We start from the raw sequence: 139328 nt of genomic DNA, 5'->3' as shown, positions 1-139328 counted from the left end.
TATTTCAGAGAAAGGCTAAATGTCGCAGGACAAATGCATTAAGAGGGAGTGTTAAACGTAATACATTTGTATCAGTTGTTAAAGTAGAGTTGTGTCTTTGATGAAAAGTTATGTTTAGAAAGAGTTGTATCTCTTTAGAAGTTAAGAGTTATGTCTGTATATAAAAGGGTCTGAGTGTTATTATATATAGCCAATGATATAGGCTGCTGTTATATCTCGAAGAAGTTAATAAAAATTAGTTTGTCTAATTCTCTATTTTAGAAACACTCTCTGCCTCACTTTATATTTCCATCATACACTTCAGTTTTGTGATCATTCCTCCAACAGAAAGGATCGTAATAGCGAGGAGCGAGTTTAGGAGATTGAGAGTCGTGGAGAGTGGGTTGGCTTTCTTGAACCGTCAACAAGGTCTGGCTAAGTTGGTGAAGTATGGAATCACGCTATCTCCGTGTTGTATCAACTGCATCCACAGCAGAAGTTCCAGGTATGTAAGAAATTATGGAATAAGAAGATTTTCCATAAACAGCCTCAAACGGATTGAGAATGATTGGGAAAGTTTGGTGATATCATACTCATCGGAATTGAGTACGGATTGATATACAGTGGCAGTTGAACCACGGAGGGTGTGTGTGTTGAAAAAAAAGAAAAAAAGAAAAAAGGAAATGGAATTAGCGTGGTATAGTTGCTCGATGTGGCCATACACCCCTCTGAAAAGTCAGATTAGAAGGGGTTATGAAAAACCCATATTAGATGTCGATATTCCCGTGGATGGTTGGGAATAGAGGAATGTGTTTAAAAGAATTGGGTTGGGTCATTCGCTTGCAAAAGTCCCAAAAACCGCTGGACCTGGTGAGGATATCAGACTATGTTGCGCTAGTGAAACTGAGCTTAGCCTATCCACTCATATGGGCGATGGCTGCGAAGCTCGTGTTTGTAAATTACGTAGCTCGTCTATTATCGTTTTGCTGAAAGACGACTTGTTGAGCCTGTTGCGTGGTCAAAGACGATAGCGTCTTCAAAACTTCTGTCATATTTGTATGAAATTCCTCTTGTCTAAAGGTCATGGTGGACACTGAATTCTGCACCTCGTGGATCTGGGCTTCCCATAGCTCCTTTTGGACGTCAAGCTCTACCTCCTCTATGGCAGCGACCTCTATTAAGGTAGTCGCCTGATGTTTCTTGCCCATAAGACGTAACCTAGCTCTGATACCAAATGTTGGGACCCAAAACCTAATTTGGAGAAGGTAAGGAAATAGCAATTGGTCAGAAACAACGAGAAGGATATATACAAACTCTCGAATGCCAGATTGCCACAAACCAGCTAGATGACACCTAATTCCCTACAAATAAGGAACACTGCTAGCCTTTATTCTTAATGGAAATAGATAGGTGATAAACTAGTGATGGATCCTAACAAAATCTATTGAAAACTTAACGGTGCGAGTAGATTTCATTGATAATAAAAAAATACATAAGGGGGACATAATGAGCCTTACCTCTCAAATAACATTTATATAAGTTGCACTCTTCGAGTCTTCACAGCATTAAAATCACTAATTATTGGTTCAATATCTAATTAAAATCCCTAAATGACAATTCATACAAGCAAGCAAGAACACCAAAATCAAAAAATCTAATTGATAAACCTTAATTGTGAATCCCTAATTGATACTTCATAAACCCTAAATAATCCCCAAAATTTCAAAAGAAAATAAGATGAAGAATGGAAATTACCTTAGTTTGCTTTAATTAAGTATGAGGACATGCATAATTTTCCTTTTTGTCAAAGAGCAGGAGTTAGCCCCCAGCGAATGATCTGCTACTTCGCAAGAGATAGAGAGATTTCTTTTTTCTTTTCTTTTTTGGGTAAAGGAGAGAAGGAATGTATGTGCCTAGTGTAGTGGGATTAGTTAATAATATTTTATTTAGGTAATTAGCCTAGTCCTAGTGGAATTAGTTAATAATATTTTATTTGGATGACCTAGGCTAAAGTATCAATTTAGTCTTTAAAAAAACAAGTTGACTGGGCTTTAGCCCAGGTTAATCCCCATTTTAACATACTTTTTTATTTCCTTGATAAAGCAACATTGGAAGGGAAAAAATCGAACTAGGACTTTGAGTGTAAGTAGTAAATGTTATTTAACACTTGAGCTGTATACAAGCCCCTGCATACTTTTTTTTCTCCCGAGAATCAAGATTTCATTCAAAAAAACTCAAGAAGAGATACATTTGCAGAAAGAGAAGATAGCAACCATATAGGTGCTTCCTCAATCCAAGAAACAAAACCATTAAAAAAAAAAAATTAAGTTTAAATATAAATTTCTTTTAAAAGACCAAAGTGGAAAACCTAAAAAGTTTGAGAGGCAAATTTATAATTAAGTCTAACAATATCATATCATCAGAGACACCAGCAAGGGAAAATAGTGCGTCAACTTAAAATTGGGCCACACATGAAGAAAGAAGCCCCATGAACATTTTCAACCAAAAATTAGTTCTTTCTTTAAAGCAATATACATAGTTATTTATTATTTTGGTTTTTTGATTTGGCGGGAAATGATCTTGGAGGGAGGAAGCCAGGACGTGGCCATGGAAAGCAGTGTTACTGTGAAATGTGTACAAAGTATTGAGCAAAGAGGGGACATAAAGTCATGCATGGCATGTGCAAAGCAGGTGTCGGTGGAAGCATTTGCAGAGAATTAAGCCCTTTTCTTTCTTCCACAATGCTTTGATTAAATGAGCTCATTTGAAGAAACCAACTTCCTCTTTTTGGTTGGTTGGGTTGGTGTGGTGCACATTTTAAGACTTGCTTGAATCACCATTTTAAAAGACATCATCTTCTTCTTCTTCTTCTTCTTCCACAACACAAACACAATTATGATTTTTCCAAGTCGACATCAATGCATGTGTAAAGCTGTGCAATCCAGTAGGGTAGGGGTCAAACGTGTTAGCTATGTAGAACACTAGTGGGGCGGGTTAGGGTAGGGTAGGTTAGGTTATGGATCTCATCGGATAGGCAAGGCCCCCCTATATGTTTCTTCTTCTTTTAATATTTTCCCTTTCAAATGAATGGATCTCCATTATGTAACCTACCTACCATAGGCAGAAAAAATTTGTTATAGCGAGGATATCAATGTTTTGATATATCCGATTAATAATACAATGATATGTGAAAAAATTATCTCGCATATCAAGAAAAAGTTATCCCGTTACATAAAAGTCTCTCTCCACCATAAGATACATTAATTTAACACACGTCAATATCATAACCCTAATATAGTACTGTAACATATAAAAGAAAAAATAAAAGTTGAGAGTCCAAGTGTAGAAAGAAAAGAAGACTAACTTGGTCAAAAGAATGTTTTGAAAATTAGGCGAGTAATAAAGAAGGTGAAGATGAAACCAATAGGATTGGACCCATCTCTGTTCTTAACAGTAGATTCGAGTAAACCTAAATCACGAGATTCCCAGTAGTCATTTATTCGTCGGGCTCTGTTTCTGTCTTGTGTTTGGAAAAAGAATGCAGAAAAAGCAATAACTACTGTATTTATTGAGTAATAATGTTAGGTGCCGTTCCCATGGCTCTCATTCTCCCATTCATTGATGAATGCAATACGAACCCCTTTTTTTTTTCCCACTACCCCGAAAAGAGAAAACGCGTTCAACCTCTTCAGGTTATTGAGGTTAGCCTAAATGACGATGTTTTTGTTTTTAGTTTTTTATACAACCGATAATCTAAACTACAAGGAGAGGAAGTTACTCAAACACATACTTTGTTCGAACCTCAAACCATTTGTCTAAAAGTCAAACACTTTTTCATTAAGTTAAACCCCGTTGGCGCCTAAATGACGAGGTTCGAATTAGATTAAGGGTTCGATGCTCTTCATTGTAACAAAAACATAATAATAAAGACACAATCACTTAAAGACAAAACAGAAAAAGAATGCATCGGAAAACCTGAGGCCCAAAGTTTGCAGAGCCCACAAAAACAATGTCTTCTACTGCTTGTATTGTATTGTATATTTGTATACCATTTTGTATGCCTTTTGCCAGGAAATCTACGTAACCCAGGCTGGCTGGTTGGCCTAGCTCAGATTTGAAGATGCAAAAATGCCCTCTATAAAAAGAATCCATATGCAATCTTACATTACATCCCAACAAGGACAAAAGCATATTTTCTTGGGACTCTAATTCAATTTGAAGCTGAAGCATCACAATGCCCAACACAATAAAAAATCAAAGTTAAAGATGAAAAAAAAAATAGGGGTTGGAAAGTAGAGGGGCTTATTAGGAGAAGAGCTTGCATATATATTACACAGATAACATTATTTTGTTGTTTTTATCTAATCACATTTTGATTTATAAAATTCTTATAATGCATGACAAAATATAATTATTTGGGAATAGCAAAACATGCTATTTCTGAGCTTCCTTCCTCCAATTCTAGTCCAAGTTCAACTTTCGAAGATGAGCAACACGACAGCATAATAAGGTGAGTGGTGAGGAGGTATTTGAATGCAATTTCAGAAACTGCGCTTGTTGTACATGCAATTGTTGACCCCCACTCTCTTACCAAACAAAAAGACATGGCCTTCACTCAAGAAAAGTCAACATGAAGCATTCAACACTAAACCTAAAATTGAGCATCCAATTTTCACATTTATTCGTAAAATTGAACCCAAGTTCTCAATTTCTTTTTTCATCGTCTCTTTTGATAACCATTTCAATTTTAGTATTTTGTTTTTATTTTTGTTTTTCGCCCCTCCCATCCTCTTCTCTCATCTTCTCTCTCAATCTCATCCTCACCCCATTCTCACTCATATTTTCCTCTATACTCTAGCACAAAAAATGAAAAATGAAAAATGAAAACTTAAAACTAATTGAAATGGTTATCAAGCAGCGTAAACTTACAAACAAATGAGACTTCTGAAAAATGGTATATCACATCATCTATATCAAAATAGAATGACACATTCCAACTTGTTTTCTCTTGCATTCCCCAAATCTGCCCATGCAAATTGAATCCCATTCTAAAGATGACAATGGAATACAAACAAGAGAAACTACAAATGAGTAAACTTTGCCAAAAACATAAACAAAACTACCAACCCAATCATAGATTTCCACCCAATATGAATTAGATAAGCCTTTCCCTTTACCCCATTTTTAAACAAGAACATGAAAACTGAAGAATTCCAGATCCCATCACAGTCCACAAACCCTAATACATATCACATAACAAAAAGAAGCTCCTCATAATTTCTTCTTTTGTTTCTAAAATGAGAAAATAAAAAATAAAATAAAAAGAAGTAATTCTCATCAAACGCCATGCGAGAATACAGAGATAAGATCATCTTACCATAATCTTACTGATCTAACCATCTTCTTTTCATTTTCCTCCGCACAATAATAATAGAAATGAAAAAAAAGAAAAGAGACTATAAAAATTTAAAAGAGAAAAAAAAAAAATTTGAATCATTGATCATCATCTTCATCAAACGAAGATCAACACATAATAACAACAAACAATATCAGAGGCATAGAGCCGTACATCTTAGATCCTGACCCTCCCCACCGCCCAACTCCCCCTCCTCATCCAACGGCGGGAAATTGAGATCGAAGGGCAGCAGGGTCTTCCGAAACGACGACGACGCGGCGAAATCCCCGTCGTCCTCCACAACTGAAGACGACGAGTCGCAGTCGCTGTGGCAGTCCTCGGGAACAACCGGCGGGGTCCTCGGCTGTCGTTTCCGCCGAGACGACTCGGCGGCAATCGTCGTAGACTGAGGCGGCGGCCGGGGCCCACTGAACGACTCGACGGTGGAGCTGAGGCTGCTGGACGTGGGCCTCTGCGGATCGACAACCGGGTTGTCCTGAAACCCGTAACCCGACCCGAAAAGCTTCGTCTCAATGGCCTGGTCGGTTGGGTTGTTGTAGAGGGGAGGAGGGTAAGCACATGAGATCGGGAAGTTGGTCTTGGCTTTGGGGCCGCGGAGGATGTGAGCGGCAGCGTCATAGGCTCGTGCGGCGTCTTCGGCCGAGTCGAAGGTGCCGAGCCAAACCCGGGTCTTCTTCCACGGGTCTCGGATCTCGGCCGCGAACCGTCCCCATGGTCTTTTGCGGACCCCCCGATACCGGACCTCGTTGGCGATATTGGGCCTGGATCCGGCGGGTTCTGCCGGCGTCGCTGCTGCGGCTCTGGCGGCGGCTCCTCTGCCCCTCCTCATGGCCAAGAATCGAAGGTTTTTTTAGGGTCTGATGGTCATAGAAAGAATTGGGTCTGGGAGAGATTTGGAAGATGAAAATTGAGAGATGGGGAGATTGAGATTGAGAGAGAGAGAGGATATGGGGAAGTTTTTTTGAGGTATGGGTGGGAGAAGAACTGGATGGCACCAGCACCACCTTCTCTTCTACACAAAAAATATATTTAATGATAATGATAAAAAATAAAAAACAATTGTTTTTTTTTTTTAATTTTTAATTTTTTTTTTTTGGGGTTCCGGGTTCTCTGGCTGTGATGAAATTGGCTTTTTGGTAAGCTCTTTTCCCTTCTTTTCCTTCCTTCTTTGTTTCTTCCTTTCTCGATTTCTCTACCTTCTCTTGCCCCCACAAACCGACCCGGACTCAATTGCTTGCTGCTTCCTTTATCATTCTCACTCTCCCCAATTCTTTTATTTTTATGAAATTTTTTTGGAAATGACCAAACGGCCCTTGGCTTTTCCATAATGTCTCATTCCGAATGTCCTCTGGGAATATGGAATAATTCACACTTCTTTTTTATTTTATTTTTATTTTTCTTTGTTGGTTTTTAGTCTATTCAAATCACTGATTTGAGTTGGGAATTTGGGGTTTTTGGGTGAAATTGAAGTGGAAGGGATTGAGGGCCAATGAATGAAGGTTGTATCATATGGAAATAGGCAGGGAAGCAATGATTCCATGGATGGAATAATAATTTGTGGTAATTATTTTCTGGTACAAACAAGTTATCATTTCAATTCATTTCAAAGATAGTTTCTTTGTATTTCCTCTATCTTCTTGTGACAAATTCAGATCTCAAATTTCTCTTCATAATATATTACAAATAATTTCTTTGTATTTCCTCTATCCTTTTTACTCGCTTTCTCCCCATTTTACTAAAAAAGCATTTTTGTATACTTGACATTTCGATATGTCGATATAGTGTATTCTACATGTATTGTAACATGTGTTCAATTTTCAACACATTAGATTTTTAATTTAGAACATGAGTTATACATATTATAATATGGGTTGATTCGATGCCCCATAAGGTGTATTCAAGACGCTTGATCATTTCTCCATTTTTATAACAATGCTTATCTATGTTTTAATTTGTTTTTCTTTAAGATGAACACCTTTTTTTTATTTGTTAAACTTGCTTCTATGCAAATAACAATAAAATTAAAAGAGGGTTGGAGCTTCACTTACATACTAGCTCAATATGAAGCAATGTTTAATAGTTATGTTAGCTCGGTAAACTATATTTACCGAGCTAACATTTCTTTAAATATGAGTGACATTGTCAACAAAGAATGTTATGAATCCATCATTCTTTTGCTTACCCATATATTTTAGGACTCAAATTTTCAACACACTGGAATATTCCTAAGTCAAATTAAGAGTTAAGAAACAAGGACAAAAAGATATCACCACACCACCAACTAATGGAACACAATTAATCATAATTGAAAAATGAAATTCATGATATTCTTAGCAATACTATATAGGAGGACAATTAAATGCAAACAACTCATTCTCCATGAGCTAAGTTATGCAGAAGTACCACTACGGCCCAAGTGAATGAAGTTCTTTATTAGTCCTTTTGATTTCTATTTGGGCCTTGGCCCACCATTTCATCGAAAAAGAGTTTTATATTATCCCGTATGGTTGGATTGTTTCTGAAAGGGTTAAAAACGCTTCTGACATGGTTGGATTGAAGCTCTTATGGACCATGATTATCTTTTTCAAGAAGCACTCAAAAGTGCTTTTCTAAGAAGCACTTGGAATTTTTATTATAAAATTTCAATATCTTTATCATAAACGCTTTTTCTAGAAGCACTTATGAGTTAAAGTGCTTCCTAGAGAGCCGTCCCAAACAAGCCCTAAATTAGCAATGACAACATTGTATACTATTTGTTTAGGGTACTAACATCTATATACTAACGAGTCAGTTCCAATAATAGGCAAACAATCTTCTAAGTGTTTATGTTAACATTCATCGTGTAAGTCTGACTATCCTCATAACTATTAATTATCACAATAAAAATTAAAATATAACCACCCATTTCTCTACACAATACAACACAAATAATTTCTTTGAATTTCCTCTACCTTTGGACTTAGTTTTTACCGTAAAACTATTTGTGTGTATTTGCTATTTCGATATGTTGACATACATGTGTTTAACTTTTAATACATTAGATAATAGTCCAGCATACATATTAATGATTGTTATATGTGTTATAATATGGAGATACACAATAAGGTGTATTCAATACACTCAAGTCCCGTTTGGTTCATAGAACGAATTTGAGGGGAAATCATTTTCCATATCATTTCTCAAGGGATGGAAAACGGAAGATTCATTTCCCACAATTGGTAATGCTGGGAAAGTAACAGAGAGATACCACATTATTTCCTTTCCCATGTTTGTTTTGAGTAGGAATGGAAAACGAAGTTTGTATAAATTTTCAATTATATCCATATTAAATCAAATGAAAAAAGAATGCAAGTAGTGACTCTAGAAAAGGGTCGAATAAGAGGAGAATACGAGTAGACGATGAGAACGGTTTCGAAACTCGTATCTCACTTTGGGTTTTGATATCCAGTATATGCTGGATTCATATCCTAAACAAATATTTAAGTCCAAACTAATGCATGATGCAATTAAGCCCACCAAACAACAAACTGGACCCATGTTCATTTTAATTGAAAAAGTCTTATCCAGCCCAGCCCACCAAATAAAACCTTAGGATAACGAACGATTGAATAAATGGTCATCAAATTGTTTTCAACGATCATCAAGCATTTCCCGACATTCATTATATAACCCTACAAAGCTCACAAATGCATATTTGAATCTCATATCAAAGGATGGTTTGTAGGCGGAAAACAAAAACACTATTGTACTAGATTCCATGTTAAACGTATGGCATGATATTTCATTGTATTGAAACTAATCACGCCTTAATAGTCTTCAAGCGAGCATAAACCCCATCAAAGCAAATTATACTAGAGGTTCCAAATATAATACATAATCCATCCAGTTTGCTTCTTAAGAGCATTTATAATGGGCTCTTCTTTTTTATATAGAAATGACTAAAGTGGTAAAGTTTACTGAATTTATATTCCCTCGAGACAATCCATTGTTATCAAAGGCGGACCTAAGGCTAGGCTGGAGTGGGCTCCAGCCTAGGGGAACATTTATGAAATATTAAACATGGTCTTATTATTATAGGTTTATTCCTACTCAAATAAATATTAGCCCATTGCACCAAATAAATATAGCCCACACATGCATTGTTTTTCTTTTTTTATAAATTAATAATAGCTCAGTCCTCTATTTAAAATAAGCCCACTCTTGAAGCATATAGGAAATAATAAGCGTCAATCCAATCCAAACCTATATAAATTTGATTGGAAGCAGAACTCATGCTAAGGCTCTATCAACTTCAGCTATTCTAATCGTACTAATATTGGGCTACGACCACATAGAGCAAACATCAAAAAATTTCTTCTAGCCACCCAAAACGCCATATTTGAATCTTGAAAACCTAGAGGAAATAGCTCTCCTCCTCTAAAAAATTGTACCAACCTATCTTGAGTGGGTTCTTCAATCTTGGTAAGTTTTAAAATATATATATATATATTCAATTCCAATTTTAATTGTTGTTGTTAAGTTTTTATGATTTAGGGTTTGAGTGAAAACTTTTGGAGATTGTTGATATATGTTTTATTTTTGCAACTGGAATTATTAATTAGCATATATGATTTTTAATGTCTAGTATTTTTGGGGAATCAACTTATTGTGTCTTGTTGATAAAGCAAAAGATGCATATAATAGAGAGCAAATGACCATTGTTTTAAGATTTGTTGATAAGGATAGTTTTGTACGAGAACGTTTTTTTGAGATTGTTTGGTATTTATTTATATTTTGTACTTTTTTGTGTTATATTTGCTCGTATTGTGGCTTTGTTTGATTTATAAAATTTTATTTACATTTTTGTTTCAAGAGAAAAAAGTCTTATAATATATCTCCTCTATAAAATAAAAAAATTTAGCCTACCCCTATAAAAATTCCTGAATTCGTCATTGATTATGTCCCCTCAGGGACTATTCACAATGAGCTCTATAAACCACCTTTTTAGATAAAATTTAAAAATATATTATAAAAGCATAACTTCAACCATACTTCTTCTCCACATCCTACAATAGGCTGATAATTAAGAATCGAATAACGTCAGATTGGTTTTTTCAACACCAACTTGAAACAAATTTTAATGTATTTACCCTTCTTTTCAACAATCTCATGTGGGGTTAAATTGGCCAATTACAACATTCAAATCTCGATTTTCCACCTTAATTAAAGAATTCAAGTGGCAGTGACCAAAAAAATCTCAAAAGCAAATTGGCGAAAGAGCCCCTAGATAAATAACTTATGCAGCAAAAGGTCATGGAAGTAGACGCCATGAAAGTTGAGATTGAGGCCAAAGAGTTGAAGATGCTGAGAATTATTCGGCACAATCAAAACCTCAAGTGATTGAATAATGTTGTTAGGCCACCTAAGCACATATAAACTAATAAAATAGAGGATCACCGGAAAACGTTGCACATTTTCCGTTTTTGTTGATTCCCAAGTGTTGATTTTTAAAAACAAAAAATCTTGAAAGAGTTGGATGGGTTTCAATTCAACCACCTCCATCATAGCTCAAAACGCACACTTTTGTTTGGGTGCAAATGAAAAAAAAAGAAAGAAAAGTGAATGGGCACTTTACAGCTGTTTGATGCTAATGTTGCATCAAAGTATATGATTATACTGCATGAATTAGGGTTTTCAAGTTTAACCAACCAACCATTTTTGTTTTTGTTTTGGAAAATACTTTCCTGCTTGTCAAGTAAATAAGAGCTCATATATTCGTGTTAATAACAGTGTAACATGTATGCAAAAGTTTTTTTATTATATATTTTTAATAAATTATTTTTTCATATGTGTCAAACTGTGATTCACAAAAAAAGAAATATCTATTTACTGATAATGAAGCAAGTATTATCCTTTTGTTTTTGCTTGAATAAGAACCAAATTTTGTTTCGAAAGGACTTGCGGAATGGCCTCCCAAATACATGCGAATTGCCTGTTGTTTCCCTCTTTTCGGTGAGCACCCCAAACCACCTGTACAAAGTCTAGGACCCAAAATTAACAGGTTCCATGCACTAGGATAATTTGAAAGTAAGACTAATTAAAGACTACTTATAACAAATTATTAATGTCCTAATTGCTGTTCCCTTTTTGAAAAAAATTATCCTAATTGCATTTGATTATTCCTTAAGCTAATCATGGTAGAGCGTCATTACTCTTTACTTTGTTAGAATCAATTGTCGTCTTTTTCACAGATGGAATGGAAAATAATAATTATTTTTAAATTACACCAAATATAAGAAATTAACATTTTGATGGTACTTTTGTTGTTTTAATTTAATAGAACTACCATATTTAAGCCAAAGAAACAAAAATACAAGTGTATAAATTTTTTCTCAAACCACAACCGTAAATGACTCTTTGTTTTTCAATCCCAACAAAAACACTTCGACCAAAAGGAAAAGTCCTTAACCCTAACTCTTCAACTTGTCAAAACAGCTATTATTAACAAGATGGAGAATGAGTTTTTAGTGGATTATATGATTGTCTACATTTAAAATAAAATAAAATAAATTGCTTATTGACTCAGATTATATATACAAAATTCAATTCTCTCAAGGATTTTAGGATATGTACAAACTTGAATAGTTAGATTTAAAAAAAAAAAATACAAGTAACAGTCTAAATTACAAGATAGAGGGAGGGTTTCTCACACACAGTACTACAAGGGCGCCATGGGGGGTTTGAACATGAGACCACTTATCTGCAAGTCAAGACCCTTTTTTACTGAGTTAGACCCTTCGGGTGAATAGGTATACTTTTAATTTTATTGTTGAACATATTATAATTTTGATAATATGTGTTTTTTGGTCGCATTTAATATGTATTTATTTCATGTTAAAAATTATTGAAAATTTGTCAATAAAGTTATAAACTAGAGTGTTTTATAAAATTTAATGTATACTTTTATTTATAAAACGACTATAAAAACGGTGAATACCAAAAAATAATAATAATAAAATCATTATTAGATTTGAAGTTAATAACCTTAACCATCTTGTTGAAAAATTGCTGGATCCACCTTTGCTTACTTCTTGAATCCCAACGTGGCAAAATACAGAAACCATGGATGCCTCTGTAAAAAAAAAATTATGATAAATAAAACCATGGTTTAAGCACCGAAAGAAAAAACAAGGGTCTCCTCTATATATATATTGTTGACCAAAAAAAACATGGTTTAAGCAGCATAGTGCTGCAGACTTGACGGCATCTTGACAACTGTTGCTATTGCGACATGACGTGGGGTGTCATTAGTGGTCAACTATAAATGTAGGCCCACATGTGGGAATTCCTTCCCGCGCATTCCGCTATACCGTATAGAATAGTAACTCGGTGGTCGTAGTCGTTGCTTTTTATGTCCTGCCCCACGGTTGCCTTTACCCCCAACAGAATTCAGCCACAGAAATGACAAACGAAACAAAAATATGAGAAAAGAGAGAGAATCCCAACTAGAAAACTCATCTAATTGTTTATTTGTATATTTGGTTGATTATATGAAATACTGTTTGATTATTTGATTGCGTTTTTTTATTTTAAGAAAATTGTTTTATATGTTACGGTCTGAATGGAAGGTTCTAAATTTGTGAATTTAGATATACGATAAAATTGTTTGTTTAGACAATTACAATTCATGCACATAGTCATTTCTAATCCATTTCAAATGTGCTACATGTTTTCAAAGAATTGTGCAAGATCTTCGGAATCTGCTCTAGAATTTCAATTATTTCTACATTATCCACATTTATATATATTCTAGTTAATCAGGTAACGAGTAATAAACCAACAGATGAAGAAAATCTTAATTAATAAAGAAAAGAAACGGTATTAGGAACTCACAATTAGGCTGATCTGTTATCCTTGATTTTCTTTACAACAAAGCCAGTATGAGATTAAACAATTTAATTATATCTATTAACCAGAGACCTCTGTCTAGTCTAACAAAGAAAGTTTGATGTCTCCTCCTATTGAACAAGTTACTGTGAAGCGATGGTAACCTTGTTCAGCACATTTTGCTTCAAAAGAATAACAACTAAGAAAATGTACTAATTACTTCTTTTATTTTTCTCACTCTACTTAAGTGAAACAATGCTCTCCCAGTAGGTTACAACACTACCAACTTTGCCAATTTCACGAACGCATAGATTCCGAAAGCTGTGATCGTTAAAATTGTACATAATCAACTCTTCTTCAAACACCATCAAATCATGAGACTTTGTCCAGAAACCAGAATGTGACAACTTCCAATATGGGATGGAGACCCTCATTCTAGTCCAAGATTCGCCCACTCCATATTCCTTCATGACCCAAAACTCATTGAATGTTGGTGTTGCTTTACCATAATCAACCTCAAAAGTTACACATAACCATTCTCTGAAGACCCCGAGAATACTATGAAGAGTTCGAGAAGAGTCGATTTCGCGCGGCAGTGGAATTTCTCGAACCTCCTCCTGATCTTGTGTTAAAACCAGGGAGACAATCAACAAAGATGAATGATGATCATCATCTTCTCCGACTCTTGTCCCCAACCAATGGAGATTTCCATTCAGCAGGGTCCCTTTATTTCGAGATGGAAAGATGTGGTAGGGAAATACGTACTCATGAATCTGTCGCCAAGAATTAGTTTCCAATGTATACACATTAAACTGAACCCCTCCTTCATCATCATCACGGATACTTGTTCTGTAGACGACACCATTGACGACCGTGTGTTGATGAGTTGAAGAATCAAATCCAAACCCATATACGTCGCAAAAGTAGTAGAGGTCATCGATTAGATATTCTGTTGGTATTTCTGGTAGTTTCTTGGATTGCCTTGTTGCTGGGTTAACCAAATATAACTGCGGGTCATATAAAAACGTGCATAACAACAAGCCGTTGCAGCAACCCAACATGGAAACCGAAATACATGATAACGCGCTATAAACATACTGGAGCTCCGTGGCTGTTGTTACTAATAAATTACTACCACCAACCTCCTCATCGAAATCAAAACAGTTACGCTTGCGATTATCGTGATGGGATGATGCATCTTCTTTGTTGTTACGATTGAGAAACTCATCATCGTAGTCAAGATGCATAGAGTGGAGGCCATTACCTGCGGCATCAGTAAATATGACTCTTCTTCTTCTTCGGAAGAGTAGATCATCTTTATCCTCCCCAATGCCTTTGTACAAGTGCGATGCAACAAAACTGGGGTTGTCGGAGATTAGGGAACTCCATGACTTTGAGACACACTTGAAGCGGCATAAGGACTTCACTGGTAGCCTTGATAGAATCTCCTCTATCATCATTGATGGAAGCTGGCCATTAGAGTTTGAGTTTCCGGTCCACCCCCGCTTCTCCATTTTATGATTTTTTTTTCTATGCTTTTTTCTTTCGACCAGAAAAAATATATCTGCTCGTTTTCTTGTACGAAAGCTGATGTGGGTTAACTTGTGTTATATAGTAAAGCTCCAGCCTCCTGGAACTTAACTTATATTAGGGTAAGGAGTCCAATTCGATTCGTGTTTGATTTCGTACTGAACAAGGAATATATATTCCAAAAGCGTTCAGGACCCCTTATCAAGAATTCTGATTTAGTAGTTAACAAGGATTCTGATTGAAACTCTTTTCGTGTACTTGTTTCTGTTCCTCTTTTGTGTTGTGATCTATTTTCACCTTCTTCTAAGATTATTTTTTATTTTATATATTTCCAACATCGTATGTGATATCCCTGGAATTCATGATTGCCCTGCACATGATTAGGGATAACGTTTATCTTTTATATTTTTAATTGATGAAAGAGAAATTTTATCATTAACTCGCTTCTGTTTGATCACAGATTTAATATAAATTGGTAATTCAATTCCAAACCAAAATAAATAAATGGAGTAAATGAGACTTCATCGTAAAGGGGTTTTAGTTCACTGATTAAAACAGTTACATCAACATGGTCTTGCTCAATGAAAATGCCTTTCAATTCACTTGCAGATTAGTAGGTTTTCATTTCATGATAGCTTGATACTGTGTGTGAGAGAAATCTCGTCCCCTTGTAATTTAGATTATCGTTTATGTTAAAAAATAATAATTATAACTGCATTTTCCCGTCATTAATATAATTAATATAAAATACAATTAGTGACTCGTAATTCAAGTGATTGATTATTGATATCGGTTATCCTTACAATAAATATAAGAAAAAAAATGAAAGTGAATTGGTTTGGTTGAAGTTTCTTAAATGTAAGCCACGAACCCTTTTTTTGTCTCAACTCTTTTCTTTTTTCTTGAGGCCACACCCAACACACAGTCCTATAGTCTTACGTACACACGTTTTTGCTTTTGTTATTTTCTTGCTTTTGTGGCAGAACAAATCAAAACGCCAAAACTACTGAGGAGTTCACGCAACGCTCTATTCGTGTGTCGTTTTGGGGCCTTTTGCTTTCTCCGATTTATTTCTTAATCATTGGATTATAGAAAGACGATGGGATGTGATGCACCACCGTGCACGCTACTCAGCACACCCATGGACCAGTCTCAAGTAATGGTCCAAAATCTACTTCAATCAATTTACTATAAATAAATAAAAGGTTTTGCTTACTTGTAATTTAATTTACCATGAGAGTTTTATTGATTTCTTTATATTTAGGATTTTTAATTATTTTTGCCTTTTGGCTTTCGATATGTATTTGTCGTTTCTGTCGTTACACGAGAAATCTATATTGTAGGTCTGAGTACATGTGCTTCTGGTTGCTGAATAGGAGATTTAGTCATTATTTGAGTTGTGCGTGGTTCTCTCCATATCAATTCAAATTCAACATGTTGTTATATTTGATCATTGCAGAAGCTTTTACCCATATTCAGCACGTAATATTTTGCTCTTGTCATACTATGTTGGAGGTCTTGAGTTCGAAACTTAATCCTTCAAACTTTTGTTAATTTTAATTTTGGGCCAACATCTTTTTCGATTTTCAACTCTAAAAAAGCCCACCATCCAAATTATTTTTGGCCCAAACCCATCACCATTAAAACCCCCAACCCTAACACAACACTTGGTCTCTAACTTCTGCTCTTTGAACCGCCGAAAACACCCTAGTTTATCCTAAAAATCTGCACATGTTTTTAGTTGTTTGTTGCCTCCTCTAATTCTCTTGTATACACCATAATGTAAACTTCACCAATCGGTTAGCTCGCTCTCTCTCACAAACGTTTTTACTGAACCAATTCTTGTTAAACGTTTTTTGTATAAGCCATACTCAACTTTCTTTTCAAGGAAGCTGAGTAACAATTGATGGACGGAAATCAGCTGATTATGGCTTATACAAAAACCTTTACAAGAATTGGTTCGTAAAGAGATTTTTCTATACCAGTCTATAACAGAAAGGGTTTTGATTGTTCCGCTCGTCCTTCCTTCGATTTAGCCCCTGTCCAAGGTAACATGCTTGATTTATAGTCTTTTTTAGATTTAAATCCTCAGTTTGCAGTTAACGAATTGTATTTGTAAAGGGAATTCTTGATGGTTTTGTATTGGATTTTTAATGTGATTCGTGATGGGTGGTTTGTGTGTTCTTGGTAGAAAGAAACATAACGTTGGAGCTTTGGAGATGCATCAACCAAAAATGGAGCTGTAATTTTTAATTGAATTTGTTTAAACTATTTTGACTGGATTTATTTATTTATTTTTTAACAAAAGAATGCTTTCTGGATTCAATATGGGAATCGGACCAATTGTGATTTTTAACCCGAACTTTTTTGAAAATTCAGTTGTTTCTTAAGCTTGAAATATCCAAAAAAAAATAAAATCAATTGGGCTTTGGTGCTGGCCCAAACTGGAAGAACCGGAAATTGAATCGGATCTAAGCTGGTCCAGTCTGATTCGATTTTGTTATCAGGTTTTAACCGGACTAAGTCAGATGAAAATGAGACCGCACCCACCCCTAACAACACCTAAGCCAAAACGACCCTAGTTTAAAATTAAGCCTTATCCGAAAATGCAAAAGCCGCTTTATGCACCCAAAGGCCACCGCTTTATGCACCCAAAGGCCCAAAAGGAGAGATAAAAAAGAAAGTCAATAAACCCAGAAAGTATTATTCTAAAATTCTATCATATTTCCTCCCGGTGTGATGATTGGAAAACATAAAACATACATATGCCACCACCTGAGATTTTATTGAATCTCAAGTGCACTGATCAGATTTTTGGGTGCATTGAGAAAGTCCTTTTGTTTTCATACAGGAAGTGGGAATTCTGTATTTTGTTTTCATACAACTTGGTCGGTTGAAACAAAATCAATCAAACCCCACCATATAGTTTCTGATATAAGCAAAAGCTTTGTAGCAAACCCTAACCCCAGATCATTCCATCAAAACGCATTATTTTAACAAATAAAACGATAAATGACAAGAAGAAGCAATTGGGAAGCATGATCTATCTCTCTCATCCGCATAAATATTTTAACCATATGATTATATAGAAGCCAAAAACAGAAAGGCATGGAAGAAGACATTGAGAAATCAATATCAATAGCTATATGGACGTAATTACAGACAAATAAGTCAAACCAACGAATATAATACATATGCATAACAATAAATAATAAAAATAATAAAAATAATAATAATAATAATAATAATAATAATAAATACAATGAAAATAGGTCCCATGTTCTCTAAATTCTAAAAGCTAGCACCAAATTCTAAGAATAATTAGGCTAATCCCAACCAAACAAAAACAACCCCATTTTTCTTCATTCAGTAACCTGTTGGGTACTCGCACGTCCCATACCCTGCAAAACAACACACAGCCGCCCTCTTTAGCATCAAGTCATAATCCATAATGTCAAAATCAAGAAAATTTAACAAACAAGTCAAGTGCACGCATGGACTCACTTGCGAGCCGCAATCGTTGTCTTTACTGGCCTTTATTTTTCTTCAATTTACACTTGACAACGTATTTTAGTCAAGTGCAAATAATTACTCATGTCCGTCATACTACTAATTAGAATGATTCTCTTCGTATTTTTTTAATTGTTCTAATAAAATTCTAGCGCTTGCTTATGTTTTGCCCCAGTTAAATATGTTACTAGTAGAAAATGAAATTAAATAAAGGAATTTAAAATGAAATAGTAGAGTGATAGAGGACGTACTTGGAGGTTGAGCAACAACGTGCGCGGCGCCACCAAAATCGCACGTACCAGTTCCACGTGCCTTCTTCTGATAGTAACTATTAAAGGCGTACGAAGCGTGTGCCTCAAGCGTATTTGGATTGAAACACGTGGAGCCTTCCTGAATTGAACGGCAATCAGCCCCGCCCTCTCCGCATGCGTAATCCAGTCCAGCCTGAAGCTTCTCCTCCCCTGCATTCACATTCGCCACGCACCACGTGTTCCCACTAGACGGCGCCGTAGTTGGAACCTGGGCCTTGCTCTCGTTTACCGGATTTGACTGGGCCCCATTCAGGCCCGCGAGAGTAAGGGGTATGTCGTACACTTTCCCTTCATCCGGATAAAACAGCCCGTAATTCCTCTCTGATGTGGGCCCGGGCTTCTGGTTCTCATTAAACAGAGCAAATAAATACACGTTGAGTGGGTCCTTGGGCTTCAAGGGGGTCCCACCCCCTGTCAAAACTCTTTTCACCAAGTTTCCGTTATACGCCGCGGCGTTAGCTTTCCCCGAGCCAATCTCGTTCTCGTCGCCATTGGAAGGCCACCCGGTCTCCGTCACCACCAACTTAACGTCATCGTATCCGAGAGCTGACATGGCAGCGAAAACGGCGTCGAGTTGGGCCTCCATCAAACTATTATAACGCAACCCGTTACCCGAATCCACGTTACCCGGGTTGGTCCGAAACAAGGCGTAGTCTAGAGAGATCTCGTCAGCGTTGGCCTCGTACGCGAAAAAGGGGTACGCATTTATCATCAAATACGACGACGTTTTGCTTAAAAAGTCCAGCAAAGGTTTAACCGCGGGTTCGATTAGATCCGGTTTGAAGGATCCGGAAGAAGACGGGTACGAATTCTGGAGCGCGCTGAGGGCAATTGGGGAAGAGAGCTTGATTGAGGAGCTTAGATTGTGCTTGACGAGAGCAGATTGGAGGTTGTTAATGGCGGGGACGAGGAATTTGGTGGTGTTGTTTGGGTCGGCGAAGACTTCGTTGCCGACGGCGATGGCTTCGATTTGGGTCTGCGGGTGGTATTGGGAGATGTTGGCTTGGACCCATTTGTCGGCGAAGGAGGGGTCGTTGGCGGCGGAGGAGAGGAGCTCGTTGGGGAGAGCGACGACGACGTTTATGCCGGAGTTGGCAAGGGCGGTGAGGACGGCAGCGTCAGTGTCATAGAGCTTGACTTTGTTGATGCCTTGGGACTTGAGGAGCGCCACTACTTTTTCCGGTGGCGGTAAATTGTTGGCTATTCGGCCGTAGTTGATTCCAATTGTACCTGTTGTGTTTTCTGCAAATAGAAAACAATCAAACCCATCAAATTAAAAATGAAAATGTGTGATTTTAATTTATATATGCAAATGCTAGCTAGTAGCTAGTATAAATAAACCAAACCCATGCATGCTTATGTAATTACCAGCTGCAAAAGTCAAGAGTGAGGAGAGCGGGAGGAGGAGGAGTGAGAGAAAGAACGGGAACGTGAAGGTGGCCATGCTCATTTGTTTTCTCAGTTTGCTCTGTTTCTGATAAAAGCAGAGCAGCGTATGAGAGAGAGAGAGAGAGAGAGAGAGAGAGAGAGAGAGAGAGAGGTGTTTCTCAGGTGATGGGTTTGTGTATTTATAGAGTGAATCATGAAGGTGATGATGATGATTAAGATTGAGGAGGAGGAGGAGGGAGTGGAGGAGGTTAGTGGGAAAAACAGAGGGAGGGTTGAGGGTGGAGGGTGAGTTTGTGGAGCCCACGCGAGTGAAATCTGTCAATAGCAAAAAATAAAAAATAAAATTGCTATGCGGCATACACATTGCGCAACGGGCGGAAAGCCCACATCTGCACGACCGTTTTTTTATTATCATCATGGTTTTGTTTGTTGGTGCTGGTGGAGTTGGGGAGTCTAGATTTTCAAAAACTCTACTGTGGTTCTCCAACCTCATCTACATCAGTGGGTCCCCTTTGTTCTTGAGCGTACACGTGGCATATGATTGAATCAGACGTCGGGATGAAATTTACATATGATGGGCTGGTGCTGTAGTTTGGTGGCCGACTTGTCTGTGTCAAGATGTAAGTCAGATCCGTTGCTAGTTAGGTACCTGCATGGGTTCCATTTTTCTTCTGCTTTCTCTTTTTTTCACCTTGCATTTTGGCAAACAACAATCATAATGTTTTTGGTGGAAAAAAGAACAGCGTTTCTTCAAAATGTGGAAAAACAACAATTATGACCCAAAATGTGAACGTTGGTTTGTCCAGTACGCTTGTTTCCTTGCTTTTGGTAAGATTTTTAGAAAACATAACCAAACCCATTTGATTAATTGCTGCAAGGTTAATGCCGCTTTAATGCGGAAAAGAGAATTACAACACAAAGCCGCTAGAGCATGCACGTTTCAAGAGACAAAAAACGAAAGAAGAGTTTTGTATTTTGCATATGCCGCTTTCAGTTTTTATTTATTTATTATTATTTGGAAAACCCATTTAACATTAATAATAATAAATAATGATAATCGATATAATTTCCTTGATAAGTATTATTTCAAGTCGGCAATTCATGCAACTCTCTGTTAATACATTTTATTATATTATCATCACTCAATCTTCTTCATCAGCCATATTTAATTTCCGGCGCCGTACGTATAGTGCATTATTCTTTGTCAAGATAAGCATGCAAGAAGATTTATTGGCCTTCTTGTAATGACTATTTGTTGCTACCGTTTTGCAGAACATTGTTCACATTGTTTGATCATGGAGCAACACTTAAGCCCCAAGTATATGTTTTATATATATACAGTTCCCTTCTATTGAGGGATTCTTCAAATAAAATTATTTGATGGACACTATTTAGGGTCCCATAAGAATTTGTTTTCAATGATCCAAACTATCTATTTTTTAAGTCTACATTTATATATCATCTTTGCAAAAAATTAGACAAATCGAAAACCGTTTCGATATCCAATTGTGTCCTACAAATTCAATTAATACAGTGCTTCAAGAAAGTACTAAAATTTCAATAATTCAATTCAGTGGTCAAATGAAATCATATTCAAGTGAGTTTTTTTTTGGTAGAAATGATATGTGAATGAGTATATACAAAATAGACGGATTGGATTAGTAAAATATAACACGGAGTGGGCCTTACAAGTGTGTCCTTCAAATAAGTCCCTCATATGAAGCTTTCTATATATATACAGAAATTCTCCTATGCAGACGAACTTTATTATCGTGCAAAGTTATGTATTTTGTATTACCCCTCCTTACTTTCTTGTCTATTTACAATAGTATTTACACGATAATAATGTGCGGATATCCGAATAATATATATATATATATGTAGTAACCCTATACAAACTTGTACACTACAATGTCGTTTGGCTATTTTGAATGGACACATTAATCCAAACTGTCTTGGTCAACTATTAGTTAACCACATTAATCATGTCTCAGAGAGACACGTTATTAAAAATATATATATATATATATATATATATATATATATATATAAAGAGAGAGAGGCTAGATGTCACTGTCAGAATGATATATAATTAGGTCATTTTAACAACACCAATTAAATATAGAGCTACTTCGATAACTTCATGGTTTGTAAATATGAACTTAGTTAAGTTGGCTAGAACGGATATATTTCCCACTCTTCATCAGAGTTCGAATCCCTCTCATCGTAGTTTTGATTAAATTAAAATAAAATATCGCTTGTATAAAAAAAAATTCATATTTTAACACCCCTTTGAAATATTTTTCTTTACTTAACAAGAAGTGTTATTAAATGAGAAAAGCTTCTCCCTCTCTCCATCATGGAAGTATATTTTGAGACGATCAACTATAATATTAATAAGGATTAGGTGATAAGCCATAACTTTGGTTGGGGAAATTACAATTAAACAAATGCAATTATGAAAAAATATGCAAATATATTGTAAGGATATGATCATTAATTTGGAAATCCAAATTACTGTGAGAGAGCAGTTAACTGGTCTAATTATAAGCACTTTTTATGTAGTAAGCATAGTTTTTTTGTGGCCAAACCTGCTTTTGTTTTACTCTCTCCTCCCTCCCTGATCTCGCATCATAGCATGATCAGCTCATTTGTCTTTTTAGGTATATACAGACCCTACTCATTTTATTATAATATATTATATATAAATATTATTTAATCAACAACGTCACTAATTTGAAAAAGAAATAATTGATGTGTAATCTGTCTCTCAAAGTCGTCATGTATATAATTACCGGTGTGTAAATTTTAGAGCATCTTTTGAGTCTCATACTCGTGTTAAAATAAACAAAAGCGGCCAATAAAGATCTAATTGAGTGAAAAGTTTTAATTTATAAATGGTCTCATATTCCAACCTTTATGGCATCTTTTGATTGTTTGTGTGAAATTAAATATAATTGCTTTTCATTCCAAGAGGTTAGAAGTTGGTAGTTTAGTTGGGAAGAAATGGGAATTGAATCATGCTCAATGACTTTATTCAGCAGCTGGGAAGACAAAAGGGTAGCTCCATTTTCACTTGTTTTCTGAAAGCGTGTCATTCACATTAACAACTCCTTAAAAACTTGGCACTAGAATCAATCAATGGGCGTTAGATTGGTCCAGCCTTTTGGCGTGTTTTTAGTAGTCTTGGATCAAGTCCCCGTGATATCAATGGCGGAGCCATAAATTTTATCAAAGAGGGTCAACCTTAAATAATGAGAGTGAGAATTTTGCCTAATTGATTGGCTCATTTGATTAAAGAAATTACGATAAATCTTAGGAATTATGAGGTGTGTTTATGTGTTAGAAAAAAGATACTACTAGAGCCAAGAGGGATTTTGTAGTGTACTTTAATTGTTATAGGATTTAAATAGTAAACAAAGAAAACGAGAAAATGAGAAAGTTAGTAAACTCAAAAGATGAGAAAGGTCAGCCATGTAATATAAAAAGTAATCCAGTCAAATGCAACACATACAAAAACAAATGATCAAAGGGTGAGAAGGGTCAAGTGACCCTTGTAGGCCTTAATTGGCTCCTCCCATGCGTGATACCCGCGTGTTTGAGTTTTTCTGCCTTCCAATTTCTTAATTTTGGCAAAAAAAAAAAAAAAACAGAGTTTATATATTAAATTATAATATGGCATCGGTTTGTGGTATAAATATGATAATATAGAAAATTTGATTTGTTGATCATGTCGGTATACATAGCATAACATGTTCTTGGGATTAATATTTACATGGCAAGTTGCGTAGGCAAGTTGTCCACATTTATCAATTACATTTTGTCTGCACTGCAGCAGGAGATTTCCTTGGGGCAATTCTTGCCTTCTCCACTAAGAATATTCATTGGGCAGCAAACTTTTGGTTTTTTTTGCATTTTGGGATGTGGACTTTGATATGAAACATGAGTTGGATTTGACATGGATTTTCAATGGGAACTAAAGACCAATAGCAATCCATTTATTTATGGCACACCAAAGTGCATTAGGTTTTGTTGGCGTGACTTGTGGATATTGACTTACTTTCCTTACACACCAAGAATTCCTATTATAATTGTAATTGATTTACTTTAATTTCTGATTTCCTACTGCAAATAGATTTAGGAATTTATTATTTACTTGCCTATTCAGGTTTTGTTGTATTATAAATATGACCTCCTACAAGGAGAAGAATACACAGAAAATTCCCACAAACAAATATTCTCTCATAGTTTTAATATTTTAGCATGGTATCAGAGCCAGGTTCGATCTAGGGACATGTGCTTGTGTTCTTCTTGAAATTTAAGTACTCTTCCCCCCCCCCTTGAGAGGGGGGGGGGGGGGGAGAGGAAGATTGAAGAGAAGTTGTGTCTGAGTGAATTAGCTAAAGTTTATATGGAAGAATTTATTGTTGCCACTGCCGTGCTCATGGGGTTTCGGTGTTCTGCCTTACCTATTGCCGTGCTCACAGGGTTTCTGTGTTCTGCCTTATCAATTGCTGTGCTCACACAGTTTCTGTGTTCTGCCTTACCTACTGCCGTGCTCACAGGGTTTCTGTGTTTTGCTATGTGCCCTATTTTTTAGGGTTTGCTCTTGTGTTTTCGCTGTGAACTTTGTTTTAGTTTGTCACGTTTTTCACTCGTGGTTGACTAAAAGATCTTCTCTACAATTGGTGTTTCTCAAGTATGGTGTCCTGTGACTCGCTTGTCAAGTTGGGCCTGCGAAATATCTTTGCCCAACTTGAGGGGGAGTGTTGGCGAGTCCTTATTTCATTAGAATTTTGGTTACTTACCAATTATATTTTGTCCTATTGTAATAGAGATTATTTTATTTAGTGTTATGGGGGTTGATGATTTTTTCAACCCTCATAGAGGTAGCACCACCGACTCATTCTCTCATTCTCCACCAACCATCGTTGAGTTGAGTGCCCAGATGGCTCCGCTCCTACAGATGCAGACTTTGACCCCGAACCCGATCCAGAATCAGGATCCTCTTTTGACGACCCCGATCCCGACCCCGACCCCGACTATGATGACGACCACCCAGACCCCGACCCCGACTATGATGACGACCACCCAGACCCCGACCCCGACTATGACGACGACGACCTCGACCCCGACCCCGACCCCAACTCCGAAGACGACCTCGACCCCGACCCCGACTCCGAAGACGACCCCAACCCCCACTCCGATGATGACCCCAACCCCGAATTTGTCTCTGATTCAGACCCTGATCCCGATTTCGACTCCGACTCCGGCCTCGACTCAGGCTCAGATTCCGATCCTAATTCCTACTCAACCTGTATCCTATGCATCTTCCGCTGCACAGATTATGACTTCTCGACTAACGACCCCGACATATGGACCAGATTGCGCATTTTGTGAAATCCGAGGATCAATTGGCGGATATTTTGACAAAGGCGATTTTCAGTAAAGCATTCCACAATTCACTAGATCAGTTGGGCATTGGCGACATCTATGCACCAACTGAGGGGGAGTGTTGGCGTGACTTGTGGATATTGACTTACTTTCCTTACACACCAAGAATTCCTATTATAATTGTAATTGATTTACTTTAATTTCTGATTTCCTACTGCAAATAGATTTAGGAATTTATTATTTACTTGCCTATTCAGGTTTTGTTGTATTATAAATATGACCTCCTACAAGGAGAAGAATACACAGAAAATTCCCACAAACAAATATTCTCTCATAGTTTTAATATTTTAGCAGGTTTGTGTAGAAAAATTATACAATCTACAAATTACTAATGATGGCTTTCCTATCTAGACTAGCTCTCAACTAGAGATTTGATATCATGTTAATTACAGTGGTTAACGATGGATTATATCAACTAACATCTTCTAGAAAACAAGCCATGTTATGTTATAGGGGGGTGGTATTCTGCCCAAACAATTAATAAAAGCTTCAAGTAAACCCAAACAATCAACGCCTTCGGCCGATGAAGTATTTTGATGTCAATAAGAGAGCTATTATCGCATAATCCTCTAATTTATGTTAAAACAAAAAGGTATATTTATACGAATGCGAGCGGAAGCAGAACTAGAACTGCGACATTGAGGGACTAAAATATAAATATAAGTTTAAAAAATACATACATAAGTCTGGCCCAAATGAGTATCGATTAGTTCTCAGCAAAAATTATTCCAATAACCCAAAAGAGAAAATGGGCTTACTCTATAAGATATTCTAAAATGAGTCTGGCCCAACTCAGTCTGTCAAGCCATTTGCATTCAATTGGCCGAATAAATGAGCAACTAGTCTTTCAACGGTTCATTTGTCGTTCGTCCATTCCCTTCCCTTGTTTAAAGGTTGATAAGGGTGGGGTGAGAAAGAGAGGGAAAAGAAAAGCAAATTGAAACCAATTTGGTGAAGGGAGACTTGAAAATGGGGGTAGGTCGCAGAGTCCCAGTCGGAGCACAGAGAAATATGTTGGGCGTCCCAAAGCGGCCCACCCGCATCCTGCTCTTAGTGAAGGACCCGGTCCTTCCCTCTCTCTTTCTCTCTCTTGGGGTTTTTATATATTTATTTATTGTTTTTGAATATTTTTGCTCAACTAGTGAATATTATCCATTTATGTTAGGGTTTAGGGTTTGTCCATTTTCCCTATTTTTTACAACTCATATCATATGTTGTTTTTGTGGTTTTGAATTTGTTTCAAAATTATATTTGTTTGGGTGAAATATAATTTTATTGATTTTTTTTTTATAAAAAAAAAATGATCTCTATGTACTTTTCAAACATTAGGGGTTATAATCTGGCATTGAAATTTGGTGGCAATGGATGTTGTAATGATGCAATTTGTAATTCACTCCCAATGCTGGAAATTTGTTTGCTTGTGTGTGTGTAGTGGGAAAATTTTATAGTGTTCAGGATCAAGAGAAGCACTCAACTGAAGAAGCTTCTGATTGCTTACTGTGATAAGAAGTCGGTGGAGTTGGACAATATGAGATTCGTGCACAATGGTCGTCTTGTTAGACCCAACCTGACCCCAGATGAGGTCCCCTCTCTCCATCTCCATATTCATACATTTGTATATGTGTGCGTGTGCGTGTGCGTGTGCGTGTGCGTGTGCGTAGTTATCTATTCGTGTGAATTTGTGTGACACATTTTTACTTTTAGCCGTTGAGTTTACAGAATCTGACTGAGTATTTGTTGATACAGCATGAAATGGAAAGTGGGGATGTAATTTATGCATTTCCGGTCCTATTAGGATGACGAGGAGGAGTCTGATGAAGTGAAGGGTACTTGTGGTAGCAATTGTGAGCTATTTGTTTTTGGTTCATCGTGTACGATCTGTTGTTAAGGCTTGAAACCCAATGAAACAATGTTTTTGTCATGAATTTTCAAATTGGAATGAAAAACCAATCAGTTTATTTGTGCCAAATACCAAATATATTTGGCTGAACATTTGGGTGGAAAATCTTATAATTTTGTGTTCAATTTGACATCTTTGATTGCATTGACAAAACAGGCCGTGTGATAGAATAATAAATAGAGGAATTCATAAAAGATTCGACCAAAGCCAAAATATGGATATGGAGTTAAGCTATCATTGGTAAAGATGCTTCATGAATGAGGCTGTTGATAGCATCATTCATTATGCCTTGAATAGAAGGTGTGAAAGTTGACATTTGATATGATGAAAGAGAAATTATAGCGAGGGGCTTGAATCTCAAGTGATTAAGAATATTTATCTTCAATTCCATCCACCTTATTGTTGTTTGAATCAAATTATAGAAAAATTACAAATGATCTTTGCTCAAAATGTTGTCTTTGAAAGTGATTCTCTTCAGATCGTTACAGCACTTCGAAGTAACTCCATAGATAGGTCCGTCATTGGACCAATGGTGGAGGATACCAAGAGCTTGCTAACACAGGTCACTGGGGAAGGTTTTAACCATATTCGTCGTACTATCAATGGTGTGGCTCATCGTTTAGCGCATTTTGCCTTGCATACTGGGGTTCTCTATACTGGTTCGAAGAACCTCCTGATTTTATTTATGATGTACTGTACGAGGATTGTAACTCGTGATCAAAGAATTTCCTCCTTGATACGAGTTCATACTTCTTGTATTAGTTTTTTTCACATCAATAATATTCTATCGCTTATCATTATATTAAAAATAAAAAAAATAAAAAAAGCCTGCAAGGGACTTCAAGTGGTTTAAAGCATTTACTTTTGCATCCAAGGTCCTAAGTTTGATTTCCCCCAATAGCGCTTGTATTAAAAAATAAAAATTTACTAAAGCAAATGGTCATTGATAAGGAGAATTCAATTTCGGAGAAGGGTTTTCGGGTTATAGACTTTCTTTTTATTTAAAAAATCATACGATAGTCTAAACTACAAAGAATGAGGATTTCTCTCACACACTATGAGGATTCGAACCTGAGACCTTTTATCTGGAAGTCAAGACCTTTATCATTGGCTAGACCCCGGTGAGTTTTTTTGGGGTCAAAATGATTCGAGACCTTTTATTTATGAAGAAGTATCTCAAACAGAAAATGGCCCTACTCTAAAAGAAATTCTAAAATGGGCCTGGCCCAACAGAGTCTGTCAAGCCGAGAGAGTGAACAGGAAATAGAAACCAATTCACTTAAAAAATTAGCAAGATTCTTTAAGGTCGGGGGTGAGAAAGAGAGGGAAACGGAAATAGAAACCAACCAATTCGGTGAAGGCAGGCTTGAAAATGGGGATCGGTCGCAGAGTTCCAGTCGGACCACAGAGAAACATTTTGGGCGTACCAAAACAGCGTCCCTCCTACATTACGCTCTTTGTCCGTGACCACCTGGTCCTTCCCTTTCTCTCTCTCTCTCTCTTAGGGTTTAGGTTTTTTTTTTTAATTAAAAAAAATATATTTATTTTAATATATGTGATTTTGAAGGATCAATCTACTAAGAGCATGCTTTGTATTTTTGTATTTTTGATATTTTTTTCTCAACTATTGAATATTATCTGTATATGTTAGGGTTTAGGGTCTGTCCATTTTGCCCAATTTTTAGAACTCACATGTGGATGTTGGGGTTTTTGAATTTGTTTCAAAATTTTCACAGTGGGATTTGCCTGTGCTGTTTCTGCCATCTTGGATATCATTCATTATTTTTATGTGGGTTAAAAAAAAGAAAGAAACTTGTTCATAGTTTTTATTTTCTGAATGTTTAAGGTAAGCAAGATGATTGCTACCTTTGAATCAAAAGAGCAAAGCCTTTTATTTTTTGGTAAAATATAATTTGTTTTCTTTTAATCTCTTATGTACTTTCCAATGCTGGAAATTTGTTTGCTTATGTTTTGTAGAGTGGAAATGATTTAGTGTTCAGGATGAAGAGAAGCACTCAGCTGAGGAGGCTTAAGATTGCTTACTGTGATCGAAAGTCGGTAGAGGTCTACCGTATGAGATTCGCTTACTATGGTGTTCATCTTATATCCAGCCGGACTCCAGATGAGGTCCCCTCCCCACCCTTGATGTCTCCCTCCCTCCATATTCATACATATGTATATGCGCGTGCTCGTGTTCATATATCTATCTATTTGTGCGAGTTTGTGTAATGCAGGATTTACTTTTGGCCGATGAGTTTTCAGAATCTGACTGAATATTTGTTGCTGCAGTATGATCTTGAGAATGGAGATGTAATTGATGCACTTCCGGTGCTAAGAGGAGGAGGAGCGCCATGAAGTGAAGGGTAGATAGCTGTGGTAGTAAAAAAAAAATGAAGGCTAGATAATAGTGGTTGCAAGCTATTTGTTTTCGGTTCACAGTGTCTGATCTGTTGTTAAGACTTGCAACCAATGAAACAATTGTATGTTTTTGTCATGACTTTTCAAATTGGAATGAAAAAAACCAATCAGTTTATTCGTGCCAAATACCAAATATTATTGGCTGTACATTTGAGTTGGAAAATCTTATTATTTTGAGTTGAAACTTGACTTCTTTGATCATATTGACAAAACAAGCTTCGACCAAAGCCAAATTTGGATTTGGAATTAAGCCATCATTGGTCAAAACAGGTGGTGTGAAAGCTGTCATTTTATATGAAGAAAGAAGACTTATCGTCAAGGGCTTGAAGTTCAAGTGATTAAGAATATTTAGAGTGTTGCTAAATGAACTTTAAAATTAACTGAGTACACCCTATGAATAAAAATATAAAATTAACTAAGTACACCTTATATAACTACCAAAAATACCATTGACCCTAATACACTCTATCACACAAAGTAAAGAAACAAAATTGAAGGCCTTTGGAAAGAAAAAAGAGAAACGTATCCTGCCAATAGTTGGTTCCTCCCGCAACCACAAAGTGAAAGAAACCAAATGCCAAAGTGTTTCATTCAGCTAATAGATTGTATACCTTAAACACCAAAGTCTTACCTGCACAAAAACCACAAAATTAACTGAACCAAACAAAATATCAGCTCAATTGCAACCACAACCATGTCTCTAGAAAATCATCTTCATGTTTCTTGTACAACATCATTAGTATCCTTGTCATTATTTTCAATGTGTTTCCAACCATCATCTACAATAAGGAATCGCGGAAGCAAGACAATAATTCAAGTTCAGCAAATAAATAAAACAGAGAAATAGCCTCTTACAAGTTTCAAGGCAAGACAATAATTCAACGCAAGAATCAATTCAAGTTCAACATAGGACCTTCGAACATTCAATGACACTTCCTTGCCCCTCCCCCAATGCTAGCTATTTGATTATGGTTGAATATGTGGTAAGTAAGATGTACTTATTAAAATTATATTTAAAATTATATTTGTTTCACAATTCAATATATCTTTTTTGGTCATTTTATATTAGAGTAAGTTAGTAATTCAATAAATAGTTTGGTAGTAGGATGTATTCAATTAATTTTAGGGTTCGTTTAGCAACACTCAATATTTATAATCAATAGAAAAAAAATTACAGGCCAATTGACGAGCGCCCTATGCAGGCATCCAAAATGGGCCGATTTGCCAAAATAAATCTAAAATGGTGCCCAGCCCAAACGAATCTATGAGGGCGTATCTAATGGGCCGAATAATATACAATACGTCATATTTTGGTGCCGTACATTTATTTCCATCCTTGAAAAAGCGTGGGGGGTAAAGAGAGAGAGAGAGAGAGAGAGAGACAGACACACAGAGAAAAGGAGAGAGAAGCAAATTTGGTTGAATTGAAGAGTTGGGAAGTGGTGGTGGTAGGTGTCTAGAGTTCTAGGTCTCGTCTCATCAAGACCCTCTCTCACGCTCGGATCACATAAAAACACAGAAAAAATGTCAGGCGTCACAAATCAGGAGGAGGACAAGAAGCCCACCGACCAGTCCGCTCACATCAACCTCAAAGTCAAGGGCCAGGTCCTCCCTCTCTCCCTATCTCTCTCTTAGGGTTTTGGTTTTATTCATTGGAAATTTCGTCCCGATCGTAATCAGATAGACGTTTGCGATATTGGGTTTTTATATATATGTATTTTTATTTTTGTTTTTGAATTTTTGTGTTTAATCTAACTTGTTTGACTTTATCTGTTTCATAATTTTGTTCCATTTTTAAATTTTCTATATGAGTTAGGGTTTGCTATTTTGCCTAATTGTTAGAACTCCTGTTGAGATTTGAAGTTTAGAACTCCTGTGTTTTTGTGATGCTCTGTCTGTTTGGGTATCAATCTGTATTTTCTCAGGAAAAAAAAAAAAAACTAAATACTTTTCGTTATACCCTAACCGGATTTTATTTTCTTAATATCGGAGAATAATGGGTTGCTTATGTTGGTGTACTTTGTGCATAACTTGCTAATTGGTTATGAAAGAGGATTTTTATCTCACCTTTGAGGTGGAAGAGCAATGCCTTTATATTTTCTCTTTTTACTTTTCAAATATTTGCAAAGTCACAAGTTGACCATAAAGTTTTTCGGAAAATGGATTCTCTAGTGCTGTTTGTATGTGACTTACTGCTAATGCTGGTAATGGTTTGGTTATGTTATATAGGATGGGAATGAAGTGTTCTTCAGGATTAAGAGAAGTACCCAACTGAAGAAGCTCATGAATGCTTACTGTGATCGACAGTCGGTGGAGTTCAATTCTATTGCTTTCTTGTTTGATGGTCGTCGTCTTAGAGCTGAGCAGACTCCAGATGAGGTTTCTTTCTTTATCTCTCTTTGCCCATATGCCAGGATATGCAGATATATCATCTGAATGCAGATTTTACTTTTGAGTTTTCAAATTCTCAAATTCTGACTGTAAATATATATATATTTTTTCTTCTGCAGTTGGAAATGGAAGATGGGGATGAAATAGATGCAATGCTTCACCAAACTGGAGGTGCTTTTGCCTAGTCAATAAATTTGGATGGCTGTTTTCCTACTAGGAGCCAAGTATATGTAGACTTTGACTATCTGGAAAACGATGTCTGAAGTTTTAGTATCTATCAGCACTACTAGTCTTGTCTAAGCTTTATTTCTAGATGTTTGTTGTCAATACATGGCAATTGTGTGTGTATGAAGTATGGTTTTATGGTTTCTAAGTATATGAGGTATGGTTTCTTCTTGGTAACTTTCCATGTGGCTTATTCTTTTTGCTTGGCTCTAATCTGCTATGTTCTTGTTGCTCTTCCTCTGACTTATATTTCTTTGGTGTGTCGTGAATGATTGGCTACCCTTAAAAAAAGGTTAGAATTTGATCACGAGGGATTGGATGGGTGCATCTTGAGATGGCTGTGTAACAAATGCTTGGCTGTTAATTGATTTGTCAAGATGAAATTGTTCTGTGACTTGTTTTTAGTAGTGTTCTCCTACCTGATTTATCATGTTCACTATTTGTTACCAATAGCATTCCATGAAGAGTTTTGCTGATATTGGGGTTGGAGAGGAGAATACATACTTTAGGAGAATCTTGAGGATGATCCTTGCTGGCAAGTAGGTTTGGTTTAAATGGCCTTGTCTGTCATTGGAGCCAATGTTTAGGTGATAAATCTGCATGTTACTTTGCATACAAGAGCATGTATCACATTAAACATTAAGACATTTTGAGAAGAAGCCTTGACATCATTGACATTGATCAAGTGCCATTAGCATTTATGAGTTTTTGTCAGATTAGCTTAGGATCATTTAAATTTGAGTGTTTTAATAGTTATTTTGGTCAAGTTACTGAACAAATTGTTTCACCTATCAAATAACAGTGATAGGACTATTTGCATGATTCTGTACCCTTCGATTGTAGTACGATACTTGGAGCCAACACCTACCTACTGTTATGAATGTTAAGGGGAAATCTTCTTATATGTTTTCACTAACATTATTATTTTTTTCGCTTTGCATGTTGCATTAGATTAGAGCCAGTGTTTGGCAGCTGCTTTACATTTGCCCTCAGCCCCTAGATTAAATCTTTGGCACCTGTGCTTCAGGAATCCATCTGTATTTCCTACACTCCTCTAGTGGTCAGTTCGGATAATTTTTATTCGGATGTTTTAATTGTAATTTTTAGTTAACTTCCCTTTTCAGTTGTCATCATAGTACTTTTCACATGCTTCCTTGTTTTTATATTTTTATGATTTTTGGGGTCAGCAGCAGCACCTACTTACTAGTAGGTGAGTTGTTGTTCCTGAGGTGTTTTCATTGATAATTTCTCTTGCTTTGCCCGTATTTGTTGCATTTGCATAGTTGATTTGAGTTTGGCATTAACATATAAGAATATTCCACAAACTCCGCCTTTGCAAACCTCTCTAGCGCACTAGCCAGTCAACCACCATCCAGGAAATTGAAGGATTGAAAATGCAACATCCAAGACCCGTTAGGAGAAGTTGACCTATTGTGGAACAGGACCAAAATGGAGAAAGACCAGTTAGCATTAATAAGATTGGGGTGTGCAAGCTTATCCCAAATTCTGCTCAAATTCGGGTAGAGTTCCCACCTGCCTCTTGATATATTGTCATAGAGCCCACGAATCTCCTCTCTACAATTTCAAATTGGACATTTCTGAAGTCCTGCTCAATAGTGAAGACGCAAAGCTTCAAGCGCTGAAGACACCGCGTTTAGAAAGAGGAGACTAGGCACCATACATATTTTCCTTGATGCATTGGACATGAGGAGGGAGACAATGCTGATTTTGCTGCACATATAGGATTCAGAGGGGCGAGCAGCAACATGTTTGGTTGCTTTAGCTGCAAAAAACTACAAAATTGCCAATGTGGTGAAATCAATGACCATCGACGAGGATATGTGGTACGGCGCGGGCTATACAGAATGGTGCCCTAGAGGCCCGCAACTTCAATAAGCTTAATTAGCTTTATACAAGAATTCTAAGGTGAAGGCCTTATATATGGCCTTTAAGTGATGCATTATCTCTTAATTGTTGAATCAAATTAGTTAATCGTTGGATCAAATTAGTTAGCATGATCTAAAATAAGAGATAGAACCTTACCTAAGGGCTATATATAAGGCCCTCACTATAGAATGGAACTGCTTTTGGAATAACTAAAAAGGCCAACGAGTCTTGTCCAGTGGAAAAATGCATTGATTTGCAAACCAGTAGTCTTAGGTTCGAATTCCCATGACATCTTGGTAGTGTGTGGAGAAACCCTCTCCTTGTAGTTTAAACTATCGTTTGTGTTTTTTAATATTTAAAAAAAGGATGCTAACATTGACAGACTATTACTTGTCTGTCTATCACTCAGATTCTCCTTCTCCCTTGGGTTACATCGACAAATCCTAAACGTGATCTCTAGCGTACATATAGTAAAAAGCATAGAGATATAGCTTGGGTGCTTGCACTACCTCCTTCAGGTTTCTTGGTGTTCGTTCAATTAGCTTTGGGTTATGTCTCATGCTTGCTCGCTAATTGGTGGTTGTTTTCTTCTAGGTGCTTTGACGGTTCTGGTAGAGCACAAATTATTAAAGTAGCAAACAAACATTTTTAAATTGCTACATATATCAACAAACTTTAATTTGAAGAGTTTAATTTACTACTACTATTGGAGATGCTTATTATATTAATCTTTACCAAATGTAATAGTTAAAGTGTTACGTTGACCCACCTAGTCAAGCGGGTCAACAACTGTAAGTGTATGCATTTTGTGTTTTTCTTTTGGCTTCCCTTGACAATATTGTAATAGGACAATCATTGTAATTTCCCAAGCTCTAGTTTAGATTAAGAATGATTTCTCTAGGTGTTCTTATCTGGCTACAATCTGATGGATAATCAATGTGTTTAACAAAGGTAATTTCTACATTGCATCATATTGCATTCACTAAATTTCTTAAGATTATGACTAGTCATCTTTCTTTCGTATGACTAGTCAACCTTTGCAAAAGTAGGATTTTTAGCTCATTGGAACTTTTTTGTCATATTCTGCAAATTTTCTCAGCTGCTTTCGTATGACTAGTTAACCTTTGCATCAGTAGGATTTCCAGCTCACTGAAACTTTTTTGTCATATTTTGCAAATTTTCTCAGCTGCTTTCGTACGACTGGTCAACCTTTGCATCAGTAGGATTTCTAGCTAGTTTCTAGCCGGATCCTAACCAAATTTTTTGTCGTATTCTGCGAATTTTCTCAACTGCTTTCGTATGACTAGTCAACTTTTGCATCAGTAGGATTTCCAGTTGGATCCTAACAAACGTTTTTGTCCTATTATGCGAATTTTCTAAGCTGCCATGTGTATTATTCTGACCTAGGAATTTTTGGGTAAAAGCCAAAGAATTCCTCATTTGGCATCCGTCTCTTTTAGATGTAAGTTTTTGGAAAGTTTCTTGCTAACTTTCTCCTCTTCTTCCAAATTGATTATTTCGAAAACTGCTTTTGAAAATATGAAATTTGCATTTAGCTAGGTCAAACGCTCTCTTATATATCTCTAGGTCAGATTCAAGATTCATTTCTTCAAGAGTATGGTTTCTTAAAGAAATTGGTCATTTTTCCTTTGAATCCAAATTTTGGTTTCTGTCTGAGTTTGAGCTGGCTAGCTGGTGCCATGGGATGAAAGAGTTGCAGAAGGAGCTACCATTGCCATGAAGGACTAAGCTGATGGTTTTGCTAAGTTGGAGAAGAAGATTGCACAAAGGAGGTATAGCTTATCTTCCTAAATAGATTTAGGATTTCTTGAGCTTGCTTGTGTTTCTTTATAAGAATCTTTTTTGCTTTGTGGATTGCCTGGTTAGTTGATGACCCCCAGTTTTTCCTAGTGATGGGTTTATGGGTGAACAATTTCTAGTTTGCATCTCTGTAATTTTCTGGGTTTGTGTTCTTAATAGTTGACTAGTCATCGCAGAATGTTCATGTATTTCTGGGTTTGTGTTCTTGCGATTAACTAGTCATCATTGTATGTTGTTTGGTGTTTACTTGATTATGATGCCTTCACACATTTTTACCCTAGTTGTTGGTAGCACATGGGATGCCTCGATTGACGGGTCATTTTGAGTGCCTAGGTTGTCACCAGTAATCTTTTAAACTTGCAAGTACAGATTGGTATGCTCTGTGTGTGGTTATGTTTATTTATGACTAGCAGTTGACTAGTCATAAGTATATTTGGTCAAGGTCAAAAGTGTGTGAAGATTGTTATGTTTTGTTTGAGTATCGTATAATTTTACCCCTCGTCACCTAAGCATCAATTTCAACAACCCTCTTAAAAATGTTGATAAACATGATGAGTTAGCATAACTCCCACCTTAATTAAATTTGTTGGATTCGACGGCTTTCAAATTTTGAATGCCCAACCAACATGTTTATAAATCAGCGGTGCTATCAGATAATATTCTATACAAAGAAACTCATGCAACTAATTAGTTGCAAAGGTTGATCCGACGGGTTGTCTATTCTTTCCAAGTCATCAAATCAACCTTATTTTTCATGCTCAACATAATTAACATGATTGGGGGCTAAATTAGTCCAGATAATATTCCCCGATCTTGGTCAAAACCTTAATTAGAGCAATCTCATTTCAAGGAGAGCACTTCATATCCGTATCTAGCCAATTTCAAGCCCATAATGACGAGTAAAAGCACCAATTTTTTCAAACTAAAAATTACTAATAAGAATATGAGTAGAATATGTATATATAGCAAAAATCTTGTAAATAAAAATAAATAAATAAAAAACCAGGCATATAATGGACGACACGATTGTGAATCATTAATGAATGTGTATTACACATGTTCCAATATATGATTCAGAATCGTCTATGAGTGTGCGGTCAAATGTGATGCGCCCAATTAGAAAATTCTAGCGTGATAGTATCCCTTTTAAATTAAAATTTATGTAATTAGTATTCTTATTGCGCAGATATTCTCTGTGTCCAATTTTTTTTGGACTACGTGAAGAGTTATTTGCACTAACATTTTTATATTTTCGGTTTTTTTATAAAATTTTATGGGGTTTTAAAAATGACATAAACACTTCCTGAGATTTTGTAGTTTTCACAAAATTCATTTTCGTTGATTGCTTGTCTAAAACTTGATGATTTCATTATAAAAAAAGTTGTGCAAATGGCAAAATCAACCTCAGTGAATGTATGTGTAGTCTAATATCAAAGGCTAGCTTTGTCATTTGGAGAATTATTATTTTTATATAAAATTATAAAATCATCTATCTTCGATGAAAAATCAACAAAAAGAGGTTTTGTAAAGCATTTTAAAATCTCAGGAGATATTCGTGTAATTTCCAAAAATTTAGAGAATTTTGTAAAAAAAAATCGAAAATCGGAGAGGGTGTTAGTGTAAATAACTTGTACAAGAATTGGGGAAAGAATTATATCAATCTTTTCCTATCACGTGGCATTCATACTCGCCAAAGTCAAAATACAGAGCAAAAGACTCCTGGGATTGGCCAATCAAATGGGCGCCCCCAATGAAGCTCACGTGGTCTTGACCTCACACAAATCACACCAGGAATATAAATAGGTAGAGGCCCCTGGTGGGAGGAAGAAAAGAGAGAAGAAACCAAAAAATCTTAATCATATTATGGAGGACAATAAGAAGCAAGGTATTGTCCTCCAACAATGGTGTGCTCTACTCTCCATCTTTGCTCTCATTTCCTCATCTCAGTCCTTCGACTACGGCGACGCCCTCTCCAAGAGCCTCCTCTACTTTGAGTCCCAGCGTTCTGGGCGCCTACCCTACAACCAAAGGGTCACTTGGCGTCACCATTCTGGCCTTACCGATGGCCTTGAACAAGGGGTCAGTCCATTTTTTCATTACAAATCTTCAATTTACCGAACCGGACCGTGCCCACTCCTATAATAAATGTGCTCTTTGTGTTTAATGCTGTGCCGTTCTGTTTGGCCTTCATGTGTATTTTCAGGTGGACTTGGTGGGAGGGTACTATGATGCTGGTGACAATGTGAAATTTGGTCTGCCAATGGCATTTACCATAACAATGCTGTCTTGGGGTGTGATTGAATACGGCGGAGAAATGGAGGAAGCTGGAGAGTATAAGCATGCTTTGGAAGCCATCAAATGGGGGACTGATTATTTCATCAAGGCCCATACTCACCCAAATGTTTTGTGGGGTGAGGTAATAATTCAATAATAATGTCAAATGAATTTTTACTTGAATGAATTTCTACCCTATATATATTCGTAGTTTTGTAACATAACATATCATACTCTTAAAAAGTTGAGTCGGTTCAATTGATTCATTATGAGTTTGTGATTTTAGGTGGGTGATGGATTTACGGATCACTACTGTTGGCAAAGGCCTGAGGACATGACCACGTCTCGTCAAGCCTACAAGGTTGATGAGAACAACCCCGGATCAGATATTGCCGGCGAGACAGCGGCGGCAATGGCGGCAGCTGCCATTGTGTTTAGGAAAACCAACCCACATTACTCTGGCCTACTCTTGCACCATGCACAACAGGTATCATATTTATAGTTAATTAATGTGAAGTTGTCATGTATAGAAATATAAAAGGTTGATATACAAATATGCAAAGTGGGTGTACTGGTTACCAAAATGTAATGGTTTTTGGACCTTTGGCCAATATGCACTCTCGGATATTTTACTATAAGGTCCAATATTATGAAATTCATATAATAATTAATCTGGGATTTGGATTTGTTGGCAGTTGTTTGAGCTTGGTGACAAGTACAGGGGGAAGTATGATGAGAGCATTGAAGTGGTCAAGGGGCACTACACATCTTGGAGTGGGTACATGGATGAGTTGCTGTGGGCAGCTTTGTGGTTGTACAAGGCCACAAACAATGAAGATTATTTGAAGTATGCTTTGAACAATGCTCAGGCTTTTGGAGGCACCACTTGGGCCATCAAAGAGTTTAGCTGGGATGTTAAGTATGCTGGTGTTCAGATCATTGCTTCAATGGTACATAATCTCAATCTTGACCACTTTTCCACTTCTATTTTTATTCCTATTTTTTAACAATACAAACGATAATCTAAACTATAAGGGAGAAGGAGGGTTTTCTCAACGCATACACTACCAATGCGCAACGCGAGCTCGAACTTGAGACAGCAAATCAAGCCCTTTCACAACCCTATATATAATAGGGATGTGGCTTACCATGTGATTACTAAACAAATATATAATTAATTGGTTTTAATATATAATAGGGGATTTGACTTACCATGTGATGACTGAACAAATATATAATTAATTGGTTTTAATTCCTTAACTCTCATATACGTTTTCTTTTTCAGTTGCTAAAAGAGGAGAAGCATAAGCAACACATGCACATACTGGAACAATACCGTTCAAAAGCAGAGTTTTACATTTGTGCTTGCCTTGACAAAAACAATGTCACTAATGTGCAACGCACCCCAGGAGGCTTATTGTACATCCGCCAGTGGAACAACATGCAGTATGTTTCCAACGCAGCATTTCTACTCACGACATACTCTGATTATCTCCAAGCCACTCATCAGAATCTAACTTGTGATAAAGGGCAGGTGGGCCCACAAGAACTCCTATCTTTTGCCAAATCACAGGTTGATTACATTTTGGGGTCTAATCCAACGGCCATGAGTTACTTGGTGGGTTATGGTCCAAAATACCCCCAAAGGCTGCACCACAGAGGAGCATCTATAGAGTCCTACAAGAGGAACAAAGGATTTATTGGGTGCACTGAGGGGTATGATAGCTGGTATGGGATGCATGATCCAAACCCAAATGTGCTTGTTGGGGCCCTAGTTGGTGGGCCAGATGGCAATGATGGATTCAGGGATGAAAGGTGGAATTACATGCAGACTGAGGCATGTACTTACAATACAGCAACATTAGTTGGGGTTCTTGCTAAATTGGATAGATTAGAAGGTGATTATCTGTCTCTTAATCAACCATTAATAGCTTCTAGCTAGCTAATAGGATGTATGTATGAAAGTGTCTTTGAAGGGTCTGATAATTTTGTGAAGCAAAGCACCATACATTACTAACCCAATGTACAAAGAAAGAAATGCAAAGGGGGAATAAAGGAAGTTTAATTATTTGACAGAAAGAGATAAATAAGTTTACCAATTTTCATTTTGCAGTTGTTATTATTGACACTTACTTCTAGCTAGATGAATGGTTCTTGTTGATTGGTTGGTAATATAATTTTTTTTTTTGGAATATAAGCGATAGTATAAAACTACAATGGAGGAGAGAGGGATTTCTCACTATCATGGTGTCATAAAGATTCAAATCTGAGACCACTGATCTGCAAGTCAATGCAACTAAATTCCGCGGTTCATAATATATTTGAATCACACAGTCTGCTGCTTTACAACCAACACAAAAGTTATAGCTTACATTTCTATTAGGTGCATATGTGGCATAAGACAAACAAAAACCCAATATGCTCAAGGAAGGAGTTATGATATTCACGGACATTTTGGGGATTATGTATTTAATTTTTATTGATGCTGGAATTATATGACCCAGCCGATGAGTTTGCAGAGCATCCAAAAATGGTTGTCAAATTCAAATTGCTTGGAGCAAACGTACGTTGATTCATCAACCTTTGAATGCTATCAGTTACAACGCAGGATGTAACTTATGAGTATATTGCAAAGGTGAAAACAACGTGATCATGTATCAGCCCTATTAATGAATTGCAGTTGCAGACCATGATCCAAATAAGCAGCAGCAGCAGCAGCTTTATGTACATATATTTCAAGTTTTCAATTAAAGCTACCAAGTACACAAGTGCAATTGCTTGCTACCATATAAATGAGCGCAAAGATTGAAGGTTTATATTAACACTCCTCAACCAAGTTGAAGTTGAGTTCTTGGATATATATAATTTACACAATCTGGCTTCCCTTGGCTCTTAATCTTTATGATATCCAGATTTTCTTTTATTGCTCAGAAAATCAAAACAAAGTATTGATTAGGCAATCAAAATTATTCAGTCATCATGTGACCTCCTTCTGTAATCAGCAGCACCAGGTTCATGTTGCTTGAACCTGTTCTTGACAGAGTCAACGCTGGAGTCACCCAAGGTAGTTTCCTCTGTCGCATCACATGTCTTGTCAGCAGTTTGACTAGCTACACCTTGCTCTGCCTTCTTCAGCTTCTCCTCAGCAACTCTTTTGAACTCCTCAGCTGTTGAAGGTGCTCTCTCTTCTATATTCATGTGGCTGCTGTGCTCTCCCTTGCTAACTTGACTGCTTTGGTACCTCTGAATTAAAGTTCCACATAGCAAACGTGGATTAGGTCAGTTAGTCTGGATAATGAGCCCGTCCTTGCACCAATTTCTAGTCCCTCTCTCCGCAAATTGGACTAATTTAGAATAGTTTATCACTTGTATTAAAAAAATCCACATGTTATAGCAATTAAGCCCCAATTGATTCACCCAATCATATTAGAAATCAATGTTATATATCCTATTTTGACTTAAAGGGTACCTTAATTAATTACAGATTAAGGAAGGGTATGATCATGAACATGATTATGATGTAAATTAATTGGTGATTTGAAACTTACCTGGTTGTGGCATGCTGTTAAGGACCTCAAAAGTGAGGAGGACCTTGATGAGAAGGTGTGCAGAGGAAAAAGATGGCCTCTCATGGCTGAACACCAGCTCTCAGATTGCAATAAGACACAGACAAATGAAGGAAGTTTCCAAGGCATATGGATTATGAAGAAAACAGAAGAAATGACAATGCTGAGATGTTGGCGTACACGTGTCTCCTGGTACACAAACGTGGTACTGTGTGGATTTGCCATTTCATTCTGGAGCATGGCTTTTGTGTGTACATCTTTTCTTTCTTGGAATGTGTGGTCTAAAAAAAATAAAAAAAAAAAAAAAAAAAAGAAAAAAAAAGATGGATATGGAGTGGGTTAAAACTCCCAACTTTACTTTATTTGTTGCTTTCTTGATTTCCAATCGTACTTACTTGATAAGATTTCTTATTCTTAAGTTGAAACTCTCCACTATATAAAGATGTTGATTGTGTTTTGCGAAAAATGCAATATGTGAGAGCAAAGTGTTACATTCACAAACATTTATAATAAAAAAAATGAAGATGAAAATATAATATCATAATACCTTGAGTTTGTTCCGTGGTTGAACAACTATTCCCTTAAGATATTCTCTCTCATACCTATTTCACCACAAGGGTTTTCAGATCTAATGGTATCTGAATTTTGACCCGATTCATATTTTGGTTTCTCAATTTCCAAAATCATTCCTATGGTCCATCAACTTTAGTTTCGTTAGGAATAATGGTTTTGCCATTAATTTTGTTAACTTTTTCTGTTAAATACTGAGGCAAAATGATATTTTTGTATTATTTTTAATTTCTACATTTTGAATATTCCTTTCACCCAAAAAATAAAAAAACTAAAAACTAAAACACCTTCTTCCTATCCTCAGTCAAACATGGTCAAGGGGTTATGGCTACTGTGGCGAGAATAAGAAGAAGGTTTTTAGTTTTTAGTTTATTTATTTATTTTTTGGGTGAAAAGAATATTCAAAATATGAAAATTAAAAATAATACAAAAAGTACCATTTTTCCCTTGCATTTAACATAAAAGATAACAAATTGACGGTATGACTATATGTTCTAACGAAACAGAAGTTGAAGGACCATGGGAACAATTTTGAAAATTGAGGGACAAATAGTCCTGTCGTCAATTTTGTTAACCTTTCTGTTAAATGCAGGGGTAAATGGTATTTTTCTATATATTTTAATTTTAAATTGATTAAAATATGAATAAAATATTAAAAATAAAAAAATAATAAGAAAAAAAAATTCAAGTTTTTAGGAATAAACTAATTTTTAATTATTAGTTTGACTGAGGATAGGAATAAGATTTTTTTAATTTTTAGTTTATAATTTATAATTTTATTTTTTGGGTGGAAGGAATATTCATAAATAGGAATTTAAAAATAATACAAAAATATCATTTTACCTCTGCATTTAATAGAAAAAGTTAACAAAATTGACGGCATGACCATTTGTCCTAACGAAACTAAAGTTGAAAGACTAAGGGAACGTTTTGAAAATTGAGGGACTCAAATGCAAATCGGGTCAAAGTTCAAAGACTAATAAAACGAATAACACTTCTTTTATATATGCATCTTGTTGGGTTTTTTTTATTCCAGCAGCTACAGATAGGCGTGAGCTGCCGTAAAGAGCAAATGGCTAGAGTTACCCTTGTGTCTGAGTTCAAAAATCAGGCTCCAAGAGTGCTTCGAGAGGTTCGTGGAGCCTTAGGAAGCACCTTGGTTTCCTTTACCAACAAAACCAACAGTTGCTTATAGATAAACATTTTCGCTTAGCTTGAGAAGCTTGTGGTATGAGAGCTAAGTATTTATGAGTTTAGTATTAGAGAGAGAAGACTTGGATTTCCTATGAGAAACAGGGGTTCAAAGCAAGGGGAGATGAAATTTTGAGAGGATTTGTTGAGGGAAGAGAGGAAAAGATAAGCGTGGAAGAATGGGTGGCTTGAGCAAATCTTCCAGCAGCTTGACAAAAGCTTCGTCACTCTCTTGGGTGTTTTTCCATAAGAGAAATGGAAGAACAGAGCTCGAAATTGAAGGGGTTCCTATAGTGAAGGGGGATGCTTGCTATATCTGAATATGGTTATAGGAGAGAGAGGAAGAAAATGGAAGAACAGAGCATGAAATTGAAGGGTTCCAGTAGTGAGAGGGGATGCTTGCTCTCTCTGGATATGGTTATGGGAGAGAGAGGAAGAAGATGAAAGAATAGAGCATGAAATTGATGCTTACAGCAATGAGTAAGGATGTTGCTCGCTCTGGAAGAGTTGTTTTACTGGGTAGAAGGTACCTCCTTTTATAGGAGTTGGAAGCCCTCAATTTTATCAAGTCTTCTTCTCTATTTTTCTTCACTTTCTTCCATTCAATCCTTTTTTGGTGAAATCTCCTCAACCCAGACACATAGAAGCAGAGCTTTTTAGGGTTCCAAGACTTTCCTACTGCTGGAATCCTCCATCTGGGTGAGGTGCCCCTTGCTTTTCCTTCTTGTTTTCCCACCAGAGCTTGCAGAGGAAAGAATGGGTAAGGATGTTGGTCAAAAGGTTATTTACTTCCAGCAACCTGTGCATATGGGTTTGCCTTGGTTTTGACAAGGTGCTGGGAGCAGCTTGTGTTCACTTGGGTTTGCCTTGGTTTTGACAAGGTGCTAGATATTTTGACTGATGTGGGATATTTCTAAGTGTTGTGGGCTATGGCTATTGGATATTTTCTAAGATGTTTGGGCATTTTCTTAAGGTGATGGGCTATTGGGTTTTCTCTCTTATTCTTACCTATATGTTTGGGCTTAAGGAATGAGCTTGAGTTTTGGTGCTCCCAAATAACCCAAAACTTTCACTCATTGGACCATCAATGAGCCTCGTGAATACTCGTAACCATCCATACCACAACGCGCTCAGCAAGCCCTAGGCATTCGCGTGGCTTGGGCCTACTTAAACTTGTAGCGTGGCTTGGTGCAAAAATAAGAATTTTTCGTTTGGCGTGCTTGTGCTCGAGCTTTGCCGTTTTGTAAAGGCTATGGTTGGGCCAAAATGGCTCTTAACGGGATAATGAGTATGGGTTCATAGAACTAGTACATTTTACGGGCTTGTTATGACCTTTCTGCATGGTATGTTGCATATTTGCTTGGCGTGGCATGTATGCAAGCGCATATGATGAACTCCTGCGTACTCAAGTCGGGTTTCTTCCCAAGTTAGGTGTCATACTGGGCTATAAATATATCTGGGCTCAGCCTTGGATTTTTTGGGCCTCAACACATCTTTATTTGCATGGTTATTGACCGAAATGGTCTCGCAACTTTTGCTCCAATCTCATGTTAGTCCACCAACTAAAATTTTCATTTCAATAGCCCTCCAACTCTCTATTTAGTGTCAAATTGGTCATACCGTCAAAGTCTGTCAATTTTGCTATTAAGTTTAAGGGTAAAATCGTCTATCCAGAATAAACAATAATAAAAATTTAATTAAATAAACATTTGAAAAATAAAACGAATACTTCCCTAAAATATTTTTTTTTTAAATTCCAAATAACTTATACAATAAAACCATTAATAATGATGGAGTTTTGTTTTTAAAAAAATACCAATAAATATTTTTCATGATTAATGGACATTACACCGTCCTAGTTGCGATCACCAACACATAGTACAGCCGCCTGGCTATGGTCAGTTTTTCAATTTTAAAAACGTATAGCCGCACGGCTATACTATTTTGCATGTAAGCACCTAGGCGTTGCTCTTTTTTTTTTCTCTCTCTCTAGTAGATAGTATAGCTGAGTGGCTATACTGGTTTTTTATTTATAAATTGTCTTTAATAAAGAGTGCTACTATTTCCACCTACCTGTCTAATTTCCTCACCCACCTTATCTTCCCACCCACCATGTAAATTAAAAAAAAAAACAAAACCCTATCTTTCCACCCACCATTATTCCTAAAATACCCTTTAATTATTAATTCAAAGCAAATTCTTTCAAAAACCCAACGAATATCCATTTTACTTCTTGACCCGTATTGAGGGAAACCCTCTTTCTTTCCTCCAAGCCGATTGTGGTTCTTTCAAGAGTTCATCCATCTTTCTCATCCAGGAGGAGGTGACACATGTGCTTTGTGATGAGAGGGGTTGTGTGCGGTATAAGAGGGGATTTGAGTATTTATTTTCTTTTAGGTCTTCTTTAATGTCTTATTTATTTATTTTAGTACATATGTGGTTGAAGAATATGAAGTTAAAGCATGGGTTCAAATGCTTATGGTCCCCAGGCTCCTATCATGTTGATCTCCCTCAATCAAATAATCCCAATCGCTTGTTGTTTATAGGCAATAGACGAAAATTAAACAACTTCATTACATAGAATTTCATGAAATCTTAAAAGGATAATAAGAGCCTTTGAAGGGAAAATTAATTTTGCCCACATTTATTTCGCAGAGAAAATGATAGTACCTTTGAGAGAAATCAGATTTATGATGGAAAAATAGTAAAACCTTGGGAAGCTTTTAGAAAACAAAGAGAATGGCTAGATGAGGAAGAAGAAGTTGTGTGCAATGTGCGGGTCAAGAATTTAAGTTAATAAAAGGCTCTATGTATTGTGAGATTAATTCAATGGCTGGTATAAAATGGTTGCTCACACTTAGGTGAGGGAGATTGGTTTTGTCCCTAAGTCCTTAGAAGTCATTTTATACATGGGTAAATTTGTCTTAAAATTTTTGAAAATAAGGTGGGTGAGAAAATAGGACAGATGGGTGGAAATAGCAGCACTCTTAATAAATAGTATAGGCATTGGCGAACTCAGGAATTTTTTAAAGGAGGTGCAATGTTTTGGCCAGTATGTATAGTCATGTTTAAAAAGTATAGTTCACTCAAATAAAGTTAAACAAGATTTTCCTTCGTCATGACTCATAATGAATATTCTTCTTCATTCAAAATTAATGTTCAATTATATATGTACTGGAAAAATTAATATTCAATTTTCCATTTCAATTCTCCATGGGGTCCAAATTCTGCACAATCTTCTTGAGTTCATATGGATGCACTCCACCACTCCAAACATCTTCTTGCCCTAGTCAAACGTCAAAATAAAATAGCAACCATCGTCGTCTGAGACTACAGGCCAATTAAGAACCCCATTAACAAAAGCATTGGATGCAGCTCCATTTGTTCCACATGCAGGAGAAACACAACCAAGACTCCTCCATGTGCCCGTGGCTAGGGAATAAACCTCAGCTACAGTTGGCCCCTCATCTTCATGGGCGGCTATACTATGCTAATGTTGAATCGAGATTCAGTTAATGTTGCAAAAATAGTATTATATAGGTACGTACGTATTTTTCGTGTTTAATACTAGTATTTGGTATACAAATTTCAATAAGGCACATAAAATTCACGTTTTATTCACAAAATTCTAGGTTGTAATGTGGCACAAGAGTACAGCCGTGCGGCTATACTCGAATTTTTTATTCTTTTGAAAATAAAAAGGATAGCCGTTCGGCCATACTCTGCTAATCCAGCATGCTCCACCGGGAGAGGTTTTTTACATTAATTTTGGAAAAAAATACAATTTGTTTCTTTAATTTTGTTTTTCGGGCCAAGTTCTTTTATTTAATATATTTAATTAAGTAATATCTTAGCCTTTTTGAATTACTTTAATTAGTAATTATGTTTTAATTATTATTTCTTTGGTCAATATTTAAATATGTTACTGATTTCACAAATGACTTAATAAATAGTAAGTACTTGAAGTTCAATGAATGTCAAAAAAATAAATTACTTATTCCATTTGGTTGTCTTAATTAGATTTTCCAAGAGCCCAAGAGCCCCAAGGCCCAAGTCTTTGAAAACTAAACGTACAATACTCGTATTATACAAGTATGTATGTATTTTTCGTGTTTAATACGCATACTTTTTTTACAAAAATTTCAATAAGGCACACAAAATTCACTTATTACACACAAAATTCACACGCATTATTGAATAAAAATAATTTATATTAAAATATAATATAGTGGCTGAACTTTTAAGTTGTAATGTGCCAAAATAGTACAGCCGTGCGGCTATACCCGAATTTTTTAAATAAGAATTGAAAAAAATTGTAGAGCCGCACGGCTATACTCGGTTTGCCCCTGATTTTTGTCAAAAAAATAGTTTAGACACTTGGCTTTAACTTTTTTTTACACGTGGCGCATAGGCGATGTGCGGGTGTCTTTTTTTAAAATATATATATATAAATAGTATAGCCGACTGGCTATACCCAGAATTGTTTTTTAAACTAGTATAGCCGAGCGGCTTTACGCTGTTTGCTAACGTATAGCCATTCGGCTAGACTCGGATTTTTAATTTTTTTTAAAGGAAATAGTATAGCCACATTCAGTTAATGTTGGAAAAATAGTATTATACAGGTACGTACGTATTTTACGTGTTTAATACACGTATTTGGTATAAAAAGTTCAATAAGACACATAAAATTCACGTATTATACACAAAATTCTAAGTTGTAATGCGGTTGTACTCGGATATTTAAATTTTTTGAAAAGAAATAGTATAGTCGTGCGGCTATACATTGCTAATCCAGCAAATTTCGCCGGCGTAGATATGTGCTGACAACCTTTCGTTGGGAGAGGTTTTTTGTATTAATTTTGGAAAAAAAATAAAATTTGTTTCTTTAATTTTGTTTTTTGGGTCAACTTCTTTTATTTAATATATTTAATAAAGTAATATCTTAGCCTTTTTGAATTACTTTAATTAGCAATTTTGTTTTGATTATTATATCTTTAGTCAATATTTATATATGTTACTGATTTAACAAATGACTTAATAAATAGTAAGTACTTGAAGTTAAATGGAAGTCAAAAAAAAATAAATTACTTATTTCGTTTGGTTGTCTTAGTTAGATTTCCCGAGAACCCAAGAGCCCCAAGGTCCAAGTCATTGAAAACCAAACATACAATACTCGTATTATACATGTACGTATGTATTTTTCGTGTTTAATACACATAATTTTTTTTTACAAAATTTTTAATAAGGGACACAAAATCCACGCATTATACAACATTCCCCTTGTTCATAAGTTTCCACCAAAACAGCAGGATGGACAAGTGGATGCAAATGAGCAGCTTCCCTTGCTCAAATGGGCAACATGATAAAAACTACAACCTGCTATACGCTATCATCCAATCTCCACCACTTTAAAGCAGGAATGAAGTTTGAAAGTTTTGCTACCAGATTGATTATAACAAACTCTTTCCTAATCGATTCACCAACACCAGGATGCCTGACCTTTACGGCAACTACTATGGGGTTTCGCATGTTGACCAGGGTACCTAAATCTCAAAGTAGCTCTCGATCGATGCACTTGAGCAATACTTCCAGATGCTACAGGTTTATCTTCAAAATTATCAAAAATCTCAGGGAGCTTGCGCCCAAACGCTGGTTCGATAGTTTTCTTGGTGTAGGCAAAGCTATGTTCAGGAGCTTTGGTCTGAATCTCTGAGAGCTTGGTGCATGAATCTCTCGGGAAGAGATTTATGAAAATTTGATGATTCAATGGTCGAAAGATATGGAAATTTGATTCCATGGTTTTCGATGTGGAATTTTATAGTCCTAAGTCCTGACTGAAGGAGGAAGCATTGCGAAGCTGGTGGCTAAGTACCGATCAGGCATGCCAATTTTGTTTGTGCTAACTGGTGCCTGAGAAAACAACAGACTCTTTTGACTGGTCATGCAGTGATGCAGCTCCAGCAAGGCATAGCCTTATATACATGGGTGTTTTCCCTCTTCCCAAAATCTCAGCTCTGGCTCCATAAGAGTTTCTCATGTTGAGTCCACATAAGAGATCATACACTTTGCCATTGAATTTGCAAAGTCCCTTTACTTTAAACATTATTAATTAATGTGGTTCTATTAACCATTATTAATTATGTCACTTGAAAATCAGGACAGTAGAGTCCCACATTGGAAAGTGACTAAATGATGCAAATATTTGTAAATACTTATATCAGATCTTGTAATTACCGAGTCTTGTAACGTTGGCTTGTAACTAAATAGAACATTAAAGTGATTGCGATGTGATAGAGACTAAGTAAGTTGGACAACCCACCCACTATGGGTGGGTAGCAAATAATAACGAATCTTAGTGTTTAATAATTAACAGTTTATTGTAGGAAACCAAAAAAAAAAAAAAAAAATCAGAGAGGAAAAAAAAACAAAAAGAAAAATCCAGAAAGGAAAAAAAAGAAACACGCCCTCAGTCTCAACTCCTCAACTCCTCATCTCCCAATCACTTTTTTGTAATTTTTTTTTTTTATAAAAATGAGCCAACTCAATATCAAAATAGCTTTTCTTTCTCTCATAAACCACACACCTCTTGAACCAAAGCTTTTGAAGTCCAATCAACAAGGTCTACAGCAACTACAATGGCGATGGCCCCATTTGGCAGCCGTAGCAAAACTATTCACTGTTATAATATGCAAATAAAAAGAGAAATTTAATTTAATTTTTTTGGTTTAAAAGGAGGGGTGCATAGATAGAACCCTGTTGGATTTGTTGGTGATTGTTAATTTTTTTTTTCGGGTAATAATAATGATAGTAATTCATGGAGAAAAAAAAAAGGGTAAGAAGTTGTGCCGAAATGTGTTCATCCTTTGGATAAGAGCTAATTGGTATTGAAGTACCTAGTTAGTTCAACACTTATTGTATAAGAAACTCACTTTTGGGGACAATGATCTGTTGGGGCCAAGCAGACGTTAAGGGCTCATTTGAAAGGACCTAGTTAGTTCAACCAAACGTTAAGATGTCCGAAGTTTTAAATTAATTTATCATGTTGATAACTTAGAATTTTGGTCGCTTTAAATTGCCATAACGCTAGAATTCCATATTGAAAATACCCTAAATGAAACAAATATTTATGAGGATTTACATCAAGTTTCAATATTGCCGAACTTTGTAACGTAGACTTATAACTAAGCAGGATATTAAAATGATTGACCATATGATAGAGATTGAACCACACATCCACCATGGATGTGCAGCATACTTCTCTAATTAGGAATTTGGTTCAGCCCTTGATCTAACTTCCACTTTTATGCTAAGTAGCAATCGAAGTCATCACATGCAAAAATTCTTGAGCAATTTTTCAATTTTTGTATTAACAGGTTCTAACTTCCACTATTGAGTTTCGTCTACAGTAATCAATTTTTTATTTTTGTATTTACAGGATCCAGTGCTAGGGAAAGGAAGAATATTTGAGATCAAACCATTGCAAACCATTGCAAAAAGGAAAACAACATTTCCAATTTTTTTTAAAGGAAAAATCAATTCATTGGTATCTGAATGTGTAATTAAAGGTTTAAAACGTACAATGTTACAAATTGCCTTTCAATGCACCAAAGAGCCAACTTATTCTTATAAATGAAAATATTACTCAAGTTAAGAAATTTCATGCATTCTTCCTCAAGTATATAATAAATAATATATCATCACGCTCGTAAAATTGTGAAGAGAAATGATACCAGAATATATGCTTGGCCACAACAGCTAGTGATCACGCTCCTCATGGTGATGGTGGTTGTGGTTGTCGAGGAGGAGGTTGTGGCGGCTGAGGAGGTGGAGGTAGCTGTGAATAGTGGAGATTTTTTTTTATATGGTGCAGAGTTCCAAACTGCGAAGCCAAATGAAAATTTTAACTATATACTTCCATAGTTCCATTAAAGTTTTTCAAAAGCTGAGGACTAGATAGTGCAAGAACTACTTTTAAAAAACATATCAGCGCTACAAATAACAAGTTCCACGCCAAGTAAATACAACGAAACATCAGGCCCTTCAGGCATAGGACGCTACTGCCCTACAATTCAGCAACAAACATCAACATGTTAGATATCAAGAACTGGGAGTGACTGCACATCAGGCATCAGGCACTTCAGACAAACGACGTTACAGCACTACAAATCTGCAGCAACAGAAAACAAGAAAAGTGCTACGCTAATCAATTGTTAAGCATTATATAGTTGACATCAATTGTCATGAAAACTTTTCCCAGTACTTCTTCAGGAGTGCAAATGAAAATTCCTCTCCCTAAATGAAAGCTAAATTGGAAACAAAACTATTATACAAATGAAAACCATTGGAAAAGGGATTAAAACCTGAACTATAGCACAATCTCTTACAGCAGCAAACAATAAATTGAATACACAAACTTCCCTACAGTAGCAGTAATCAGTCCACCCTCAAAAGTCATGCCAACTTGATATTATATGAGTCAAAAACTAAAAGCACTCATAAAAGACCAGTCTAACCGTGTTTACATGAAAGCTGAGTTGATATTATTATAATTATGCTGTTTTTAACTTTTTGATATCCAAATTGAGTTTCCATGAGAGCTGAGTTGACTTTAGTCACAAGTTGTGTTCTAGCAACAGAAGCGAGAAAGACAATCAGCTAAAGGAAAAAAAACCCGCACAAGTCAACATAATAAAGATCCCACAGCGATTTAGTCACCAATCATGCTTTTAATGAACATAAAAACCTGGCAAACGAAGAATTGAAATGTTCTGCTCTCAGCACTATAATACATTACCTGTTCTTTCTCTTACTAAGACTCTGCAGCGCTCATGTCAAGTAAGAGGAGGCTCTCTTTATAAAAATCAACAGTACAATATTTATATCCAGAAATCCCAATATTTTTAAATTGTTTGCTCACAAGGTCTAGTGAAACTAGTTCCCGCCAGCCTTCTTTTGTTAGCAGTAACAGTACTTCCCCGCTCTTGCTAAAACATAAGGCCCTGGGTAAAAGTCTTTCTGGACCTTGTGGACCGAGAGTAATCAATTTGGTCCATGATTCCTTTCTGCCATACTCTTTCATCACCCATATATCAAGAACAGAATCTTTGCGCCTATTATCCATCATGAAATCTTTACAACTGTTATCCCTCATAAACAAAGCAACAGAAAATCTCCTCCATGTGCCAGCGGCTAGGGAATAAACCTCAGCTACAGTTGGCCCCTCATTTTCATGTTGTAAAGTTACAAATCGCACAACCTTATAGTCATTGGTCATAGCATCAAAACCGAACCCAGTAGAAGCATCATACCCACCATACGTCCTAAAGGTAACTCCAGGCCTGGGAAGGGTCACTAACTTTCTAATGGCTGGGTTCCATATAAAGAAGTTGTAACCATAACGGAGGGTATCATCCGCAAGGCAGATTAACCCACTGCAAGTGCCGACCACACGAAGATGAGAATTTCACAGTTCTTGCTCTGGAGCAATTGGAAATTCGATCTTGGAGTACACATCAAAAGCCTGGTTATCATAATGCACACAGTGAACCTCATCTTTTATCTCGGAAACGATCGTTTTGTGGTCTACGGTGCTGCTACTGTCACAAGAAATTATGTGGAGTAGGAGGAGGTCAATGTCATCCTGGTTAGCAAAATTGACTGTTAGGGTTAAGTGGGCGCGGATAAAGCTTTTGTTCATGATCATGGACCTCCATGCCTTGCACACTGAGGTGCAATTGATCAGAGATTTAACGGGTAGCCTAAATAGGATATCTTGTATGATTTCCGGAGGAAAAGCTTCAAATTTTAATTCCTGCATCGCTTGTGTGATATCTTGTATGTTATCCATGTCTAGCACATTCACGTAGTTATACCAACTGAGAAAAGCAGTAGAGACAAAACTCAGCTATAACTGAGATAAATAAATAAATATCCAGGGAGCTGTTCTTACAGCAGAGTACCAATAGGAAGGAACAACAAGAACTCCAAACGTCATAATTTTCAAATCACACCCAATCTCTACTCTACCAATCAAAACTCCAAACCCATCAGGGGGAAAAAAACTAACACTAAAGCCAAACCATCATTTTATTTTTAAAAAAAATTAAAAAAAATACCCAACCCGCCTAGCGCCTAGGCGCCGATTTTTCGAAATTGACAGAAGAAGGAAAGAGAAACTTTAGGAACTTACAATTTTTGGTCCTGATGAGCAGAGCCGAAGAAATGGAGTAGAACCCTTTCTAGCCTCTAGGACATTCATTTCCGTACATGATAGTGTGGAAGAAGAAACGCGTCGGCTGAAACCCTAATGCATCTCTCTTCTCTATTTATATCTCCGTCCCTGATTAAAAGCTTGAATAAGGTTTATCTCTGGTTGATCTGGTGGTTTATGAATTGGAAAAGCTTTCCCGGGAACAATTTATGCGGAAATTTCTTTTTATCACCATAATGAAGTCTTATTTCTATTTTGCCCCTCATTTTTCTGTAGCTCGTATATTTTGCCGAATAAAATACGTAAGTATTTCATTCGTGCTTTTTCATGCATTGCCCTCTTGCAGCTTCTGTTTGGCTCTATGTTAGGAATTATTGGCCGTGGAGGTTCTTTTCAGGATTGCTTAATGAATTATTTAACTAACTACAATGTTCATATCACAGTGTCTCTAGTTTTGAGCAAAATCTTACTTGTTTGTTGGCAGATTTCGGAGTCAATAAATCATTGTAGCTTTCGACGTATATGCACTCATCCAACAAAAAGTTTGACAGTTCGGGGAGATCTCGTGGCCAAACTACTCCAATCAGATGGCTTCCGCCCAAGCCCCCATTCCTCAAGAGATGAACTTTGATGGCTCTGTTAAAGCTTCTTCTTCGTCTGATTCAGTTTTTCAGTTTTTGTTATTAGAGATGCAGGAGAAACACAACCAAGATTGCTGCATGTGCCCGTGGCTAGGGAATAAACCTCAGCTAGAGTTGGATGCTCATCTTCCTCCAATAAAGTCACAAGTCGCACAACCTTATAGTCATTGGTCATAGCATCAAAACCAGACCCAAGAGAAGCATTGTTCCTACCATGCGACCGAAAGGTAATACCAGGCCTGGGAAGGGTCACCAACTTTCTAATGGTTGGGTTCCATATAAAGAGGTTGTAAGCATAAAAGGGGATATCATCCGCAAGACAAATTATCCCATCACAAGTGCCAACCACAAGAAGATGTGAATTCCCAAAATTTTTCTTTGCGGCAATTGGAAATTCGATCTTGGCACATCAAACGCCTGGTTATCATGATGCACAGAGTGAACCTCATCTTTTACCTTGTGAATGACCTTGTTTTGGTAGTAGGTGAGGCTACAGCTACCAGAAATTCTGTGGAGTAGGAGGAGGTGAATGTCATTCTGGTTAGCAAAGTCCACTGTTGGGCTGAGGTGGGCGTGAATAAAGCTTCGGTTTATGATCATGGACCTCCATGTCTTGCAAACTGAAGTGTGAGAATGTGAAGGTAAAGAGTCTCATATTGGAAAGTTGTGAAACCTAGCAAGGGCTTATAAGGAGTTGGGCTACTCCCCCATTGCCAATTGGTTTTGGAATGGAACCTCAACTTACAAAATTGCCTTTCAATGTACCAAATAGCCAGCTTATTCTTCCTCCAGTATATCATCACGCTGGTAAAACTGTTAAGAGATGAAACCAGATTATATGCTTGGACGTTGTTCATGTGTGCATCTAGTAGTGTCACTAGTGGTGGTGGTTGTCGAGGCGGCTGCGGAGGTGGATGTGGAGGTTAATAGGGATTTTCATACTTAATCAGCTTGTTGTATTGTAGTTATGGGTCTAATTCCTCCGTCATATAATTAGTACCTAGTTTTGAAATCCGAATAAACCTTTGATATAGGTTAGCATTTGGTATATTATTACATGCTTGATGTTGCCTTGTTTTGACTATAGTTTCAAGCATATGGCATCCAGTTGATTTCCACTCCTAATTAAATCCCTATAGGAAAATCATTCAATAAAAAACTGTAAAAGAGATTTCAACTCCTGATTAAAATGTTCTTACAGCAGGCTAGTTCTTAATTCAAATGCTGAAACAGCTCTAGCCTCTGAAACAAGGTGCTTTGTCCGAGCTTCTGGGAATTTTAATGAAATTTAAAAATCATTATTATTGAGTCAAATGTTGAATGGGGGTTGAGTTTAATGTTGCAAAAATGGTCTTCAAACGAATGCAATTGCAAAAATAGACAACCATCATATGTTGCAGGCATGAAGTTAACTAAAACAGGGTACAATTTCAAATCACCTTCATTACTTAATTAAAAGTGAATTCTGCTGTAAATTGTTCAGCTCAGGGAAAACTATGCAATAAAAATGGAAAAGAAAATTGCTAAAGCATTTCACGGAAACTGGTGTAGAGAACTGCAAGGGCAAATGAAATTTGTAACTAGATACTTCCATTAAAGCTTCCCAAAAGCTGAAGAATAAATAGTGCAAGAACTACTAGATAGCAAGTTCCATGCCAAGTAAAAACACAGAAACATCAGGCACTTCAGGCATAGGACGCTATTGCCCTACACATCGGCAAAAAAATGAACAAGAAAACGAAAATACATCAGCAAGATAGATAACAAGAAACGGACGTTGACGCACATCAGGCATCAGGCACGTCAGGCACTTTCGGCAAACAACGTTACTGCACTACAAATCTGCAACAAAAGAAAACAAGAAAAGTGCTGCATTAATCAATTGTTAAGCATTAGAGTTGACATCACTTGTGTCATGAAAACTTTTCCCAGTACTTCTTCAGGAGTGCAAATCAAATTTCCTCTTCATGCTTACACAAATGAAAGCTAAATTGGAAAAGAAACTAATATACAAATGAAAACATTGGAAAAGGGATTAAAGCAGCAAACAAAACCATGCAAACTGAATACACAGACTTCACTACAGTAGCAGCAATCAGTCCAATGTCTAAAGTCATACCAAGTTGACTAAGACTAAGAGTACATAAAAGACCAGTCTAATCGTGTTTACATGAGAGCTGAGTCGATATTATTATAAATTATAATTACACTGTTTTTAATTTTTTGATATCCAAATTGAGTCTCCATGAGAGCTGTGTTGACTTTAGTCACAAGTTGTGTTCTAGCAACAGAAGCGAGAAAGACAATCAGCTAAAAGAAAGAACCCACAACAAGTCTGACATAAGAAATATCCCACAGCAATTTAGTCACCAATCATGCTTTTAATGAACATAAAAATCCTGGCAAACAAAGAATTGAAATGTTCTGCTCTCAGCACAATAATCACCTTACCTGTTCTTTCTCTTAGTAAGACTCTGCATGGCTCTTGTCGAGTAAGAGGAGGCTCTCTTTATAAAAATGACCAGTACAATATTTATATCCAGAAATCCCAAGAAGTTTAAACTGTTCGCTCACAAGGTCTAGTGATACTAGTTCCTGCCTCTCTTCTTCTTTGAGCAGTAACAGTAATTCCCCACTCTTCCTAAAACATAAGGCGCTGAGGAAAATTGTTTCTGGACCTTGTGGATTGAGAGTAACCAATTTGGTCCATGATTCCTCTCTGCCATACTCTTTCATCACCCATATATCAAGAACAGAATCTTCACGCCCATAATCCACATAGAAATCTTCACGATTGTTGGGCCTCATGAACAAAGCAATAGATTTTTTGTTATCTGAAACAGACAATTGCAATCCCAAATTGACATCCCATTGAATAATCTTCGGCATAGGTATCTGACTGAACACCTCCTTGCCCAGATCAAATGTCAATATAATATAGTAAAAGTCAACATCTGTTTGACAGACTACAGGCCAATGAAGAACCCCATTGACAAAAGCACTGGATGCAGCTTTATCTATTAGACATGCAGGAGAAACACAACCAAGACTCGTCCATGTGCCGGTGGCTAGGGAATAAACCTCAGCTAGAGTTGGCGTCTCATCATCGTCATCCAATAAAGTCACAACTCGCACAACCTTATAGTCATTGGTTGTAGCATCAAAACCGAACCCAATAGAAGCATCGTAGCCACCATGAGTCTGATAGGTAATACCTGGCCTGGGAAGGGTCACTGACTTTTTAATGGCTGGGTTCCATATAATGAAGTTGTAAGCATAAGACGGGACATCATCCGCAAGGCAAATTAGCCCATCACAAGTGCCAACCACACGAAGATGTGAATTGCCATAGTTTTTCTTTGCGGAAATTGGAAATTCGATCTTCGAGTACACATCAAACGCCCGGTTATCATGATGCACAGAGTGAACCTCGTCTTTTACCTTGTTAATGACCGTGTTTTGGTAGTAGTTGAGGCTATTGCTACCAGAAATTCTGTGGAGTAGGAGGAGGTCAATGTCATTCTGGTTATCAAAGTCCACAGTTGGGTTGAGGTGTGCGTGAATAAAGCTTTGGTTTATGATCATGGACCTCCATGCCTTGCAGACTGAAGTGCATTTGATCAGAGATTTAACGGATAGCCTAATTAGGATATTTTGTATGATTTCCTCGGGAAAAGAGTGTGCCATCGCTTCAAATTTCAATTCGTGTATCGCCTGTGTGATATCTTGTATGTTATCCATGTCTTGCAAATTCAAAAAGTTATACCACCTGTGAAAAGAAATAGATACAAAACCCAACAATAATTGAGAAAAACAAAAACAAAAAAACAGGGGAGCTGTTCTTGAAGCAGAGTACTGAAAAAAAAAAAAACAGAGCAAAAAGAACCCTAAACGTCATATCATTCATATCAAACCCAAAAAAAAAAAATCAAAACCCATCAGGGAAAAAAATACTAAAGCCAAACCCATAATTTTTAGCTGACAAAAAAGCTCTAAAAAAATTCCCAGAAGAAGGAAAGAGAGTTTAGGAACTTACAAATTTTGGTCCTGATAAGCAGAGCCGAAGTAATGTAGCTGAAGAAGAAAAGTTTCTAGGAATTTCCTTTCCGTACCCTACCGATCGGAAAAGCTTCTCTATTTATATGCTCTGTTACTGCAAAAGCTTTCCTGTTTTTATTTTTTATTTTTTCTGTCAAGCTGCAAAAGCTTTCCTATTTGTTTTTGAAGAAATCAAACGTTACAAGGTTCTTAGAATAAGTTGTTTGGAATATATATCTGTAAAACGAAGTGTAAATAAAAATAAAGTATTTCACATTAAACCATTGCAAGAGGGAAAACAACATTCCCAATTTTTTAAAAGGAAGAATCAACTCTTTGGTATCTGAATGTGTAGTTTAAGGCTTTTTGGTGCATTAAGGTTCAATATGTTACAAACGGGCCGGTTATGAGACTTTGAGCGCCTTATGTAAAATTTAAACTAGAGCTCTCATATAATTTAATATGAAAATACTATAAATAAAAAAAATTCTATGGCTTAATGTCATAAACCATTTTTTTTTATAATTAAAATTCATCATCAATTAGCATATAATAACAATCACAAATCAAATGCATAAATTTTTTAATGTTTTCATGTGATAAAGTTAAATATTAGTATGTTAGGTTAAAAAATAGAGGGTGTTCTTTTAAAAAATAGTACCGCTGCACGGCTATACCCTTGTTTTTAATTTTTTTCAAAATAGACTTGTATTGATACTTGCGCCTAAAAAATAGTACGGCCGAACGGCTATACTCAGTCTTTCATTTTTTAAAACGTATAGCCGCCCGGCTATACTATTTTACGCGTGGAGTGCAGCTACTCTATTTTTTTAATAGTAAGTCGTATAGCCGTGCGGCTATACTCGCTGTTTTCCTAATTTTTGTATAAAGTAGTATAGCCGGGCGGCTGTACTGGTTTTTATATTTATAAATTGTCTTTAATAAATAATATGGATGAGCGGCTATAGCCGGGCGGCTGTACTGGTTTTTATATTTATAAATTGTCTTTAATAAATAATATGGATGAGCGGCTATAGTCTTTTATACATATATATATACATTCATGTTCTATACACGTTTCACGTTTTTAAAAAAGCAAACATACAATAGTCATATTGTACATGTACGTACGTATTTCTAATGTTTTATACATGTATTTTTTACAAAATTTTTAGTAAGACACAAAATTCATGTATTATACAAATAATTCTCACATATTATTGAATAAGAATACCATATGTTATAAAAATTATATTAAAATATCATATAGTGGAAGATTAATATCTACTTTGGATATGTTGAAACTAGTTTATAGGGTACAAACTAATGCAACTAGGAGGGTCCTTTTTTTACTAAATGGTATAGCCGTGCGGCTATACCTTTTAAATATAATAGTATAGCCGGGCGGCGATACTAGTTATTGACAATCGATAGAGGGTTTTCTTTTAAAAAAAATAGTATAGCCGCACGGCCATACTCCGTGTTTTAAAATTTTTTTTTAAAAAAAAAGACTTGTATTGACACGTGGCGCCTAATCGATTGGGGGTCCTCTGTTTTTATATTTTAAAAATAGTTTTCCCTTTTTAAAAAAGTATAGCCGCACGGCTATACTAGACCCCACCCCAAAAAAAAAATATCGGCCAACCCCTACCCAAATCATCATCATCCCTCTCCAATCCTAAACCCCACCGTGCTGTATGACCACCTCTCTCCCTCTCCTCCTCCTTTGATCCTAGACCCAAAACCCCACCACACTTCCATCACCAAAAATATATATATATATATATATGTTGTAAAAAAATTTGGGATAAAAAAATATTTGTCTTATTAATATTTCACAAGGGTGGGTTGGTTTTGAACTTTTGATAGAAGAAGAATATATATTTTTCTTCTCAAGGGTGTTTGGATCGGATAGATGAAAATGAAAATACACATTCTCTCTCTCTCTCTCTCTCTGGTTTTGATAGAAGAAGAATATATATTTTTCTTCTCATGGGTGTTTGGATTGGATAGATGAAAATACACATTCTCTCTCTCTCTCTCTCTCTCTCTCTCTCTCTCTCTCTCTCTCTCTCTCTCTCTCTCTCACACACACACACACACACATTGCGACCACCACCTCCTCACCCATCAAAAGCTTATCAAGACACCCACTGCCTCTCTCTCTTCGCCCAACCTCAGACCTAGCCCCGACACTCATGAAGCCCACCTCTCCACATATGGAGCTAGGGTTCTAATTTGGGGGAGCTTCTAACATGTGGATGGTTTTACCCCTAAATTTAATGGCAAAATTGATAGACTTTGACGGTATGACTATTTTGATACTAAATGGAGAGTTGAAGGACTATTGAAATGCAAATTTTAGTCAATGGACCAAAATGAAACTAGAGCAAAAGTTAGGGGACTATTTCGGTCAGTAACCCTTGTTTTTATTTCTATGTATGTGATCTATAACCTATCTACCCCTCTTATTTCTTTAGACCAAAAATTGTGCAAAAGTGTGTGCGTTGAAGGGTCCATGGCATATTGAGAGACCGTCATGAGGACAACGTACGCCAGCTAGCAAAGCAAAATGAAGTTACTACCAGTTTGCTCAATGCTCACGCCATTTAACCCACTCTACTCTAAATCACTTGGATATTGGATCATAAAGTTGAGGCTTAAAGTGCCTCCCCAAAACTAAAGCGAAACTCGTTCATATGTCACGTAATTGTTTCTTTCTCTCCACACCACCTTCCACCCTCCGCAACTCAAAACTTCAAAAACAAAACCATATGCATATATGTAAGAAAAGCATGAACTTTACCTGAAGAATCAAGACCCTCCTTAATTAACTAATTAATTCTACATCAAGAAATTAACTAAACTAAAAAGCACCATAAACGCCTATATATATATATATATATATATATATATATATATAAGGCCCCCCCTCCTCCCTCTTCTTCTAAGCATTATAATTAATTAAAACGATGCTAGCCGAACTTCACTTTTTCTTTGTACTTGTTCTATTGCTATACCTTCTTGTGATCATAGTTGAAGGCCTAGGGCATTCAAATGCCACTTCTCCATGGCTAAACAAAGTAGCAACGAACTGGCCACGACCACCGCGGCCGGGAGGGTGCCGGCGCCAGCCTTGGGTATGTCGTCAGCAAGGAAACCCTCCGACCAGGTGGCGGTGCTGTAAGGACCGTTGCGTCAACATCAGCTCCGATGTTAACAATTGTGGGCTGTGTCGAATTAGATGTCCATTTAGTTGGCAATGTTGTCGTGGTTTTTGCGTGAACACCAATATTAGCCCTTTTAATTGTGGGAGGTGTGGAAATAGGTGCCCCTTTGGTGTGCTTTGCTTGTATGGCCTGTGTGGCTATGCTCAGCCGACCTTGCCTCCATGGCATTGTCCTCCATGGCCTCGCCCTCCATTCCCCTTTCCTCCTAAGCGACCATGGCCTCCACGACCTCAGCCACCCCAAATTATGGAGTAGTAGAGTTGTTAACTTTTGTCGTACGTAATTGTACTGTTATATATGGTTACCTCTTTCTTTCTAGAGTCTTATGTGCCATGATATATGGTTTGGTAGTCTTGTGTGCCATGAAATATGGTTCATATTTTCAGGTTCCATGCATGGAAAACCAAAAGAGAAAAGAAAAAGAAACAGAAAAGTGAATGAAAGGGCTCGATCATGTTTTTGTAATGATGCTGCTATGTCATCCATGCAAGTTTATTTGCTTATGTAGCCCTTATTATTCATGTTATATTGATCATCAATTTTGTCTTTAATCTATCCATCGATGTATTATTTTTAGCCTAATTTTTTTTTAGGTCAAACTGGAATAACATTACCAGGGCAAAAAGCCAAAGTTACAAAGCCAGAGTCCAAAGCTAAAGGACGACCGCAACTAGAAAAACAAAGAACAAATACAAAGACTAGAGGAAACACCGGTAGAAGAAGACCCAACCAACCGGTGGTGGCATAGTCAAATTCCTCACTAGTCCCAAACTAAAGATGGGGTGGACAAGCCCCCTAACCAGATCAACTCGTAGTCGTCGCCACCGTTACTGCTGCCATCAAGAAACCAAAGGAGTGAGGAACCATGAAGAGGGATCTGCAGAGAATGGAATTAGGGAAGCAAGCCACCAATATGCGTCATACTCAAGTGATCCATAAATTGGTCAACAGAGACCATAAAGCTACATAGCCCATAAATACAAATCTGAGACTCAGATCTGAGCATGGGATGTAGGGGGAGATTAGCAGCAATAACAAGCCAAGACACTAACAAGTCAATCATAGAGAAAGAGGAATAGGAGAACTTGAGGGAGATGTTATGGATAGATGGGGGCGTTTGGAGACAAAAAAAAGTTAGAGATGAGGGAGATAATAGGGACGGGAAGGAGTGAGATAGAAGATTCAGAAAAACAAGGAGGAAATACAAACAACAAGAAAAGTAACATAAACTCTCACACAGAGAGAGAGAGAGAGAGGGAGGAAGTGGGAAGGATGAGAGGAGAGGGGAGGAGGAACAAAGGCCTCCTCCCCTAGTGCGACGCTGAAAGTGTTTCCAAGGGAGGGGGGCTAGGGTTCGAGAGCAGAGAGAATTAATTTTTTTTAAGACTAATTAATCACCTTGTTTGTGTGGATGATGAATGCTCAATTTGGAGAAATTATAGACTAGTATTGTAGAGGAAATGTAGTCTTTGCTAATTGCAAGTCAAGTTTACCCGCTCTACCTATTTAAAAGGTAGGTGTGTATCTATGGCAGTGGCATGGGTACCAAGTACCAACTTCATAAGTGTTTTGTTATATATTTTTTAAATATCATACCTGAATCATGCGTAATTTGAATTTTGGTGTAAAGGGATTCACTGTCCTAATCAACTGGTCTAACCAGCATTCTTTTCTTCTTAATTTAAATACATTTGAATTCTTTTCTCTAAAAAAAATTTTGAAATTTTGAAATTTATCACATTGACTGAAATTTAGGAAGATTCATTGGCTAAAATTTAGGGAGCTCTTCTACAAAATCCCCAAAGTTCCCGGTGAAAGAGAAATGGAGGAAAACAATGGCAATACTCGTAATTAGATTGAACATTGTTCCCAAAACATTTGTGTACCCAGAAAATTGGGCTCCAATCGGAGACGAAAGTTCCAACAACCCACATTTTCTAACAAGTTTTGGGCTGGGATAAAAATGACCCTTTTTATTTTGGCTTAAATGCAGTTTTGCTCCCTGCATTAAACCACAATTGTCAATTTACCCTTTCACTCTTTTTTGATAAATTAAGGACTTTAACTATATAAAAATGGCGAATTTGATACTTGGCATCAAATTTTTGGATTTCCATCCAAAATCCCGTTAGAATTATGGGTAAATTCGTAATTTTATTTTAAAAAGAAAAAAGAAAAAAGAAAAAATTTAAAAATTTAAAAATTTAAAAATAATAAATTAAAAGATAAAAAAACAAATAAAATCCAGCCCCTCTCCGTGTACGCAACACAGCCGCACGCCCCCGCCTCTTCTCTTCCTCCGGCAAGCGAAAGCCACTACTTGAAGAGCGACTCGACATCGCTTGGATTCGATTTGAGGGCCAAAGGGACACGTCCGTAAGTTGTAACAACTCGGCATCAAACGACGCCGCATCCACCGCGATTTCCATACTCATCTATACACATTTACAGATCACAGAACAATAGATTCATAATTCAAAGCCCCAAGAGCTTTTTATTTTATAAATATTTGTTTCAATCCCTTTTATGTGATTGGAAAAGGGTGAGATTTAAAGTGGAAGAAACACCAGATCCTTAGGAATTAAAGTGAGAGAAAGGGAGAGAGTTTCAGTACACACATGTTGTTCCGTTTGGGCAATTTGATTCCGTTTTGCATTGGCTGATATCGAATTCAAATTGTCCAGGTTTGGTTAATTCTTGTTTCCACTGAATAAGCGTTTTGGAAAATTTCATGTTTTGGTTGATTTGAATTGACCTATCTTTTTTATTTGAGATCTAGGTTATTGAGCTTTGTGAATTTGGCATTGGGATTTGCTTAATTTGAACTGATAGTGTGGAGAAATTCCCCTCATTGGGTTGTCAATGGTGAAGTTATCTTGAATTGGGGATCTGGGTTCTTTTGATTTTGTCCAGATAGGCTTTTGGGATCTTGAAGTTGAGCAAAATCATCAACAGGAGGCGCATGCAAAGTGGGAGTTGGGGATATGAGAATATGGGCGGGCTGAGAGAATTGGATGAGATGGGTGTGGGGTGTTACAGGCGGAGTAAGTAATTCCATGGATATGGAGGAGGCTAGTGGAGTAGGTGGTGGAGATGGGGGGCTGATGTGTGGCTCGGGTTGGTGGGAGTTTTTGCCACTGAATTTAACGAATATTTGATAGAATTTAATGGTAGGACCATCTTGATATAAAAAAAAAATTTAAAAGACGGTTCAAATGAAAAATTTAGTTCGTGGACTAAAATGATACTGAAGGAATAGTTAGAGGACCATTGTGATGAATAACCCTAAAACATAAAAGCATCACCTTTCCCTATGCTGAGAGTGAGAGGATAGTCCCGCCTTGGACGACGCACTCAGTTGTGCTGTTTTTCAGTCAAGCTCTTATAAAATCCCCATCTTTCTTCTTTTCCAACAAAGCACAAACTCTCTCTCTCTCTCTCTCTTCTTCAAATCAGGTACATCCTCTGATTTATTGTGCGCATGTGAAGGCTTCAACTTTTTCATGGAAAGCAAGTTTTTTTGTTTTAAATCTTTGCTAGTTGTTTGTTTGTGTTTATGCTGCTGCCCTTTTGGCGTTCTTCCATTGATTTTGAAAGCATAATGTTGATTCTGCCAAACCATTTGTCTGCTCTGTGCTAGCTGCATGGTTACACAGAACGCTAGTTTATATTGGTTTTTTTGCGAATTTGTTGTATTGGTAGGTGGTGCTCTTAGATAAGATAGGCAATATGCTCTCTGTTTTTTTTGAGGATAATGAAATACTGAATGTGGTTCATGATTTGTGTTGACCTTGTTTTTGTAGAAGATTTAAGGATATCCAAGATTTAAAGATCCTTGTGGCTGCTGTTTTTACAGTTTAAATGTTTTTTTTAATGTCTCTTGCTTAATGTCAAATGCTGATGTTAGGTTGATTCTTTGAAGCAATTCTCTACGGCCTAACCTTTTAATCCGTATGCATTTTCTGGGTTCGGTTTCTGATAGAACTATGTGTGAAACTGAAATGTCATTTATGAATTCGACGGGAATTCTGAAATAAAAACTTGAGCTTGTTTATTATCTTTGCCTTTATCCTGTAACTGGCCACAAGCAGAACATACCAGCTTAATGGACAAAGAAGATCTTTATGGGTTTGGGTTGTGTTTTTCCTATTCAAAATTCTTCTCATGTGAATAATTGGATTTCTTTTTTTCTTTTCTGCTCATTAGATTATCTGCGAATTCTTAATTTCGATTTTATTTTATGTTATTTTATCATGCAATTAATTTTCTTGTTTTTATCCTGTTCATCAGAGGCTTGAAATTGCTGAGATGGCAGCTTCATCATCACTATTTTCAACTTCATTCCAAGGGGTCATGTCGTTTCAAAATACAAATTTGTGCTACAAAGAGTTCAATTGCAGATATTCAAACTTTATCCGTAAACAATCCAGTCACTCCAACTCAAAGTACCTGACACATTCACGGTTGTTTCCCAATGAGAGATCATCAGAATTTGGACAAAATGATAAATTCTCACAAAAGAATGGGTTTTTGTGCCGGACATTGAAGATTGAAAATTTACCTTCCTTTTCAGTGGGGAACAAATTTCAACTTACTGATGTGATTGAATCTCAACAATTTGATAGAGATCTTCTCAGTGCTATATTTGAGGTTGCACGAGATATGGAGAAGATTGAAAAGAATTCACCAGGAAGCCAAATTCTTAAGGGTTATCTTATGGCTACTCTCTTCTATGAACCCTCCACAAGAACTAGGCTTTCCTTTGAATCTGCAATGAGACGGTTAGGTGGGGAAGTCTTAACAACTGAAAATGCAAGGGAGTTCTCGTCAGCAGCTAAAGGAGAAACACTTGAAGGTAGGCTCTTTCATTTATTTATTTATCTATCAGGTTTCTAGAGATAGTTCTGCTACAATTTGGTGGTAATATAATATGGGCACTTGATTTCCAGATACTATAAGAACTGTTGAGGGTTACTCTGATATTATTGTGATGCGGCACTTTGAGAGTGGTGCAGCCAAAAGGGCGGCAGCAACTGCTGGCATTCCTGTAATCAATGCAGGAGATGGTCCTGGACAACATCCAACTCAGGTATGGAGAAATTTTAATGCATCACAAATTAACTGAGGAAGAGTGAACTTTAATGTTGCATGTCATGTAGAAATCCCTTTTTAAAGCCATGAACTTGATGAGAATTGAAAAGAAAGATCAAGTTTTTTACAAAAATAAAAGCAAAGAACCAAAAATTACAACCCTTCATTTATAATTGTGTAGTTCTAGATGTTTGTCACATGAGCATTATCCCGTACAAGAGAACTTGCAACATTGTTTTCATTTTCCTTTTTTGGTTACAATGGAAGGGATGGAACATCCCCACCCACCCTCACCACTTGGGATAATCCATAGGGGAATAGGTAGTGTAGTTTATCAAAATTGTGTTAGAAGGTGGAATATCCTAATAAAATAAAGATTTGCGGTGTATAAGAGGGACAATTTTGGTATAAGAAAATGTGTTGGTATGAAAGGAATCCCCATTCTACGATATGGTAAGTAGTAGTGATTACCATGTCAATTACAGGTGTGGTTGGTAGCATTATGATCGCATCGCATCACATCACATCTCATATCTAAGGCATGCTGCTAGCATGGGTCTTGTTATTTTCAGTATTTTTATTTGGTTGTAATAAATTCTTTAACCTGTTGAATTTAAGCTTTGCTTGCGTCCACAGGCTCTTTTAGATGTCTATACCATTGAAAGAGAGATAGGAAAATTGGATGGCATTAAAGTTGCACTTGTTGGAGATCTTGCTAATGGAAGGACAGTGCGCTCACTTGCATACTTGCTCGCCAGGTATAAGGATGTGAAGATTTACTTTGTCTCTCCTGATGTGGTGAAAATGAAGGTAAATTTCAAACAAGGTTTTACATTATTTTGCATCTTTTCCTTGTGTTCTTTATAAGAACTAGTTGGGAAAATGCTTTGATCACATTTTTCGGTTTTGCTGATTTCACGTAATTATGGTAATTGTGGAAGTGTGTCGAGGGATCTAGGAGATTGGAGTCTCATCTTTCATATATTTCCTTTTCCAGGATGATATAAAAGATTATTTGACGTCAAGGAAAATTGAATGGGAAGAAAGTAGTGACTTAATGGAAGTTGCTTCTAAGTGTGATGTTGTCTATCAAACTCGCATTCAACGTGAACGATTTGGAGAGAGAATTGACCTCTATGAAGAAGCTCGAGGCAAGTACATTGTGGATAGTCATGTGTTAGAGGTGATGCAGAAGCATGCTGTGGTCATGCATCCGCTGCCTAGACTTGACGAGGTAAGCATGTGATTATGAAATGATTTTGCCCCCCTTAACAGATCTCATGTTTATTGATTCAATTGTTTGTTAACTTCTCTTCTCTGAATGTAATGCAGATTACTGTTGATGTTGATGGGGACCCGAGAGCTGCCTATTTCAGACAAGCAAAGAATGGCCTCTATATTAGGATGGCTCTCTTGAAACTCCTACTTGTAGGGTGGTGAGGGATGCCTTTAGCTTTTTAGTCTTCAAGTTTTGATTCAACTGAATAGGAAAAATATCTTCAAGTTTTGGTACGCACTTTTCTTCCTTGGTTATTTCGAACAAGAGTTCAAAGACAAGCGGCTTAACAACGAAGTTTGGTTTCTTTTGATTAACTTTTTGAAAGTTCATTTTAAGCTTCCATTAGGTCGTGATTGTAAACACAAAGATTTAAACAGATTCCATCAAAGGCAGTGGAATTATTGATTACCAGAATGTAAAGCATGCATGTTTGTAGAGAATGAGAGCAGCACAAACTGTCGACTGATGATAAAACGGCCTTTCTTAAAAGGAATAACATCTTCAATAGAATTACCTCTTTTTTGTATACGTACATGAAAACGCAACACTAATGCCCGTAATAAATAGATTGTAACTTACCACGTATACAGTTTACTCAGACAGAAAGGTATACAGTACACACCAGTGTCAAAACTAGCTCCTGCTAATATGTAGGGACGTTTGGATCCACATCATGGGCCCAACCTTCCAGTCCCCCAATGATGTCTCTGGCCGACGTGAAACCCATCTTGTGAAGAAACTGAACAGCCCTCTGAGAATCATTACCCCTTCTGCATATTACATATAATCGCCCACCTGAACCAGAGTCAGTACCTTGATGCTCTTCCTTTTCCTTTAGGGCTGAAGAGATTTCAGGCAACCGAGACTCCAAACTCGGGAGCGGGATGTTTAAGGAATTGGGCAGAGAAACAATTTTGAAGTGATGTTCCGGACGAACATCGATCAACACATGTGCTTCCCCGCTCACAAGTTTCTCCTTGTACTCTTTAGTATTTATTCTGGAGTCTGCCCGAAGTAGCTTTAACTTCAAAGGTAACTGCATTGATTGGAAAGCCAGATTGTTACCAGGAAAGCAAATACTCGTCCAATTTACTTGTTGAAAAAAAAAAGGAAAATAAAGTGTCCAATTATACATGTAACAATCAGATACTATGAAATCCTACTAAAGCAAAAATTATGAGACAGAAGATATATACCGGAGTCAGTGGAGACTGAGTGAACTTCTCATAATCAAATTCCTGAAACTGCTGCTTAGAGAATGGTGCATTTTCACCACAAGCTACGCATTGCAATGACCTTCCCCGAATCTTAACCTGCAATGAAAGAACAAATTTTTTAAACTGCACACCAACAGAACAATGCTGAATCTAATAAACGTGAAATGTTGCTCTAACATTAATTATTCATTCTCAGTTCTGAAAGAAATAAGAGGTCCAGGGTAGTGGGATGATGCCTAACTCCTTATTTTGAGGGAGATTCAACTTGTAAGGGAAAGGGCAATCGAATCTCTAAAGAATGGAGTGGTGTTTAGGGCAAGGGGAGGATCCTGGTTATCTAGGTGGGCCACTGGACCAAAAGCCTAAATAAAGAACATACTGAGGCCACTTAGAAGAGGAAGAAAGTGAACTTCATGTCTGTGCAAAGCCGCTCTGGTTTCAATAATTCTTATTCTAAGAATTCATAATATCAAAGCAAACTTCAGTCTAAGAATCACAGCTGGAAGTAATGTCAGCTACTGGATTTCAATGGTATCAAGATGAAGCATACAATTCGTATCCGTCCTGACAATGCATCAAATAAAAGCATCCTTTCTGAGAGTGCTTCACCAATTTCACTTGCAATCTTAATAGCTTCTAGGGCTTGGAGACAGCCAATAACACCGGGAACTGAAAATAATTAAGTAGAAATAAGAAACATGGAGTGGTTTCCCACGCAAGGAATTAAAACTAAGGGACATATTCTAAAATCAAACAAGAAATAAATGGTGAAACTTCTAATTACATAATTTTCCTCCTAAACTACTATGCAAGTCATCAAGCTATTATGTCTCTGTAAAAATTTTCATTTTGGGCTGCAGCAGACTGGGAATATTAATAGGTAGTTTTGCAGCAGTTATATTCCATAACCTTTGAATGAAAACAAGTATTGACTTACCTACGCCTAGGACGCCACTGTCAGAACATCTTTGACATGCTGTTGCAGGCGGTGGAGTTGGAAATAGGCAACGATAGCATGGGCCGTCATTGTAATTGAAAACTGTGAGCTACACAAATATATTTGGAGTAAATACTTGGAATCTTTAACATGATAAAATGCTGAAAAGGACAATTTCTACCACATCATATACGGAAAATCATATGATTCAAGATCTAAGGACCCAAAAAGTTTCTACACAATGTACCTGCCCTTCCAATCCCACGGCAGCACCAGATACAAGAGGCTGCGAGAATACACATAGGACCAATTAGTACTTAAGTGGAGAAAATGAGTAAAATGCAAGGAAAATATTTTGTTTCAAGTAATAACAACACAATAACAGTATTTTTTTAAAAAAACAATACTTATACATGCAAATACATTTATACAAAGCTATGATATGGTAACAATCATAAATACCCAAGGCACCCTTGGGCATCATATATTGAGGTCACGAACTCAAGAAATGTTTTCTTTCATGTTATAACAATACAAGAACAGCCTATAAATTTATACAAAAATATATACTACATATATCAAAACTATGATATGGTAACATTTTAAATGCCCAAGGCCACCCTGAGAACCACATATTGAAGTCACAAACTCAAACACAATACAATACACTTATTATTATTTCACTTGAATGTAATGTGGATTTGTCATTATAGTCATAATGACTAAGAGCTATTACAGCTGCAACTCAGTCAATTCTATTTTTCCTTTCCTGTCTTTTTTCCCCTCATTAAACTTTTATGGGAGCAAGGGGAACATAAATGTGAGTTCTTCCACTTCAGGAATCTTAAACATGCATCCTTCCCATGTGCAATGGATGTCATCTAAAGTAGAAAATGGATTAATTCATTTACCCAAACCAAATAGGTAAAGAAAAAGATAACACATAAAGCATTTGTAAGATCATCACGAGGAGCCAATTTACCTTCCCTAACACCACACAACAATCGCTAATCATGTAACGGCTAGGAGCATTGTCTGTTGCATCTACTATTATATCATATCTTAGAGATGTCAACAGTTAAGAATGACACAATGTTTCAACAATTTTGGACCCCAAAAAAAAAAAATTTGAAACTATATCTCCAGATTACGATAAAGGGAAATATAATTAAATAATTGCAAAATTTCAAGGATACTTGCTCAAGATTTCTAAAGCATTGGATGTACGTAAAGGTTCTTGGTATTCCACAACCTGAATAGTGGAGTTAATCCTGGGAGACAAATCCACATATTAGAAAGAACCAAAATAAATACACTAAAACAGAAAATTCTCACAGATACCAAAGGTCAGTATATCATATGCAATACAACTCCAATATAATTCCTATTTTTAAACACAGAGAAATAATACGAAAAGAGAAACGTACGAACGACAAGCAGTAGCAGCAGATCTCACTTTTGGCTGACCAATAAAACCTTCAGTGTGGATAATCTAAATTCAATAGGCAATAGAAAAAGTTAGTTAATCCAAAGTTAACAGATATCCACATACTTTCACACACACAAGCACACCACAACAAAACACACTGTGATCTGTGCATTGTAATAGTAATTTTAACTTAGTCTTACCAATCAGCATTGCTATGAAAACCATGAATTGTGTACATAACAACAGTAAAAGTCAAACAATATGAGAATAATAGTAGGAGCACATTTTCTAACTTGTACCTGCCTGTGCATATTATTGAGCTCAACCACATCATGATCAACAATCCCCAAGCGGCCTAAAGATGCAATCCCATACAAATATTGAGTTCCCAAAATCTCAGTTCCATGGTATCAAATTATTATAAATACCATATTCTTATAATAGGCATTATCAAAATCCCAATTAGGTGGAAACATTACCAACACCACAAGCTGCAAGATATAGCAGAGCAGGCGAGCCCAACCCTCCGGCTCCGACCACCAAAACCGACGACTTTAACAACTTTGATTGCCCTAATCCGACAAAAAAAAAGAAATTTCAATTATAAATGACATAAAATATCAGCAATTACAAAAGAAACAAAACCAGTTTATATTTCACATGTATGTTATATGAATCACAAAGCTCAATAATAATTCTTGCATTCCAATAACTCCAATTTTATTTACTGCACAAGAAAATAAGTTCTTTTTTTTATTACTAAAGACTAAAAAGAAATCATTCATTAATTTCTATTAGAAGTGAGCTATTGTCAACAATTCTAGACCCCAATTTTATATATAAAAAAAGGGTTAAACTTTGTACTATACAAGCATACGTACATACATATACATGCATACATAATACACATACAAACACAGACTTCTATAATTATACCTTGGACTCCGAAGGCAGGGAGCAAGAGGTGGCGACTGTAGCGGTAAATCATCTGAGGTGACAAATCGTGACCGTAACCCGAATCAACGGACGGGATTACAGGAGGACAAGAACCATTTGGAACGGTGGCGTTTGGATGCTGCAGGTTAATCTCTTGGAGCTGAGCTTCGAGGGCTGAGATTTGGCGCTCTATTTCGGTCTTAGTGGACTTCAAGGTTTCGAGTTGGAGAAGAATCCTAGAAGCTTCTCCACAGTCGGGATCCATGGATTTGCAGAGAGTGAGCTGACCTGAGCTGAGCTTGAGGTTTTTTTTTTTTTTTTGGTCAATCGAGCTTGAGGTTTAGAGAAACCCTAACTGAAGAAACGATCGCGGCAGCGCGCGAGGATCTGGTGTTTTGTCGATGCTTCACTAACGAGGGGTAGTTTTGTCATTTCCTTGGGTCAAAACCGTAGTGTTGACGTAGCCTTCATCTCTCGCTCTCTGTTCTTCACACCAAACCGAAAACTTCTGCAACGAAACGCTGTCGTTCTTTACATGCAAACCGAACCGAAGGGTACGAAGCTTAATGCTTAAGGGGAACTAAGCCTGGTCTTTATGCAATTATGCAAATTCAACACAGAGAGCTAAATAGGTGAGTTTCTCTTCTTAATTTCCAGTCCATATGCAAGAAACAAAGGAATTTAATTTGGTTTCAAGTGAATTCGGATTGATAATTACAAGCGCATGGTTTGTTAAATTTACGTTAATTTGGTTTTATAAGTTTTGCATGTGAGTTTCTCCATTGCCAGATAAAAATCATGAATTATTCTGTTAAATAGACATCCTGCGTTTTAAAAGTAGTTGGAGCTTGCCAATTAGATGTTTGTGAAAATTCCTCTTAGAGTTAGAAACTAAGGATATCAAAAAGTCTGAAGAGAGGAGTGAGCTACACATGAAATCTGAATGTGGGGTATTTTTGTATGCATATACATGTGTGTTAAACTTGACATGACAGCTGAATATGCCTCGTTCTGATTTTTACGATCAAACAAGCAAGCACAATTTATCAAGAATCAAGTTTTGGATAACTGGACACCACCTTTGCTTTTCCAATCACAAGACACCGCCTTCAATTTGAGATATGAAAATTTCGTGCCCGGAAACTTGTTTTCTGGTTTTACAAATTATCTGTTGATTAATTCTCTCCTTACAATTTTTTTGTGGTTATGGTAGTGTAGTCATGTTGTGTTTTGCTTTGAAAGTTGTGGTTCGCAAAATCAAAAATGAAATTTCTGTTGGAATGTTTGATGACTGGGGGTTTCTTTTGATTATTTAGTCAATCTACCCCTCATGGTCATTTTCTAACTATGGTGAACTGGAGTCTTCAGTATTGTTTTGGAAATTGGAACTGCTTTTACTCAAAAACATTTTGAAATGCATTTTAGTGATTTTTTGAAGTTAAACCAGTGTGTGAAAAGGAAACTTGCATTTTCCAGCAGAACAATGAGTTTGTGACCTGGATGTATTGGAGTTTTTTTTCTGAAATTCTTGCTGTATTTTGATAGGTGAGAACAGTTGTTCTAAGCTTTAATTGGCATTAGGGTTTCTTGAAAAAATACAGAAACGTTAGGATTTTACCTCAACATATCTGATCAAGTTGGAATCATGGGACAAATAAATGGTATATCATCTGTTACAAACCATATCACTGCGGGCACTGGGAGAAATTTTATATGCTTAGTTTTCTATCCACATGAGCTGCTGCAAGTGCTCTCTTATCACTTCCTAAAGAATATTAAATGGACCATTTCTAAATTGCTTAACTAGGCATCTATACTGGGAGAGTTGTTGCTCTGTGCAAGAAAAACCAGTCTTTGATTTCAGAGAGAGCAAAGCAAATGGTTTCTTGACTACCTAATTGAAAATCTTAGGTTTCAAAGGTTGAATTAAAACTTAAGTGGGCTAGCCATCTCCAAGTTTACAAGCATACTTGTCCGTTCGGCATATTGGCAATAGCTTGTTTGGGTGAGTTGTGTGTATGTGCGTCTTTATGTTTGTGAAAGTAATACAATAGTTTTTGTTTTGTTTTGTTTGAGGACCAGAAAAATGTTTGAGGAGCAGAATCAACAATAATACACAGAGGCACCTTAATCGCAGCCTCTGTTCCTTCAATTCATAGACACGAGTATTTGGTAGTTACTCTCTTCGGGTTTTGTTGGAACACAATGCCTCGATACAAAGATGAACCTACTGCAATTCGCGTTTACACAGTCTGCGACGAATCAAGGTCTCTTTATCGGTGCTTATTTCTGTTTTGTTTTCAACATTTTATGCTTTATTTATATTTATTTTGTGGCAGGTATTTGATTGTGAGGAATGTTCCAGCTTTGGGATGCAGTGCTGAGCTGTTAAAATTGTTTGCGTCCTACGGAGAAGTAGAAGAGTACTTTACTTTCCTTTGTTGTTCTAGATTTTATTTTTCAATAATCCAACTGCAAACTGTTATCCTAAAATCATTGTAACTATGGTTGTTTACCATATTCAGGTGTAAACCAATGGATGAAGAAGATTGTGAGCCATTCACTGATGTTTATTGGATAAAGTTTCGTCTGGTCAGCAATGCCAGGTGATTATATCATATGCTTAACTGGTTAATAAATAATAAAGCATAGAGCTAAGTACCAGACCATATTGGTTTTGACATTTTAGGTTTGCCAAGAGGAAATTGGATGAGTATGTTTTCCTAGGGAATCGACTTAAGGTTTCATATGCTCCTGAATTTGAGAGCCTTGCAGAAACAAAGGACAAGCTGGAAGGCAGGACAAGAGAAGTTCTAGGGCGATTGAACCGTAAGTTCATTTGTATAGTGATGTGACCCATTGGTTTAAACTTACTAAATCTCTCAGAAATATGATTTATTTACTTTTTTATGATATCAGCCGGAAGATCTAAGGGGTCTACAGCTAATAAATCACCTGCGTTGACTGACTCTTCTTTTGGTGCAATTCCTTCTCATCCTAACTGCATTCCCCAACTCGTAAACTCTAGTCAGAGGTACTTCGCTCTTTAAATTCACCAACTCCTAGTATTTTCTAAATTTCATTTTTTTTATTTGAACATTTGAAACTTGGTATGCTGGATTCCATTTCCTTTCTGTTTAGGGACTCCGGAGAATCACAACTTACTTCGCACGTTAACAATCCTCCTCTTTCAAGGATTTCCTCTGACAAGGTTTGTTATTGTTTTCAAATGTTAATACCTCTTATGCTATTTTCGTAATGGGTTTGTCTTCTGCCACAATTGTGACTAGTAGCTTTTTTATATATTATAATATATAATAACGTAGCCTGTATTTTCTATTGGCATTTGGCATTTGGGGACCTGGGGTGGTCTGGTCAAAATGAAGGCTAATTTAAGTCCAAAGCATGTGTTTATTAATTGGTTTTTCATTTCTAGATTAAGGGGGGTTTTGGATGCTGTATGGTCGATTGGTCCACATTAATTTTTGTGAAGTTGCTTGTTAATTGCCTACTAACATTTGATCCTCTTGTGCTTAATTGAATCTTCAAGGAGTATTTTGCTTCCCAATCAATGAATCAGACCGCCCAGATGGTGAGGGAGAAGCTCAATAAGGTGATAACCTCTCAATAGAACGTATTTTTTCATAGAGCTTCCAGGGTCTGTTATACATTTTCTCTTCTCTATCAGATTCAATCAAGTAGTGAGTACCTGCAAGATGGACATGCATCCAAGAAACCGCGGGTGGACAATAGGAGGAGAATCTGAAGATTTTTTTTCAGAGATGAAGCAATCCTGGCGGGTCTAGAAGTTATATTTTGGGTCTCACTTCGGCTGTAATTAAATTTTTGAGAAATTTTTCTGAAGGACAGTCATACCACGGAATCATACTGGCGTGGTACGACCCCCCACGCAAAGAACGCCATGTATGTGTAAGACAGACCCACACAAGTTCTCTTGATTTACATGAATACACCGTTAATTGTCATGTAAACTACACTGAGTAGCGTGTTTTGTAGATTTTTTTTTATCAAATGCATGTTTAGTAGATAATAGTGTAAATGCTACTTCTTTTGCAAGGAAAAATCCCTCCAAACATCAAGAATTCTACAAAAAGCAAATGGAATTCTGCATCCAAATTTCAAAGGTGTAGAGATTAAAACTAAAGAATCTCAATCGAAGCATTTGTGAGATACTTGGTAGGCTTCTTAGTTCTCTTTAGTTAATGTTGGCTTCCACCACTTCTAAGTGGCATCACAAGAATGAGTTTTGTAGAATTGTAGAAGCAAAGTAGCAAAGAGTGGCAAGAAATCTAACTCCAGAACCAGGTCAATAATACTCCCAAGAAAAATATCAACTGTGGTTAACATAAAAACCATGATCAGAACAGAAACTTCTTTCTCAAAGTTAAACAAAACCTAGAGCAGCGACAAGTGCTTAAAAGTTCACAAAACAAGTTCATATTTATTCTAAAACAAAGATACCTAAGAATTCAAACCCTTTGAAATCTGAAATCCACACCAAAGTGACAATCAAGGTTCCTCTTTCGGGGCAGCAGTCTTCTCGTAACGTTGCCTGAACTTGGCAACCTGCCCGAGGTTCTCTGTCATTTGCCGTTTCGCCTTCAAGTGGTAGACTTTACCAACATGGTGGATTTTGGTCATCATAACGTGCATCAATCTGCCACTCTGGGTCACATAAGATATCCATTGCATCTGAGGGTGCAACCCTTTCTTCATCTCCTCAGATAATCTGCAATTTGAAAGCATCACTTCTCAGTTATCCAAAGACCACCTTTTACAAATTCACAGCCAAATAGTATCCAAAAATCAAATGCAATTGTGGAGGAACCACTCTCCTTAACAATTAAAACTTGAAAACACAAAACATTTGTCAGAGTAATAGCCGTCACTTCATGTAAGCATTTCATCGAACACCTGGTATTCATTTTCACTTCGAGCCCCAAATTTTATTACTTGGGTTCCCTTTGAATATTTATATATAGGGTTGGAGCATAAACGTAAACATAAAAACAATGAGAAAGCTAAGAGCAGGTGGAGTGGAGGAGAGACACTTACAAGGGATTGAAGCAAAGCCGATGAAACAATGAGAGCTTCCAAATGGATCTTCTTGTCTGATTCTAGCCACCCTTCTTCTCAAAGTCTCAAGCATCAGAACTTGGATTTCGCAGCTTCATAGCGCAAATTTTCCCCACCTTACAAATATGGGCCTGCACTTAAGTTTGGGCCTCAATTAACCCATCTGTTCATGTTGCCAGAATCTCTGGTCAGAGGCCTGTTTGTGTATGGTCGTTAACCAGTTCTCGTCCCATATAAATAAAAATAAAAAGGGAAAATAACAATTTCTGTCTTCTAATTTGACCTTTTATTTTATATTTTTTATCAGAGAAAGATAACTTCATTGAAACAACAATTTCAGAATACAAAAAAATAAAAACTGAACTTCAATGATGCAACAAGCATGACCTCATTAAAACCTTACGCGTAAATTACTCAAATGGTCCTCAAACTTATATCTGATTTAGATTTTGGTCCCTCAATTGAAGTATTCGTTCAAATGTTCCATTAACTTTATATTATTCGCTCCAGTGGTCCTACCGTCTAATTTTCTATTAGTTTAACCTAATTTTAGGGTCAATAATGACCAATTTGCCCTCATATTTAATAAAAATATTGACATAATGTAACGGTATGACCAATGGAGCGAATAATAAAGAGTTGATGAACCATTTGAACGAATAATTTAATTGAGGGACCAAAATGTAAATCGAGTATAAGTTTCAGGACCATTTGAGTATTTAAAAACCCCAAAATGAAGGAATGACCTTTTATTTTATTATTGTTCAAATATATTTATTTTAAGACAAAGTTGAGACAAGCTTGAGCTCGTTCTAAAACGAGATGACCCCGAGATTAGGCTTGTATAATAGCCAATATCCGAGATTAGGCTTGTAAAAATAGCCCAAATCCGACATTAGGCTTGTAAAAATAGCCCAAAGTCCGATGGGCTAGCTTGAATACCCTATTTTTGGGGCAATGAGCAAACTTGAGCACTTGGTAACGCAGCTCGGCTCCGCTCATTTACACCTCTCAAATATAGTTACTCTTTAACGAACCAGGGAACAGTGTTATGAAAAATGATATGGGATTTGCAAGTGCTGTGGTCATCTCATGTATATAACAGTTGTATCACCCTAAAGAAATGCCTGGCCTTATGACAAAAGGGAAAAACAAAATATATAAAATACAAGCAACAAGGTATTTTACAAAACATAACATTTATTCATCCACAACAATAATCACTACATAGTATTTTACATCACCCATAAAGCACCCTACACAAATAGATCAAAGTTGTTCTGCAGCATACACAAAACTGCAACAATAAAGCTGACAATGCAAAACCAGTTTTGCTTATTTAGGCATCCAATAGCATCCAATAAGGTAGACATAAACCCAAATGGCAAACTGCAATACTAGATTCACATGGAAAACACCATGAAACTGCTCATTACTGCAGAACAAGGCATTGTTGTGTCCCAGTCACCATAGCAGCATGGGAGCTTGTGTTAATGGTGTCGACTTCTTCACGAGAATGGGGCTTAACTTCCGGATCCTCGAGTAAATTTGCATTCCCATTATCATCAGAAGCAATGGCCTCAAAAATAAGAGAATTCACTTCTTGGAACCTCTCTTCTGAAAGGGAGACCTCTGCAAGGAGCTTCCAGGCATTTTCATCAGACGCCTCTTCATAGTCCTTTTTCCTCTTTAACACCATATGCCCACTAATTTCCCACACAGCTGGATTCACCTGAGTATCCAGGAGCTCTGCTCTCACTTCCCCAAGAGCTTGTTTCTCAGCATAACACTGCGTTTGATATGACCATGTGTATGAGGTTGAGTGAGACAGCCTATGTAATGACAAGAAGGCGAAAAAATGGCTAACAAAACATTAGAGTTTTCGTAACCATATATACCTGTGGCAGGAGAAAGATCCGCTTTCCACAGTCGGAGATAAGGACATTGTAAGGTATGTTGTTCTCTTGAAGGCATATGCATGCATCAGAGACAGTGTTTGACAAATCTTGCAGAGTATTTCCACCCTCGAAGACAAGACCTCTGACGGGATAGTTCAGAAGCTCAGAGACCCTCACCCCAGCACCTGAAACAGTGATTTTCTTGGTAGGAGCCTTCTCAATGGGAAAGGTTACAGCCAAGTAGTAAGCCTATACAAAAAAGAAAAAATCATCAAACAGGTATTAATTGTTGAATGATAACTACAAATAGCAGTGAACCATATCAGAAACTGAATCTAATATTTAGGGCCAGCTCGCTAGAAAGGCATGTGGCTAGAAACCTGGAAGTGAAGGTGATTGATGGTAGCAAATGCACCCAAGCTGTTGTAACCCAATCGAAAGTAGGGATTCCCTGCTGCGGCGGCCATGTGAAGTGCAAGCAAGAAGCTTTCACGGTCAATCCTTTGTGGCAAGTGCTCTAGAATACGAGGAATCAACAGCACATGTCCATATTCAATTGGACTGACCTGTTGAATGGTGGATGGTAAATGATATAACTTTTTTGTTCAAATAACCTGTTAAGAACAACTAATGCACAAGAACAAAGAGCGTACATTGATGGCAACAACACTGGGCGAATTTTCAGGCTCAATGGGCGCACTAGGGATAAACTGAACTTCACCATCTTCGCTTGCTTCAAACTGGAAGAGGACCTCCTCTTGCCCAACTTTGGTGAAGTTAAACTTGTTGCCATCAAAGGGCTGGAGGACCTTATCAACTCGGAACTCAGTTGGTCTCTTCTTCAAGTGGCGACCCTCATTCAGCTGGGCTATGAAACCAAACTGCCCCGGGATCACCTACACCGGAATATCAATCCATATCTCAAATAAGCATATGCAAATTGTCTGCAGCTTGAATCCCAATTTACAAACAACAAATATGAGGAAATGGTAGAGGAACCCAGAATACCTTGGTTTCACAGGCAGTGACGTCATAACGAAACAGCCCTCTCTGCATGCGATCTTCCCACTGCCAAGACGTAGCAAACAATTTTAATTCATAATAATGGTTAGATACAAGAGGGAACAGACAAAGCTGGACATTCTTTCTTAATCTCCCAACAATAATTTTACCTCCCCAAGAAGCAGTGAGTCAAGAAAGTCAACGGGAGGCTCTCTTTTCTCACTTCCGGGCAACTCCTTGTCACCATCAATCTTGGTCAGCTTCTTGAAAGCATACAACGGAAGCTTTGCCCCTACACAAACCCAAATTGGTACAAAACGCAGTCACAACTAGAGCCCATACCAAAAAGTCGTGAGAATCTAACTTAAACAACATTTTCTCGAAAGCCTATAATATAACAGGACCTTTGCTCCTTCCTACTCCAACCCCAAATAGATAAACAAAATCCCAGATAAGAATAATGCCAAAAACCAATTCAAAAACCCACCAAAAAAAATCAAAATTTGACCCATTTTCTTGACAATATATATAAGGAGCCTTGCAAAGACATACAAAACAAATTCAAATTCAAAGCCTAAATAGAGGGTGTTTCAACAAATACCTGGAATGCAACATTGATTAAGACAGTTGCGGCCACAACCCCCAACGCGGCGAGCACCCTCTTCCGCCTCATCTTTCTGGTAATTCGAAACTACAGTAGGAACCCTCTTGATCCTTAACATCATCCTCTCTCTCTCTTTTTTCCTTTTTCGTTTTGTTCTTTGTTTCTCAGTAAAAATCAAACACCACCAACCTTAAACCCCCCACAACAACAACAATACGATCTACTCGTGCTTTATAGAAGAAGAAGAGGAAAAAATCTCTAAAAATCTAAACAGAAACTAGAGCTAATAAACGCAGAAGGAAAAAAGAGAGGAAGCAGAACCACCACCAGCAAGAAAGAGAAGGTCGGAGGGGCTACCGCCTTCGGAAGGCAAAGCACCACGCCCGCCGTGCGGCGAAGGGTTGCTTTCAACTACACAACCCTTTCGTCGGACAGCCCGGACATGAATGAGCGGCCGAGGAACTCCGTGTATAGCCGTGATGTCTACAACTCGTCGAACCTGGGTTTTACCCCCGAAGAGAAAAACTTATCAAACACCTTCTTCGCCTTCCTGGCCTTCCTATTTCTGCAACACGATGGCCTGGTTGTTGGGTTTAATCGAAAAACCCAGATGAAAACTTGAAGAAGAAGTTCTTGGGAGGGGACAAGTGGGTATGGTTTGTGGTTGTGAGGGTGTGGTGAGGAGATGAGGGCTGGTTATATAGATGATGAGAAGGGGTTTGGGGAAGAAGAAGATGGTTGTGGTTGAGGATGTGCCGTGGGGCTGGGGTGTGGGTTTCGTGGCCCTGGTTTTGTTTGGTGTTTCGTAATTTGGACAATAATTGAGAACGAAAAGAAAATATTACGAGAGAGATTGAGGGGCAGGCGTACGGACGGATCGAAAAAGACCCGCCTTTATACGCAAAAATAAAGAGGGGATTAAAATACTTAAACCGCCCTCCAATTAATTGGGAAGTTCACTTCCTAAATAAAACTTTCTTGCTTAAAATCGATTTTCCAAAATTGTATCACACCAGAAAAATTGTATATAACAGTTGTATATACATTTTTCTTTTTCTTTTTTTACCTCAGAATTTCTATGCGTTGCTAAAGCGGTGAAAAAAGGACGTTGACTTGCAAACCAGAGGTCTCACGTTCGAACTCCCATAACAATTTAATTGTGTGCGTGTGGGTGAGAAACTCTCCTCCCCTATACTTTAGACTATCACTTATACTTTTTAAAAATAACAAATAAAAAATTTATGCATTGTTGTATTTTTTCTGTAATGGTCATTTTATTTTCCAATTATTCCAATCGTATATAACTTTCAAGAAAATAGAAATTTTGTGCCAAAGCTATTTATGTGTCATTTTCTATTCCTAAATGAACTATTGATGGGTTTTTTTATATAATAAAAGGTATTTTTTTTTTCCATCCCAAATTTATACTCAACTAGTTGCATGTTTAGTGAAAATTTTGACATGTATATTTTATTTTTTCTCTTTGTTTACTATTTTATTTTATCATTTTACTATTTTAATTTGTAGCTTGTATGCACCTTAATTTTAGCTTTGAATGTAACTTAATTTGTATGCAAAAAAATTTCAAATGGACCCAAATAACCCACCTTTGTCAAACCCATAACGCAAAAATCCAGCTTAGGAAATTTCCCAAACCGCAAAGACAAGAAAATATTTGCCAACTCTCTCACCATCCCCACCCCTTGAACGAAAATTCTCACTGCACTGCAACCCCGAAACTTCCTAGGGCACCTACATCTGTTGTGAATCTGAATCATAAAATATAATTATAATATAATTAATCCTACTTAGGGACCCACTTATCCCCTAAATAGTAAATCATGAATATTCTAGTCTTGCAAACAAACAAACACGTGGGCTGTAACTTGTGACACGTAGCCTTGTCTGTTCATAATTGGACGACAGTGATTTTACTAGGCATTAAAAAATTGGATCAAGTGTGAACATTAGAAGAAGTAGGGTGGGGTCCACCAAGCGAGAAAGCAAGAAGATGACGAGGTTTAAATGAAAAAGGTTAACGATTCCGAATCTACGGAGGGAATCATTCTGGAGTGTATGATGCACATGGGCTTTGTCCACGGTCCACCTACACGCTGGTGAGAAAGACTTGTAATTTGATATCCATCATGGGTTTATAGGGTTCCTTTCAGGCATTTAGGAGCCCAACCTACCTCAACATCCTGCTAGTAGATTTTCTGCTTTTTGCTGTTTTTGCTTTTCGGGGCTACATCATGGATTAGTCACTTCTTTTTTATCACATATTTGAGATTCATGATTCATGATTTTATTTTATTACATGTCCACTTATTTGTAACGACATAAGTGATAAATTAGAGAATTTGAAAATAAAAAAGAGAAGAATTGGATATAGGATCAACCGTACTAAATTGTCTTAATTTTAATATTAAATCGTTTTATTATTATAATAATTTTTTGTAGATAGCGATTATTTTTTTTTACTGAATTATAAATACAATTCTAAAAATTTTATAACAAGAAAACATTTGGAATTGGAACATGGGACCAACTGGTTCAAATTTCGATGGTACTAGACTTACAATTGTGTGAAACATTATCCAATGTTATAGGGTCGGCATTTCAAGTACAGCAGGACCAAGAACGATTTTAACCAAGTATCTTATATGGTCGCGATTGTGTGTGAGAAAATTTATACGATCGTCATTGCGTGTGAGAAAATTTTCATCATCTTCTTTAATTTTGATAATAAAAAATGAACTGTGGTGATTAAAAAAAAATTATTAAAAATCCTCAACTAAATATCTTATTTGTTTATCGTGTGGAAAATGCAGTTTTTAACCTTTTCGGATCATGTGCTACTCTGCTTGTTGCTCGCACACGTGCCTAAAGAGTAAACCAAACAGCACCTCATGTGACATGCACCATGCCACATTGCTGTCTTCCTTCAAACAAAGTAACAAGCAAATCAGAGGCCCCCAGATTGAAGGACATGGCCCATTCTCTCCAAGGGACACTATCTTATCCATTATACTGCTCACATGAGCGAGGGCCATAAAATATAACTGCGTGGGGCCTCTCATCCGAGTTCTAGTTCACTCTAAAATTTTTAGGTGTCATATACCGCAACGCGTTGTTACAAATTTACTAGTCTCTTCTTTTTTATCTATGTATCTAGGGTGGACATTAATCACACTGAATTGACTAAATTAACTATAATGATCGGTTTGGTTTAATTTTAAATCATTTTGCAAACTGTAATTAATATAAGTTGATGTTTATTGACACTATTCTTTAAAAATAGAGAAAATAAACCACGTCATCAACCCATATTATAATACGTGTATAAAATGTACCACATAAATATACTACTGTAGTATTTTATAATTTCTCATTCCTGAGAGAACCAAGCATTTTTATTGTTTGAAACAGGTTATATCCAATCCAATGCATAAGGTTTAGGCCCAATTTTATCTTGGACTTGACAGCCATGTAAAACCCATTCTCATTTGAGGTAGTTTTCTCTCCTAACTAGGTTTAGCCTCGGTGATAAAGGGAGTAGAAGAATAGGTTTTTTTTATAATTTTTTTAAAAAGGATATTTTGTATTGAGAGATGCGATAATATATTAAACTCACATACACTACACAAATACTAGGACTCGAACCTAGGATTTTTCTTAAAAGAGCAATTGCTCTAAACCACTACACTAATAGGTTTTTTTTTTTCCAAAAGAAGAAGAATAGTTCTTAATTTTGAGAAAATTGCATAAATGCTATCTAAATTATTAAGCATGCGTGTCTACTTGCCACCAAATGAAAAAAATTAATAAGGGTGTGTACGGGTTTTTTTGTTCCAGCAACTACAGATGGGCCTGAGCTGCTGTAAAGAGAAAATGGATGAAGTTGCTCATGTGCCTGAGTTCAAGAATCAAGCCCCAAGAATGCTTCGAAAGGTTTGTGGAACCTTAGGAAGCACCTATCTTTCACCAACAAAACAGACAACTGCTTACAGATTAATATTATGGCTTGCCCTGAGAAGCTTGTGGCATGGGAGCTGAGTTGTAATACCCTAGAAAAAAATAAAAGTGGACTTTCGTATTTTAGTGAAAAAATAATAATATTATGGTGAAGAACAAATATGGGTATTTTATCAAGTGATTTTGGAGTAAGATTATTGGATTAAGTGTGTTTAAATTCAAGTTTGACAAAAATGCCCTTACGTAACATTTTGTGATTTTATTTTCAGAAGGACATTTAAGACATTGAAGTGAGACAATAGTAGTCGACTCAACGAACACGTAGGAAATCATTTCTGAATTTTGGGCCAAAATGACCAAAATACCCTTATGTGTGAAAATTACCAAAATATCCTTGTAGGCCCAAAAAATAAAAAAAATAAAAAGAGAATTTGAAACGTGGAGGGCATCGGCCCACCCTCCTCCCATTCTTCCCCTCCCCCCCTTGCTAAAGCTTTCAAATCCACCATTTATGAACGGATGAGTCACATATTCTAAATTGATGTCTCACCTAGCCTAAGATTCTTCAATCATGAATTTATTCTCTTCCTTCTTATTCATTGTATCATCACTCTCTTCTAAATTGATGACTCACCTAGCCTAAGACGCTTCAATTATGAATTTATTCTCTTCCTCATCATTCATTATATCATCACTCTCTTCCACATTCACAATATTTTCATCCTCATTCTTCTTTTATTCCTCTTCAAACTCCAAAATTCGTCACTTCCTTGGAGCAGCCAAGAACTCAAATATCGAAAGCTCAAATGAGAAAACTTCATAAAAATTGTTCATTTACGTGAGTCCTATAAAATGCTCCAATTTCACCTCAATCCGACTAGTATAGACTCCAAAAAGTTGGTATGATCACAATAAGTTTGCCATTTCCTGATTTCACAGTAGTATGATCGGTTTCAATATGTTTCTATAATTTCCTGTACTTAAATGACTTTGGTTCCTGCATCAAAATTATTTAAAATGTTGTATACTATAATATAGCAAAATTTTAGGTTGATCAGACTTCTATAGCCACCTTGGGAACGTTTAGAGTAGAACTTGTTTATAGTCTTCAACCCTAGTTCCTTCCCTTGGTTTCAGTCTAGAACACTCATTTCGAAAGCTCAAAACACTATAGTTTCTTCATGATAGTTACTCCAAATTCTCCTCTTTATAACATATCCCAAGGTCAGCAAAACGCAACAATTATAACTCTCTGAAAATTGATATGAACAAAACTGGTTCATTGTTTATATTGAATTTCTTGTTATAAATGTGTACTTTCTCTCAAATGGCTTGTTACTTGTCATTCCATTGGTCAAATTAGCCACTATCATCTCAAGTAAATGATTCTTTGAAGGTATGAAGCTCATGTTCATATTGTCTCTTTGAGTACTAGTTGTAAATCAAGTGTTGGTTAGAATGCATCAATTATATATATCTCTTTCAAAGTGTGTTTCTGTGAAGTTCTAGATTATTTCGATGTGATTTTGTACCAATTTCATTATGGAATCTTGTTACATCAAAATTGATATCTCAAGGGTTATTTCAAATTTGGTTTTGTGCCATTTGAATTTAAATTGTTTTTTTTTTGGGTGAAATTTCAAAGTAGAGACTATGTTGTTGAAATTGTTCTAATTCTACCGCATGCCCTGTTTTGAATACGTATTTGAAAACTTCCTGAACTTGGATTTTCATGAAATTTTAGTATGTTTTACTTTCACGTATTTTCTTCAAATATGGAAAGTTTTATCTAGTTTGGATGTAAATTGAAATTTTTGTGAGTTTTCAAAATAAAGTATACAAATCTGAAAAAAATAATAAATAAAAAAGAACATTCTGCAGCCTAGTCTGTTTTGGTTTCTATTTTGACATGCTTCCTTAGCCCTAATTTCCATCAAATTTTGACATTTTTAATTTTCCTATGTCTAGTTGTGATATGAATTTTTTTTTACATTATTTTTATTTAAACTCAATATTTGTGAATTTTCAAAGTTAACGTATTCCAACCTAAATGTTTAGCAAAACTAAAGTTTTTGTTTTAAATTGATGTTTTAAATTTTCTTTATGAGTCTAGAGCCGAACCACTTGATTTTAAACATCTCAAAGAGTAGAACTATTATAGGAGGGGAATAGATTAGTTTTTCCTTGACGCTTGGTTCTATGCTTGCTTGGACGTGAGGTTAAGGGAGTAATGATCGGGTTGAACAACTTGTCAAGCATATTATGGGGCTTTAGGTCTACGTGCACAAGTAGGACACTCAAACATGTTTCCTTATTTCTAGTGAATTTTAATCTATAAATTATCTTAATTAGGTGCTCTACTCTGTGTACTTTAGAGGACGAACCAACACAAGGTAAAGCTAGCTGGACATGAGATAGGGTTTCCTGATTTCCCGATGATAGGGCTATGTCACTTTTAATCTTAGTACTTATATAATACTATAAATATGAATATTATTGTTGCTTTGCTTGGTGAATATTATTATTGATGTTTCTCCGTGGATAGTATCTGATGTTGGGTGAATATTATTATTCATGTGACTAAGCCTGAAATATTATTGTTATCATTTGTATTATTATTCCGCATAGATAAATGATGTTTGCACTGCATTACATATGCATCATAAATACAGTTGTGTTAGGTCTGTGTGTAGTTTAAGGTATATCTAAGGGGTGAGAGAAGGCTTTAGATATATATGAGTAAAAACAATGTGAAATATATTCAAGTGGCTGGAGCAGGGTTTGAATATATTGAGGTGATGGGAGCAGGGCCTCTAATGAAAAGTGAAAGAAGAGAAATTCGTAAACAAAAGAAAAATAGGTTAAGAGACGGATGTGCACTAGTTTATATTTTAGGGTATTTGGAGCCACAGTGGTAAAACGCATGGTATGGGACATGCAAGCTTGTTGTCTTAAGGTATGAATTAGTAGGGATAAGAAGGGAGTGAGTTCATGGCATCACTGCATATGCAAATTTATTTATCTGGTATGGTTGCATAATTTTCGTATCTTGTGTTGTTTGATGTATGACACTTTGATTAACTGTGATAGTTGACCTTGAGGAGTTTGACGGTACTCTATTGGGCATTAGAATGCGCATACCTTAATAGATTATGCAGGATTCAAGAACAAGATTGAGGAGGCGGGTTTCAACTAAGCTGCTGGGCTTTTGTTGTTGATTTGTGTAATTAATAATTGTAAGTAGTCAACCGTTTGATAAAAATCTTAGTGTGTATTTAACTACGAGCTATTACCACTCTGATTTTGTGTTATTAAGTAAATTTGTATTATTTGTGGCTCTATTTCTCATCATATCATGGTTGTAGGATTTTATTCTTATGACTATGGTATGACTCACACCATGATTCAGGAATATTCCTTATTTTCGAATCGAGTCGTGACATGAGCCTTCATGAGTTTAGCATTAGAGAGAGAAAGATTGGATTTCTCATGAGAAACAGAGGTTCAAAGCAAGGTGAGAGGGGAAATTTGGGAAGATTTGTTGAGGGAAGAGAGGGAGGAAATGGAAATAAATGATGGGTGGCTTGAGTAAATTTCCAGTCGCTTGACGAAAGCTTCGTCGCACTCTTGGATAGTTTGCCAGAAGAGGAAAGGAAAAGATGGGATAACAGGGCTTGAAATTGAAGGTTCCAATAGTGAGTGAGGATGCTTGCTCGCTCTGGATGTGTTGTTCTGCTGGGTAGGAGATGCCCCCTTTTATAAGTATTGGAAGCTCATTCTTCCTAAGAAACTCTAGCTGGTTCTCCCCAATTTTCCCAAGTCTTCTCCTCCATTTCCCTTCACTTCCTTTTATTCAACCCATTTTTATGAAATTTTCTTAATCCAAACATACTGAGACAAGATTTTTTGGAGCTCTAGAGTCTTCCTGCAACTGGTCTCTGCGGTACTTTCCATCTCTGGCAACGCTTTCTCCTCCTTTCATTTCTTATTTTATGGCCCAAGTTGGTAGATGAAAGAAATAGGTAAATGTGCTGGTCTGAAGGGTGTTTTACTCCTAATAGCCTGCACACGTGAATTTTCTTTGGTTTTAACTGGTTTGTCTTGGATTTGGCTCTAGTCATTTGTTGGAGGTTTATTTGGATATTTTCAAGATGCTGGGCCACTTCCTAAGGTGATGGACCACTTTTTCTTTCTCATGCTTACCCATATGTTTGGGCTCAAGAAATGGGCTAGAGTTTTGGTGGTCTCAAGCAGCCCAAAACTTCCACTTCTTAGACTATCAATGGGTCTCGTGAATACTCGTAACCATCCATACCACAACCCGTTCAGCAAGCCCCAAGCAATCACGTGGCTTATGCCCAATTAAGCTTGAAGCATGGTTTGGTGCCAAAATAAAGGTTTTTCGCTTGGTGTTGCGTATTATTTGGCGTGCTTGTGCTCGAGTTTTGCCATATTGTAAAGGGTTGTGGTCGGGCCAAATAACACTTGATGGGATAATAAGCACGGATCCATAGAGCCAGTACATTTTACGGGCTTGTCACGACCTTTCTGCGTGGCGGGTTACATATTTGCTTGGCATGGCATGTGGACCACAACTCGTGTAAGCACACACGACGAACTTTTGCGTACCCAAGTCGGGGGTTCTTCCCTAGTTAAGTGTTGTACTGGGCCGAAAGTATATTTGGGACAAGCCTTGGATTTTTAGGGCCTCAACAGGGTGCTATTAAACGAATCCTAAAATTAACTAAGCACACCATATTACCAAACTATTTATTAAATTACTAATTTACCCTAATATAAAATGACGAAAAAGGATATATTGAATTGTGAAACAAATGTAATTTTAACTAGTACACCCTACTCACCATATTCAACACTAATTTACCCTTAGTTGATCCATTTTTCTTGGTTTCATCTTTATATTCTTGTGCTTGAGTTTGAGAGACAAACTCGGATTTTTCCATATGATTCCCATTTGAATGTCCTTGACTTTTTACTCCAAACTCCCGATCTACTTCATTGGAAATTTTGTTAAGCATATGCTTTCCCAATAAATTTATTATTATTATTTATTTTTTTTAGAGAGAGATCTTCTTCCTTTAAATTGTTTATCAACTAAAGACCTTTTCTAATCATATTTAGTATCATCTCCACAAGCATAACTCCACTTGTAGATCATGTTGGTATTGTCCATGTCTAATTCAATGGAATGAAGATCACTATCACCACCTAAGTCATCTTCAAGCATAACTTCTATTCCATTTCCTTATTTCTTTGCATTCTGAAATAATTTGAAATTTATTTTGTTTAAATAAGCCTAAAGTTCTTTGGTTCTTTTAAATTTAGTGTTGTGTGATAGAGTGTATTAGAGTGTACCAGATGTATTTTTGGTAGTTAAATAGAGTGTACTTGGTTAATTTTACATTTTGAATTAAATAGGGTGTACTCAGTTAATTTTAAGGTTTGTTTAACAACACTCATTAATAATTTGACATCCGAACTTTTCATTTGGTGTTAATGTACTACCCCACCTCTGTCTAAGCTTCAAGGATATCAAAAAAATTTGTCTCTTCACTTATTTCTCTTGATTGCATCTTATCTTTCCAATTTGGACCAATATTATTGTCAACATAACCCTCTTGAAAGCATTCAATTGTGGCCTTTTATTTCAAGGGTAAACTGCCGAAATGCCCCCTGAACTTGTACCTAATTATTAATTTATCCCATGATATTTTTTTAAAATACAAAATTAAGGACTCGAACTAAATTTTATTCTCAATTTCCTCCATCCCATCCAAATTCTCAACATTTCATTCAATTTTCAGTTAAATGATTAAAAATAAAATTTTTTTTTGAAAAAAATTAAAGCGAAGAGAAAGAAAAAAAACCCTCCCCACAACCATCGCCTTTCTTCTCCACCATCGCCATCACACCTTTCCTCATGACCACAGCCAGCCCCTCATCTCATCAACCCAAAACAACTCCTCCCCATTGTTCACCCGTTTTCGTGTTTACTCATGAGGTGGAAGGGCGAAGTTCCCCACTGGCTTGGAGACCATTCGTTGGTCGACAAGTCAGCTTTCTTTGGTGTGTGAGCGTGCCACTGCTAGCAATGTAAATTCTAGCAGACTTCTTTTAGAGTGGATAACTTGCGCCCCAAGTTACTGACTTCTAAAACAAATGATTGTGAATTTGGGTGAGGAATATCTCCCAAGTAAGTTCTTTTCTTGCCTCAGACTCGTGAGGACTTTCATAATTTATCTCAGTATAAAAGTGGTAGTTCTGGCCAGAATAGATAATAATAAAGTGGACTGTTTTAGGCAGAACTGCCTTTTACAAAATTAAGAAGGGAGAAATCAACTCTAGAAAGACAAAAAGATGGCTGGAATCCCATTTCTGCCTGGGTAGAAACTTCTGATCCAGGCTGGACTGAGTATGTCTGTGCTGGACTGAGCTGTCAATAACTTCGACTGCTTAGTTTCAGCTGTAAATCGATACCAAAGTTCAATTTTGGTAGAGCTTTAATCTACTTCAAGCCTTGGGAGGCTTTTGAGCTGGCAGAACTGCGGCTTCTTCAGTCTGAAGGGGCAGGAGTGGCTAGACTTGAGGACTTAATAAGTTGGAATTGCACTGTAAAATTTGTTGAGGTTTTCATATTTGTGAAAACTCAAACTCTGCTTGTTTTGGCTTTTGCTGAACCAAATTTGTAACGAGAGAGATCTCGTTTTAGAAGACTTATTTTCTAAGTCTGAACTTTGGAATTCTGATCTAAAGCTGGTTTCTCTTGGAATCCAAGTGAGCTTTTGGTTGTTTTCTTGTTGTTGGTTTTTTTTTGATTGATTGATGAATTGAGTGTCCCTTGTTTCCTTGCCTACTTCTGCTTTTATAAAAGATCCTCTTGGGGAGGTGGTTTCTTTTTAATAATGGGCGGTAAAAAGATCTCCTATAATGTAAAGTAAAAGGGATTTTTATCAATTATGGCAGATAGGCTCTCAGTAGTCACCTCCTAAAGCAGTCCCTTCCCTGGTTTCCTGGGTTACAGTTTTCTATTTCAACCGACACCACCGTCTGTGTGGGTTTTTTTATGGCGGTTGGTTGTTCTTTTGTATTTTCTGAACAGCTCCCTGTTTCCCGTTCTAACTTAGAAAGCGTGATCCGTGAATTCCTCGGAAGATGGTGTATTGCTCTGGAGCAAAATCTTCGAACTCAGATGGGTTTTGATCTTCTGTTGGCAGTGCTTCAGAGATGTCCCTCTCATATTTTATTTTAGTTGAAATTGCTAATTTTTCAAAGCTGAGGTAGTCACGTGGGTATGTTTTTAATCCCTTGGGTTTGAAACCAACAAAAATTACGGGCTGATCCTTGAAGCCCAAATGACAGTTTGGTCTTTCTTGGGCTGGGGGCTTCTTTTTCGACATCCTGGCGTGAAGCCCAATCTGTCTTGATCCTAATTTTGTTATCCTCAAACTTTTTTTGGGCTGGGCAGGTAATGGGCTTGTCTTTTGAACTTTGGCGTGCTAGATTTAGGCCCAAACAATGCCCCATAAGTCTGAATCGTTTTGGAACGGTTTCAGACTTAATGTTTTTGCCATTAATTTGCGCGCCAAAGTTCCGTTTTTTAGCTCACGCCTGCCACGTCCGCCTACCACGAACTAGAGTTCGTGGGAAAATGGCTAGTTACTAGCTAATAATTATCAGGTGCTGTCCCATCTTCTTCTTCCCACGTTTTTCGAGCTTCTCTTTTAAAAGAAATTCAAACCCGCCGCTTCTGAAAACCTAGCCCTTCCGACTTTGTTCTTCCGAGCTTTTCTTCGGGATTTCCTTTGTTTCCTTCGGACCTCCCTTTTCTTTCACTCACTCACTCTCTCTCTCTCTCTCTCTCTCTCTCTCTCTCTCTCTCTCCGTTTCTTCCCTCGAATCAGAAATGTCTTCCCCATGGTCTCGTGCTCAGTCTTCTTCAGCTCCAATTCCTCCCGATTTCATTACTGCTAACCCAAAAGAACCTGGACGAGAATGTCCTTCATTTGTTCGAGAACACCCTGGTGTTAGGGCCTCACTGGTTTGGTCCTGTTCCTGCTGAGATGGCAGAATTGCTGAAAAAGGATGCCGAGGCTCCTTTGTGTTTTGAGAGTAGTTCTGCCCTGGCTTCTTATTCTTGGGTTAGCAAGAATTTGAGCCGGTCTTTCCCGTCCAGCGAGGTGAGGAACAGTTCGGTCAAATGGGCAGACTGGATTGACAGACTTCTCCCGAGATATAGGGGTCACTGGAGGAGAGCCGGGATTTATGATGCCATTCTCTTGTCCAAGCAGTCAATTAACAGAGATGAGAACCTGCTTGCCGCTGCTTTGTGCTTCTGGAATTATGCCAGCAACACATTTGATTTCCGTGTGGGTCCTATGGCACCAACCCTGCTGGATATGGCCCAGATCTTTGGGTTCAGGCCCCATGGTAGGCCTGTTGATGCTGTTGGAGATTATCACAGGCGAAAAAACCAAGAGAAAGTGTCCACTCCTTTCACTATCTCATCAGCCACAATCAACCAGAACTGCTCTTTCTCCAATTATCTGAAGAAATTTAGTGCTGAGAAGGACAAGGATCAGCAACACATGTTGTTCCTTCTATATTGGCTCAACCGGTTCGTTTTCCCCAATCGGTCTTCTGCAGTTCTGCTTGAGTACAGACACCTGGCAGAAGCGCTTCACAATCATACTGATGTGGGGCTTGGGCCTACAGTTCTGGTTCACCTCTTCAAGAATCTGCACACTGCTACCCTGGAGAATCCACTGAACCAGTCGGCCCCTGGCGCATTCTGGATGATCCAAATCTGGCTGCAGGTCTATTTTCCGGAGCTAAGGTTCCCAGACATAGTTCTGCCTGAAGACCAAGTTCTGGCCTTTCCTCTGATATCGGCAGAAGTGCCCAAGCGTTCTATTGAGGAGTACCTGATGCTCTTCAGGCATTGTACAAAAAGGTCGGCAGCTCAGTGGCAAGTGGTGATCAGAAGGACCTGTCCCTGGTTCCAGACCGGATTTCGGTTGTTCGAGAAGGAGCCAGAAGACGAGGCTGCCAGAACAGACTTCAGGAGGAAATTTCTGAGTATCACTCTGCCCAGAGATCTACCCCATGGTGGGGGCAAACCCCCAAATTATCATCTGGGGGCAGAGGTCTATCATCCCAACTTTTGCGCAAGGCAACTTGGCTGTCCTCGGCTTATTCCGCTGAAATCCTATCGGAGTTGCAATCGGGCCTCCTCTTGGAGGGATGCAGATGATCTGGAGGTGCACAAGGATGCCCGGTGTGCAGTGAACAAAATCAACAACAGCACGGATGCCCTCTATCCCTCGTGGGAGCTGAATTCCTGCAGTTCTGCTGACTTTGACGCCTGGTGAAAAGCCAGATTCCAAGGTTTGCCTGCTTCTGTTACTGCCCTCAAGGTGCTTTTCGACGGTTGGGAGAACTGGCCTATTTTTGCGGATGGGGGCGCCAAAACGCACATGGTCCAGACCATCAAAGACATCAACGCACAAATCATGGAAGGTAGATTTCTGATTCTATCTGGGATTTGTGCTGTCTTGATGATCGATTTCTAATGTCTATTCTGCATATATCAGATCCTTCTCTGACAAACAACGTAGGTGGGCAATCTGTTCAGGCTGGAGAAGTGATTGGTAAGGTTTCCTTTTTAATTTGTTTCTTCTGTTTTTTCCTGCTGGATTGGTTTCTAATCTCTAACTCCTTAGTGCAGTCTCTTCTGTTATTGTCGCTGGGGACCTGGAGCTTCCTTCTGCAGATGAAGAAGATGAGGTCCAGGCAGAACAAACTCCTGCCGAGGCCGCTCTCTCTGGCAGAAGGAAAAGAAAAGGACCTGTCTCTCCTCCGGTCAATACCGCGCGGCCTGGCATTTCAGTTAACCTCGTGACGTTCCAGCTATTCCTTCCATACTTATTCTGGCTTGCCTTCTTTTTCCTAATCTTTGCTTTTTGTTCTGTTCAGCTGAAAGTCCTTCCCCTCCTCCTACTAAGTTGAAAAAACTTAAAAAGAGGAGTGAGGTGGAGTATATATTGCCACACAAGAAACCGCAGCAGTCCCTACCACTACTTCTGGGACGGATGAAGAGCTGCGAGAGGCTTTTGAAGGGGTGGAGCAGGAAAAAGAGCTGGAGGAGTTGGAAGGAGTGCCCCAGGAAAAAACGGCAGTGGTGGAAGGAGAGGTGAGTTTTATTTCTGTGATTTGTATCAGTTCCCCTTTCGCACCATTTCTTCTGTTCTGACCCCTGTTTTGTAGGAGGAGATCCCTGCTGAGGTGATTGCAGAGGGCATTGCCTTGGCGCAGAAGCAACAAGGGGGTCCAAGGGCTGAGCTGACTAGCTCAGAACTGGCCCTGTTTGAAGATGTCGAGGCAGAGCACTCTACTGCCGCTCCAGCGGCTGAGGATCAGGCTGAGAAGTCTGCATCAGAGCATGTGGATCGGGCAGAACTTTCTGTTGTCGTCCCGGAGGCTGAGGTGGAAACAACTGCCGCTGCTCCTGTGGCCGTGGTAATTTTCCTCCTTACCTGTCTATATTTTCCTGCGATTCTGCTTTGTTCTCCCTTTTTAACTGTTGTAGCCCTTTCAGGTAAAAGTGCCTAAAGCTGTTGGCGCCCTGGCAGTGGTGACCAGCCCCCTGAAGCCTCCCATCGTTGCTGTAAGCCCCTATAAATTTCAGGCCCCTTGTTTTCCATTTTCTGTCTGGCCTTAACTTATGCTTTCTTTTGCAGATGCCTATTCATTCCTTTCCAGGATCGTTGCTGATCCAGAACTGGAGGAGTTTGAGGCCATGGATTTGGATGCTCAATTGGATAGGTTGGATAAACTCAGCTCTCCTCCAGGCAGGGCAAAATCTAGGGCAGTGGAGGAGGCCATGGAGAGGTTGAAAATCTGGCAGTCCACCGAGCTGGAGCTTGACCAAGATAAGGAAGCCTTTGATCAGCTGATGAAGGACTTGGACCTGCTACACAGACAGAACATGGCTCCGAAGCCTATTCTTGAGATGGGCCTAAGCCTGGGCAGAGATGTGCTCATCTTGCATGATCGTTATGAGGATCTCAGGCCCACTTTCAAGACTTCTGAGTTCTGCAAGGCCACTCATGAAGCCAACCTGGGTGATTTTGCAAAGCAGAAATCAGAACTGGACCAGATGGTGGCAGGATACAAGGAAGCCAAGGCCACCGCAGACAAGCTGGAGAAGCAAATTGAAGAGCTGAAAAAACAACTGGCGGAGTGCAGGGAAGTGCAGAGCAGGCTTGGGGCTGGATTGAGTTCCAAGACCAAGGCTACCTTCCTTGTGCAAAGCATGGTTGCAGCTTCCAGACCAGCCTTGGAAATTGCAGAGGCTTCACTTCACCAGGGGGTGCTACTCCAGAAAGAACTCTCTGTCAAGAAGGCGAATTTGCAGGAAACCCTTAGGAAACTAGGGTTTTAGTCTTTTCTTCCTCTAGCCTCTTTATTGTTTGAACAATTTTGCCGCGAGGGTGGCTATTTTTATATAAGCTTATTTATTTGTCGCCCTTAAATAGTATTTTACTACTTTTTATTTTCTCTTGATGCAATAAGTGGACACAGAATTGAAAGTAAAAACAAAACAACTTTAAAGCAAAAATGGATCCAAACAAACAAAAGAACAAAGGGGTCAGCCTTGTTCCTTTTCTATCCCAGGGTCTGTCTGTACAGCCTGCGAATCCCACATGGTTGGGTAGAATTTCTTTAACCATTTGCCATTGATTGGGGCAGTATGAATAACTCCATCTCGGTCCTGCAAACTATATGCCCCCATTCCGAGGACCTGGTTAATTACAAAAGGGTCTTCCCATGTGGGTGACCATTTCCCATATCCAGCTATGTGTGCTTCAAGGGGCAGAATTGCCTTTCAGACTATCTCTCCCTCTTCAAAACTTTTGTTTCTGACTCTTTTGTTGTAGGCCCTCGACACAGCCTGTTGAGGGTGTCAATCCTGCTTACATCCAATTCTTCCAATTCCAGCAACGTGGCTTGAGAGTAGTCCTCTCCAGTGAGACCGTGCTGGTGAGCAATTCTAAGAGACTGGACTGCTATTTCCATGGGAAGAATTGCATCATGGCCGTAGGTTAGAGCATAGGGGGTCATGCCAGTTGCTTCTCTTTTTGAAGTTCTGTATGCTCATAAAGTCTCTGATAACTTCTCATGCCACTGTTTTGGATTCTTCTCCAGCATCTTTCTGATGATATTGATGATCACCTTGTTACTTGATTCTGCCTGTCCATTAGCTTGAGCATAGTAAGGAGTAGATTGAAGCAGTTTGAACTTGAATGTTTCTGCCATATCTAGCATATCCCTAGATATGAAAGAAGAACCCCTATCAGTTGTGATTGACTCTGGAATGCCAAACATTTGTATGATTTGTTCTTCTATAAAGGTGATGATCTCTTGAGATGTTGTGGTTTTTACTGGCTTGGCCTCTACCCACTTGGTGAAATAGTCTATGGCAACAATAATAAAACAGTGCTGCTGGTTGCTGGCTGGGTAGATTTTGTCAATGAGATCCATTGCCCATCCCCTAAAAGGCCATGGTTTTACCACTGGATTCATGGGAACCGAAGGAGCCTGCTGGATTGGGCCGTGCCTTTGACAGGCCTCACATCCCTTGGAATAGTTGATGCAATCCTTCATCATGGTTGGCCAGAAGTAGCCATACCTTCTGATTAACCAGCACATCTTTCTTCCCCCTTGGTGAGCTCCGCAGATCCCCTCATGGGTCTCTCCCATGACTTTCATATATTCTGTCTTCCCGAGGCACCTTAATAGCACCTCATCCTTACTTTTTCGGAAATCAAATCTTCATTCCACATGAGGTAGTTTGTAGCCATGATTCTGACTCTTTTCTTAGAGGGCAGAGTGGGATATCTTAAGTAAGTCATGATAGGCTCCCTCCAATCATCTTCAGTGATTAAGGCAAAATTGACTTCTATCTCCATCCCTCTAGTCAAAACAAATGGTAGACTTTTCCTTCCTATCTTGATGATCCTTTGGAAGCAGTCTTCGGGCATTTGTATGCCTGATGCCACCTGAGCCAGTTCATTGGCTGCAAAGTTTTCCTCCCTTGGGATGTGTTCCCAAGTAGCTTCTCTAAATTCTGTCAGCAGATTTCTAGCTGCTACTAGATATACAGCCAGAGAAGGATTTAGACACTTGTATTTTCCAGCAATTTGTTTTAGGACAAATATGGAATCTCCCAAGATCTCCACGGATTGGATTCCTAATTCTACCAACATCTCGAGCCTTATAATCAAAGCTTCATACTCGGCCCTGTTGTTGGTGCACTGGAAATCTAACTGGAAGGAATAGCAATATCTGACCCCCAATGGTTTTTCCAGAACAATCCCGGCTCCTGAAGCCTTTTCTGTCTTTGATCCATCAAAATATAATTTCCAGGGTGTGAGATGAATCGAATAGATTGGATTGTTAAGGCAAACATGAGCTCTAGTTAGCAGATCTGCATTTGCTATGTCCAAAGAATCCATGTTTTCAATTTCTTCTCCTGGGTGATCTGCCAAGAAGTCTGTCACAGCTTGCCATTTGACAGCTTTCTGGGGGGACATACCTGAAGGTGAATTCTGTCAAAGCCAAAGTCCATTTCCCAATTCTGCCCCTCAGCATTGGTCTTGTTAGCATGTATTTGATTAAGTCTGTCTTGGCAATGATATAGATAGTATGTGGCAGCATGTAGTGCCTGAGTTTTACAGCAGTGAAATACAAGGCCAAGCAAAGCCTTTCTATTGCGGAATACCTTCTTTCCACTTCTGTTAATGTTCTGCTTAGATAGTAGACTGCTTGTTCCTTTCCTTCTTTGTTATCTTGAACTAACAGACTTCCAATGGATACTTCTGATGCAGATACATAGAGCTTGAGTGGTCTGCCTCTTTTTGGTGGGGACAGAACTGGTGGATTTGAGAGGTAATGCTTTATTTCCTGGAAAGCCTGTTGGTGCTGTTCTTCCCATTTGAATGTTTGTTCCTGCTTCAGCTTTAACAAGGAAGAAAAAGGTTGGATTTTTCCCACAGAATTGGATATGAATCTCCTTAGAAAATTGATTTTTCCTAGGAGACTCTGTAGTTCCTTCTTGTTCTGAGGTGGTAGGGCTTCTATGATGGACTTTGCTTTATTTCTGTCAACCTCTATACCTCTCTGGTGGACCAAGAATCCTAAGAAATTTCCTGCTTGGACTCCAAAAACGCATTTTTTGGGGTTCATTTTTAGTTTGTGCTGCCTCATTCTTAGGAATGCCTTTCTCAGGCTTGCTACGTGGTTTCCTTCCTCGGGGGATTTAATCACCACGTCATCTATGTATACTTCCAAGGAATGTCCTATCATATCATGAAAAATGGAATTCATTTCCCTTTGGTAGGTGGCCCTCGCATTTCTCAAACCGAAAGGCATTACAGTATATTCAAAAGCGCCTATATGTCCTGGGCACATAAAGGTTGTCTTGTGGATGTCTTGTTCTGCCATCATAATCTGGTTATAACCTGCATTTCCGTCCATGAAAGATAGCATCTGGTTATGAGCAGCTCCATCAACTAGCATGTCCGCCATTGGCATAGGATATTCGTCCTTGGGAGATGCCTCATTCAGATTTCTGTAATCTACGCAGATTCTAACCGCCCCTGTTTTTCTTTTGAGACGGCTGGCCTGATGAATCCTGCCTTGAGCAGCCTTTCTATCTCTTCTTTGACCTTTAGTCTCGTGTCCGTAGACATTCTTCTTCTGGCCTGTTTAACTGGAAGGTAGCCATCTTTAATTGGCAGCCTGTGCTCCACTAACTGCCTGTCCAATCCTGGCATCTCGTGGTAATGCCAGGCAAAACAATCTCTGAATTCCTGGAAAAGTGCCATGAGTTCAGTCTTGAGTGGTTCCTCCAAAAGTGTGCTGATGAAAGTAGGCCTTGGATCTTCTTCTGTCCCTAAGTTTATTTCCTGTAGAGGATCCTCCACTTCTGGTAGGGAGTCATCCAGTGCTGCTGGTGCAAAATCTAATACTTCCTTCTGTAAAATTTCCTCCTCTTGTTCCTTTGTGCTTTCATGGGTGAATTCTGCCATATTGATGGCTGGATTCTGTATGAAAAGCCTCCTTTCTTTCCAATATATCAACAATCTTTTTGTGATGGATCGGATTGTTGACGCTCAATCCTTGTCCAGTTGATTGAGACTAAACATCAGAGTTCTGGTAGTTCAGCACAAAAAGGTCTATTCCAGTCTTCTAGAGAACTGGCTAAACCTTCTTCAATGAGCCTTTGGGCCGCGACACCATGGGCGCAGCCGTTTTGGTTGACTCCAAGGAAAGTGAAAGGACCGAGGTCATCATGATAATACCTTGCTTCAAAGCACATGGCAGAGGGCAGGAATGGCCTTGGATCGGCCTCTATAATCTCCATGCAGCCTTCTTCATCCCATAGTGCTAACTGCTGGTGGAGGGTGGAAGGAATACAAAGGCTCTGGTGAATCCAATCCCTGCCAAGTAGTGCATTGTAGGTGGTGGAAGTAGTGTCTATCACGAAGAATGCTATTTTCAACTCTTTGCTTCTGACTATGACATCTACGTCTAAGATGCCATGAATTTTTGTGATGCCCCCAGCGAAGTTGGTGACGGTTAAACGTGTTGGAATCAAATCCTTCTCTATTCTGCCCATCTTGGTCAGCATTCTGTGGGTAATAGATTAATGGCTACACCTCCATCTACCATGATATTGGAAATAGGAATACCTCCAAGATTTGCCGTTATAAACAAAGGCCTGAGGTGATTTGCCATTTCTCTGGTTGGTTTGGAGAAACAAAGTTGCTCTGTAGCTGGGTTATTGGCTGTTCCGCCTGTCCTGGGGTTGTCTGCTTGTCGTTCTGGTGGCTCATTTGCTTCTGCCAACCTACATTCAAAGCTTTCCCGAGAGAAAACATCTCCTTCCAAAGTGCTTTCTTGTCCCTCGGCAGCCCTGAATTTCCCTGGTTGGATGAATACCATGTTAATTTCCAGATCATCTTGTAGTAGGTCTTCCAACTCTGCGCTAAAAGCTTCTGTTTCTGCGTCCAATTCTTCACCAAATTCCATCAATTCTTCCCCGTATTCTTCCGTCCAGTCATCCTGCTCTACAACTCCGAGGGGTTCATTCCGATCATCTGTAGATGGTTCGTAGTCCAATTGCTCTTCTTCATATTCCTCAGTGTAGTCGTCTTCTCCTTGTAGCGGGGTAGACCCGGATTTCTCTGGAGCCTGTATGGTGTTGGGATGACTGCCGGATGACGAGGCTAGATGGCTAGGAGATCTGGCTGGAGGTTCTGTTTTCAGCAGTTCCCTTGACTGGCAAGCTTTCTGTTCTGTCTGGGGAAGTGTTTCAGGATTTTTTCCTTTCCTGGCAGAATTGGTCTCTGGATGTACTTGTGTATTATGCTGGCTCTTAAGATACGTGCAGTATTGCCTTTGAATTCTTCTTTTCTGAGTTCTGGTTAGCTCCAGAGTTGGTCTACTGCTTTTTCCTACGGAGTACCATCTACCCTCTATGATCGTTGCCAAGGGCTTTTCATTTTCGGGTGTCTTGACTGGTATTTCCTTTTTGGGTTGTTCCGTCCTCCTTTCGCTGTATTGACGCCTAAGACAGCTCTTCTGCCTTGTTTTGTCTCGGGACGAGGTTCCAATTCTGTCAAAGACACTAGGTGTGGGCTGATTTTGTCTGTCTAGAACCACCTCTAACTCTGTTTCACATTTGCACCTGCTACAGAGCACCACCCCAGCCGAGATGGTCGCTCTTGGTATTTGACTGGTTTCCCTTATGATTCTTCTGCCTCTGCTGCAACCAGCATCTGTCATTGGCTCAGTTTCCCTCTGCTCTGGCCAATTCAAGTTGACCATATTGACTTGTGGCTGAGGGAAAGGATCTGTCGTGACCGATATAGGTTTTTCTGCCAGTTCAACCTTCCTACCGCTATCCCTTCTTGTATCACGTCCCTGAAAACAACACAACTATTGGTAGAATGGTTCCAAGAGTTGTGCCACCTGCAGTACTGTCTGCCCTTGAGTTCTTCCGGCTTGGGTATTCTGTGAGGCGTTTCTATCGCCTTTTGCAGCAGCATTTCATCGAACAAAGCATCAACCTTGGTTAAATCAAAAGAGTAGACCTTGTTTTGTGTTGGCTTGTTGGGAACAAATCCTCCTGTGAATGGCGGTGGCTTTTGGTCTTTAGGTGGCTTTGTAAGTTCTTTGCAACTAATGTGATGTTTTAATTTTGCCATTTCTGCCACTGAAACCTCTCTCTCTTCTGATTCTTCTCCATCTTCTTGTGATTCCACCTTGATCAGGTGGACTGAAGAAGAAGGGGTTTTGTAGTATGTACCTTTGGAGGAGTTCCTCCTTTGCTGTTCTTCCCTGAGTAACTCCTCATATTTGGATGCCTTATCAGCCAGTTCTGCCAGTTCTCTGAACAACATTCTGTCGAACCTCTTCCTGAGAGAGATTTTAAGGGCAGCTTGGGCCATTTGGATGAAGTGTCTTTCTTCCATAGGGATTCGGCACTTCATTTTGAGCTTTCTGAACCTGGTTATGAAATCTTGGGCCGGTTCATCTTCACTTTGCTTGAGGGCAGCTACATCACTGATGGTGACTTCTGGCTGAATCCTATAATAGTAGTCATGGAAGACACTTTCCATCTGTTCCCATGTTTGAACAGAGTTAGCTGGCAGGCTGGTGTACCAGGTAAAAGCTTGTCCAGAGAGAGAGAGTTGCCGAAAAGCCTTAATTTCAGCAGAGGGTTGTTCTCAATAGCTATGCATTGGACGGAGAACCTGCCTATATGTTCAACTGAGGAAGCATGGGGGTCCTCCCCGTTGAACAAAGTGAAGTTTGGTACTTTGAAACCTGGAGACAGCGGTATTTGATCGATATAAGCTGGGTATGGCTTTCTGTAAGTAGGCCTTTCTCCTCTTCTAGCCTCGGGCTCCATGATTTCTCTGATCATTCTTTGCAATGCTCCTATGTCATTCAAAGCATTGACTGGGGGAAGATTTTGTCCCTGTTCCGGCTGGACGTAATCGATCCTAGGCTCTGCTCTGTATGGTCTGGGTGGAGCTTCCTCCCTACGCTCTTCCTGCTCTTCTATGTCTGGGTGATTCCTCCAGTTTGCCCCCGGCCTATTCCTGTCATGATTAGCAAAAAGGTTATTCCCCCCTCTGCCTCTTCTCCCTCTTGCAGGTGGAGGGAATGGATTAAGGTCCACCCTTCTGGGTCTATATGGCAATACTGCTGGTGGTTCAGGCAGTAGTGCCAAAGGTTGATCATGCGGGGCCACATGAGGTGGAATGGGCTGAGGTTCTGGCTGGTTCTGCTGAGCTAGTGCAAGGTCATCTGGTCGGGCTGGGGCTTCGTGTTCTTGATTAGGAAGGGCTCCTTCCCTCGGACCAGCCTGAATTTCTCTGTGGTCTGGTACTCCAGCTATCTGTGCAACTAGGGGGTTTTCCTGGTATGGCCATGCTAGTCCTGGCGAAGGGCCATAAGAGAGATCTAACTGCTGGATTACAGGATCCGGGTTTGGGATTCTGGCCATGGCGGATTCTCGGTCCTTCCGGAACTGTCTGTTAACCTGCCATTGCATCATGGCTGTCATGTTATTGAGAGTGTCCTGGCTCCTTTGTACTGTGATTTCTTGTCGGAGTACTGACTCCTGTATTTGATTCATCCTTTTGGAGCCAGTCCTGGAACGTCTACTTCATGTACTGCCGTGGGCAGATTGCCTAGCATCGCTTTCTTCTGACTCGAGGCCTTCCCTGAGAGCCATCTTGTTTCTCTCCATATCTGGTGCGGGTTCTGGCTAGAACTTCCGGTATTTGTAAATCTCTGAATGATTCTGTCAGAGTATGTATACTGAGAAGTCCCACTGGGCGTGCCAAAATGTTCACCCGTTTTCGTGTTTACTCCTGAGGTGGAAGGGCGAAGTTCCCCACTGGCTTGGAGACCATTCGTTGGTCGACAAGTCAGCTTTCTTTGGTGTGTGAGCGTGCCACTTCTAGCAATGTAAATTCTAGCAGACTTCTTTTAGAGTGGATAACTTGCGCCCCAAGTTACTGACTTCTAAAACAAATGATTGTGAATTTGGGTGAGGAATATCTCCCAAGTAAGTTCTTTTCTTGCCTCAGACTCGTGAGGACTTTCATAATTTATCTCAGTATAAAAGTGGTAGTTCTGGCCAGAATAGATAATAATAAAGTGGACTGTTTTAGGCAGAACTGCCTTTTACAAAATTAAGAAGGGAGAAATCAACTCTAGAAAGACAAAAAGATAGCTGGAATCCCATTTCTGCCTGGGTAGAAACTTCTGATCCAAGCTGGACTGAGTATGTCTGTGCTGGACTGAGCTGTCAATAACTTCGACTGCTTAGTTTCAGCTGTAAATCGATACCAAAGTTCAATTTTGGCAGAGCTTTAATCTACTTCAAGCCTTGGTAGGCTTTTGAGCTGGCAGAACTGCGGCTTCTTCAGTCTGAAGGGGCAGGAGTGGCTAGACTTGAGGACTTAATAAGCTAGAATTGCACTGTAAAATTTGTTGAGGTTTTCATATTTGTGAAAACTCAAACTCTGCTTGTTTTGGCTTTTGCTGAACCAAATTTGTAACGAGAGAGATCTCGTTTTAGAAGACTTATTTTCTAAGTCTGAACTTTGGAATTCTGATCTAAAGCTGGTTTCTCTTGGAATCCAAGTGAGCTTTTGGTTGTTTTCTTGTTGTTGGTTTTTTTTGATTGATTGATGAATTGAGTGTCCCTTGTTTCCTTGCCTACTTCTGCTTTTATAAGAGATTCTCTTGGGGAGGTGGTTTCTTTTTAATAATGGGCGGTAAAAAGATCTCCTATAATGTAAAGTAAAAGGAATTTTTATCAATTATGGCAGATAGGCTCTCAGTAGTCACCTCCTAAAGCAGTCCCTTCCCTGGTTTCCTGGGTTACAGTTTTCTATTTCAACCAACGCCACTGTCTGTGTGGGTTTTTTATGGCGGTTGGTTGTTCTTTTGTATTTTCTGAACAGCTCCCTGTTTCCCGTTCTAACTTAGAAAGCGTAATCCGTGAATTCCTCGGAAGATGGTGTATTGCTTTGGAGCAAAATCTTCGAACTCAGATGGGTTTTGATCCTCTGTTGGCAGTGCTTTAGAGATGTCCCTCTCATATTTTATTTTAGTTGGAATTGCTGACTTTTCAAAGCTGAGGTAGTCACGTGGGTATGTTTTTAATCCCTTGGGTTTGAAACCAACAAAAATTACGGGCTGATCCTTGAAGCCCAAATGACAGTTTGGTCTTTCTTGGGCTGGGGGCTTCGTTTTCGACATCCTGGCGTGAAGCCCAATCTGTCTTGATCCTAATTTTGTTATCCTCAAGCTTTTTTTGGGCTGGGCAGGTAATGGACTTGTCTTTTGAACTTTGGCGTGCTAGATTTAGGCCCAAACACCCATCCCCCAACTCAGCCACTCCAATGCTACTCCAATCCTTGATTGAAATCACAGCAGCCAGTGAACCAACCTTTTCCTCACCGGCAACCCACCCTACATCCAAAAAATCTGTACCTAATTATCAATTTATCTCATGACCTTTTTTTAATACAAAATTAAGGACTCGAACTAAATTTTATTCTCAAATTCCCCCCTGCCATCCAAATTCTCAACATTTCATCCAATTTTCAGTTAAATGATTAAAAATAAAATATTTTTTTGGAAAAAAATTAAAGAAAAGAGAACAAAAAAAAACCCTCCCCACAGCCATCACCTTTCTTCCCCACCATCGCCATCACACCTCTCCTCACCACCACAGCTAGCCCCTCATCTCACCAACCCAGAACAACTCCTCCTCATCCCCCAGCTCAGCCACTCCAATCCTCAATTGAAATCACAGCAACCAGTGAACCAGCCTCTTCCTCACCGCAACCCACCCTACATCCAAAAAACATAAAAGAAAACCCTATCCCTACCCACAAACCCAAACCCATTCGCGCCATTTCCCCTATGATTTTTTCCCCCATAGCTTTAAAGGTCCAGACCTCTTCACCTCACAAGTTCATTGCCCCTTCACCCAAAATCTCGACTCCAAATCGCACAACTCATCAATGGATTCAAGATCTGAATAAAATGGGGCTGTTTGGAGGGTGGGGGCTAATGGGTTTGGTCGCATAGAGAGAGAGAGAGAGAGAGAGAGAGAGAGAGAGAGAGAGGGCAGAGAGATAGAGAGATGGGTAGAGTGGCATAGAGAGGGAGTCGTAGAGAGAGGGAAGAAGGGGTAGAGAGAGAGAAGAAAGGGTGGGTGGGTCCCACCCCTCTATTTATTAAAATGATTTTTTTTTTCATTTTATATGTCATACTATTTTATTTTACAGTATTTAATTATTTTTAACATATGAAATGACCAATTTGTCCTCATATTTAAAGGCAAATTGAATGAAATGTTAAGAATTTGATCGATAGGGGGAAAGTTGAGAAAAAAATTTAATTCGAGTTCTTAATTTTTTTAAAAAATAATCAGAGAATAAATTGATAATTAAGTATAACTTCCAAGGGCATTTCGACAATTTATCATTTATTTCAAATACAACTTGTGCATACACAGAATTTCTGAACAAACTTGTAGCACCCGACATTGAATCAAATATAAACACATCAAATAGTTGGGGTGTACCGTCTATGTGTTGGGTTTCGAGAAAGATTACAAATTCTGAATTTATATAATATTTGTAGGTGAAAGGGTGCAAAGCAGAATTATGGATAGAGCCGGAAACAATTAAAAACAAGAAAAAACAAAGTTTGGCTACGGAACTCAACCACGCGGTTTCATTTCTTTTCCTTTTTTATTTTTATTTTTGCATCTATCTCCTTTTCTCTTCTTCCCACCTGACTCAGGTAATTGGTGCTTCCATGGACGAGGTGATCACGGCCGCTGATGCCTCATCGAATGGATCTACATCATCACAGACCTCCATCATTCCCTCTAATCTCCCTCTCCTCTCTGCCTTCCTCTCCTTCGCTCTCGCTCAGTTTCTCAAGCTCTTCACCACCTGGTAATATTCTCTCTCTCTCTCTCTCTCTCTCTCTCTCTCTCTCTCTCTCTCTGTAACTTGTAATTCTATGTCTGGCTGTATCTGGGTCAAGTTTAAGTTTGTAGATTTATGACATCTTTATTTTTTTCTGCTATTTTCTCGGCTTCTAAACGTGTAAGGCAAAGTTCATTGATTTGTTATTTGGCATTTTTAGGCAATTTCTTGATGGGTGATAATGGGTCCTTTTCGTTTTGTGAAATTATGTGATGGTTTGACTGAATTGGATGATGACGTTAATTTACATGCACCATTTTGGCAGTAGCCGAAAAATGTTTTTGCTTCACATTATATTCACCATTTGGTATTTGTTAATTTATTTGTCTCTTTGTTATGCCATTTTCTTTTCACTATTTTGGCTATGTTTATAAATTTTGTTGTTTGCTCAGTTTTTCAAATATTTACTCGTAGACGTGCAGGTACAAAGAGAAAAGATGGGACTCTAGAAGGATGCTTGGGTCAGGAGGAATGCCCTCATCGCATTCAGCTACTGTGACAGCTCTGGCAGTTGCTATTGGTTTCCAGGAAGGAACTGGAGGATCGGCCTTTGCCATTGCAGTGGTTTTGGCATGTGTTGTATGTAACTCTTAACCAGGTCTTGTTCATTCTTTTTGTGTAGGCATGCATGCTCATGTTTAAAGGCTTTCTGTTGGGATGTGAAATCTCAACATAATATCAAAATTCCCTTTACTTGCTTGTTTTAAGCTTGTTACACTCTCGATTGATTAGATATCTGGAGTTCTTCTATGTAATGTCATACTCTGAAACTTCAGTTGTCCGTTTATGACTGCACACAGTCATTCATCATACTTCCGTAAGGGGATTAAGCCTTGTTCGTTCATCATCAACTTTCTGTTTGTGATTGTAGTGTCTATCAATTATTTAGAATCATTTATCTTAGTTCTGTACAACTTAATCAACTGCACTTGGACAAAAAAAGCTTATTTAGTTGAAGAGAGGAAAAAATACATCCCAAAAAGGTTGACCTTTGACACATTTGTGCACCATCAAATGAATAATATAAATGAAAAAATATAATGAAGCCTTTTACTGGTATTTTCTTATCGCTTATAATTTAACTATGTCTACTTCAAAATCTAAATGCGCTCAGTAGTTTCTTTCCCCTGAGAAAATATGAGTCTTTCCCTTCATAAGATGATGTTTGAACAGTTATATTTGTAGCCTTGAAACCCTTGGTACATAAATTACTCTAGGTGAAATTGTTAAGGTAAGTGACCTCAAACAAAGATGAAACATGGAAACCACAATCTCAGCTAATTATAATTTAAGAAGATCATGACTATATCCTCAGCTTTCAACTTTTTGTGTTACTTATACTTGATAAAAAGATGAGAAATGATAATTTTTTTAATTTTTATTACATCATTCTCAGTTTGGTTTCCGTTACTGTCCATAGTTTTACAAACCATCCATGATTTCTCATGGAGTTGGGTTGCCTGTATTTAAAATGACTGTTTCTTGCAGGTCATGTATGATGCTACTGGTGTAAGACTCCATGCTGGTCGTCAAGCTGAAGTAAGAATTTTTTTTCCCAAGTCATCAATATCCCCTGTTGACACTTGACAGCGCACATACAATTATACTATCTAATGTATGGGGGTTGTTTTGTGAAGTTTGTCAAATAAGCTTGGGGATAAGGGGATCATACTGAGTGAATATATGCTTCCTTTTTCGCAGGAAGCTTAGGGTTTCTTATATTTTCTTTTTCGTAGATGCTATGTGATAATTGTTCTCTATAAATCTTTTAAAATATTCATTTCTATTTGAGTGCTAGTAATTGCTAATTGTGCATTGTTTTTCTGCAACATTTCCTCTGAAGTTACTGCTCTTTGTAATGTGTCAAGCTAGACTGTTGACAACATCTTTGTCAATATTACAATACAAGCTGTATGACTGGGCATACATACCTCCTGAATCTAAGGGCGAAATTCTCAAGAATTTATTATTATTCAAGCATTGTTTTCTGTAACATTTTCTTATCTTTTTAAGGCTTGTCAAGTTGGAGTTTTGGCAACACTTTTATCAATATTACAGTGTAATTGGGGCCTAAGAAACATCCCAGCTGTAAGACTGATACACAACTGCTGCCTGAACCTAAGGGTGAAATATAGACACGTATTATTATGATGGCCAAAGATTAGAGGCAATGTTGCCATTAGAGTTTATGTCAGTCTAATGAGCTATCAATTATAAGGGAATACCGACTTATTTTAGGGTGCTTATATGTGTGAGAAAATACGTGCAACTAGGAAGGAGAGGTTTTTTTCATCTATTTAGGATTGCAGTAGATGCCTAAATAGCGATACAGCCATTCAAATCCCATCATACTCATTTTTAAATATGCTTTCTCCTGGATATGACTCTTGTGACAAAATTCTTGATGGACATGGTACTGACACATGGACAAGGCAGTGCTAGGGAACGCAAACATGCTGCACACATGAACACGTGCAGAAAATGTGATATTTTTTCTTCTTGCCCTAAAGTTTTTGAAGTTATTTTTGACTTATTTTGTTTATCCATATATGTACACATGTATTGCGTAGGCACTTTTATGTTAGAGGGGGAAAAACAGCCATATAATGATGCATCCATTATGTCTTGGTTGTGTGTTGCTATGTGTCCAAAGTGTAAACTTTATCTGAAATACTAGACAGGGGAGGACTAGTGGTTTTCAATAAGTATGTCATATCATTGAAGTTATGAATCTTCATTTTTTATTCATATACCTTGGTTATATTTCCTTCTTTTAAATAGTAATTTTGTTGTGGTGGTTATTAACTGTTTACTTTTTTTAGGTAACTTGTGTAATTGTAACTGTATGCTTTGTGCTTATGCTTGTTTTATTATAATTATAATTTATAATGCGACGCATTATGATGCTTATTGCAGTTATTAAATCAAATAGTATGTGAGCTACCTCCAGAACACCCAGTTTCTAGTGTTAGACCTCTACGCGATTCACTTGGTCATACTCCATTGCAGGTTTGTCGCATTTTACTTGTTCATTTTCATTCATGCAATGGTTACAAAATGACGAGGACATTAATGGTCAGAAACTTGAGAATATATGATCATAACTTGCATCTCTGTTTTGTTTCCATTGATGTGGCTGCAGGTTCTTGCAGGTGCAATGTTGGGATGTATAGTAGCTTCCCTCATGAGAAGTTCCAGTTAGCTAGCAGATGGTTAATTAGATTATTCTCTGACTTAAAGAGTGAATCAGGGGCTCTAAAGGTCATTGCAAGCATTTCCACAGAAGATTTCTCAACAATTTTCCCCCCGTCAACAGTGAAAAGGATTGACCGAAAAAAAAGTATGGCAAGTTTGTAATCAGAATTCAACTGTAAAAACGTAAAAAAGTGTGTTCTAATGCCTTTGAACACTTGGCTATATGATTGTTCGTCCCAAGTACATAAAGATGATTGTGTTTTTTTTAAATTATTTTTGGCGGTCTGGATATGATCTTTACAAATTGAGTCAAGTCATCCTCTTCTTTTAAAAGGTTTTACTTTTTAATTTATGTCAAATGTCAGTGCAACCGCCAATCTCCAAAGATCATCATGGCTTGAATTATTTGATTTTCTATGTTACTTCCATTCCAAATTCCACCAAGCAACGCCCGTCTAACAAAATTTTAAATATTTTAAATTCTAAATGAATACAAGTGATATTGCGGATGGTAGAGTTGAACTTAAGACCTCAAATGCAGAGATTAAGCCACCTCAACATTGACGTCACTTTAATTCACCCTCCCTCCCTCGTAGTATTTTTACCCCACAAACAGGGCCATGGACAATTTTGTTTTTTGGTTACTGGGAGGCCAAAGAAAAGGAAGAGAAAAGATTAAACAGGCACAGCCCTATCATGGGCCCTCCCCAACTCATCATCCAACAAAATGCTAGCACGACAGTCAGGAACAAACTCATAGTGATGAAGTCCCAAAGGAAGACCATGCCCCACATTGGCATTAGGGATATGGACAATTTACTTCCGATGGAAACATTGAACATCAAATAGAAAAGAGAGCATACACAGCACAACATCGATTGCTGCTTTTGTCAAGAAAGTAAAAACCAGTATTCACATGAAACTCGAGCATCTTAATTAAAAAAAGTAATAAACAGCTGAAATATTTCTATTTTTGGGTCGAAAAAGCTGAAATATTTGGAATTCCTTTGTTTCACAAAACCATTACATCACAAAACAACCGTCTAATTTGTTCACCGCTGAGTTTGTGATATATCTCCTCAGTCAAACAATTTTATAAACAAAGCGAAGTAGGGATTATTATAAGTTCAAGCCTACCATGTTCACCGCTGAGTTTGTAATCTCCTTTCCTCACTTAACTACAGATTCATCTCCTGAAGGTTTAACAAAAGATCTTCGGAGTTCAAGAAAACCTTGTTTGATGAATTGGAGATAACTTGCGCAATTTCTCTTGCAGCCTCAATCTTCCTGAGAGTGATAAATGCCGGATTGTTGGCAATGGCTTCACCAATGAGCTTGGCACTTGTCGCTTCACCCTGGAGAGCAGGGCAATAAAAAGAGTCAGACATTTAATTCAAAGGAGGAGAACTGCTCAACCAAAATTAAGGAGAAATAAAGACTTTCTGAAAGCTCTAAATAAAAATAATGATCAAATTGGAGGAATTACCTCTGCTCTGATAACAGCACTTTTCTTGTCTTGTTCAGCTTTATCCACAACAAACTTAGCCCTCTCAGCTTCTTGTGCAGCCACCTGCTTGGCTTCAATTGCAATCATAAACTCCTTTCCAAAAGTCAGGCTAGTAATCGACACATCATCCATCGCGATATTGAAATATGCTGCCCTCTCTGTCAAAATTTTCCTTATTTCCCTACTAACAGCCTACAAAATAAAAAGAATTCAGTTAGTCAATGTCACCTGGAATACCATCTTCAACTTATCCCTTAGATAATATACACAACTAAAGTGTACAAACTTTGTCAGAAAGGAGTGAAGTAATATCTTCAACTTATGCCTCAGATAATACAAGACCCTTCAAAGGATTTGAATTGTGGAAATTAACCATTTTAGTCAAATCAGAAATAATGAATCACTTACAAAGCACAATAATCCAAGAAAAACTTCCCTCTAGCTACTGAACTTTTAACTTTAGCTGAGAAGGATGAAACCAAGAGCTTAAAACTTGCACATTAAGTCGAAATCACTTGTAATTATTACTATACATGGATTTCACTTATAAATATGTTGATTTGGAAAAAAAGGGTACTGGTTTGCAAAGCAAAATTTCACTTTTTAGAATAGCTTGCTGCTGATTACCAAACTAATCAAGTATTTCATTTTTTTTCTTTCTGGTTTTAAACAATTCGTTACGTTAGCAGTAATAATTCATTAATTCCCCTGGTAAATTGAGCTGTTAAGCTTGTTTTCTTTGAGTTAAAATTTCATATATTTACAACCTGCTGAAAAACACATAATTGTAAGCAAACCACATTTCATTACCTAATATGTAAACAAGAAAACCCAATACAGAGTTGTGGGAGAGAGAGGTGAGAAGGGAAGCAAGAAAACAAATTGAAATAATGACCAACGACGAGAAAAATCAAACAAAACAAAACACAATTCTAATTATAGCTAAAAGATAAATATAAGCCTTCTGCTTACCTCTCTCTGAGTAATGAGTTGACTGGCATTATACTGTGCAACAACAGCTTTCAAAGTTTCATGGATAATTGAAGGCAGGACCCTCTCATTATAATTCTCCCCAAGAGTTCGATACACTGTAGGTAACTGGTCTGGCACAGGGCGGGTCAGAACTCGAAGTGCTATTTTCACCTGTAAAGAAACACCAAAAAAACATATTAATGTACAAAAAAAATCAGAAAAATTTCATTTACACAAAATTAACTATAACTGTCCCCCTTTAACCTATGCATTGTAATCAACATTATAGACACTTCACTGGAAATCTACATGGGTAGAACAGGTTCACCTATAGGTTTACCTATAGCGAGAGGAAAAATGGGTGCCGAACATATAGGTGGGAGTGGGAGTTAAGAACATCAAGATTTCATAAGAATTCTGAAACTGTTGAGATCTGATGGGGAGAATAATAAACACCATATAATGCAAAATACACAAGAGGAGTCCAAGGTAAGTGCCCATTGGTTTTGACAAAGAGATTAGTCAAATAAACATCATTTCAGGCATTAACCACAATTTTTATGGAAAAGAAATAAGAAATCTACATACCATCTGGAGGTCACGGCTTCCAGAAGTACTCTCCACTAGATGTGGTCGTGCACGGACATCATAGATGACTGGCCTCTCAAACCATGGGATTATCAGGTGTGTCCCTTCAGGATAAACCTGCAATTTTAAGAGGTAAGTATATTGTATAGTATAGACACAGTAGATACAGAATTTAGAAAAGAAAAAAAAGGAAAATACATACTACAGGAATAATTATGGAAGGCACACAAATATAGAACAAAATTGTAAAATCTATAGTATTGTGATATTCCACTTTGGCTTCTATGTGTTGTGCAATGGTGTGCTGAATCCCACATAGGTTGTCTCAACGTGAGCTATATAAGGGGTTATAAGGAATCTCATTATTGACTAGCCCTTTTAAAATATACGCTTCCTTAGGTCATGACAAACGTGTTCATCAACCACTTTTAAAACTACCTATATGTTGCGAATCATCTAAACTTAAAACAAATAACTCCATTCTCAGGCAAGTTATAGGCTAAATAAGTAGTTCTTCCTATTTCTAGGCTCAACTGATGCCAAATGGTCTTGATGACAAAAGTTTAATTCTTTCATGTGTCAACAATAGAAAATGGGAAATATATGAGGACCCTAAAGTCATGTCTGACTACAGATATGCTATTCTTAAGGAAAAGAATTACCAACAAATGTACATATTTCCTCAGTACAAGAGTATGAGGAAAGTATTAACCTTGTCTTTGATACCAACAAGACGATTGAACACAATGGCCCGATGCCCTCCATCGACATTGTAGAGACTATTGTTGATTCCATATATACCAAGAGTACCAACAACTCCCACTGTAAGCAAAGTAGCAATCCCACGACCAGGCACTTTGGGAACTTTCATATTTTTCATATTCATATTTGTGAATGCTGATTGTGTACAAGTTAAATGCCAATGTTAGAAAATCAAATTAAATCATTCAATTCTTCCTCTTGCTACAAACGAGAGGCAGAAATTGCAGGAGTAAGCTAGATGTTCATTGATGAACAGAAATACGGAGATCAAAAGGAGAAAGCATGGTGCAAGGTATATTATGAAAGAAACAATACATAAACACGACTAGAAAAGAAACTCAAGCATATTCTCATCGGTTCTATTTCCTCTTGGTTTCTGAGAAAAATGAGAACCAAAAAAAAAGAAATTGGCAATCAGAGTTGTTTCCACTTCCACAGATGGAGAACCGGCACTCAAGTAAGCTTGATAAAGAAATTGGTTCCCACTTTCCAAAACTTTCTGTGCAACCAGAAAGGGGCACAACGCAGAAAAGTGAAAACGTCCAAATACAGCAAAAAATGAGCCCCACATTGCGAATCTCGTATATGGGTTTCACCAAACTAAACTAAAATGAACAAAAACGAATAAGGAAAAGGAAGGCATTCTTATTTCTTCCTTTTCCTCAAATTTTCACAGCCGCCAAACATAACATAGTAATTTATAAACAAGAAAATTGGAGAAACATCGGAATAGAATATGAACCCAACTTCCAAATCACAAATTTTGTCCCCTAGACAGTAAACACAGAACGTGTAAGCAAGAAAAACTAAGATCCAAATTGTCGATTTTTCACAAAAATTTCTTTTTTCTTTTGTTTGCTTAAATAAATTTCTTGCCAGCCGAACACAAAATAACACAAAAATGTATGAATGAAGAATGAGTAGAGATCGAAACCTGGAAAACCAGAAAAATACGGAAGGAAGATGAAGATAGTCGTCAATAAGATGAGATGTACGGGAAAGGGTTTAGGGTTTATGCCTATAAAGCCCACAATAATAAAAGCGAGAAATGCGGAATGGCATTTGCGTGAACAAGGGGTTGGAATTCCAGGAGGAAACGACATGTCGTACATCAATTCACTTGTCCACGGTGGCGGGAACTGAGAAAACGGTACGTCGTCATTATTCTTGAGATCAGAACTACGGAGCAAAACGCCACCGTTTTCTATTACAAACCCAAAACGTAACCACCATTTTCCCTCTTTTCAAATTCTCCTCTCTATCTCTCTCTCTCTCTCTCTCTCTCTCTCTCTCTCTCATGTCGATACTCATCAATGGCTGAGACATTGAGTACAAAACCGTCTACAGCGTTAAGGAATAGAGCTTCCATGGCGAACCGTTCCCAGTCACCGACCAGTCCGCTATTCGTTCTGGGCTCCAACGACGACCAGCTCGAACGCGCCCAGGCACGCGCCGCACGCGCCGCCGCCAATCGTCGCAAAGCGGCTACAGTTTTCGCTCCTTTTTCTCCGCCTAGCGATCCTTGTCTCAGTAGAGAACAGATTATCGACCTCTTCCAGAACTGCATCAAACTCGCCAGCGAAAATGTCCGTACCACACACACTCTCTCGCTGTTTATCTATGCATATATATAAATACGTGTTGCTGTTTATTTTGAGTAATATGCTTTGTAGTTTCTTCAACCGTGCTTTCTATAATGCACTATCTGTAATTTATTATTGCTATTATTTAGTACTTAATTTATTAGGCTGTGTTTGGTTGCGGAGAAAATGCTGGAAAGGAAAGTGAACGAGAGTTAGTTCTTTCTTTCCTTTTTGAATGTTGAAGTGTCTTATTTAGGACGTGGCATAATAAACGTATACTTTAAAAGTTATGCTTAATTGGATTGCTTTCTCAGTTTTTTCTTTGCTAAAGAAAAAAAGAACAGTACATGAGGTTCATTCACTTTCTTTTGTTGTCCAAAGTTTTCTTAGCTTCCTGAAACATTTTATACTCCCATGCGGAGTTGCTCTTTCTTATTTATGTGAGTATATTGTGATTTGTTTTGTGTTTTTTCCTTTCTGTATTCTAGAAAATAAACCAGAAGAACACGTGGGAGCTTAAGCTTATAGATCATCTTAGCGAGATTATTAAAGTTGAAGCCGAAAATGACAGAGAGACTAATTTCCAGAAGGTTCGGAGCACTTATTCTGAAATGGTTGGTGTTGGAGATATTGTTGGGGTTTATGTACTTATGGGGATATTATTATTATTAATTTTGAGTGACTAGGCAAGTTGCACACTGGAAGCAGGGGTGAAAATTTATGCGGTGAGGGTGGATTCAGTGCATGCTGAGGCATATAAGGTCCTAAGTGGGATGAATCGAGCCAGTCTGGAAGATGAACAAGGTTGGTGCCTTTAGACATTGGCTTACGCCTGTAATTTTTTTTGAGTGATGGGTTTGGTATATTTCTCTTTAGTTCAGGCAGTTTTGGGATTTCATAGCTTGGAGGTTCAGTGCTTCTTTGATTTTGGTCAGTTTCCTAATCAAGGGCTTTGGTGACTGACAGAAACTACTAGGAGGGATGACAATGTCAACAACGAGCAGGGTAGGGGTCAGCCTAAGAAAGAGTTGGAGAGGAAGGTATGGATTTTTATTTTTTAATTATACTGTTTAGAAAATTTGACGGCAAGGGCAAAGTATTGGATGTGGTTTGAACAGATATCGCCACTATCGACATTGGAATCCTCCTTTGAAGCTCTGAACGTAAAGAAGTTTGATGGTAACTTCACAACATAGGCTACCCACTTTGGTCATTATCATCTTCAGCTTTTTAAATTTCTAATTTGATCCATTTTGTCATTTTTAGTTGCATTCATGGTCGATCCTCTTTATCACCAATCATCTGCACAGTGTGATGAAAGTGGAGCCAAGGGTCTGCTATTAAATAACCTTGGAGTATATGGAGGATGCCAGGTGATTTTTGATTCTTACGAAGTTCCAGGGATGTGCAGATCATGTTCATTGCATAGAAATCCCTCAGATTTGATTGATCTCTCTTTTGCCAAAGGTGTGCTAGATTAGAATCTCTCTTGTTGGATTACCTCAAGCCCCCCCTCAAGCCCCCTCCCCGCTTTTCAGTGCTCTTCTCTTTTAGCCATGTTTTTTGGTTTCTATGTAGAATCTATTCAGGAGATGGTGGTGAACATGCTTGCAAAGAATGAAATTTCTCCTACTCTCAAGGAGATACTTTGCCAATTTGAAGAAAATAATCAGCGGTCATCACAAGATTTTAATATAGGCCAAAATTCAGATCTCAAAATGGATGGCTTTGATGATAAAGAAGTTGAGTGGGACATTTCATCTGGGAACTGTGACACATGGGCCATTGATCATGATGATGATATAGGTGTTGATCATGAGAATAGAAGTTTTGGAGATCCTATATTTCAAAGTCATCATGAGGTACTTGTCATGGCTACATGCTGAAGTAATTTAGACCTTGATAAATTGCTTGTCACATAACACGTCTCGTTCAACAATCTCTAGTTTTCTTTATGTATCCATGCTGAATGAAAAAGATTTATGGAATAAGTTTTCTAAATTTGTGCAGGGTAATAACTCTGGTACATCATATGAAGCTGATGTAGGTGACAGATTTGAGAGAGTTTCCGCGTTTTTGTTTCAAGGTTTGGGATTGAATTCAAAGAAAAATGCATGGGCGGGTCCTGATCACTGGAAATATTGGAGGCCTAAGGGTTGGTATTACCAAGGAAATTACTTTATCAGAGTTTGCTCTGTTGTGGCTAAACCTTGATTTTGGTTTCTTTGGTATCTATTCTGTAGGTTCAGAGGAAGCTCCTGCGACTCAAAGCAAACCAACTACTAAGAGAACAAAGAAAAAGGACCATAAGGAGGTCGACCTTGATTTCACAACATCTCTATACAAAGAATTTCCAGACATCTTTGCTCCCCCAAAAAATTTCAAGTCTTTACTCCTACCTGCAAATACAGTACCTTGTAGTAACAGGCTTCCAGAAGATTGCCATTATCAACCTGAGGATCTTGCCAAGTTGTTTCTCCTTCCAGATGTTCTGGTAATATAGAATTCTCTGTGTCCTAGAAAAGAAAAATATACTTATTCGTGATAAAGTTTTGCATGGTAAGATGGGGTTCTTGCATGATCATGATCTCACTCCAAGTATAGGATCCCAATTTGGGGTTTAAGTTCAGCACACGTACAAAAAAGATAAGCTATTGTCAGAGTTTGTGATGGCAACATCTTCACTATCCACAAAATGAAGTTTATTAGTTGAAATAAAAACGAATGGTAGAGTGTAGCTTAACATGCTACTGCATTGAATATTGTTGTACTTGCACAACTCCACTTACTGTATTCTGGTTGTGTACATGCTTAATTTCATTTAGTAGTAAGGGCTGGCTTTGGTATGAGCTGAGCCTAGGTTAGCCTGATCTTTTATTTGTCCTGAAATCAGACTATGGTCTTGTCCAGTCGAAAAGATGCAAATGGTTAGTCTGTCCAAGTTGCAGACTTAATATTTGGCTTTGGACAAGTCTTCTCATGTTCCTGCCTACATTTTTAGAAATTTCTGAACCTTTATGTTGTTTGTTCTGGCTAATGGTAAAATTTCAATTTTGATTGTAGTTCTTTGGGAAGAGAAGACGGCATCATACAGGTAACAGCTTCTTCCTTGGCATATGTTCTCACCTAATTTCATATCGATCAGCTATAATTTTCTTTTCCTTTTAAAACAATTTTTTTTTGTATACTCGCTTTCCGTACGAAATAAAATTTACGATCTATCTTAAATAAATCCATACATATGTATTGAGTCTTTCTCTGTATCAGTCTAAACTTCCATCCTGTTTCTTAAGTCTATTTTATCGTGCATCATGTGGCACTTTTATTTTTATTTTTTATGGTCCTTGTTTTTTTTGGCTTATGATAGCAATCTTATTTAAATTTAGGACAAAAAGTTTAATATCTGTCCCCTCTTCCCCTCTTCTATGATATCTTGGAAAGTACCTTGAGGGAAAATATGGGAAGAAGATATTAATAGAATGCAAGGATGACTCTCTTGTTTTTATTCTTCAGATGATAACTCGTGGGAACAAAGTAATAATTTTGATGAAGCATTTCCTTCATGGGACAACGAGAGCGTGTGTAGTGGCCAATATGGTGATGGATGTGTTCATAGCAATGTGGAAGACACGGACACACTTGTCTCTCAACCTCGTCAGGTTTCCTTTTTTCTTTTTTATTTCATGAACATAATAAATCTATCCTGGTTCTAATTTGGGCACATGTCCGAATTGATTGGGTGAAATGTAGACTTTAGGATGCTAAGCTGCAATTATTAATAAGAAAAACTGAAGAGATTTTCTTTTAAAAGGAGTTACAGGGTTGAAAGTTTTCCATTGAAATTGGGTTGGAAAATTTGGGGTACGTCTACTTCATATGTTATGTTTTGTTCATTCTTTGTTGCTTTTCCTGGGTATACATTTGCTTTGTTACCTGAAAATAATATGTCCTCATTCTTTAACAGGGCGGTATATTTCTTCATTACATAGTTTTTTAAAAGACATAGTCCACATGAATTTTTAACGATGCTCGTCTTGAGTTGTGGATCTGTAATAGGAATTGTTGGTTAAAGACTGTCACCAGACAAATTACTTCATGAAGCTGTGCTAGTGATGCTCGTCTTGAGTTGTGACTTTTGACATTTCAGGTAAGCAAAATTGAAGTGCAGTACGATAGAACTTCAAAACGAGTTGATGTTCATGCATTGAAGGAAACTCTGTGGGGTCATATGCAAGAATCTGCGGAAGTTCCTTCAGCAGTAAGCATATTCTGTTTGTATGTGTGGGATTCATTTTTTGTTTTTGACGTTCTTATGAAAAACTGTTCTAATGGTCAATCGATCTACTAATTCAAGAGATCTAAGTTCATAGGAAGTTGGTTGCCTGATCCTTCCACCAATATGATAACTTTAGTATCTCTTTGCTAGCGCTCAGTATATGTTTTCATATTTTATCTACTATAGATGTTTTCCATTCATTCTGAATACCATTTTACCTACAAAAGGAATTGAAAGACACCATATCCTTCAAGCATATACTGGTCACCTTTCCCGTCAACTGCCGAGCTGCGGTGCCTGAGGATATTTCGCCCCATTTGTGTTTCATCTGCCTTTTGCATTTGGCTAATGAGTATGGGTTAAGCATACATGACTGCCCAAGTTTAGACGACTTGAGCATTCATCTTCCGTCTCGTTCAAACTCAGATGGGGTGGAACAGCCTTCATCGTAGTCAAAGATGTAGTGTACATTTGATATGTGGATATTTCAAGCTAGCATGCCTTCACCACATGCAAGTCGCTAGGGCAAGCATTGCTCAAAGAAATGTAAGTCTATTTCAGTTGCCTTGATTCTCATCTTTTGTCGCATGATGGTGTGTTGATTTTGAGCATGCCCCCAACATTGTCTTAAGCTTATTTCAGCGTCTCTATATGTCGTTCGTTGTGTCTTTTGTGAATTATGATATGAAATACAAGTTCCCGAAGTACATTCGCTTCTAGTTTAACAAACTGCAAACCATTTTGTCAATTATTTGAATTTGAGAAGGTATACAAGGTAAGATGGGATTGTAGTTTCATGGCACCAATTATATGCATTGTAGCTATTTTTCACTGCCCTAAGCTCAAAAGCAATTTCCCCCCCAGTACAAGTTACCATAATTCTTGGGAAAAAAAGATTCATAGAAGAAAGAAACTGTCAAATATCTGGCCCCTAGTTGGATCAAAGGATAAGGGAGTATCTAATTTGTTGGTGCAACGCACGTTGAGCGTTGCTTTTTTGTTTGTTGTTTTTGAGATTTCTATTTCAAGCCTCAGATCCATTCCTAGGGAAAGTGAATCTTATAACCTAGAAAGTGAGAAGGAAGGATACAAGATTAGATAACTAAACTAGGCAAAAGAGACTCAAAGAAGGAACGTCGGGGAGACTTTTCGTTTGGTTATTTCGGGGGGATGTTTGTCTCCATTATGTAGGCTATCTGATGTGGGTCCCCTACTTGTCTCTCTACAGAGTATAATTGATGTGGATAAGTCATTTCTGAACCATAAACCATTAAGATTACAGATAATTCAAAGGGTGACAAAACACTTTTGACAAATTGTGGATAAACTTAGCCTGAAGATGACAAAGGGTTGCTATATCTTTGTTCTTGGCGACAGGGGTGCCAAATAGAAAAGTTTGAACAGTAAAATTATGTGCATGCTTTCTTTTCCTTATCCACTTTCTTTTGAAGCCTTTAATTTATGAATTCTCTTTCAAGGTAGAGGAAGCTAGGAATTTGAGGACATTAGAGAGTGGGTGGGGGAGAGAGGTGAATCCTAGGATGAGATGGTCATAATTTTGAAATCAATTTCAGTATTAGTTGAAAGGTATTGCTTTTCCAGATATTTATTTATCGTGATCAGATCACACTTTTTACTGAAATGAAACTCATTTACACAAGCAGATTTCACTTTAATTAAAGACATTATCAACAATATAATGTAATAAATAAATGTGATAGATATATCTATATATATAAAGTAAAAGGCAGAGAATGGTGAAACATTCAAAATACCAGAAAATGCCCTTGGTTAATGCAAACATTAAGAATTCAAATTATTAATTAAATGAGGATAATATGGTAAATTCACACTTTTTCATACTTAAAAAAATTAAAAGAAAAAAAAAAGCAGATAATGGATCCTATTTTTATGGAACACAACTACCCATTATCTTTTTTAATTCTAAAATAAATTTACTTATTTTTTTTAAAAAACCTCTCGCAAGCGCGGAAGCGCGTGCAGAGAGGCTAGTATTTAGAAAGAAAGTAATTACTAATATGCTTTGACAATTAGAAATAAACAATAACAAATTAAAAAAAGAAAAAAGAAAAAAGAAAGAGAAAAAGTTTGAGATTAGGTGCATGGGGTGTAAAAGTGAGGTCATTTTATTTTGATTGCGAGAGGCTAGTGGGCCTTAAAAGTGGGGGGGGGGGACCACTCACTACAAGCGCACCAGTACTACAAGTGGGACTGGTGGATTCTCAATAGGTACAACATCAGGAGAGGAGAGAAAAATCAGTGTCCAAATAAGGCTGAAGCTGTAGAAAGGGTGGCAAGAGCCTGGTAAACCTTTACAAACAAAAAGAGCAAATGAAAGCAATTAAAGAATATGCTTTCACCGACCTTATCGACCATTGTCCAATTGTGTTCAGATTTCTCTCCCTCTTGCATCTTCTCTTGCATCTTCTGTTGTGTTTGCTTGCCACAACTCAATTTTCATGATAATATTGAGTTGATTTTCAGACAGTGGTTAGTATAGATTTAACAAGCAATAGTCTAAACTAGAGTCTAAACTAGAGGGTTCCTTACACACACACTATTATGATGTTATGAGGTTCAAACTCAAGATGATTGGTCTGCAAGTCGGGACCCATTTTTACTGGGCTAGACCTCGTTGGTGATAACCCAAATCTTATTAAGATAACACAAAATGTTCCTATGAAATATGTTGATAGTTTTTATTATTATTATTATTATTATTATTATTATTAATAAAAACAAGCAACATTAGGATTGGGGTAATCAAACGCATGACCTAGAGTGCAAAGTTGAATGCTTTTAAATTAAACACTAACTACAAGCCTCTTTCAAACCTCTTCCTAATTGATGCACAGTGAATTCAAATTATGCAACTGTATAATTTGAGTGACAGCTTAAATTAAAGGATGATGAAATGACGACATGCATGAAGAGATAAAATTGTACTGTGATTCCGGCACTGGTTTCCTATGAAATTCTTTTGTACTTTTTGACTATTATATATTATTCTCCAGCCATGATCCTGTTAGCACGACAAGTTACTTATCTCTTCCCTTCTATAAATATTTCCACAGGCTTTACTTGGTTTCTACCCCTACAAACCCCATTCCTCTCATTCCTCGCATTCCCTCTCATTCATTCCTATTCCTCCTCACCACCTTTTCAGTCCTTCAACAGAAGCCATGAACAAAGTTGAAAAACCTCAGATTCTAGTTCTTTCTCTTCTTGCCATTCTTCTCATCATTGCACCTCTATTATCCGCATCACTCAGAACTCCTTATCTCTACATCATCACTAACCTCCTCATTATTGCCCTCGGAGCACAAGCCGGCCTTCTCTCTGCCTTTTCCAACCCTTCAGATTATGACAAAGACAAACCTCTGGTTATGGCTTCAGAATTTGCCTCCTCTGATAAAAGGGTTGTTGCCGATAGTGATGAAGATAAAAGGGTAGGTTCCAAATCTTCCGAAAAATCTTCCGAAAAATCTTCTGAAAAATCTTCTGAAAAGAAGGCGAAGGTTGTTGAAAAATCTAGATCAGAGAAGATTGCTGGCACTGTGAAAATAGACAGTGTCAAGAAATGTCCTTCTATGCCTAGCCTTTTCTTCATAGGGGGTAGTGAGGCTGATCAAGGAGATCATGAGGTAATTGAGGAAAAACATGAAATGGAGGAAGAAGAAGAAGTAGTGGGGGAAATTAGTGGGCAAGAGCTTTTTACCAAAGCTGAGACCTTTATTGGGAACTTCTACAAGCAGTTGAAGATGCAAAGGGAAGACTCATGGAAGAAGATTCATGACTTTTATCACAAAGCCTTTTAATAAACTTTGCTCTCTGTCTCTCTCTGTCTCTCTCTCTGCTTTATATCTTATAATTGTTTATATCATATTTAATCGCCTAGATCATTGGTTTTGGGGGATTATGATTGGTCAGAGGGAAACCATGTAATTCAACTCATGGTTCTTCCTTCCATTAATTTGGGTTTGTACAGAACCATATATACACAGTATCCCTGTTTTTACAACAGGGGTGGGGGTTAGTCTAGTCAGGCATTGCAGACAAATTAAGATATTAGATACTTAAAAACAATTCCTTGTACTAAATCTCCATCATTCAGCAAATCTATAAAAATATTTTAGTTTATGGTTGATGAACTTTCTTTTATTTATTTTGCTACATTTATACTGAAAAATAATTATAAACTGGTAATTTTTCTTCTTGCAAGCTAGAAGTTTGCAGGTACTGTTGCCTCAGTGGCATCTTTTGCCATAATCGAACATTATTTCCACCATCTGAAAATCTAAATACCAATGAGCAAAGATTTGCCCATATCTATCTATTCTACCTTAAACTTGCATTCGAAAAGAGAGAAAACCTGAATTCGTTTTAGAAGAAGGGATAAAAACATAACTAGTGTGTGATCAGAGGTCATTTTGTTGTTGTGGCTGTTAGTTAATAATACTTAGCCTGGCGCACATTGGCAATTTTAAGAAGAAAAAAAATGCCAACAGATCTAGCCCAGTGGGAAATTAACTTGCAGATCAGTGGTCTCATGTTTGAATCCGCAAAGCACCTTTATTGCTCGTGAAAAAACCCCCAATATCGCTCGTATAAAATGAAAAAAAAAAAAATCAAACGCATATTTCTTGGAAGAATCATGGTTTTTGACAGGCAATAGTACATTCCAGCCAAAGCAGAATTAAAAAGAGGCAACCAAAAGTAATTAAAATGTATAATAATACTGTTTTCCTCAAAAAGATTGATCATTTCCATGCTATCTCTCAAAAAAGAAGGTACTGTCTCCACCTGCTCTTGGACTGTTGTGTGTCGGTTGTAAATAGCCTGGAAATTGGAATGAGCTTGGTGCCCAAGTTTTGTAAAGATTTTATCTTTTTGTATCTTATTTCCCTTTCTGGGTTACATAAAAAGTTGAACCCCTTTTTCTCTTTCTATCTTCTATGTTTGTGTGGTGGTAAGTGACAATATTCGTCCTTTGAATATGCGATTAATGACATGGTCCTAAAGAGATCTCTCTTTTACGCATGTAATGGACCATTTTACATGCGACCATTTGGCATTATCAAACTCAAGCCCAAAACCATTTCTAATATGCATTTGGAAATTTAGGTCAAATATTTGGAACTTTACTTTGGGAGATATGGAAAAATCAAATGTGTAAATGCACACTCAACCTAAAAATGACTAAACCAAGACTCGTATCGTATGGATTTGGTCATATATATGAACCTTCGGATTGGATACATGCACGAATCATAGATGATACTTTTCTTGTGCTTGAGAGTTTACCAAAACATTACATCATGCTCCTACCTAACAGATAATATCCTCATCCTAGGTTCTGGTTTGACATCTTATATGTGCTTAAAAGTTGTACAAGTTACGAACTTGGTATGAAGCATATATAATATAAGGCCAAAGAAGCAGATACATATTGTAATTCCAGGAAATAGTCCAAGATAAGCATGATATGATCTATGGTCATTTTTTTTGGGAACCAATAAAATATTATGCTTTGGGCGGAATCACTTTAAGGGTTACAATGGGCTGTAGTCCAAGTTGGTTTTTGGGGATAAAAGAAAAAGCAAACTATATATTTGACTGGTTTTAACTATAGTCCAACATGTAAGAGTCTGAAAAGGTCAAATTCTTCTCTATTAAAAATAAATAAATAAAATCCAATTCTTTATAAATTTAGTTGATGGGCATCAATGAATAAACATTAAAATAAAATAGGTGCACTTTCAATTTTGTTGTTGAATGTATTTTTTATTTTCATAATATGTGTTGCATTTAATATGTATTTGTCTTATGTTAAAGTCTATTGGGAATTAGCATTTAATTCTGCACTCAAAGTCCTAAGTTCGATTCCCATCCCTCTTAAAATGTACAAAATAAAGCCTAATATGTATGTATTATTATTATTATTGGGGTCTTTTTGTTCCTTTAGCTACAAATGGACATGGACTGCTGTAAAGAGCAAGTGAATGATGTTGCTCCTGTGCCTGATTCAAGAACCAAGCTCTAAATCACTTCGAAAGAGCTTAAGCCTTAGGGAGTGCTTTGGTTATCTTCAATGGCTCCTTGGTTCGTTGCAAGTTTTGATGTACGACAAGTATTGGAGTTTGGAGGGTTCACTTAAAGTGGAACAAGTGCTGGAAGTGTTTTGGCTTGTTTAGACGGGTGCTAGAATAGGTACTGGAAAGAGTTCTGGAGTTCGACAGCTTTGAAAGATTTGAAGATGATGCGCGATGTTGTGCAATGACCATGTGAGCTTGGTAGAAGAGCTTTTGTGAATCAAGATTAAGCTTGTCTTGAGAGGCTTAGATCTGGAATAGGCCTTTTTTTATAGTGGGAATGAGAAGATGGAAGAACCAGAGCTTGAATATGGTGCTTCCAGCAATGGGAGAATATGCTTGCTCCTACTTGCGTTGGTTTTTAGGATAGAGAAGGAGATGGAAGGGAAGGTTTTTGGGCTTGATGTTTCCAGCAGTTACAGAATAAGCTCGTTCAATTGCTTTGGTTCAGTTGAGTCCCCCTTGCTGGGTAGCCCATGGTATCTTTTTATAGGTGCTGGAACTCCTTTTTACCCCAAAAACACTAGATGGTTTCTTCTCAATTAGCCAAGTCTTCTCCTTTATTTCCCTTCACTTTCTCCATTATGGCATTAATAAGTGAAATCTCCCTAAAATCAGTTGAATTCATGGCTGTTGAGAGAAAACATTTTGGTGCCCCAAGATCTTCCTATAGCTGGACCTTGCAGACGCTTCCTTTCTAGGCAACGCTGCAGCTTGACTTTCCTTTCTTTTTTCATGCATGAGCTCATAAGGGTAAAGATGGGTAAATGTTATGGTCAAACAGAAAGGTTGAGGCTTATCTATTTCATCAGTCTAGATATTTATGTAAACTGGATTTCAAAAGTTTCAGTTTTAATTAGGCAAGGCTAGTTAGATCTCAAGGGAAAAGGTGTTGGAATTTCTCTCACCATGGTTGGGCTCAAGAAAGTGGGCTTGGGTTTTGGTGCTCCTAAGCAGCCGAAAACCTCCACATTTTGAACCCTCAACGGGCCTTATAGATCCTCGTACCCATCCACATCATCACCCGCTCAACGAGCCTTAGGCATGTATGTGGCTTGGGCCTACTTAAACTTGTTGGGTGGTTTGGCACTAAAGGGAGTCGCTTGGCGTGGTATATTATTGCTCGGGCTACGTTGTATTGCAGGGGATTAGGGTTGTGTTAGATAATGCTTGACAATGCAGTGGGCTAAGTGAGCTCGGGCATGTGAAATTGTTAAACCTTATAGGTTTGCATTCCAAATTGGTAAACATGTACCATAACTTCCCCATGTGCCAAATTGTAGTCTCGTTTCTTAGCCGTACTTGATGGGCCTCCGCGTATCCTATAGAGGCTTCTTTTATAGCACGATAATGCATTAGGCCTGCAATATTCCTGGACCTTCCTTGAGAATTTTTTAGCCTCAATAAATATTATGATAACATCCAGTTGATTTTCTTGAAAATGGTATCAAAGTTTGAAGGACTTGTAAAATGTAATTCATTTTGTACAGGTAACTTGTAAAGGTAAGATATATATGCCAAATGGCTATGAATTTTGTTCGTGCTAAAACTAAATGCCTTCGGTCCGTGGCGTCCTTTCTCAAGGCATGATGCTGGATTCGGCCTGAGGAAAGGAACGATAAGTGAGGTCTAAAGCACCGGTGTGATGTCAGCCGAAGACCCTCCGATGCCAAACTTAGTGACTTAAGAGCAATTTAATTGACAGTGTGAAAACACAAATCAAGTAAATAGTCCTACCTTTTGGCTGGGCCAAGGGGCTTTATGTATAAAGGGTGTTGGGTGATCACTTAGCATTTATTTTCGATGTGGGACTCGTGAGAGAGTCTTCGATGGTCGACACGTGCCTTGACAGGCCTTGGCGGGAGTTCCGAGGTTATCTTGTAGAATCGGCCGTGTGTTCTGACTGGTCGTTTGGCATCAGGTGCCGAAGATCTATCCAAGGGAGTCGATCGGGAGCACTTGCCCATTTGACGAACATGTATGAATCGGTGGTGTGTGCCGATTACCTATTCGGCGTGGCTCACATGGTTGGTCTTAGGCTCATTCACTTTCCACATGTCATGATGTGAGTGAAGGGGTCAGATATGGTACAAATAGATTTGAATTGGTGGATGCTCTTCTACTTTTAAATACTAATATTGTACTTATGGGTGACTCTAGGATTTTAGGGGTTCTGTACCAAAATAACAATAGGACCTCTTAAAAAACACTTCAACGAAAATACTGTAAAAAGAATTGGACCATATAATGATAGCATATTTATAAGTAAAACTCATCACCATATATATTTTGTAAATACTATAAAGGATTATTAAACAAATAATTCAATAGGAACATAAAACCAAATCTTAGCGATCATTAAATTACTAAGTATCATTAAGCAATAAAAAAGACAGTAACATATAAGAAACATCTATAAAAATAAAATAAAATAAATAACCACATTTTACTCCCTTCAGGTTTAGGGTCATTATTGAAATAGGCCTCAAGGTTTCAATTTCATCAATATAAAATCCAACATTTTTAAATATGACCAGCACTTCATCAACTTCATTGTTTGATTTTCTGTTAAATTGGTGATGTGTCAAGTAGGATAGTTGCTTTTCATGATTATGTGTAAAAGAAAATAATAAAGAAACTGGCAATGGCGTGTGTAATTTGACAACAATTAAAGATAAAATGAAACGGTGAAGTTGATGGAGTGCGTAATCATATTTAAAAACGTTGGGTTTCATATTGATGACATTGAAACCTTGAGGCCCATTTCGATAATGAATCTAACTTGCCAGGTGTAAAACCTAGTTAATCCAAAAATAATAGGGTTAACCGTTGATTTACCCCATAAACTTGTATTCTACTTCAATTTGCACCCTCATTTTATTTTTTGAAAAATTAAGTACACGAACTAATTTTTATTACCAATTCCCCTTACTGTCTAAATCTCAACAGTTCATCTAATTTTCTGTTAAATCAATAAAATAAACAAAACAAAAAGAGAAAAAAAACAAAATAAAAAAAATAAAAATCCTAGGAACTCACAGAGCACAGATCGAACCCAGACCCCCTACCTTTTTACCGTGTTTTCTTGTCCTCCCATTCCCCATGACCACCACCCACCGCAAGCCACCCTCCACCCCAAACCAATCCCCCACCCCACAGACCACTCCCCCTTCTATTTTTTTTCACCCCCAGATCATTCACCCTACCCCTCCTCTGTTTTCTTCTCCCCTATGACAACTCTCTCTCTCTCCCTTATGTTTTTTCAATTACAACAAAAGGGAAGGCATAGGTGGAGTGGGTGGCCCCTCTGTTTATTAAAATGGTTTTATTTATTTATTTTATAATATTTAATTATTTTAACATATAAAATGACTAAATTACCCTCACATGTAACAATACATTAGATGAATTGTTAAGATTTAGATGGTAAAGGGTAATTGACAATAAAAATTAGTTTGTATACTTAATTTTCCAAAAATAAAAATTGAGGACGCAAATTAAAAGTAACGTATAAATTTAGAGAGTAAATCGATAGTTAACTCTAAAGGATCGGTGTTGAATTTTTTGCCCCACTCCATGTTACATAAGAAAAAACCAATGTTGTTATATTAATATATCATGTGGCTGATGGGGCCTTCTTAAAGGTAGGGCCTTGTGCAAGTGCTCACCTTGGACTTGCTAAGAGCCGCCACTCCTGAATTAATTATGGTTAAAACCACATCAGCTGAAGACCTAGTTGATTAAACAACAAAATTTATTCGTATAAACATATATATAAGCTTTCTTTTGGCAAAAAAACAAAAAACATATAAGCAATGGATTCAACTTCGAAATGAATAAGACAATATTATTACTAATGTAACAAATTCTTAAATTAATTAATCATGAAAATGACACGCGAGAAGCCGTCACATCTTTTAATGTATTCTTGATGTGTTAATGAAATCGATTTTGTCAAAAAAAGATGAGTAAGAATTATGCTGTGATTATGAAGGCTTTCATTTCCTATATGAATTTCTTCTGTACTTCTATTGACTATTATATATAGTATTTTGCAGCCACCATCCTCAATTAAGACACCAATAGCTCTCTCTCTCTCTCTCTCTCTCTCTCTCTCTCTCTCTTTCTCTGCCTATAAATATGTCCACAGGCTACTTGGTTTTTACAACAAAAAATCCCATTCCTCTCATTCCTTCTTATTTATTCCTCACTGCCCCACAGCCATGAACACCTTTGAAAAATCTCAGATTCTGTTGTTGTCTCTGCTAGCAATCCTTCTCACCATTGCACCTTTATTGTCCTCATCACTAAGGACTCCTTATCTCTATATCATCACTAACCTCGTCATTGTTGCCCTCGGAGCACAAGCTGGCCTTCTCTCAGCCTCTTCCAAGCCTTCAGATCATGACAAAAAGGAAGGTACGATTTCTGCTGCTCACAAACCTGTGATTGCCCCAGAATTAGCCTACTCCTCAGATAAATGGTTTCTTGCGCATAATGATGAAGATCAAAGGGTTGCTTCAAAATGTGCTCAAGAGAAACCTAAGGTGGTTGAGCTTGAGAAGTCCCTGTCTGAGAAGATTGTTGGCAGTGTGAAAATGGAGAGTGTGAAAAAGTGTCCTTCCATGCCTAGCCTTTTCTTCATAGGGGATGGTGAGGCTGATCAAGGAGATCTTGATGAGGTAACTGATTATAACCATGAAGTGGAGGAAGAAGAAGAAATAGTGGAGCTTAGTGGACCAGAGCTTTTTGCCAAAGCTGAGACCTTAATTGGGAACTTCTACAAGCAGTTGAAGATGCAGAGGGAAGAGTCATGGAAAAAGATTCATGGGTCTTATCAGAAAGCCTTCTAAAGCTTTGCTCTTCCTGCTGATATCTTATAATCTTACTATAATATTTTTGTCATATAGGATCATTGGTTTTGGGGAATTTGATTGATCAGTGGGGGAACCATGTCACTGAATTCATGGTTCTTCCTTTGATTAATTGGGTTTGTACCGAACTGATTTTCCTGTCATATATTATGAGTTCCTTGTATATTAAAATCTCCATTGTTCAAAAATCTGTAAGCAACTTGGAAGGCGTATGCATGTTGGCTAAACAATAGCTACACAAATGAATGAAGATTACAAGAGCAATCTAGCTAGAAGACTGTACAAAAGATAATGGCTGGAAACAATGGACTATGTCGGCAAATCAAAGTGAAGAATGAAGAATATTCTAGAACAAGGACTTGTGGCTTAGTGATGTTCCATGGCGGAGGAACAGAGTCGGCAATCTCCACTATAAATAGCATGCAAGTAATAATAATGAAAGGTGGAGCTACAAAGATATGGCGCCAAGAGCTCAAGTTGCCAATAGATACGCAGCCAAGGGCCAATAGCGTAGAGTCATGAGTGAAGCGCAATAGCCTAGAATCCTATAAATCTATGTACACAAATCCATGTAATATTTTCCTTCATTTTAATAAAATCACTTTGTTTCAACTATTAACTATTGTCCTATTGTTCTATACTAAACCCCTTCACCGACGAACCAGACACGACGCCCCTTATCATTATCTTCTACGGGCCAACAATAGCCGCACAAATGAATGAAGATTACAAGAGCAATCTAGCTAGAACTGTACAAAAGATAATGAAAGGTGCAGCTACAAAGAGAGCTACCCGCTCTAAGCAACAAGCTTGGAGCCAAGAGCTAAAGCTAAGGCCAATAGCCTAGTTCTAGTTCATCAACTAAATTGTCAAGCAGCATAGTTACACAGCTGCGCCAAGGGCTAATAGCGTAGATTTATGAGTGAAGCGCCGCCAATAGCCTAGAATCCTATATATCTATGTACACTAATCCATGTACTATTTTCCTTCATTTTTAATAAAATCACTTTGTTTCAACTATTAACTATTGCCCTATTGTTTTATGGGTCATGCTAAGGAGATCAACTTTAGATACCAACTTGTGTATCATCTCTATAATAGAGGTGGAACCTATCAATACAATGAGTCCCACGCTCTATTAAATAGATAATACACAAATTGGTATATAAAGTTGATCTCAAATGCCGCTCTTTATCATTATCATCTACGGGCCAATAACAGTATCAGAGCAACACACTCTAAACTCCAACATTGCAAGCTGGAAATTTGCAGTTATTATTGCTATCAGTTCAGTGGCATCTTTTGTCATAATTGTTTCAGTCTTAATACTCATCCACAATCCAGGAGCTATTGACATCAGTGATAATTTTTTCTTGTTATAATATTATATGAAGAGGCAAGTGGGCATGCATGCAAGAACATTATTTCTACCATTTGAAAATTTGTTTGCGTGCAAGTGAATGCCAAACAGGCAAGCAGTGACCAAATATTTTTGGCCATATCTGTCTCTACTACCATAAACTTGCATTTAAAAGTAAAAATCTGAATAAAGGACCCACTAATGAAGTGGTTTAGAGCACCCACTAATGAAGTGGTTTGAAGCAATTGCTTCTTTAGGTAAGATTTTGGGTTTGAATTCTGACATCCATATAGTGTGTGTGAGTTTAGTACATTATCGCCCCTCTCAATACGAAATGTCTTAAAAAAAAAAAAAAAAAAGAAGGAAAAACCTAAATTATGTTTTACAAGAATATAAAAATAACTAGTGCTAGTGTGCTAAATAACCTCAATTCATCTCATATCATCAACAATTCCATTTGATTTTCCATAGAAAAGGAAAAAAAAGAAACTGATATCCAATTGTAAAGTCTAACAAATTATTTGCAACCATTTTCTTACAAAAAAAGAAGTAGATATATATTTCTTGGAAGAATCACGATTGGTGGTGCTAGCTAGCCAATAGTGTGCTATCATCAAAGAACCCAAAAAAAAAAAAAAAAGGACAACGAAAAGTGATTAAAATGTTTATTGTTTTCCCTCAAAAAGATTGACGGTAACGCTTCCATGCTATCTGTCGAAAGTCCCCACCTGCTCTTGGAGTGTTGTGTGTGGGGTGTCAATAGCCTGGAAAATATCTCTTGGTGTGTCAAGTTTTCTAAGATTTTTATCTTTTTGTATTTTAATCATTTCCCTTTCTTTGTATATAAAAAGACAAAAACAAAAACAATATCAATACGCATGTAATGGACTACTTGACATTATCAAACTCAGATTTTCAAAAAAAAAAAAGGAAAAAAAAAAGACATTATCAAATGCATGTTGGAACTTTACGGAAGCACACTCAACCTAAAATGACTTAAACCAAAGACTCATTTGGATGATTGGATGTGAACCTTTGGATTGGATATACGAATCATTCTGTTCTTGTCATTCAGAGTTTATTCCAAATTAAGTATATCAAATCGTGCTCCTACCTAACATACAACCCTAATTCTAGATTTTGGTTTGATACATATTATAGTATAGGACCCCATATTATATGCTTAACAATACAACTGATAAACTTTTACGAAGCAAATATATTATATAAATAATTATAGAGTTCAATACCATTTATATCTAATCACGTGACTCCCTACCACTTTTGTCCCTCTCGCCTCTTTCTCTCTCCCCCCCTCCCCCCTCCCCCCTCTTCTTTTTTTCTCTTTTCCCTAGGCTTGTTGATTCCTTCTCTAATCACGTATATCATGCTTAACAACTCTACAACTGACAAACTTTTACGAAGCAAATACATTATATAATACGAGGCAATAGTCCAAGATAAGCATGATACATGATCATTTTATCTGGGAACCATTTAAATATTATGCTTAGTGGTTTGGGCAACGTATTTTACTTATTTTCGGCCACTCACAAAGATGTAGGTTGTTCACCAAAAAATTTAATATCCAACCTTCCTTCAATGAAAGGACTTTGATCAGGCAAATTATTGAAGACTTTGAATATTTTCAACATTATTCGTAACCTCGTAGAGAATCGTCAAGCACTGTCGGTTCTTTTGCTTTCAAAATTGAAGACCACCCATAACGAGAATCTTGCTTAATATTTGGAATAAATAAGGAAAATAATTACTATTTTATTTGACATCAAACACCAACGATCCTCAATTGAATTTTGTCTATTTATCACCACAGTTCAAGAGATTTAAAGTTAAGGAAACAAACTGATATGGGCTTAGTTAAGTTGGTTAGAGCAGATGTGCTCCCCACTTTGCGATCAAGTTCGAATCCCGTTTATTTATCACGCCATTACAATAATAGAGCAGTCTCACACACGATCGAAGAAACTCTGGTATAGGCATCCCAACTAAGATTCCAAAAAAGCCGCTCTCCGTAGTTTAGATTAGATTAAAGTAGATTATCGCTCACAATCGAAGACACTCTAGCCTAGGCATCCCAACTAAGATTCCAAAGAAGCCGCTCCCCGTAATTTAGATTAGATTAAAGTAGATTATCCTTTGTATTAAAAGCAAAAAAAAGTTAAGAAAACAAAGGACATTCATAAAAGCTCTTTCTTTAAGCCCATTCAAAAGCGACATGCTTATTCGTCTTTTACTCTGTTCAACAGTCTCGTGCTCAGCTTGCTGTCCAACTTAACCAGCCTATTTCGAAGCCTTTGGGTCCCAGGCTCGTAGGCCGTAAGGTTACTTTGTACGAGTCGTTCTATGGTGAGGGTGTCATATATGGACTATAGATGTGGACCTCCATATTAGCCACATGATTCATCTGAATAGTAACTTCACTTAAGTTTAATGAAATGATCCTATGGCTAATATGAAGGTTCACATGATGAGTGGTCTATATATGACACCTTCATTATAGAATGTCCCTACTTTGTACATGGAAATAAAATTGGATCTTTCAGAAAATTGGGTTTTGAGTTTTGTTCTTCTTTCCCTGTTGTTAATGTTAAACAATTAAATTGCAACATTTATTAAAAATTAATTTATTATTTGATATAGTAATTATGAAAAAATATATAGAAAATTTGGGATAAGTCCAAAATTGAGAACATAAATTGGGTTTAATCCTTGCATTTTGTTGCCGTTGATATAAGTCCTTTGACTTTTCTGTCAAATAGGATTACACATTCCTTTTTTGTATTTTCTGATGTAGATCAATTATTATTATTATTTTGGGTTAAATGCCTTTTTGGTCACTGGATTTTACAAAAAAATTCAATTTGGTAACTCATAATTTTTTTTTATAGCCAAATTGGTCATTGTGTTTCCTAAAGTTTAAAATTTATAAACAGTCCATTATCTTCCGTTAACTTCGATTTAGTGCAATTTTTATTTATTTTGTTTAGGAAACACATTCAGTCGTCTTCCTCTAACTCAACGAGTTATGGTATATTGTGCTATTAGCGTTTAACAAATTGGGGGAAATATTGGGTTGAAATAGAAATTGTGAGTTACAAGGTCACATATTGGATGCTATATTGAAGCTTGAATCGATTGAGTGAGAATCGCATTGTGACTTCGGATGGCAAAGAGACGTAATTAAGGTTATATAAAGCACCAAAATATTTTGGTAGGTTTTTTTTTTAATTTTGAGAATATATTAGTGAGTTGCTTTTTCATTTTAATTTTGTTTGGTTTTTCGATTTTCCTTATACCTCACAATTTCGATTTTAACCTAAGATTTCTCCCAATTTAAAATCCCTAATAGCATAATATACGTACCCTAACTCATTGAATTAGAGGAAGAAGGCTGGACGTGCTTTCTAAAACAAAATAAAAATAACAAATGCACTTAAAGGAATGTCTATAAATTGTAAATTTTAGGAAACACAGCTACCAATTTGGTTAAATTTTTTTCTTAGTGACCAAATTAAATTTTTGGGTAAAATCCAGTGACCAAAAAAGTATTTAACCCTATTATTTTTAGATTATGTAGTTGTTCCTATTATGCCCCTGAAGGATAAATCGTATAAAAATTAATTTATAGGACAACAATTATGAAATTTTATTATGATTTTAATATAGGGATATACATAGACAGTCCCGATCTCTTGGACCACAGGAGTCCAAGAGATTTGTGGTCCAACGGTTCACTCAATCTTGAACTCCTTTTAAGAAACTTTTTTGAACCATTAGATTAATATCCAACGGTGAGTGACCACAATCTCTTGGACTCCTGTGGTCCAAGAGATCAGGACTGTATACATAGATTAATAAATCCCATAATTTTAGGACAATTTATTATTTTTGAGATACAACTTCTCCTTGAATTTAGCTTATAACCATATGCACGTTATTCTTTCTTGTTCTTCGTCTCCATCTTCTGCTTTCTTGTTCTTTGTTCTCCATTTCTTATTCCCTTCTTCGTTCTCCATCTTCTTATTTTCTTCATCTATTTTTTGCTATGTTAACATATCCATATTCTATGGTGTAGGTATATTGTCCTATTGAGCATAGGTATATGTATGTGTTTTTTTTTTTCATACTTTTGACAATGTATAATAGTATTTTATATACCTATTTTTTAGGCTTAATTACTGTTTCACTCCCTGAAACGGACACTCGGTCTCACTTTACCTCCTGTAACGGAAATTTTCTCACTTAACCCCATGAATCACTTAAAATTGTTGAAATTTTCTCACTTTACCACTTCCATCCATTTTCGTCCACAAAACTATTAAGTGTGCTAACGTGACATGGACATCTTAGTAATTTTAGCTCCTTGTGTGATGAGTATTTGAAAATGAGATATATTAAAAAAATCTTTAAACTCAAAATTAAAAAAATATCTCATCGACAGCTGCTCCCCATATTCTCTTCAGCAACCTCTGCCCTATACCCCCCCTCCCACAATGACAAACTTTCACTCCTTATCCAACCAGCCCCAAAGCCCCAAAATTGGAAGCATTAGCAAGCTTGCAAATCGTAGTGTAGTTTCCTAGCTTGCAAAAATGGAATCCAATGCGGAATTTGGGCATGTGAGATGAGACCAATAACTTCATGCCTGTACAAGTCAGAATTTGGGCAACCATAGTCTTCACCTCCATTCTCGGCATGGCCCTAATCTAAGCAAGCACTGTCTCTATGTCTCTGCCTCACGAGGTGGTGTCTCTTGAGAAGACATGGTGCGTGGTGGCAACTAAGGTGGTGGGTGATGGTGGTTTGGGTGTGTTGAGTAATTCGAAGGAAGGTTAGGTTTGGGGTGGGGGTTGGGTCTGGGGTGGAGGCTGGGTCTAGTGAAGGGAGGGGAGAGAGGCAGATAGAAGAAAGAAGAGAGAAGAGAGACGAGAGGGAGGGGGTGGGGTGCGATGGGGTTAGGGTTGGGGAGTGGAGGGGAGAGGAGAGAAAATAGAGGCAGTGGGAGTGTGAGTGAGAGAGAGGCAAAGAGAAAAGATAGATGAGGTAAAATTACTAAAATTCTATGTAACGTCAGCACATTTAATAGTTTTGTGGACGGAAGTGATGAAGTGAGAAAATTTCAGCAATTTTTAGAGATTCAGAGGGTTAAGTGAGAAAATTTCAGTTTCAAGTGGTAAAGTGAGACTGAGCGTCCATTCCAGGTATGGGTGGCAATTTCGGGCATGACCCATTACACGACTCGAAATCTGCATGAGAATTTAGAGGGTTCAACCCGCACAATTAAAATTTGGGTCATTTTTGGGTCAACTCGTCTTGACCCGTTTAATAAACAGTGGGTTTTTGGTCTACCGGCCAACCCGCTAAAAAACCTATGTAACCCGTTTAACAAAACGAGTCATGCGAGTCAACCTGCCAACCCGTTAAAATGCTTATTAACCCGCTTAAATACCTATGTAACCCGCCAACCCACTAACCCATTTATTTGTTTATTCTTCATTTTTCTAATTTTTTTTTTAATGTCTTCTAGTTGCAACTACTTAGCGGGTCAACCCAACACTACCCGAAACTCGCATGATAACTTAATGGGTCAACCTATGCACGACACGTTTATTAAACGGGTCGTGTTTGGGTTGAGCATTCCTAACACGTATATAATCCTGACACGACACGAACCCGACATGACACGACCCATTGCTAGCCCTAGTTCTAGGGGGTGAAACAATAATTAAGCCTTTTTTAAAAAAATTTTTTATAGGTAACATACAATTTTATTTATCTATTTTTGTATTTGACTTATAAGTAGTCTTCTAACTTATGTTCCTAACTTATAGGTAGTCTTCTAATTTATGTTCATGACTTATAGATAACACGATTTATCACTAAGTTTTTTTCATTGCTAATAATAACACTATTTACATATATGGCAGGTACATAATTTCATGTAGGTGCTTGTTAGATCGATTGGTATAATATGTGAGTCTTTACTTTCATTGATTAAATTGAATTTTATCCATATATTTGGTCAATATTATCAAGGAAAGAATTCAAAATTTAAAATTTGAAATTCAATTACAACGAAATAATGCATCAAATAGAGCACCACCATATTCCCAGCCACCTAATCTACAGGCTCGTGGCCGTCTCATCATGCATAATGGAATTGGAGATGAGGTGTCTCAGTTTTCATTCCTGCTACACCATCAAGTTTCTTATATGCCTATATACTGTCAAACAAAGTAGGGCAAATATTCAGTTATGCTCAGATTCACTCATATTATTATTCTTCTCTAATATGGAGGTAATTATACAAGTACAAAGATGTGTTAACCCTAAATAAAATAGGAAATATATCTAAATTACAATAGGAAGTAAGTCTCTATTACAATAGGACTAAATAATAATTGGTAAGTAACCAAAATTCTAATAAAATAAGGAACCAAAATCCTAACTAAGTAAGGACTCACCAACACTCCCCCTCAAGTTGGGCAAAGATATTTCGCAAGCCCAACTTGACAAGCGAGTCACAGAACACCATACTTGAGAAGCACCAATTGTAGAGAACGTCTTTTCGTCAACCACGAGTGAAACAAGTGACAAACTAAAGCAAAGTTCGCAGCGGAAATACAAGAGCAAACAGTAAAAAATAGGGCACATAGCAGAACAGAGAAACCCTGTGAGCA

The 139328-nt window shown here is 37.5% G+C and overlaps 18 protein-coding genes and 1 pseudogene across 21 annotated transcripts; 9 read left to right on the top strand and 10 right to left on the bottom strand.

The window, feature by feature from the left end:
• Window positions 5161-6627, bottom strand: LOC18780279 (ethylene-responsive transcription factor 3). The gene has a single exon (XM_007211916.2). It carries the CDS (start codon window positions 6222-6224, stop codon window positions 5529-5531), a length of 696 nt encoding a protein of 231 aa, XP_007211978.1. The 5' UTR covers window positions 6225-6627; the 3' UTR covers window positions 5161-5528.
• On the bottom strand, window positions 13317-14842 carry LOC18779133 (F-box/kelch-repeat protein At3g06240). The gene has a single exon (XM_007213469.2). The coding sequence runs from the start codon at window positions 14773-14775 to the stop codon at window positions 13501-13503; it is 1275 nt and encodes a 424-aa protein (XP_007213531.1). The 5' UTR covers window positions 14776-14842; the 3' UTR covers window positions 13317-13500.
• On the bottom strand, window positions 17838-20152 carry LOC18779864 (glucan endo-1,3-beta-glucosidase 14). Its single transcript, XM_007212321.2, has 3 exons — window positions 19981-20152; window positions 18553-19854; window positions 17838-18192 (listed from the first exon to the last, which is right to left on the bottom strand). The coding sequence occupies exons 1-3, from the start codon at window positions 20060-20062 to the stop codon at window positions 18158-18160; spliced, it is 1419 nt and encodes a 472-aa protein (XP_007212383.1). The 5' UTR covers window positions 20063-20152; the 3' UTR covers window positions 17838-18157.
• On the top strand, window positions 26330-27460 carry LOC18779036 (small ubiquitin-related modifier 2). The gene is made up of 3 exons (XM_020561507.1): window positions 26330-26520; window positions 26888-27037; window positions 27202-27460. Exons 1-3 carry the CDS (start codon window positions 26425-26427, stop codon window positions 27253-27255), a joined length of 300 nt encoding a protein of 99 aa, XP_020417096.1. The 5' UTR covers window positions 26330-26424; the 3' UTR covers window positions 27256-27460.
• LOC18779044 (small ubiquitin-related modifier 1) lies at window positions 28643-29899 on the top strand. Its single transcript, XM_007212217.2, has 3 exons — window positions 28643-28829; window positions 29333-29482; window positions 29645-29899. Exons 1-3 carry the CDS (start codon window positions 28728-28730, stop codon window positions 29708-29710), a joined length of 318 nt encoding a protein of 105 aa, XP_007212279.1. The 5' UTR covers window positions 28643-28727; the 3' UTR covers window positions 29711-29899.
• Window positions 31133-32569, top strand: LOC18779350 (small ubiquitin-related modifier 1). Its single transcript, XM_007212225.2, has 3 exons — window positions 31133-31378; window positions 32003-32152; window positions 32284-32569. Exons 1-3 carry the CDS (start codon window positions 31298-31300, stop codon window positions 32347-32349), a joined length of 297 nt encoding a protein of 98 aa, XP_007212287.1. The 5' UTR covers window positions 31133-31297; the 3' UTR covers window positions 32350-32569.
• Window positions 37689-40424, top strand: LOC18778977 (endoglucanase 11). Its single transcript, XM_007212538.2, has 5 exons — window positions 37689-38176; window positions 38301-38513; window positions 38658-38858; window positions 39067-39321; window positions 39657-40424. Exons 1-5 carry the CDS (start codon window positions 37961-37963, stop codon window positions 40311-40313), a joined length of 1542 nt encoding a protein of 513 aa, XP_007212600.1. The 5' UTR covers window positions 37689-37960; the 3' UTR covers window positions 40314-40424.
• Window positions 41065-42177, bottom strand: LOC18779366. Its single transcript, XM_007212156.2, has 2 exons — window positions 41920-42177; window positions 41065-41614 (listed from the first exon to the last, which is right to left on the bottom strand). The coding sequence occupies exons 1-2, from the start codon at window positions 42175-42177 to the stop codon at window positions 41342-41344; spliced, it is 531 nt and encodes a 176-aa protein (XP_007212218.2). The 3' UTR covers window positions 41065-41341.
• Window positions 51375-54058, bottom strand: LOC18779223 (annotated as a pseudogene).
• LOC18779194 (F-box/kelch-repeat protein At3g23880) lies at window positions 57013-58236 on the bottom strand. Its single transcript, XM_007212411.1, has one exon. It carries the CDS (start codon window positions 58234-58236, stop codon window positions 57013-57015), a length of 1224 nt encoding a protein of 407 aa, XP_007212473.1.
• On the top strand, window positions 63801-68627 carry LOC18778759 (aspartate carbamoyltransferase, chloroplastic). 4 transcript variants are annotated; one of them, XM_020561434.1, is made up of 6 exons: window positions 63801-64193; window positions 66108-66672; window positions 66767-66906; window positions 67545-67718; window positions 67906-68142; window positions 68241-68627. In XM_020561434.1, exons 2-6 carry the CDS (start codon window positions 66126-66128, stop codon window positions 68346-68348), a joined length of 1206 nt encoding a protein of 401 aa, XP_020417023.1. In that variant the 5' UTR covers window positions 63801-64193; window positions 66108-66125; the 3' UTR covers window positions 68349-68627. The 4 variants fall into 4 exon arrangements, with proteins under 4 accessions (XP_020417023.1, XP_020417021.1, XP_020417020.1 ...); XM_020561432.1 differs by having other exon boundaries at window positions 63801-64501; XM_020561431.1 differs by lacking the exon at window positions 63801-64193 and adding an exon at window positions 64526-65273.
• Window positions 68651-73071, bottom strand: LOC18778417 (adenylyltransferase and sulfurtransferase MOCS3). Its single transcript, XM_020561430.1, has 11 exons — window positions 72707-73071; window positions 72250-72342; window positions 72070-72125; window positions 71769-71833; window positions 71538-71612; window positions 71324-71402; window positions 70589-70627; window positions 70342-70450; window positions 69955-70073; window positions 69384-69500; window positions 68651-69223 (listed from the first exon to the last, which is right to left on the bottom strand). Exons 1-11 carry the CDS (start codon window positions 72969-72971, stop codon window positions 68831-68833), a joined length of 1410 nt encoding a protein of 469 aa, XP_020417019.1. The 5' UTR covers window positions 72972-73071; the 3' UTR covers window positions 68651-68830.
• On the top strand, window positions 73195-76797 carry LOC18780624 (RNA-binding protein 48). The gene is made up of 9 exons (XM_020561435.1): window positions 73195-73338; window positions 74789-74973; window positions 75046-75129; window positions 75232-75312; window positions 75396-75535; window positions 75626-75740; window positions 75848-75917; window positions 76257-76319; window positions 76395-76797. The coding sequence occupies exons 2-9, from the start codon at window positions 74912-74914 to the stop codon at window positions 76470-76472; spliced, it is 693 nt and encodes a 230-aa protein (XP_020417024.1). The 5' UTR covers window positions 73195-73338; window positions 74789-74911; the 3' UTR covers window positions 76473-76797.
• LOC109948451 lies at window positions 77018-77902 on the bottom strand. Its single transcript, XM_020561436.1, has 2 exons — window positions 77783-77902; window positions 77018-77456 (listed from the first exon to the last, which is right to left on the bottom strand). The coding sequence occupies exon 2, from the start codon at window positions 77441-77443 to the stop codon at window positions 77237-77239; it is 207 nt and encodes a 68-aa protein (XP_020417025.1). The 5' UTR covers window positions 77444-77456; window positions 77783-77902; the 3' UTR covers window positions 77018-77236.
• Window positions 78943-82205, bottom strand: LOC18778931 (GDP-L-galactose phosphorylase 1). The gene is made up of 7 exons (XM_007211566.2): window positions 81305-82205; window positions 80874-80995; window positions 80710-80769; window positions 80355-80597; window positions 80082-80267; window positions 79702-79950; window positions 78943-79592 (listed from the first exon to the last, which is right to left on the bottom strand). Exons 1-7 carry the CDS (start codon window positions 81426-81428, stop codon window positions 79236-79238), a joined length of 1341 nt encoding a protein of 446 aa, XP_007211628.1. The 5' UTR covers window positions 81429-82205; the 3' UTR covers window positions 78943-79235.
• Window positions 106976-110925, top strand: LOC18778359 (uncharacterized membrane protein YuiD). Its single transcript, XM_007212108.2, has 5 exons — window positions 106976-107364; window positions 107820-107976; window positions 108886-108936; window positions 110314-110406; window positions 110540-110925. The coding sequence occupies exons 1-5, from the start codon at window positions 107222-107224 to the stop codon at window positions 110597-110599; spliced, it is 504 nt and encodes a 167-aa protein (XP_007212170.1). The 5' UTR covers window positions 106976-107221; the 3' UTR covers window positions 110600-110925.
• LOC18779410 (prohibitin-1, mitochondrial) lies at window positions 111504-115539 on the bottom strand. The gene is made up of 6 exons (XM_020562578.1): window positions 115356-115539; window positions 114372-114556; window positions 113660-113776; window positions 113072-113242; window positions 112079-112291; window positions 111504-111947 (listed from the first exon to the last, which is right to left on the bottom strand). The coding sequence occupies exons 1-6, from the start codon at window positions 115531-115533 to the stop codon at window positions 111771-111773; spliced, it is 1041 nt and encodes a 346-aa protein (XP_020418167.1). The 5' UTR covers window positions 115534-115539; the 3' UTR covers window positions 111504-111770.
• On the top strand, window positions 115620-121507 carry LOC109948845 (condensin complex subunit 2-like). Its single transcript, XM_020562577.1, has 13 exons — window positions 115620-116007; window positions 116493-116594; window positions 116691-116808; window positions 116971-117044; window positions 117123-117183; window positions 117271-117471; window positions 117583-117866; window positions 118015-118159; window positions 118248-118498; window positions 119068-119098; window positions 119518-119663; window positions 120152-120262; window positions 120508-121507. The coding sequence occupies exons 1-13, from the start codon at window positions 115735-115737 to the stop codon at window positions 120730-120732; spliced, it is 2022 nt and encodes a 673-aa protein (XP_020418166.1). The 5' UTR covers window positions 115620-115734; the 3' UTR covers window positions 120733-121507.
• On the top strand, window positions 123305-124450 carry LOC18780212. Its single transcript, XM_007212598.2, has one exon. The coding sequence runs from the start codon at window positions 123484-123486 to the stop codon at window positions 124117-124119; it is 636 nt and encodes a 211-aa protein (XP_007212660.1). The 5' UTR covers window positions 123305-123483; the 3' UTR covers window positions 124120-124450.

This window comes from Prunus persica, chromosome G4 (assembly GCF_000346465.2).
Source record: "Prunus persica cultivar Lovell chromosome G4, Prunus_persica_NCBIv2, whole genome shotgun sequence".
Taxonomy (NCBI): domain Eukaryota; kingdom Viridiplantae; phylum Streptophyta; class Magnoliopsida; order Rosales; family Rosaceae; genus Prunus; species Prunus persica.
This window is presented reverse-complemented; position numbering and strand designations above follow the sequence as displayed.

What these genes read in the sequence shown, in the direction of transcription:
- LOC18780279 (XM_007211916.2), bottom strand. Translation starts at nt 6,224, where the DNA reads ATGAGGAGGGGCAGAGGAGCCGCCGCCAGAGCCGCAGCAGCGACGCCG.
- LOC18779133 (XM_007213469.2), bottom strand. Translation starts at nt 14,775, where the DNA reads ATGGAGAAGCGGGGGTGGACCGGAAACTCAAACTCTAATGGCCAGCTT.
- LOC18779864 (XM_007212321.2), bottom strand. Translation starts at nt 20,062, where the DNA reads ATGAGCATGGCCACCTTCACGTTCCCGTTCTTTCTCTCACTCCTCCTC. An exon ending in ACTCTTGACTTTTGCAGCTG is followed by an intron (nt 19,855 to 19,980) that starts GTAATTACATAA and finishes TTCTATTTGCAG; the next exon opens with AAAACACAACAGGTACAATT. An exon ending in CGTTGTTGCTCAACCTCCAA is followed by an intron (nt 18,193 to 18,552) that starts GTACGTCCTCTA and finishes GTTGTTTTGCAG; the next exon opens with GGTATGGGACGTGCGAGTAC.
- LOC18779036 (XM_020561507.1), top strand. Translation starts at nt 26,425, where the DNA reads ATGGGGGTAGGTCGCAGAGTCCCAGTCGGAGCACAGAGAAATATGTTG. An exon ending in TGCTCTTAGTGAAGGACCCG is followed by an intron (nt 26,521 to 26,887) that starts GTCCTTCCCTCT and finishes GTGTGTGTGTAG; the next exon opens with TGGGAAAATTTTATAGTGTT. An exon ending in CCAACCTGACCCCAGATGAG is followed by an intron (nt 27,038 to 27,201) that starts GTCCCCTCTCTC and finishes TTGTTGATACAG; the next exon opens with CATGAAATGGAAAGTGGGGA.
- LOC18779044 (XM_007212217.2), top strand. Translation starts at nt 28,728, where the DNA reads ATGGGGATCGGTCGCAGAGTTCCAGTCGGACCACAGAGAAACATTTTG. An exon ending in TCTTTGTCCGTGACCACCTG is followed by an intron (nt 28,830 to 29,332) that starts GTCCTTCCCTTT and finishes TATGTTTTGTAG; the next exon opens with AGTGGAAATGATTTAGTGTT. An exon ending in CCAGCCGGACTCCAGATGAG is followed by an intron (nt 29,483 to 29,644) that starts GTCCCCTCCCCA and finishes TTGTTGCTGCAG; the next exon opens with TATGATCTTGAGAATGGAGA.
- LOC18779350 (XM_007212225.2), top strand. Translation starts at nt 31,298, where the DNA reads ATGTCAGGCGTCACAAATCAGGAGGAGGACAAGAAGCCCACCGACCAG. An exon ending in ACCTCAAAGTCAAGGGCCAG is followed by an intron (nt 31,379 to 32,002) that starts GTCCTCCCTCTC and finishes TATGTTATATAG; the next exon opens with GATGGGAATGAAGTGTTCTT. An exon ending in CTGAGCAGACTCCAGATGAG is followed by an intron (nt 32,153 to 32,283) that starts GTTTCTTTCTTT and finishes TTTCTTCTGCAG; the next exon opens with TTGGAAATGGAAGATGGGGA.
- LOC18778977 (XM_007212538.2), top strand. Translation starts at nt 37,961, where the DNA reads ATGGAGGACAATAAGAAGCAAGGTATTGTCCTCCAACAATGGTGTGCT. An exon ending in TCTTGCACCATGCACAACAG is followed by an intron (nt 38,859 to 39,066) that starts GTATCATATTTA and finishes ATTTGTTGGCAG; the next exon opens with TTGTTTGAGCTTGGTGACAA. An exon ending in TTCAGATCATTGCTTCAATG is followed by an intron (nt 39,322 to 39,656) that starts GTACATAATCTC and finishes TTTCTTTTTCAG; the next exon opens with TTGCTAAAAGAGGAGAAGCA.
- LOC18779366 (XM_007212156.2), bottom strand. Translation starts at nt 42,177, where the DNA reads ATGCTCCAGAATGAAATGGCAAATCCACACAGTACCACGTTTGTGTAC. An exon ending in TAACAGCATGCCACAACCAG is followed by an intron (nt 41,615 to 41,919) that starts GTAAGTTTCAAA and finishes ACTTTAATTCAG; the next exon opens with AGGTACCAAAGCAGTCAAGT.
- LOC18779194 (XM_007212411.1), bottom strand. Translation starts at nt 58,236, where the DNA reads ATGGCACACTCTTTTCCCGAGGAAATCATACAAAATATCCTAATTAGG.
- LOC18778759 (XM_020561434.1), top strand. Translation starts at nt 66,126, where the DNA reads ATGGCAGCTTCATCATCACTATTTTCAACTTCATTCCAAGGGGTCATG. An exon ending in TAAAGGAGAAACACTTGAAG is followed by an intron (nt 66,673 to 66,766) that starts GTAGGCTCTTTC and finishes CTTGATTTCCAG; the next exon opens with ATACTATAAGAACTGTTGAG. An exon ending in CGCTGCCTAGACTTGACGAG is followed by an intron (nt 68,143 to 68,240) that starts GTAAGCATGTGA and finishes AATGTAATGCAG; the next exon opens with ATTACTGTTGATGTTGATGG.
- LOC18778417 (XM_020561430.1), bottom strand. Translation starts at nt 72,971, where the DNA reads ATGGATCCCGACTGTGGAGAAGCTTCTAGGATTCTTCTCCAACTCGAA. An exon ending in CCCTGCCTTCGGAGTCCAAG is followed by an intron (nt 72,343 to 72,706) that starts GTATAATTATAG and finishes TTGTCGGATTAG; the next exon opens with GGCAATCAAAGTTGTTAAAG. An exon ending in CCGTGGGATTGGAAGGGCAG is followed by an intron (nt 70,451 to 70,588) that starts GTACATTGTGTA and finishes ATATTTGTGTAG; the next exon opens with CTCACAGTTTTCAATTACAA.
- LOC18780624 (XM_020561435.1), top strand. Translation starts at nt 74,912, where the DNA reads ATGCCTCGATACAAAGATGAACCTACTGCAATTCGCGTTTACACAGTC. An exon ending in CTCGTAAACTCTAGTCAGAG is followed by an intron (nt 75,741 to 75,847) that starts GTACTTCGCTCT and finishes CTTTCTGTTTAG; the next exon opens with GGACTCCGGAGAATCACAAC. An exon ending in TGAGGGAGAAGCTCAATAAG is followed by an intron (nt 76,320 to 76,394) that starts GTGATAACCTCT and finishes CTTCTCTATCAG; the next exon opens with ATTCAATCAAGTAGTGAGTA.
- LOC109948451 (XM_020561436.1), bottom strand. Translation starts at nt 77,443, where the DNA reads ATGAAGAAAGGGTTGCACCCTCAGATGCAATGGATATCTTATGTGACC.
- LOC18778931 (XM_007211566.2), bottom strand. Translation starts at nt 81,428, where the DNA reads ATGATGTTAAGGATCAAGAGGGTTCCTACTGTAGTTTCGAATTACCAG. An exon ending in TAATCAATGTTGCATTCCAG is followed by an intron (nt 80,996 to 81,304) that starts GTATTTGTTGAA and finishes GGGTTTGTGTAG; the next exon opens with GGGCAAAGCTTCCGTTGTAT. An exon ending in ACTCACTGCTTCTTGGGGAG is followed by an intron (nt 80,770 to 80,873) that starts GTAAAATTATTG and finishes ACGTCTTGGCAG; the next exon opens with TGGGAAGATCGCATGCAGAG.
- LOC18778359 (XM_007212108.2), top strand. Translation starts at nt 107,222, where the DNA reads ATGGACGAGGTGATCACGGCCGCTGATGCCTCATCGAATGGATCTACA. An exon ending in ATGCTGGTCGTCAAGCTGAA is followed by an intron (nt 108,937 to 110,313) that starts GTAAGAATTTTT and finishes TGCTTATTGCAG; the next exon opens with TTATTAAATCAAATAGTATG. An exon ending in TTGGTCATACTCCATTGCAG is followed by an intron (nt 110,407 to 110,539) that starts GTTTGTCGCATT and finishes ATGTGGCTGCAG; the next exon opens with GTTCTTGCAGGTGCAATGTT.
- LOC18779410 (XM_020562578.1), bottom strand. Translation starts at nt 115,533, where the DNA reads ATGTACGACATGTCGTTTCCTCCTGGAATTCCAACCCCTTGTTCACGC. An exon ending in TTGTTGGTATCAAAGACAAG is followed by an intron (nt 113,777 to 114,371) that starts GTTAATACTTTC and finishes TTAAAATTGCAG; the next exon opens with GTTTATCCTGAAGGGACACA. An exon ending in GAAGCCGTGACCTCCAGATG is followed by an intron (nt 113,243 to 113,659) that starts GTATGTAGATTT and finishes GTTTCTTTACAG; the next exon opens with GTGAAAATAGCACTTCGAGT.
- LOC109948845 (XM_020562577.1), top strand. Translation starts at nt 115,735, where the DNA reads ATGGCTGAGACATTGAGTACAAAACCGTCTACAGCGTTAAGGAATAGA. An exon ending in GAGAAGACGGCATCATACAG is followed by an intron (nt 119,099 to 119,517) that starts GTAACAGCTTCT and finishes TTTATTCTTCAG; the next exon opens with ATGATAACTCGTGGGAACAA. An exon ending in TTGTCTCTCAACCTCGTCAG is followed by an intron (nt 119,664 to 120,151) that starts GTTTCCTTTTTT and finishes TTGACATTTCAG; the next exon opens with GTAAGCAAAATTGAAGTGCA.
- LOC18780212 (XM_007212598.2), top strand. Translation starts at nt 123,484, where the DNA reads ATGAACAAAGTTGAAAAACCTCAGATTCTAGTTCTTTCTCTTCTTGCC.